The 134,582-nt window shown below is 44.7% G+C and overlaps 2 protein-coding genes across 2 annotated transcripts; one reads left to right on the top strand and one right to left on the bottom strand.

The window, feature by feature from the left end:
- Window positions 1-21,234: 21,234 nt before the first annotated feature.
- LOC138671082 (probable tRNA methyltransferase 9B) lies at window positions 21,235-107,212 on the bottom strand. The gene is made up of 4 exons (XM_069758982.1): window positions 107,035-107,212; window positions 66,243-66,432; window positions 29,260-29,433; window positions 21,235-22,312 (listed from the first exon to the last, which is right to left on the bottom strand). Exons 2-4 carry the CDS (start codon window positions 66,394-66,396, stop codon window positions 21,354-21,356), a joined length of 1,287 nt encoding a protein of 428 aa, XP_069615083.1. The 5' UTR covers window positions 66,397-66,432; window positions 107,035-107,212; the 3' UTR covers window positions 21,235-21,353.
- LOC138671081 (uncharacterized) lies at window positions 57,248-58,783 on the top strand. Its single transcript, XM_069758981.1, has 2 exons — window positions 57,248-57,321; window positions 57,428-58,783. Exons 1-2 carry the CDS (start codon window positions 57,275-57,277, stop codon window positions 58,308-58,310), a joined length of 930 nt encoding a protein of 309 aa, XP_069615082.1. The 5' UTR covers window positions 57,248-57,274; the 3' UTR covers window positions 58,311-58,783.
- Window positions 107,213-134,582: the final 27,370 nt, after the last annotated feature.

The following is a 134,582-nucleotide window of genomic DNA, read 5'->3' as shown; positions in this document are numbered from 1 at the left end:
CATCTAGATTAGTTCCTTTGGGGGTCTAGTTTCCAAAATGGGGTTATTTCTGGGGGATCTCCAATGTTTAGGCACACAGGGGCTCTCCAAACGTGACATGGTGTCCGCTAATGATTGGAGCTAATTTTCCATTTAAAAAGCCAAATGGCGTGCCATCCCTTCCGAGCCCTGCCGTGCGCCCAAACAGTGGTTTACCCCCACATATGGGGTATCAGCGTACTCAGGACAAACTGGACAACAATATTTGGGGTCCAATTTCTCCTATTATCCTTGGCAAAATAGGAAATTCCAGGCTAAAAAATCATTTTTGAGGAAAAAAATTATTTTTTATTTTCATGGCTCTGCGTTATAAACTTCTGTGAAGCACCTGGGGGTTTAAAGTGCTCACTAGGCATCTAAATAAGTTCCTTGGGGGGGCTAGTTTCCAAAATGGGGTCACTTGTGGGGGAGCGCCAATGTTTAGGCACACAGGAGCTCTCCAAACGCGACATGGTGTCCGCTAACGATGGAAATAATTTTTCATTCAAAAAGTCAAATGGCGCTCCTTCCCTTCCGAGCCTTACCATGTGCCCAAACAGTGGTTTACCCCCACATATGAGGTATCGGCGTACTCAGGAGACATTGCCCAACACATTTTAGGATCCATTTTATCCTGTTGCCCATGTGAAAATGAAAAAATTGAGGCTAAAAGAATTTTTTTGTGAAAAAAAAGTACTTTTTCATTTTTACGGATCAATTTGTGAAGCACCTGGGGGTTCAAAGTGCTCACTATGCATCTAGATAAGTTCCTTGGGGCGTCTAGTTTCCAAAATGGGGTCACTTGTGGGGGAGCTCCAATTTTTAGGCACACGGGGGCTCTCCAAACGTGACATGGTGTCTGCTAAAGAGTGGAGCCAATTTTTGATTAAAAAAGTCAAATGGCGCTCCTTCCCTTCCAAGCCCTGCCGTGCGCCCAAAGAGTGGTTTACCCCCACATATGAGGTATCAGCGTACTCAGGATAAATTGGACAACAACTTTCGTGGTTCAGTTTCTCCTTTTACCATTGGGAAAATAAAAAAATTGTTGCTAAAAGATAATTTTTGTGACTAAAAAGTTAAATGTTCATTTTTTCCTTCCATGTTGCTTCTGCTGCTGTGAAGCACCTGAAGGGTTAATAAACTTCTTGAATGTGGTTTTGAGTACCTTGAGGGGTGCAGTTTTTAGAATGGTGTCACTTTTGGGTATTTTCAGCCATATAGACCCCTCAAACTGACTTCAAATGTGAGGTGGTCCCTAAAAAAAATGGTTTTGTAAATTTCGTTGTCAAAATGACAAATCGCTGGTCAAATTTTAACCCTTATAACTTCCTAACAAAAAAAAATTTTGTTTCCAAAATTGTGCTGATGTAAAGTAAACGTGTGGGAAATGTTATTTATTAACTATTTTGTGTCACATATCTCTCTGGTTTAACAGAATAAAAATTCAAAATGTGAAAATTGCGAAATTTTCAAAATTCTCGCCAAATTTCCATTTTTATCACAAATAAACGCAGAATTTATTGACCTAAATTTACCACTAACATGAAGCCCAATATGTCACGAAAAAACAATCTCAGAACCGCTAGGATCCGTTGAAGCGTTCCTGAGTTATTACCTCATAAAGGGACACTGGTCAGAATTGCAAAAAACGGCCAGGTCATTAAGGTCAAAATAGGCTGGGTCATGAAGGGGTTAAGTGTGCAGGGAAACAGTGGGAAAAACTACATCGGCAAAAGTTTGGTTTAGTTAAAAGAAGCAGCATGACTGTTGCGTGTGAATGCAGCCTAAAAAGAGCAGATCTCCCTTAATTAAGTGAATTCTTAGAGAACCTGTCACCAAGATTTTGCAAAGTACACACAGCCATATTGACGCTGTCATAGTGATTAAAATTATACATGCAGTAAAGAGATCCACTTGATGGTTTGTGTGTAATGTTTGAAGTTTTCATTTAATTATATTTGTGCCTGTGGGGAGGGTCTTTTCTTGATGATCTGGTCCCTTATTCATTCTCCTGTATTTAAAGGGAACCTGTCATCCCCCCAGGCATTTGTAACTAAAAGAGCCACCTTGTGCTGCACTAAGGCCTTGCCTTGTGCAGGCGTGTACTATTGAGGACAGAGAATGAACTTCGATCCAATATTGCAGCCAGCAGGTAAGGAAAGGGTGAATCAAACACCCGAAAACCCCGCCCCTATGGATGAAGATTGTTCCCTCCAAATTCAGGTGACAGAGTCCCTTTAAATTTTAACTCATGGAACATCTTTCTCACTTTTAGTGTTTCACTGGATACTGTGGATTTTCTGGACATGATAGTCAAAAGTGGAGGCCAAATTTGTACACCAATCTTTCGCAAGGTAACTGCCTCTAATAGTCTTCTCCAATGCAATAGCTTTCATCCATCACATGTCCGCAATGATTTACCAAGGGGCTAATTTTTCGGTATAAGATGAAACTGCAGCGAAAAAGACAATTTCCACATGGAAGCAAGACTACTCACTTCCTGCTTTAAAGAGAGGGGTTATCAAACAAATTGCTGCACAGGCCCTCCAGGCATCCGTGTGCAGAGAACGCAGTGATCTGCTAAGGCCCAAACTAAGGAATGGACCTTCGAGCATCAATATAATCACCCCCTACAATAACGATTGGAACAGTTTATGGAATTCTACGAAATAATTGGAACATATTATTTAGTGAACCAAAGGTGGCACCATTTATTAATGAACGCCTGAAGCTCATTGCCAAACAGGCTAGGAATCTTATTAGTGATGAGCGAGTATACTTGTTGCCCGAGATTTCCCGGGGGGTGGGGGTGGGGGGCGCGTCTCCTAGTATTTGTATGTGCTCTGAGATTTAGTTTTTGTTGACGCAGCTGTATGATTTACAGCTGCTAGCCAGCATAAGTACATGTGGGGGTTGCCTGGTTGCTAGGGAATACTCACATGTAATCAAGCTGGCTAACAGATGAAAAGCATTCAGCTGCAGCGATGAAAATTAAATCTCCGAGCACTAAAAAATGGAGGACACCCGAGCGTGCTCGAGAAATCTCGAGTAACGAGTATACTCGCTCATCACTACTCGCTATGTTCAAGCCATTTTAAACATCCAACACAGTCCTTAATCAGAGGGGTGAAACTCATACGTGCATACCCTTGCGGATGGTGTACTATTTGCCAATACATTATAGCCAACAAAACAACCCTCCTAATTTTCCGAGGACAGGTTAATACCACGATTCTACTAGAAATTGTCGAAAAAATAATGTGGTTTATAATCTTGTTTGCAGCTGCCCAAAAATATACGTTGGTCAAAAGGGCCAGGAACTTTGTCGACTAATTCAGCACCATGTTTCTAATATCACGTGTGCACGTAAGAACAAAGCATTGGGAAAACCCATCACCTCACTGCTCAAAAAAAATAAAGGTAGCACTAAAATCCCACATCCTAGATATCACTGAATGATATATTCCAGTTGTAAATATTCATTACATTGTGGAATGCGTTGAGAACAATAAAACCTAAAAATTATCAAAGTAAATCACAACTAATACCCTACGGAGGGCTCGAGTTGGAATGATGATCAAAACCAAAGTGGAAAATGAAGTTACAGGATGATCCAACTTCAGTGGAAATGACTCGATACAAGGAAATGATGCTCAGTAGTGTGTGTGTGTGTGTGTGTGTGTGTGGCCTCCATGGATCTCCCAGACCTGGACTAAAGCATCCGCCAACTCCTGGACAGTCTGGTGCAATGTGACGTTGGTGGATGGTGTGAGACCAAATGTGTTCAATCGGATTGAGGTCTGTGGAACGGGCGGGCCAGTCCATAGCTTCAATGCCTTCATCTTACAGTACTGCCGACACACTTCAGCCACATTAGGTCTGGCATTGTCCTGCATTAGGAGGAACCCAGGGCCAACCGCACCAGCATATGGTCTCACAAAGGGTTTGAGGATCTCATCTCAGTACCTAATGGCAGTCAGGCTACCTCTGGCGAGCCCTTTGGAGGGCTGTGCGTCCCTCCAAAGAAATGCCACCCCATACCATTACTGACCCACTGCCAAACCGGTCATGCTGAAGGATGTTGCAGGCACCAGATTTCTCTCCACAGCGTCTCCAAACTGTCACATGCTCAGTGTGAACCTGCCTTCATCTGTGAAGAGCACAGGGCGCCAGTGGCTAATTTGTCACTCCTGGTGTTCTGTGACAAATTCCAAGCGTCCTGAACGGTGTTGGGCTGTGAGCGCAACCCCCATCTGTGGACGTCTCAGACCATCCTCATGGAGTCGGTTTCAAACCGTTTGTGCAGACACGTGCACATTTGTGGCCTGCTAGATGTCATTTTGCAGGACTCTGCCAGTGTTCCTCTTGTTCCTCCTTGCACAAAGACTGAGGTAGCGGTACTGCTGCTGGGTTCTTGCCCTCCTATGGCCCCTCCACATCTTCTGGTGTACTGGCCTGTCTCCTGGTAGCGCCTCCAGCCTCTGGACACTATGTTGACACTATGTTGACACACAGCAAACCTTGCCACAACTTGCATTGATGTGCCATCCTGGATGAGCTGCACTACCTGAGCCACTTGTGCAGGTTGTAGGGTCCATCTCCTGCTACCACGAGTGTGAAAGCACAACCAACATTCAAAAGTGACCAAAACAGCCATAAAACATTGGTGCTGAGATGTGGTCTGTGGTCCCCACCTGCAGGAGTGTGTCTTGAAAATTGCCAATAATTTCCATCTGTTGTCTATTCCATTTGCCCAACCGCATGTGAAATTGATTGTCAAACAGTGTTGCTTCCTAAGTGGACAGTTTGATTTAACAGAAGTTTGATTAACTTAGTTGTATTCTGTTGTTTAAGTGTTCCCTTTATTTTTTTGAGCAGTGTACATATTTCCTATTTAATGTGCACTTAGCTTTTTATAAATTCAGTCACAGGTCTGTTTTGACCGTGGTCTGTCTCTATAAGGATGTCTCTAAAAGGATAAAGCTGAAATATGCTAGAAATGTGCCAGAAGTGAATAGAAGGTACGACTAACCACTGTTATTAAATGTACTAAACTTCTTTATCTTCCTCCACACTTACTCATCATGCTGATATATGCTCTAACAGTTTTTGTTCCATTAATCCTCACTCTCCGCTATCGGCAAACCCCAGAACCCTTAAACCAAGTAATAATCTCTTCTTCCCTCCACCTGACCTCCTCTGCAACCTCAGATCTCTCCAAATAAAACACAAAACAATCCGGCCACTCTCCTCCCACCTGCCCTGTCTCTCTGCTTCTCACTGTTGGCGACATATCTCTCAATCCCCTCCTATCGCTCCCAACCCAATAGAAACACCCAAAATCTTGCCCACCTCAAATCCGTGCCCTTGACGCCCACCACCCTGCTCCCTCTCTCTGGAATGCCCACTCTGTCTGAAATAAATAATAATTTTATTTATATAGCGCCAACATATTCCGCAGCGCTTTACAAATTATAGAGGGGACTTGTACAGACAATAGACATTACAGCATAACAGAAATCACAGTTCAAAATAGATACCAAGAGGAGTGAGGGCCCTTCTCGCAAGCTTACAATCTATGAGGAAAAGGGGAGACACGAGAGGTGGATGGTAACAATTGCTTTAGTTATTCGGACCAGCCATAGTGTAAGGATCGGGTGTTCATGTAAAGCTGCATGAACCAGTTAACTGCCTAAGTATGTAGCAGTACAGACACAGAGGGCTATTAACTGCATAAAGTGTATGAGAACATGATACGAGGAACCTGATTAGTTTTTTTTTTATGATAGGCCACACAGGGATCGTTAGGTTAATGTGTTGAGGTGGTAGGCCAATCTGAACAAATGTGTTTTTAGGGCACACTTAAAACTGTGGGGATTGGGGATTAATCGTATTAACCTAGGTAGTGCATTCCAAAGAATCGGCGCAGCACGTGTAAAGTCTTGGAGACGGGAGTGGGAGGTTCTGATTATTGAGGATGCTAACCTGAGGTCATTAGCGGAACGGAGGGCACGGGTAAGGTGGTAGACTGAGACCAGAGAGGAGATGTAGGGTGGTGCTGAGCCATGGAGTGCTTTGTGGATGAGGGTAGTAGTTTTGTACTGGATTCTGGAGTGGGTGGGTAGCCAGTGTAATGACTGGCACAAGGTAGATGCATCGGTGTAACGGTGAGGAATATGATCCTGGCTGCAGCATTCAGCACAGATTGGAGCGGGGAGAGTTTGGTAAGAGGGAGGCCGATTAGTAGAGAGTTACAATAGTCCATGTGATTCACGACCTCTTCACCTCTTGTAATGTTTCCTTCCTGGGCATCACCGAAATATGGCTGTCACCCTCCAACACAGCCTCCCCTGCTGCACTTTGTCACGGCGGCCTCCACTTCACCCACACTCCTTGCCCTGGCAACAGACATGGTGGAGGAGTGGGCCTTCTTTCTTCCAACTGAATCTTTAACCCAATCCCACCTCTACCCTCCCTTATCCTCCCCTCTTTTGAAGTCCACTCTGTCCGCATCTACTCCGCATACAACCTTCAAATGGCCATCCTATACCGATCTCCGGGCCCCACCACTGCCTTTATTGAGCAGTTCTCCACCTGGCTCCTTCACTTTCTGCTGACATTCCCACCATCATCATGGGTGACTTCAACATCCCCATTGACACCCACCAGTCAGCAGCCTCCAAACTTCTGTCCCTTACTCCATCTTTTGGACTTCGTGGTTTTCCTCAGCCACCCACACAGATGGACATACATTAGACCTGCTCCCTATCTAACTTCACAACCTCCCCTCTCCCTATCTGACCACCATCTACTCACTTTCTCATCCCTGTACTCACCAGTCACCCATGTACAGCAACATACGCACCCCCGCAGAATCCTCACTCACCTAGACACCCACACGCTCTCTGACTCTATCCTACCACTGGCATCCATATCCTCACTTCATGACAGACACAGACACTGCCACTAGTTTCTACAATGCCACTCTTGTATCAGCCATCGAGTCGGTCGCCCCAATCATGCATGGCAGAGTGCGACGAATCAATGGACAACCCTGGCACAATAACATCACTAAAAAGCTTCAGGCAAGGATCCAGAACTGCAGAAAGGCATTGGAAGAAAATGCATTCGCAAGATGACTTCACTGCAGTCAAACAAGCAACACTTGCATTGAAATCAGCTCTCACCTCTGCTAAACAAGAGTATTTCACATCCCTCATATCTTTTATCCCACAACCCCAAACAGTTGTTCAACACTTTTACCTCCCTCCTCTACCCACCACTGCCCCCTCCGAGTTCCCTAATCTCTGCCGAGGACTTTGCCATGCACTTTAAAAATAAGATAGACCAAACAAGGCAAGTCTTTGTTGTCAAACCATCACAACCCCTTTGTATACCAGACCAATGCCCTAACCCCATAACTTCACTCTCCAAAATCACTGAAAGAGCTTGCTCATCTTCTAACCAAATCAACCTATCACTAACTTTTGGTACCTTCCCCTCTGCTTTCAAACATGCCACATTCACACCTAGCTTCAAAAAGCCATCCCTTGACCAGAGCGCTATGCCCAGCTGTCGCCCCATATCTTTGCTCCCATTTGCTTCCAAACTCCTTGAGCAGAACGTCCATGCTGAAATTTCCTCTCACTTTGCATCTAACTCTCTTCGACAACCTACAATCTGGCTTCCGTCCCTGCCATTCCACTGAGACTGTCCTGTCCAAAATTACTACAACTTACAGCCAAAGCTAACAGACAAATCTCTATACTCCTCCTTCTAGACTTGTCCTCTGCCTTTGACACAGTTGACCACTGCCTCCTAATACAGATCCTCTCTTCCTTTGGTGCCCTATCTTGGATCTCCTCATACCTTACCAACTGCACCTTTAGCGTTTCCTACTCCCATACTACCTCTTCATCTCACCCCCTATCTGTTAGAGTCCCTCTGTCCTAGGACCACTTCTTTTCTCAATCTATACCCTGGGCCAGGGACAACTCATAAAGTCCTATGGCTTCCAGTACCATCAATATGCTGATGGCTCTCAGATCTACCTCTCTTGCCCAGATGTCACCTCTCTGCTCTCCAGAATCCCAGTGTCTATCAGCCATATCCTCCTCCTCTCACTTCTTCAAGCTCAATGTGGACACATCTGAGCTAATTATCTTTCCTCCGTCTCGCATATCTTCTCTACCTGATCTATCAAAATAAATTAAATCACACTTTCCCCTGTCCTGGAAATCCGCTGCCTCAGAGTAATCCTCGACTCTGCCCTGTCCTTCAAAACGCACATCCAAGCTCTAGCCACCTCCAGCTCAAAAATATTTCCAGAATCCGTCCTTTCCTCAACCCTCACTCTACCAAAATGCTTGTGCATGCCCTAATCATCTCCTGCCTCGACTACTGCAACGTCCTCCTTTGTGGCCTCCCCTCTAACACTCTCGCACCCCTCCAGTCCGTCCTTAACTATGCTGCCCGACTAATTAAGATCTCTCTTCGCTACACTCCTGCTTCCCCTCTTTGCAAATCCCTTCACTGGCTCCCAATTTCCCAGCGTATCCAGTTTAAATTACTAACACTAACGTACAAAGTCTATACCTTTCTCCTCCGTATATTTCCAAACTAATCTCTCAATATCTTCCCTCACGTAATCTCCGGTCCTCCCAAGACCTCCTTCTCTCCTCCACACTTATTCGCTCATCACCCAATCGCCTCCAAGACCTCTCCCGAAAATCCCCCATCCTCTGGAATTCTGTGCCCCAACACGTCCGGTTATCCACCACATTTGGATCCTTTAAACGGAACCTGAAAACCGACCTATAATGACCACCTCAACACCATCGGAGCTACTGCAACCCCAGACCTACTGTCTCCTCCCCCATAATCTTGTACAATGTAAGACCACAAGGGCAGGGTCCTCTTCCCACCTGTGTAGATATTATCTGTTATCCTTAAATATCCGGTCTCTCCTATCTGTGTACCTTATTACAGATATACATGTGTTTCCTCTTACTGAGGCCTTTTCATGTTTTCCGGCTATAGTGCCGTTGGTCCATAGGCACCCCTGTGTAGTCTCACAATTGTGGATGTTACCGTTTTGTTTGTCTTCGTTTGCCTTCTTTGGATTTGCTCACAGTTACTGATATTTCCATGTAAATTTTTGTATAATCTTTATATATAATTAAAATTTATTATACTTTGCTACACATGCATAGTTTATTACTCTGTCTCCTCTTTTATCTATATAACCTGGGTTGCTTTTAGCAGCATTACCACACTGCAGCATACCTAGGACTATATGGCGATGCGATAAATCCTCTTCCCTCTGTACCAGTCTGTCAGTTGGTTTGTTTACTGTAAGTGATATTTGTATTTTGATGTAACCATGTGTTATGTACAGCACCATAGAATTATTGGTGCTATATAAAAAAAAAAAAATAATATATATATATATATATATATATATATATATATACACAGTCAGTACAGACCAAAGGTTTGGACACACCTCATTTAAAGATTTTTCTGTATTTTCATGACTATGAAAATTGTAAATTCACACTGAAGGCATCAAAACTATGAATTAACACATGTGGAATTATATACTTAACTAAAAAGTGTGAAACAACTGAAATTATGTCTTATATTCTAGGTTCTTCAAAGTAGCCACCTTTTGCTTTTATGCCTGCTTTGCACACTCTTGGCATTCTCTTGATGAGCGTCAAGAGGTAGTCACCGGGAATGGTCATCCAACAATCTTGAAGGAGTTCCCAGAGATGATTAGCACTTGTTGGCCCTTTTGCCTTCACTCTGCGGTCCAGCTCACCCCAAACCATCTCGATTGGGTTCAGGTCTGGTGACTGTGGAGGCCAGGTCATCTGGCGTAGCACCCCATCACTCTCCTTCTTGGTCAAATAGCCCTTACACAGCCTGGAGATGTGTTTGGGGTCATTGTCCTGTTGAAAAATAAATGATGGTCTAACTAAACGCAAACTGGATGGAATAGCATGCCGCTGCAAGATGCTGTGGTAGCCATGCTGGTTCAGTATGCCTTCAATTTTGAATAAATCCCCAACATCTCCTCCATGCTTCACGGTGGGAACCAGGCATGTAGAGTCCATCCGTTCACCTTTTCTGCGTCGCACAAAGACACGGTGGTTGGAACCAAAGATCTCAAATTTGGACTCATCAGACCAAAGCACAGATTTCCACTGGTCTAATGTCCATTCCTTGTGTTCTTTAGCCCAAACAAGTCTCTTCTGCTTGTTGCCTGTCCTTAGCAGTGGTTTCCTAGCAGCTATTTTACCGTGAAGGTTGGTGACTCGGATAAGCTTATCAGAAGCAGAGGTGACTTTTGGTCTTCCTTTCCTGGGGCAGCCCTCATGTGAGCCAGTTTCTTTGTAGCACTTGATGGTTTTTGCAACTGCACTTGGGGACACTTTCAAAGATCTCCCAATTTTTCAGACTGACTGACCTTCATTTCTTAGGGCTCATTTCCACTTGTGTGAGAAAAAAACGGTCCGATTTACGGACCGAAAAAACTGATGTAACGTGTGCGATTGTCATGCGAGTGTAATGCGATTTTTAATCGCATCATCCGTTTTTACATTCGTATGACATCGGTATGCAATCCGTTTTTTTTCTCTGCAAATATTTTTATACAGTCATTTACAGGACTATTTACAGTGTTCTGTGCCACAGAATGGTAAGGTATCCGTAAAAAACGGATGGAATACGGATGGTCCGTATTCCATGCGTTTTTTTTCTCGCACCCATTGACTTGCATTGGCGAGTCTCGTCCGAGACTCGCAGCAAATCGCAGCATGCTGTGATTTTTTTCTCAGCCGACACAGATTTTTCTCAGTTCGATTTCGGCTGAGAAAAAAATCGCAAATGGAGTGTCACCTATTGATTAACATTGGTCCGAGTGCAATCCGATTTTTTATCGGATTGCACTCGTCCGTTTTTCTCACAAGTGGAAATGAGCCCTTAAAGTAATGATGGCCACTTATTTTTCTTTACTTAGCTGCTTTTTTCTTGCCATAAAACAAATTCTAACAGTCTATTCAGTAGGACTATCAGACTATCCACCAGACTTCTGCTCAACACAACTGATGGTCCCAACCCCATTAATATGGCAAGAAATCCCACTTATTAAACCTGACAGGGCACACCTGTGAAGTGAAAACCATTCCCGGTGACTACCTCTTGAAGCTCATCAAGAGAATGCCAAGAGTGTGCAAAGCAGGCATAAAAGCAAAAGGTGGCTACTTTGAAGAACCTAGAATATAAGACATATTTTCAGTTGTTTCACACTTTTTTGTTAAGTATATAATTCCACATGTGTTAATTCATAGTTTTGATGCCTTCAGTGTGAATTTACAATTTTCATAGTTATATATATATATATATATATATATATATATATATATATATAATTTTAATTTTCACATAGACTTTTCATGTCTTTTCTTTATACTTTTTTCATGATTGTAACAGATACAGCTCTGTGTTGTGAATTCTGTGGCTGAATTCACTCCTGTGGTCACAAGTGGTACTGCAGCTTCTGAGCTTCCTCCCTCAGGTGTTCTGGTGAGCTCGTTGGCTGCTTTCTTATTTAACTCCACCTGATTCTGTCTTCCTTGCTCCTTGTCGATGTTCCAGTGTTGGACCTGAGCTTCTGGATTTTTCCTGTGGCCTGCTGCTCTGCTTAGATAAGTACTTCTTTGCTTTTGTTGCTTCTTTTTCTGTCCAGCTTGTCTATTCGTTTTGCTGGAAGCTCTGAGACGCAAAGGGTGCACCGCCGTGCCGTTAGTTCGGCACGGTGGGTCTTTTTGCCCCCTTTGCGTGGTTTTTTGCTTTAGGGTTTTTTGTAGACTGCAAAGTTCTCTTTGCTATCCTCGCTCTATCTAGAATATCGGGCCTCACTTTGCTGAATCTATTTCATCCCTACGTTTGTCTTTTCATCTTGCTAACAGTCATTATATGTGGGGGGCTGCCTTTTCCTTTGGGGTATTTCTCTGAGGCAAGCCAGGCTTGTATTTCTATCTTCAGGCTAGTCAGCTCCTCAGGCTGTGCCGAGTTGCATAGGTAGTGACAGGCGCAATCCACAGCTGCCTTTAGTTGTGTTTAGGATAGGTTCAGGTATTGCGGTCTACAGAGATTCCACGTCTCAGAGCTCGTTCTATTGTTTTTGGGTTATTGTCAGATCACTGTATGTGCTCTGATTGCTGGCACACTGTGTCACTGGATTGCCTACATAACAGCTCTGGCAAGAGACCACCACGTCAAAACCCTGTCATGGGCAGCCCAATCTCCAAACCTGAACCCAATTAAAAACCTCTGGAATGTAATCAAGAGGATTGTGGATAGTCACAAGCCACCAAACAAAGAAAACTGCTTAAATTTTGGCGCCACAAGCAGTGTGAAAGACTGGTGGAAAGCATGCCAAGACGCATGAAAGCTGTGATTAAAAATCATGGTTATTCCATGAAATATTGATTTCTGAACTCTTCCTGAGTTAAAACATTAGTATTATTGTTTCTAAATGATTATAAATGTGCTTTCTTTGCATTATTTGAGGTCTGAAAGCACTGGGATTTTTTTTTGACCATTTTTCTTTTTCAGAAAAAAAAAATACAAAATTTATAGCTTGGAAATTCAGAGACATGTCACAAGTTTATAGGTATTTTTTTGAGTAAAATATAAATTGTTCACTTATTCTATAAAGAGTAAAATCAGACATACTGAACACTTTCCAGTGGTCTAGCTGTATATACTTTTTACATTGATATATATATATATATATATATATATATATATAGCTATTGAACCCGTTCTACGCCCGGGTGGCGAGCATTTATATTGGTATATGGTCTCCATCCTGGTATGTGCTGCTCCATTCTGCGTCCCCATCCTGTCATATGCTGCTCCATCCTGCGTCCCCTTCCTGTCATGAGCTGCTCCATCCTGCGCCCCCATCCTGTCATGAGCTGCTCCATCCTGCGTCCCCATCCTGTCATGTGCTGCACCCATCCTGCGCCCCCATTCTGTCATGTGCTGCTCCCATCCTGCGCCCCCATTCTGACATGTGCTGCTCCCATCCTGCGCCCCCATTCTGACATGTGCTGCACCCATCCTGCACCTCCATTCTGACATGTGCTGCACCCATCCTGCGCCTCCATTTTGACATGTGCTGCACCCATCCTGCGCCTCCATTCTGTCACTGGCTGCTCCCATCCTGCGTCCCCATGCTGTCATGTGCTGCTCCCATCCTGCGCCCCCGTTCTGTCATGTGCTGCTTCCATCCTGCACCCCCGTTCAGTCATGTGCTACTGCCATTCTGCGCCCCCGTTCTGTCATGTGCTGCTCCCATCCTGCTCCCACGTTCTGTCATGTGCTGCTGCCATCCTGCATCCCCGTTCTGTCATGTGCTGCTGCCATCCTGCGCCCCCGTTCTGTCATGTGCTGCTCCCATCCTGCGCCCACGTTCTGTCATGTGCTGCTGCCATCCTGCATCCCCGTTCTGTCATGTGCTGCTGCCATCCTGCGCCCCCGTTCTGTCATGTGCTGCTCCCATCCTGCGTCCCCGTTCTGTCATGTGCTGCTCCCATCCTGCGCCCCGTTCTGTCATGTGCTGCTTCCATCCTGCACCCCCGTTCTGTCATGTGCTGCTTCCATCCTGCACCCCCATTCTGTCATGTGCTGCTGCCATCCTGCACCCCCGTTCTGTCATGTGCTGCCCTATTCTGTCATGTGCTGCTCCCATCCTGCGCCCCCGTTCTGTCATGTGCTGCTCCCATCCATATGTCCCATACGCTGCTCCATAAAGGTTTGACCCCCATCAGGTGGCGTAAGTAACAAATAGCTGTGGTATGAAGTGCCACAGCCTCATGGCACAGCAATTTGTTACTTACGCTACCTGATTCTTTTCCGGCGCCATTGTCTTGCTCCTCCTGGTGCCGGAATCGGCGCCTGCGCAGTCCGTGCTTTCCGGCGCCATTTTCTTTAAGACACACTGCTGTGTGTCTTCAAGAAAATGGCGTCGGTAAGCGCGGACTGCGTAGGCGCCGATTCCGGCACCAGGAGGAGCAAGACAATGGCGCCGGAGAGGAATGGCGTAAGTAACAAATTGCTGTGGCATGAAGTGCCACAGCCTCATGGCACAGCAAGTTTTTACTTACGCTATTCGTTTTGGGCGCCATTGTCTTGCTCCTGGTGCCGGAATCGGCGCCTGCGCAGTCCATGCTTTCCGGCGCCATTTTTTTGAAGACACACAGCAGTGTGTCTTCAAGAAAATGGCGCCGGAAAGCGTGGACTGCGCAGGCGCCAATTCCGGCACCAGGAGGAGCAAGACAATGGCGCCCGAAACGAATAGCGTAAGTAAAAACTTACTGTGGCGGCGGATTATTTGCATAATCAGGGCGCAAATATGTAGACGGCGTCCCCGTGCTCCCGACCCCCTGCTCTCGGCGGCATTTTTTCTATAATGTAACGCTAGGAGCCTCGCGCCTGCGCAGTCTATTAAGGCTTCGGACAGAGTGACGCTCCCAGCGTTATATTATAGATATATATACATATATATATATATATATATATATATATATATATATATATATATATATATATATATATATATATATATATACATATATATATATACACAAACACAATGGTCTTCACTTATTTTGCTTTTTTCGGTCCATACCTTTCTATTGTGCTAGCTCAATATTTGGAAAGCACTTTTCGATTATAATTTGAAATTGCACAATAATCTTGTCCGTGTGTTTATTTTTCACACAGCGCTCCTTATCCAGTTCACTTAATGTATTGCTTACAAGATTTTTCATGTGAGATATCTGGCAAGTTTCTTTAACCCCTTAGCGACCGCCGATACGCCTTTTAACGGCGGCCGCTAAGGGTACTTAAACCACAGCGCCGTTAATTAACGGCGCTGTGGAAAAAGTCAATAGCGCCCCCCACAGGCCGATTTTCTCCGGGGTCTCGGCTGCCGGGGGTAGCCGGGACCCCAGAGAACATGATTCGGGGGGTTTTTAACCCACCCCGCATTTGCGATCGCCGGTAATTAACCGTTTACAGGCGATCGCAAAAAAAAAAAAAAAAAAGCGATCTCTTTTTAATTTCTCTGTCCTCCGATGTGATCGCACATCGGAGGACAGAGAAAAGGGGTCCCAGGTGGCCCCCCAATACTCACCTAGCTCCCCCGATGCTCCTCGTGTCTCCCGATGGGCGCCGCCATCTTTAAAATGACGGGCGCATGCGCAGTGCGCCCGCCGGCCGGCACCGGGAGAATCTTTGGGGTCTCGGCTGCCGGGGGTAGCCGAGACCCCAAAGAGCATGATCGGGGTCGGTTTTACCGACCCCTGTTTTGCGATCGCCGGTAATTAACTGTTTACCGGCGACCGCAAAAAAAAAAAAAAAAGTAAAGTGTAATTCTCTGTCCTCTGATGTGATCGCACATCAGAGGACAGAGAAATAGGGGGATTCGGGGACCCTAGCATACTCACCTAGGTCCCTGGATCCTCTTGCTGCTCCTCCTGGCTGCCGGCAGAAGAAGATGGCGGGCGCATGCCCAGTGCGCCCGCCATCTGTCTCCATCTGCCGGCCGGCAGGAGAACAGCAGTTGGGGCTAAAATTAGGGTTAGGGGTAGGGTAAGGGTTAGGGGTAGGGTAAGGGTTAGGGGTAGGGTCAGGGTTAGGGGTAGGGTTAGGGGTAGGGTTAGGTTAGGGTTAGGGGTAGGGTTAGGGGTAGGGTTAGGTTAGGGGTAGGGCTAGGGTTAGGGCTAGGGTTGGGGCTAAATATAGGGTTTGGGTTGGGGCTAAATTTAGGGTTAGGGTTGGGGCTAAATTTAGGGTTAGGCTTCTTTCACACTTACGTCGGTACGGGGCCGTCGCAATGCGTCGGCCCGACATACCGACGCACGTTGTGAAAATTGTGCACAACGTGGGCAGCAGCTGTAGTTTTTCAACACATCCGCTGCCCAATCTATGTCCTGGGGAGGAGGGGGCGGAGTTACGGCCACGCATGCGCGGTCAGAAATGGCGGATGCGACGTACAAAAAAACGTTTCATTGAACGTTTTTTTGTGCCGATGCTCCGCCAAAACACAACTGATCCAGTGCACGACGGACGCGACGTGTGGCCATCCGTCACGATCCGTTGGCAATACAAGTCTATGGGCAAAAAACGCATCCTGCGGGCACATTTGCAGGATCCGTTTCTTGTCCAAAACGACGGATTGCGACGGAATGCCAAACGACGCAAGTGTGAAAGTAGCCTTAGGGCTAGGGTTAGGGTTGGGGCTAAAGTTAGTTCTAGGGTTGGGGCTAAAGTTAGGGTTAGAGCTGGGATTAGGGTTAGGGTTTGGATTAGGGTTGGTATTAGGGTTAGGGTTGGCATTAGGGTTACGCTTGGGATTAGGGTTAGGTTTGGGATCAGGGTTGGTATTAGGGTTAGGGTTGTGATTAGGGGTGTATTGGGATTAGGGTTAGGTTTGAGGTTAGGGTTGAGATTAGGATTAGGGGTGTGTTGGATTTAGGGTTTTGCTTAGGGTTATGGTTAGGGTTGACATTAGGGTTGTTTTGGGGTAAGGGTTGTGATTATGGTTAGGGTTAGTGATTAGGATTATGGATCAGGTTGGGATTAGGGTTAGGGGTGTGTTGGGGATAGGGTTGGAGCTAGAATTGGGGGGTTTCCACTGTTTAGGTACATCAGGGGGTCTCCAAACACGACAGCCAATTTTGCGCTCAAAAAGTCAAATGGTGCTCCCTCCCTTCTGAGCTCTGCCGTGCGCCCAAACAGTGGGTTACCCCCACATATGGGGCATCAGCGTACTCGGGATAAATTGGACAACAACTTCTGGGGTCCAATTTCTCTTGTTACCCTTGTGAAAATAAAAACTTGGGGGCTACAATATCTTTTTTGTGAAAAAAAAATATATTTTTTATTTTCACGACTCTGCATTCTAAACTTCTGTGAAGCACTTGGGCATTCAAAGTTCTCACCACACATCTAGATAAGTTCCTTGGGGGGTCTAGTTTCCAAAATGGGGTCAGTTGTGGGGGGTTACTACAGTTTAGGTATATCAGGGGCTCTGCAATCGCAACATAATGCCCACAGACCATTCTATCAAAGTCTGCATTCCAAAAAGGCGCTCCTTCCCTTCCGAGCTCTGCCGTGCGCCCAAACAGTGGTTTACCCCCACATATGGTGCATCAGCGTACTTGGGATAAATTGCACAACAACTATTGCAGTCCAATTTCTCCTGTTACCCTTGTGAAAATAAAAACTTGGGGGCTACAATATCATTTTTGTGGAAAAGAAAAATATTTTTTATTTTCACGGCTCTGCATTATAAACTTCTGTGAAGCACTTGGACATTCAAGGTTCTCACCACACATCTAGGTAAGTTCCATGGGGTGTCTAGTTTCCAAAATGGGGTCACTTGTGGGGGATTTCAACTGTTTAGGCACATCAGGGGCTCTCCAAACGCGACATGGCGTCCGATCTCAATTCCAGCCAATTCTACATTGAAAAAGTAAAACGGCACTCTTTCTCTTCCAAGCTCTGCGGTGCGCCCAAACAGTGGTTTACCCCCACATATTGGGTATCAGCGTACTCAGGAGAAATCGCACAACAACTTTTGTGGTCTAATTTCTCCTGTTACCCTTGTGAAAATAAGAATTTGTGGGCGAAAAGATCATTTTTGTGTAAACAAAAGCGATTTTTTATTTTCACGGCTCTAAGTTATAAACTTCTGTGAAGCACTTGGGGGTTCAAAGTGCTCACCACACATCTAGATAAGTTCCTTAAGGGGTCTAGTTTCCAAAATGGTGTCACTTGTGGGGAGTTTCCACTGTTTAGGCACATCAGGGGCTCTCTAAACGTAACATGGCGTCCGATCTCAATTCCAGCCAATTCTGCATTGAAAAAGTCAAACGGCGCTCCTTCACTTCTAAGTTCTGCGGTGCGCCCAAAAAGTGGTTTACCCCCACATATGGGGTATTGGCGTATTCAGGAGAAATTGCGTAACAAAATTTATGGTTACATTTCTGTTTTTACACTTGTGAAAATAAAAAAAATGGTTCTGAATTAAGAGGTTTGCAAAAAAAAGTTAAATGTTAATTTTTTCCTTCCACATTGTTTCAGTTCCTGTGAAGCACGTAAAGGGTTAATAAACTTCTTGAATGTGGTTTTGAGAACCTTGAGGGGTGTAGTTTTTAGAATGGTGTCACACTTCATTATTTTCTATCATATAGACCCCTCAAAATGACTTCAAATGTGATGTGGTCCCTAAAAAAAAATGGTGTTGTAAAAATGAGAAATTGCTGGTCAACTTTTAACCCTTATAACTCCCTAACAAAAAAAAATTTTGTTTCCAAAATTGTGCTGATGTAAAGTAGACATGTGGGAAATGTTATTTATTAACTATTTTTCGTGACATATCTCTCTGATTTAAGGGCATAAAAATACAAAGTTTGAAAATTGCAAAATTTTAAATTTTTTTGCCATATTTCCGTTTTTTTCATAAATAATCGCAAGTAATATCGAAGAAATGTTACCACTAACATGAAGTACAATATGTCACGAAAAAACAGTCTCAGAATCAGCGGGATCTGTTGAAGCGTTCCAGAGTTATAACCTCATAAAGTGACAGTGGTCAGAATTGCAAAAATTGGCTCGGTCATTAAGTACCAAATTGGCTCTGTCACTAAGGGGTTAAAGGAGGGAGGAAGGGAGAGATTTTTATTACTTTGGTTTTTTTTATCCTCCTCACCATCACTACAGTAACTCTAGTGTTTGAACTGATCATTGATGCTTGACTGCCCAAGAATTTGTAGACCCACATTAACCTCTCTTCATGGTGCCCGCTTTTGGACATGCACACCACATTCGATTAATCCTGGTTTTTCCGTTTATCTATATTTTTTGGAAGGGAGGCGCGTACTATTGGTGAACATCTTGAATACCTCACATATTGCTTTTTTGAAATATTTTGTCTATGCCATTACTATCATATTTGGAGGTCTGTTTGTGTCTTTCCACACTTATCCGGCAACTAATACAGATCATAGTTAGAGATTCATCAGTTGTGTACGACATGGATATGCCTCATGTTTCATTCTATGTCACACATCTTGTTGATTTATTGCGAGTTTGGGGGGATACAACATGATTCTTTCTGGGCACTTTAGCCCCACTTTCTTACTTCACAATTTATAAGACCAGCATGTTGTGTTCTTTTTGCTATTGTCACTTTTCACATGTTTTTTCCTTGATTTATTTGTATTTATGTCAACTGACCTCATTCCAGCATTGTCCTCTTTCACTAATGCAGTGGTGAAACCACCCATTTGCAGCTTTCATCCTTATATCTTGTAATTCTTGGAACATACAGTTGGACACTCGTATATAATTTTTGTGTGTACCATGGATGGGGACATTTTATTGTTTGTTGAATACATCAATTCAATTAAACCTCTTTAAATACTTACCCTCTGACATGTACTTAATTCTACTTTGTGCATTCTGGATTCTCTTTTCTTTCTGATATGGGTATATAATATGCTCAATAATCAACAAGGTGATGTCTTATCTCTTCGATACCTCATACTCCAATGTGATTGCAGGTGTTTCTGACTTTGCTTGCTTGGATTCTTCGGGTCAAAAAACTATTAAAAATTACGGTACCTATAAATACGTCTTAAAGCAGTAATAAGTAATAATAACAGGACCACTACCACCATTAAAAAGAAGATACCAGGAGGTGCCTGAACCTATCACTAAGCTAGACTATTCCTACCTACCAGCGGAGGTTGGCACCCTATACCTGTGCAAGGGTCCGCCGCTCACCGTCGACTTTCCCTTCCAACCCTATCCAGCCCTGACAGGATTAGGAGAGACAGTAAAGTTCAGATTTGCTTGGACAGTAACCCACGATTATTGTGGGAAAGTTGTGTATCGATTTTTTATTTTTTTTTGTTACTGCCAAAAGCAAGATAAAATGCTTAGTCAACAATGGGTAGTAAATCACATTAATTGTGAGAAAATTGTTTAGAATTATAACTATCCAAAGTGAAGTGGTTCTAATAACAGTAACCTTTTGTATTGCTATCGAATTCCCATATATCTTTTGGGGATTTTTACCAAACCAGGCCTCATGCAGTCTCATTTAAGCAGGTTTAATTATGAATCAGTAGGCTCAATCTCATTTATTTTTTGATGTATCTTAATATAATATTCCATTTTGAGCACTTTCTGTATGTTTTATACGCTTTACACATAACGGATAAAGGTCACCAGTTGGCAATTGCATTACTCTTATACAGTTTTGTTATAGAATATCATAAGGTTTACTATATATGCTCATAATTTATGTATCTCCAACGACTTATACCCCAGTCAAAGACTGGGCAGACTAGGTGATGGTGTCATTTTTAGTGTCATGCATTGATCCTTCGTTATTGCAGTCTGTGCCATCTTTTGGGTGGCTTCTGTGCCTGCTGTTGCAACTGCTGCTGATGTTGCAAACAATTTTTTTAAAATGTGGAAACTCCAAGTTGGGTTTCCATCTGGTGGGTTGCCTGTGTAAGTAGGGTTCCCAGACAGGCAGCCCTGCACTTACTTTTTAGTCAACTACCTGTGTTACTTTCCTTCTACTAATAGTACTGTAGGAAACTGATGTTTGTGCCATGCGAGTGTGGCCTGGAATAAAACAAACAAAAAAAAAATTGGAGGTGTTGCATGAGGTATCAGGTCTCTCAGCTAAAAAGGCTTGCACTGCTTCCTCAACAGCCAGGTCCTGATTAAAACTTCAATTCCAAGCTGTAATTGCTGGGCCAGACCCTGATACCCTATGCATGGCCTATGGCTGACTGCTGCCATCTCATTTGCAAATTTCTACTGTGGGTCAATTGATGCCACTTTTCATGGCGTCTACCCAAAATTTTAATTGTTTGGGAAGCTTTTTGTCACCCCTTAAGGTGTTGTGTATAGGTTTGGTTTGGCCTCCCATTGAATCTAATGGGGTTCGGGTACGTTCGTCGAATCGTTCGGAGAACATTTTAAATATTTGCCGAACCGAACCTTGAAAGGTTCGCTCATCTCTAATTATAAGATCTGTTGGACCATCGTCCATATTCTTCATCCACAAAGTACTTGTACTCAGATGTAGATATTTATTTAAAAAAGATAGTAAACAAAAAACACATCAGAAGTTACAATATAAAAAATGCAATAATATTATTTTATAAAATTATTATAATTAAAATACTATGTCAAAAACAGAACATTAATTATCAACTGTGTCAATCGACACATTATATCTTTGGAAGTTGAATCTTTTCAGCAATAACACACCAGTTGGAATGATCAAAGAACGTCTGCACAACACGAAGCTCGGGAATGCATTGTCCTATGAGGTCACTGAGCTCTCCCTGCTTAAAAATGTGGTAATATCGTAGACAGGCATTGTTTACACCTTGCAGAAGCTGATGGTCTGATGAAACAATTTCACAATCGTAGTGACAGCCTATTAGGGTTTTGTTTCTTCTGTTTCTAGTCTTCTTTTCACCAGGATTTGCATAATTCATAGCACAGTTAAGTTTATGATTAGTTGATTCCCCGCATTCTGAACCCAGATCTGGTAAAGGAACCATGTTAAAATCATTTATTGCTTCCTTGCTAAGGTCTACAGTGGGAGACTTCCAAAAGGTTGCGTTGGGGATTGGTGAGCTCAACCTTTCTGCAACTGTGTTGGCATTGTTCTCAAGCTTTTGCATAGGATATCCAACATTTCTAAAAAAATGCAAATGCTTAGAGGAAATGCTTAGAGGTCTCTTAATATCAATACAGAGATTATACAATCTCCGGAATATGCTTCCATCGTTGTGCTCTATGACCCCAGAATCAGAAGTTTTATTCAAACCCGAATCTAAAGAGCGTGCCAAGAACCTGGATGATTGAAGTTTATTCTGATGTGGTAAAGATTGATCATCTAGAAAAGTCCTCAGGGTTGTGGAGGGATGGACTGTGTTGAAGTGCTGATTCAAAGAGCTGGTATTGAGGTTTGCTTTCCTACACTTTTGCAGCTTGTCAGATAGGTTTGGTATACTTGGATCTTTGTTCCAAGGTATGAGCAAATCTTGTTTTACAAATTTCCTTCTTTTTTGTTCCATTGCCCATACATATATCATCATCTGTCCACCAACTTTCAGTATCCGACTCATCTCCTTAATTGCTAGAACACGACGTTCCTTGGTTGAAAAATGGTGGATAACTGTAGAGGCCGAAAAACAGAGCATTGATTTTTTATTTTTGTGCAATAAAGAAAATTATTGACATACGTTTGAAAAGTTCTGTAACATTCTGGCCTGGTGGTTCAATCCCCTACCTCTAACACTTTAAGAACAAGGTCCTGTGCGGTCCATAAGCTACATTTACATGGCAGTATTTTGGTCAGCATTTCACATATTGTATTTGTATTTGTAATTACAAATACTAATTGGCTTTATTTTTTTTTTGAATCAAACTGCAGAACTGCAAGTGTTTCCTCTAAAGGAGTTTCCTGGAATAAATTTTTTGTCCCTCAAAAAACTAAGCTGCTACCCTCCCCAGATCCAGTGCTGCATCTTCACTGACCTAGTGTTTGTTCACAAGCGGTAAGTGCACAATTATAGTGCATGTACCTACTGCAGCCAATCACTGGGCTTAGTGGATCCGTCAATGTAGACTTCATGAGCTACTGAGCCCAGTGATTGGCGGCAGCAGTCAAAAGAGATGTAGTCGACAGGCTGGAGCAATTACTTATAGACTATAGCTCATGTGACCACTGCAGTCATGCTTAATAAACACACCCATAGTACACACACACACACACACACACACTTCTGCTACAATTATAGCACAGGTCTACAAACATCAATTTTTTTCCCAGGTGCCAAGGTTTGTTTGTTTTTTAATGGATTTAGTGTATTTTGAGGGAGCTGAATTTAAAAACTCCATTACTTTTGCTGAACTGGTTCTAGTTTTTGAGATAATTGATCCATAAAAATAATGCATTCCCCCAATACAACTGGTATGTGATTACCAATGCAATAGCTTTTAGTCTTCTGACTCTTTAACAGTGTCTTAAGTAATGAAATATCCCACATAATTATTTTGCATTTCAGTTGTAGGCTTACAGCGCTATAAAAACGATTTATTGAAGCCAGAATTCTGCTATAATTAATGAACTATTACATATCTCAGAAACTAGAGCCAATCTGGCAAAACCAAAGTCATATTTTTAATTCGTACCATAAACTTAATAAAAAAACAATCACACGTCATTTTCACCAAAATCACTGTATACAAATGTTGTATGCACACACAGCTGTGTGTGGGAAGGTGCACTTAAATGTTTGGCCACACCAAGGGAGCACGGAGTGCCTGAACTTGGTTGGAACAATCATTCTGTGCTAATGGACTTCCTTCAAATAAACAGCCAATTAGGTCCTGCCTTATGCAGGGCATAGAAAACTATGGCAGAGGCCATTGTTAGGCCTTTGCCGCAATGGCAACCAATTGGCACTTTGCAATTCCGTCACAGTAGGGTCACAATGTAAGTTCTCCTACTGTGAAACCACTTGAGTGTTACAGGCAGCACGGATGATGCCATCTGCGGCATTAAGTGAACCTGACAACTGATCCATGCTGCCCAATCCACAGGCAGCATGTATCAGACACCGACTGTATGATCTCAGCCAGAAGTGTTTCATTCTGAAACGCTACAGCGTTTCTGTAACGCTCGCGCCGAGACTGGTTGGCGCGGGCACCTGGGGGTGTGGCCCCACTGGACCACAGACCGAACTTCCCTGGAAGGGGCGTAACTAAGTAGCTTCCTAGGTGTTCGCTGGAGCCTCTGATGGTGAGGTCAGACTTGTGCAATAGGAAGCTACCAGGTACCACTCCATGGTGGAGTCGGACTGTGGATGCTGATCCCACCGGGGACAAGACACGGGCAGGCAGGCACGGCTGTGACACTGGCTGACAGACGGGTATGGCAGAGGCCCTGACGGGCGGACTGGCTTGACGGAGATACAGGCAGGCAGACGGGTGCGGCTGGCACTCAGGCAGACAGGCGGGCACGACTGGCACTGGCAGACAGGACTGATACTCTGGTAGGAACTGGTATTCAGATGGATGTGTGGAAACAGGTAAGAACCTATTCAGACTGGAGAATATAAAGGAACAGGTAGAGACCTGTAGGGAAAGTTGCAGAATTAAGATAGAGCAAGAGTGGAAGAAAAGCTGAATCGCAGGAGGCGGAGTACGAGTAGAAGGTGGAGCTATGAGCAGAGAAGGAGAAGGCAGAGTAGAGAAGGAGAAGGCAGAGCCAAGGACGGAGCCACAGGAGGCGGAGCCAAGAGCGGAGACGCTGGAGGCGGAGCCAAGATCGGAGACGCTGGAGGCGGAGCCAAGATCGGGGACGCTGGAGGCGGAGCCAAGAGAGGGGACGCTGGAGGCGGAGCCAAGAGAGGGGACGCTGGAGGCGGAGCCAAGAACTAAAGACGTAGAACCGCAAGGAGCGGTGCCAGGTGGAACCGCAAGGAGCGGAGCCGTAGAGCAAAGCCACAGAGAGCGGAGCAAGGTCAGAGAGCAGAGCTGAGAGAAAAGCTGAGAGACACAGAGCCACAGGTTGTGGTAGAACTGAGCAGAGAGAAGCAGAGCCACAGACAGTGGCGAACAGAGCAGAAAGGTAAGGCAGAGGTACACACAGCTGAGTGGGAAATGACTAATGACAAAGAAGGAGCAAGGACGGACATAGACCAGAGTACAGACAGGAACGGACACGGATACACAAACAGAACACAGATGAAGGCCTGCAATAGTGTAGCCCTCAGAGACAGGAAACACACGACCTGGCAGCTCAGTAGCAAATGCTAACTGAGGGGAATAGTTTGCTCAGGCATCCTCCAATGGGTGAGGATGCCTTAAGTATCAGAGGCATCAAGGCTATTGGCCAGAAGCACCTTAGGGAGGTGCACACAGTCTCAATAAGAATCTGGAGTGGCTGGCGCCGCCCCCCTATGCACACAGCCAGGAAGTGTACACAGAGCAGGCCGCCATGAAGCACATGGCATGGAACCAGCAGCAGACAAATCTCACAGCATGGCACTGAGTGAGTAGATGTAACAGGCAGGTGGGGAATGGAAGGCCATGCAGTGATGCCGGCAGGGTTGTTACAGTACCCCCTCCTTTACGCCCCCTCTTCTTCAAACCCGCTAAAATGATCCATAGAAGAAGAAAGAAACCACTCACAGTCCAAGTCATAACATCTTTAGAGTAGGATAAGGCAAACGGGTCACCAGGAATCTCAGAAGACAAAGTCTCTTTGTGCCCAACAGGGTTAGCTTCATCAGAAATCTCGGATAGCAAAGTCTCTTTGTACCCAATAGGGTTAGCCTCCTCAATGGACTGGACCATTTCCTCTGAGTAGACAAGAAGCAGGGACTTGGATGCTACTGGTTTGATATCTTCACCAGCCGGCCACTTAGAAGCCGAAGGAACACTCACAGGATACATCTTCTGCCCGATATCCAGAGACAAATTTTCAGGTAGCAGAGATGTCTTGAAATCTTCACCAGCCGGCCACATGGAACTCGAAGGAACACTCACAGGATACACCTTCTGCCCGATATCCAGAGACGAACTTTCAGGTAGCTGAAATGTTCCAGAGTACTGAACACAGGAAAAATCACTGGAGCAGAGTGTGGAGAATAATAACTCCACCGGATCAGGAAAAAACTGAGAGGAGAAAACTTCTGTTTTGGAATCTTCACCAACCGGCCATATGGACAATGAAGGCACTCACATAGGAACCATTTTCTGCCGATTATCCAGAAAAAAACGTCCAAGAGGCGGAGGTATTTCCACGAACAGGTTACAGGTATAGTCATTAGAGTAGTGAGGAGAGATTGTCACCGCTTTCCCATCTTTGGTAACATCAGCACTCCTTGACTCGATGACTAACGGGTTCCTGGTATAGTCACTGGAGACGTGTGGAGAGATAATCACCGCTTCCCCATCTTGGGTGACATCAACACACCTTGACTCGACGACTAACAGGTTACTGGTATAGTCACAAGAGACGTGTGGAGAAATAGTCACCGCTTCCTCATCTTGGGTGACATCAACACACCTTGACTCGACGACTAGCAGACCAGCTGAAGAAGAAGACAACACAGTTGACTGTCCTTGATGCATGGGAACCAGACACCTCTCATGACTGGGTAAATTCAAACAAAGTATTTTGCAGGAACTCTTGACCAGAGCGGGTGGTAGAGTTCCAGGCTCAGAATGACCCATGGGCATAACAGACAGCATACGGTAGATAAACTTCTTCATGTATAAGGCTCCAACTTGGAGCTGTAGTTGTCCTTGCAGGACTAGACTGCTCTTGAGTAGGGCTTGACCAACTTCAGACAACGCCCTTACCGGGTTCTGGAGCTGTATGACAGAGACCACACACCGACTTCGAATGGTTGGCGACTTTACCACACCAATGCTACCGGAAAACAGAGACACAGTCTTTGATTTTAATGGAGAGGAGGTACTCTCACCTAGGGCAGCCTCTCCTGCTGGCCCAGGGTTTTGGAGTTTTAGATCTACAGGGCAGAGACCGTCTGGATGTTCCTTGCAACCGCAGCAATACCGCGTTCCCTTCTTGCGGCTGGATTTGGGCTGCTGCTTTGCCAGCCCACTTTTATCAGGTTTCTGGGATTTTGCTTGGGTAGCTGCTGGGACAGGTAGAGGAACAGGTGGGTTTTGGACGGACTTGGTCTGACGTGACGATTTCTTTGGGGGATTAACTCGTCTAGACCACCTCTGGGATCTGGTGAGGGAAGACTTTGCAGGAGGAGCAGGTTTAGGCGCTTTGAAGGCTTTAACAAAGGCTTCCAGGAAAGCCCCAAGGTCTGAGAGGATTGGATCCCTTGCTTCCCAGAGAGGGTTCATCCAATTCAATGCATCTCCTGCTAGATAGGACAAGATAAATCCTACCTTGAACTCATCAGAAGAAAATTCGGAAGGATTAGCTTCGATATACATCAGACTACGCTCCAGGAACTCCATGCCCTCCTCTGGATCCCCATAGTATCTAGGCGGAAGGAGTTTTTCTCTACTGGCAATGTAATCATACAACTCTCTAGAGATTATGACTGGACCACCAGGAGTAGGTGTAGGCAGATCTTTCAACTGAGTATAAAAACCTTCTGGGGGCCAATACAGGCTAGAAGAGAGTTCATTTTGCTCCGAGAGCAACGGCTCATGGGACCCAGCGGGGACCATGGCCTGAGCAATCTGTAACGCTCGCGCCGAGACTGGTTGGCGCGGGCACCTGGGGGTGTGGCCCCACTGGACCACAGACCGAACTTCCCTGGAAGGGGCGTAACTAAGTAGCTTCCTAGGTGTTCGCTGGAGCCTCTGATGGTGAGGTCAGACTTGTGCAATAGGAAGCTACCAGGTACCACTCCAGGGTGGAGTCGGACTGTGGATGCTGATCCCACCGGGGACAAGACACAGGCAGGCAGGCACGGCTGTGACACTGGCTGACAGACGGGTATGGCAGAGGCCCTGACGGGCGGACTGGCTTGACGGAGATACAGGCAGGCAGACGGGCGCGGCTGGCACTCAGGCAGACAGGCGGGCACGGCTGGCACTGGCAGACAGGACTGATACTCTGGTAGGAACTGGTATTCAGATGGATGTGAGGAAACAGGTAAGAACCTATTCAGACTGGAGAATATAAAGGAACAGGTAGAGACCTGTAGGGAAAGTTGCAGAATTAAGATAGAGCAAGAGTGGAAGAAAAGCTGAATCGCAGGAGGCGGAGTACAAGTAGAAGGTGGAGCTATGAGCAGAGAAGGAGAAGGCAGAGCGTAGAGAAGGAGAAGGCAGAGCCAAGGACGGAGCCACAGGAGGCGAAGCCAAGAGCGGAGACGCTGGAGGTGGAGCCAAGAGCGGAGACGCTGGAGGCAGAGCCAAGAGCGGAGACGCTGGAGGCGGAGCCAAGAACGGGGACGCTGGAGGCGGAGCCAAGAGCTAAAGACGTAGAACCGCAAGGAGCGGTGCCAGGTGGAACCGCAAGGAGCGGAGCCGTAGAGCAAAGCCACAGAGAGTGGAGCAAGGTCAGAGAGCAGAGCTGAGAGAAAAGCTGAGAGACACAGAGCCACAGGTTGTGGTAGAACTGAGCAGAGAGAAGCAGAGCCACAGACAGTGGCGAACAGAGCAGAAAGATAAGGCAGAGGTACACACAGCTGAGTGGGAAATGACTAATGACAAAGAAGGAGCAGGGACGGACATAGACCAGAGTACAGACAGGAACGGACACGGATACACAAACAGAACACAGATGAAGGCCTGCAATAGTGTAGCCCTCAGAGACAGGAAACACACGACCTGGCAGCTCAGTAGCAAATGCTAACTGAGGGGAATAGTTTGCTCAGGCATCCTCCAATGGGTGAGGATGCCTTAAGTATCAGAGGCATCAAGGCTATTGGCCAGAAGCACCTTAGGGAGGTGCACACAGTCTCAATAAGAATCTGGAGTGGCTGGCGCCGCCCCCCTATGCACACAGCCAGGAAGTGTACACAGAGCAGGCCGCCATGAAGCACATGGCATGGAACCAGCAGCAGACAGATCTCACAGCATGGCACTGGGTGAGTGAGTAGATGTAACAGGCAGGTGGGGAATGGAAGGCCATGCAGTGATGCCGGCAGGGTTGTTACAGTTTCAAGGAAAAACATGCTTTAAAAGCCGAGAAAAACCAATTTGCACTATCTACTGGTTGGACAAGCGGGTCCCCAGTGGCTTCTCCCTGCCCACTGCTAGTGACTGACAGGTCTATGCCCACGTGCGTGTATCAGCAGAGACCTGTCAATCCAGGTCAGCGGGCAAGGAGAAGCCGCTGGTGACAACCTTGCTGTAGAGTTGTTGGACAAGCGGGTTTTAAAGTATGTTCTTCTCTGCACGTGTCACACAAGCATATTACAGGTACATTTTGCTTGTATTCTGCCTATCTGATCTCTCGCACTATAACATGGCCACATAAACATGTAATATGTCTGTGCGATACTGGCACAAAAAAAAAAAAAAAAACAGGAACAACATGGACTCTATATGATGTGAGGAACCTAAATAGTTTGTGCTTGTAGTACAGAATGAGTAGCAAAGTCTATAACTCACCAGCTATGGACAGGACGGCATCAAAACAGCCATCCCGATATGGGAGACGCAGTCCATCACACACCATTACTTCATGGCCTCGATTTCTTGCAGCCTCCACCAAGGGCAAGCAATAATCACATCCCACTTTATATGTAGGACTGTTGATATGCAGATATTTTCCATTTCCACAACCTGAAATTATATTGAAACCTGTGAGATAATGGAGGATAAAACAATACTGATAGTGATGTATCAAAACTGGATCAAAGAAAACGTGGAGCAGTTCTGAATGATATAGTTTATCATGATGCACGCAACCTCCGATCCTCACAAGATCTCCTTCTCTACTCCCCTATTATCTCCTCTTCCCACAATCGCATACAAGATTTCTCTCGTGCATCCCCCCTACTCTGGAATTCTCTACCACAACACATCAGACTCTCGCCTTCCATCGAAACCTTCAAAAAGAACCTGAAGACCCACCTCTTCCGACAAGCCTACAACCTGCAGTAACCACCGATTGACCAAACCGCTGCACGGCCAGCTCTACCCTCACCTACTGTATCCTCACCCATCCCTTGTAGATTGTGAGCCCTCGCGGGCAGGGTCCTCTCTCCTCCTGTACCAGTTGTGACTTGTATTGTTCAAGATTATTGTACTGTTTTATTATGTATACCCCTCCTCACATGTAAAGCGCCATGGAATAAATGGCGCTATAATAATAAATAATAATAATGATGATGATAATAATAATAATAATTAAGTAGCTTAAAAAAAAGTTTAAATTTGTATAAAATAAAAAAGTAGTGGGTCTCAAAAAATGACACATTATTTAAAAATATTTTTCCATCGATGGAGTGGTGGGAGGGATTGCTTTTTGCATGCTAAGCTGTAGGTTTATTAGTACCATTTTGGGGTGCATACAATGTTTTAATCACTTTTGTATTCCATTCTTTGTTTCTTTTAGGGGGATGGTGCGGCAATCGAAAATCTGTAATAGGTTTTATTTTGTATTTATCCTTATAGGTTAAATAATGTTTTCATTTTGATAGATCGGATTTTTATTGATGTGGTGATGCAAAATTTGTTCATTTTATTTATTTTTTGGATTGGAAAAAAAGCAATCAATTGTCTGAAACACTGATGTCTGGCCTAGGATCGGTGCTGTAAGATCACTGATCTTATGCTGGCTCCTGGCAACCACAGGCCAACCAGGGTCAACTCTGATTGGTGCTATCTACGATAACATCGGTCACACAAATCAGAGCACAAAATGCGCTGTGACTTGTAAATCACAGCCCTGTATTTCCTCAGTCTAGCTTCGAATTTGTACAGGGTGGTCACTGTCCATCTGTGTACTGGGCTGGGCCATATGGTGCCACAGAAGCCTGTGTCATCACTGTGATTGCTGCTGCTGCTCCTCCTGGTTAAGTAGAAAGAAGAGTTCCTGATCTCACACTGATCCTTGCCTGATTTTTCCCTAATCCACCTTAATCCCTCTCCCACCTCCGCCTCTCCTCCCTCTGCCCGAATTCTGCCTCCGAGCAGTTATCAGTACTTGATCGCACATTTTTTCGCAGTTTTTTCTTTTTTGTGCATTGTGCAGCTGCAAAACGTTGATCAGTGACGCAATTCACACATGCTTTATGTTTTCCACAACTTTTTTTTCCCACTAACTATCCCCCCTCCACTAACCCTTTGCACCACTCCATGTGTGCATCCTACAGCCGCTCAGCCACTGAGCCACTGATCAGACGTACACCACTGATTAGCACTTCTGCTCATTTTTGGCAAGAACTTCTTTTTCCTTTTTTTTTTTTTTTTTTTCTTTTAGCACCTTTTTGCACCACACCAGTGCATGAGTCCTACAGCAGTCGAGCACTGGTCGGTGACAAACATCACTAAGCTGGCCTCCGATTATTTTTTTTTGGGTGAAAAAAGTCAAGTAAAAGATAATTTAGATTAGTTGATAGGATTAGATTAGTTAGAGATAGTAAAATATACTGTAGTAATCGTCGTCTACTATAGTACTATAGTATTTTTTTTATTGAATTGAGTTAGTGTCAGTAAAGGGAAAAAAAATGTTTGATTAGTTGATAGGATTAGATTTGGGACGGTAGGATATACCATAGAAATAGTCATCTACTACAGTATTTATTACTGAATTTAAAAAAAAGAATCATCCGTGTGTCTTACAGCCGTTGAGTGTTGATCACTGACGCACATCAGTTAACAACCTACGGTTGTTGGAGTTTTTTTTATTTTAAAAGAATCAAAAAATAATTTACATTAGGGACAGTAAAATATACCGTAGTAATCGTCAACTACTACAGTATTTTTAACTGAATTGAATCAGGTTTGGTGTCAGTTGTGGTGCATCAGTATTTGGTCTTTTACTGATGTCCGTTTAGTTGCTGTTTTTTATTTTTACCAAATTTTAATATTTTTCTTTCTATGTTTTCTTGTTTTTCTTTTAAATAAAAAAAAAGTTTACACCAAGCACTCACACACATCTGAATAAAATTTGGTACACACACAAACACCACATACGTGAAAAATGTCCGAAACCCGGTATTCAGCGTAGAAGGTATACGCTTTCCTTTCCTCCGACATTGACAGGAAGGGAGAAGATTCCACCTTACTTTAATTTTTCTTACTCCTCCTCTTCTTCTAGTGATACCGAACCAGCACGAAGACGCCCCAGGACCGAAAATGAACCAGCGCACACCATTATTAACCCCGTCTGGACGTCACCTCTCGAAAATTTTGACCCACAGATTCCTGATTTTGTGGCGCAATCAGGAATCCAATTTGACACTACCAGCCTTACAGAAATGGACTTTTTTAAAGTCTTTTTCTCTGAAGATTTTGTAAGTCTCATTGTGTGGTTTGTATGCACAGCAATTTTTATCCCCACATCTGACTTCATCATTTTCCAACTGGACCCCTGTAGATGCCATAGAAATTATGAAGTTTTGGGGCCTGGTTCTTTACATGGGGATAGTGAACAAGTCAGAAATTCTGCAATATTGGGGTGTTGACGTTTTGTATAGCACTCCAATGTTTCGCATGGCTAGGGCACAGCCACACTTTGAGGACATCCACAAATTCTTGCATTACAGTGATAATGCACAATGTCCTCCCCGAGAGGATGCCAACATTGACCGACTTTTCAAAGTTTGGCTGGTCATTGAGCACTTCAGCAACAAGTGCTGAGGTGTACAACCCTCAAAGGGACATCTGCGTCTCTAATCCATTCCAAGGAGATGCTTAAATTCCGGCAATACCTGCCCAGTAAGAGAGCCAGGTACGGAATTAAGCTGTACAAACTCTGTGAGAGTACCTCAAGGTACACCCACAAGTTCAGGGTTTATGAAGGGAAGGACACCCTGATTCATCCCCCTGAATGTCCCCCTGTCCTGGGAAAATTGTGAGGGATTGGTGCATCCACTTCTGGATCAAGATTATCACCTCTAATGTAGATAACTTTTACACCAGCATGCCACTGTTCAAGTTCCTCTCTGCGTGAGGTACCACAGTCTGCAGTACAAGAGGGATGTCCTTTTTCTTGACCACCATACAAGGTGATGGCAGTACCCCCAGCACTGTACGAGGTACCTCTACACAGGTCCGCAAACCAAACAATGTATTGGGGTACAACAAGAACATGGGATAAGTTAATCTTTCTGATTAAGGCTTCCAGCCATACAGTGCTCTGTAAAAAGCCAAGGTGAGGTACAAGAAGCTGGGCATGCACATCATACAGATAGCAATATACAACACTTTCATGCTATCACGATGTGCAGGCCCGACTGTGACCTTCCTTCATTTCCTGGAAGTAGTGATTAAGGTCCTAATATTTGGGAAGGCTCGGGAACTGAGAGTGCCAGGACAACATTTCCCAGATGAGGTCCCTTAAACTGCAAAGAGAGGAAGGACCCAAAAAACATGCAAAGCATGTTACAGAAAGGGGATATGAAAGGACACCATTTATCAGTGTGACACCTGCCCAGACAAACCTGGTCTGTGTATGAAAGACTGTTTCAGAGTCTCCCACTCATCCATGGACTAATAAATTTATTTCTGACTTACACAACTCACGTATGCCAACGCGACGTACATCACACAACTCATATGCCAACATGATGCACTCTACACTACTCACGTATACCAACCTGATATACACTACATAATTCAAGTATGCAACCACAAAATTCACATACTAGGCTGGGAAACCACTAGATCAATTCCAATATAGGGTCACTAGTGGGGGCTGGTGTTCCACTGATTAGGCACAATAAGGTCTCTCCAAACGAGACGGGACGCTCGAAGACCATTCCATCATCTACATTCCAAAACATCACTACTTCCCTTCCAAACCCTGTCGTGCACCCAAACAATGGTTTTCCTCCACATATGGGGTATCCACATATTCAGGATAAATTGCACAACAGAGCTTTGGGGCCATTTTCTCCTGTTACCCTTGTGAAAATAAAAACATTTGGGTCTAAAAGATTTTTGTGGAAAAAAAAATAAATGTTTTCATTTTCACAAAACAACGTTACAATTTTTTATGAAGCAACTGGAGGTTCAACGTACTCAATATAAATTTAGATAAATTAATTGGAGGGGTCTAGTTTCCAAGATGGGGTCATTTGTCTGAGGGTTTCACTTTTTAGGCACATCAGGTGCTCTCTAAACACGAAATGGCTTCTGCCATCAATTCCAGCTATTTTGCGTCAAAACAGTGCTCTTTCCCTCTTGAACCCTGCTGTGCACCCAAACAGTTGTTTCCCCCCACATATAGGGTATCAGCATTTGCAAAAGAAATTGCACAACAACTTTGGGGTCCATTTTTCCTGTTACCCTTGTAAAATAAAAATAAATTGGGGGTCTAAAGTAAAAGTTAAGTGTTCATTTTCCTTCCATTAACTCCTGTGAAGTACCTGAAGGGTTAATAAACTTCTTGAATGTGGTTTTGAGTACATTGAGGGGTGCTCTTTTAGAAAGGTGTCACTTTTTGGTATTTTCTGTCATATTGACCACTCATAGTCACTTCAAATCTGATGTGGTCCCCCCAAAAAAACGGTTCTGTAAACTTTGTTGGAAAAAATGAAAAATTGCCGGTCAACTTTTAACCTCCTAATAAAAAAATTGTTTCAAAAATTGGGCTGGCGTAAACTAGACATGTGGGAAATGTTATTTATTAACTATTTTGTGTTACATATCTCTGATTTAAAGGCACAAGAATTCAAAGTTTGAAAATTGCTATATGTTCCAAATGTTTGCAAAATTTCTGTAATTTTCACAAATAATCACAAGTTATATTAAAGAAATGTTACCACTATCATAAAGTATAATATGTCACAAAAAAAACACATTCTCAGGGTCCGTGGGATCGGTTGAAGCATTCCAGAGTTATTTCTTCATAAAGTGACGCTGGTCAGAATTGTAACATTTCGCCTAGTCTTCAAGCTGAAGACAGACTCGGGGGTTAAGGGGTTAATATAAAATTATTATTATTATTAGTAGAACCCAAGAACACCATCCAAACCACGAAACATGGTGGGGAAAACATTATACTTTGGGAGAGGTTTAATGCAAAGGGGACAAGATGACTGCACCTTGTTGAAGGTCATGTATCGCAAGAATTTGGCCAACAACCTTCAGTAAGAGCATTGGAGAAGGGTTATGGCTGGAAATTCCAGCATGACAGGGACACGAAACACGCAGCCAGGGCAAACTTGGTCAAGAACTATAGGAAATGTCTCACCTCTACGAGTAATTACAAACAAAGTTTTTATACCAAATATTAACTTCTGTTTTCTATTAAATAATTAATTTGCATTTTATAGCATGAAATATGTAAAAATTATACAATGTGATTTTCTGCATTTATTTTAAGATTCTGTCTTTCACAGTTGAACTGTACTTACGATAAAAATTACAGAGCTCTCCATTTTTTGTAGGTGGCAAAACTTGCAAAATCGGTAGTGTATGAAATACTTATTTCCACACTGTACCTTTGGTCATTATGGCCGAAGAGTTCTATTTTAACCTCATCACTACACAGAACTTGTTTCCAAAATGCATCTGTATTGTTTAGATGTTCTTTTGCATACTTCTGACGCTGAATTTTATGGGGAGGGTGCAGGAGAGGTTTTCTTCTGATGACTCTTCCGTGAAGCCCATATTTGTGCAGGTGTCTCTCTAGCAATCCTAGGAACAGCTGTCACTGAAATTTTGCTTGGTCTTCCAGGCTTTATCTTTACCTCCACTGTTTGTTGTGAGTTCTGTTTTTGAGCTCCCTCTGGTGGTTACTGATGGTACTGGGTGATTTGTGTTCTGCTGTCTCTGGTGTCCACCTGTTCTATTAGGATTTGGGAGTTTCCTATTTAACCGGGCTTTCTTGTCATTTCCTCGCCGGCTATCAAGGTTATCAGAGTGTTTTGTTACCTCAGCTTCTGGCTTCAGTAATCTTCAGGACAAGCTAAGTTTTTGATTTTCTTGTTCCACGTTTTGATTTATTTTTGTCTTGTCCAGCTTGCATATAATTGTTTCTTTGCTGCTGGTTGCTCTAGCGGGCTGTAATTGCTCCTCATGTTCCATGAGTTGGAACATGAGTTCAAGTAATTACAGGATGGTTTTTTTGAAGGGTTTTTTGCTGACCGCGCAGTTTACTTTTGTATCCTCTGCTATCTAGTTTTAGCGGGCCTCATTTTGCTGAATCTGATTTCATACTGTGTATGTGCCTTCCTCTCATTTCACCGTCATTATATGTGGGGGGCTGCTATTTCTGTGGGGTATTTCCCTGGAGGCAAGAGAGGTCTGTGTTTCTTCTAATAGGGGAAGTTAGATCTTCGGCTGGTGCGAGACGTCTAGGATCAACGTAGGCACGTTCCCCGGCTATTGTTATTTGTGTGTTCAGGTTTAGGGTCGCGGTCAGCTCAGGTTCCATCACCCTAGAGCTCGTTGGTGCTTGTCCTTTTGTGATTCCCTGCCATTGGAATCATGACAGTATAGCCGGCCTAAAATGTTTGGGCTGAAGTAGGAGGAAAAGTAGTCTGAGGAAGTTTTTTTTTTTTTTCTCTCCTCTGAGGTTGGTGCCTAGCCCTAATTGCAGCCTGGCTGATTTTTTTTTTTTCCTCCTCTTAATCCTTGAATGGCTCTGACCTTAGCTGTTTATCATGGACGTCCAGAGTTTAGCTTCCAGCTTGAATAATCTTGCTGCTAAGGTTCAAAATATACAAGATTTTGTTGTACATGCTCCTATGTCTGAACCTAGAATTCCTATTCCAGAGTTCTTTGCTGGAGATAGATCTAGTTTTCTGAATGTTAGGAACAATTGCAAGCTGTTCCTTTCTTTGAAATCTCGCTCTTCTGGAGACCCTGCTCAGCAGGTTAAGATTATTATATCTTTCCTGCGGGGTGACCCTCAAAATTGGGCATTTGCATTGGCACCAGGGGATCCTGCGTTGCTTAATGTGGATGCGTTTTTTCTGGCATTGGGTTTGCTCTATGAGGAACCTAACCAAGAGATTCAGGCTGAAAAAGCTTTATTAGCTCTCTCTCAGGGTCAAGATGAAGCAGAAATATATTGTCAAAAATTTCGGAAATGGTCAGTGCTTACTCAGTGGAATGAGTGCGCCCTGGCTGCAAAGTTCAGAGATGGCCTTTCTGAGGCCATTAAAGATGTTATGGTGGGGTTCCCTGTGCCTACGGGTCTGAATGAGTCTATGACTATGGCTATTCAGATTGATCGGCGTTTACGGGAGCGCAAACCTGTGCACCATTTGGCGGTGTCTTCTGAACAGGCACTTGAGACAATGCAATGTGATAGAGTTCAGTCTAGAAGTGAACGGCAAAACTATAGGCGGAAAAATGGGTTGTGCTTTTATTGTGGTGATTCAGCTCATGTTATATCAGCATGCTCTAAACGCGCAAAAAAGATTGATAAATCTGTTGCCATTAGTACGTTACAGTCTAAGTTCATTCTGTCTGTGACTCTGATTTGCTCATTATCATCCATTTCCGTCGATGCCTATGTAGATTCAGGCGCTGCCCTGAGTCTTATGGATTGGTCATTTGCCAAGCGATGTGGGTTTAGTCTTGAGCCTCTGGAAGTCCCTATTCCTTTGAAGGGAATTGACTCTACACCTTTAGCTATGAATAAACCTCAGTACTGGACACAAGTGACCATGCGTATGACTCCCGTTCATCAGGAGGTGATTCGCTTCCTGGTGTTGTATAATTTACATGATGTTCTAGTACTTGGTCTGCCATGGTTACAAACTCATAATCCAGTCCTTGACTGGAAAACAATGTCTGTGTTAAGCTGGGGATGTCAGGGGGTTCATGATGATGCACCTCCGATTTCTATCGCTTCATCTACTCCTTCTGAGGTTCCTGTATTTTTGTCGGATTATCGGGATGTTTTTGAGGAGCCTAAGCTCAGTTCGCTTCCTCCTCACAGGGATTGCGATTGTGCTATAGATTTAATTCCTGGTAGTAAATTTCCTAAAGGTCGTTTGTTCAATCTGTCAGTGCCAGAGCATACTGCTATGCGGGATTATGTTAAGGAGTCCTTGGAAAAGGGACATATCCGTCCATCTTCGTCCCCTTTGGGAGCAGGTTTTTTTTTCGTGGCCAAGAAAGATGGGTCCTTGAGACCTTGTATAGATTATCGTCTTTTGAATAAGATTACCGTAAAATATCAGTATCCTTTGCCTTTGTTGACTGATTTGTTTGCTCGCATTAAGGGGGCTAAATGGTTCACTAAGATTGATCTCCGGGGTGCGTATAATCTTATACGAATAAAGCAAGGTGATGAGTGGAAAACCGCATTTAATACGCCTGAGGGCCATTTTGAGTATTTGGTAATGCCTTTCGGACTTTCTAATGCTCCTTCAGTCTTCCAGTCCTTTATGCACGATATTTTCCGTGAATATCTGGATAAATTTATGATTGTGTATTTGGATGATATTTTGGTTTTTTCTGATGACTGGGAGTCTCATGTTCAGCAGGTCAGGAAGGTGTTTCAGGTCCTGCGGGCTAATTCCTTGTTTGTAAAGGGCTCAAAGTGTCTCTTTGGAGTCCAGAAGATTTCTTTCTTGGGGTATATTTTTTCCCCTTCTACTATTGAGATGGATCCCGTCAAGGTTCGGGCTATTTGTGACTGAACGCAGCCTACATCTCTTAAGAGTTTGCAGAAGTTCTTGGGCTTTGCTAATTTCTATCGTCGTTTTATAACTAATTTTTCTAGTGTTGTTAAGCCTTTGACGGATTTGACTAAGAAGGGTGCTGATGTTGCTGATTGGTCTCCTGCGGCTGTGGAGGCCTTTCAGGAACTTAAACGCCGGTTTTCTTCTGCTCCTGTGTTGCGTCAGCCTGATGTTTCGCTTCCTTTCCAAGTTGAGGTTGATGCTTCCGAGATTGGAGCGGGGGCGGTTTTGTCACAGAGAAGCTCCGATTGCTCGGTGATGAAGCCATGTGCGTTCTTTTCTAAAAAATTTTCGCCCGCTGAGCGGAATTATGATGTGGGTAATCGGGAACTTTTGGCCATGAAGTGGGCATTTGAGGAGTGGCATCATTGGCTGGAGGGTGCTAGACATCGGGTGGTGGTCTTGACTGATCACAAAAATCTGATTTACCTTGAGTCTGCCAGGCGTCTGAATCCTAGACAGGCTCATTGGTCACTGTTTTTCTCTCGTTTCGATTTTGTGGTTTCGTACCTGCCGGGTTCAAAGAATGTGAAGGCGGATGCTCTTTCTAGGAGTTTTGTGCCTGACTCCCCTGGAAATTCTGAGCCCACTGGTATCCTTAGGGATGGGGTGATTTTGTCGGCCGTCTTCCCAGACTTGCGACGTGCTTTGCAGGAGTTTCAGGCGGGTAAACCTGATCGTTGTCCGCCTGAGAGACTGTTTGTTCCGGATAGCTGGACCAGTAGAGTCATCTCTGAGGTCCATTCTTCTGCGTTGGCAGGTCATCCTGGAATATTTGGTACTAGAGACTTGGTGGCCAGGTCTTTTTGGTGGCCTTCCTTGTCTAGGGATGTGCGTTCTTTTGTGCAGTCTTGTGAGGTTTGTGCTCGGGCTAAGCCTTGCTGTTCTCGAGCCAGTGGATTGTTGTCACCTTTGCCTATCCCGAAGAGGCCTTGGACACACATTTCCATGGACTTTATTTCGGATCTCCCTGTCTCTCAAAAAATGTCCGTCATCTGGGTTGTGTGTGACCGCTTTTCTAAAATGGTTCATCTTGTACCCTTGCCTAAGTTGCCTTCCTCCTCTGAGTTGGTCCCTCTGTTTTTCCAGAACGTGGTTCGTTTGCATGGGATTCCGGAGAACATCGTTTCTGACAGGGGATCCCAGTTTGTGTCTAGATTTTGGCGGACGTTCTGTGCTAAGATGGGCATTGATTTGTCCTTTTCGTCTGCATTCCACCCTCAGACGAATGGCCAGACGGAGCGAACTAATCAGACCTTGGAAACTTATTTGAGGTGTTTTGTTTCTGCTGATCAGGATGACTGGGTTACCTTTTTGCCGCTGGCCAAGTTTGCCCTTAATAATCGGGCTAGTTCTGCTACCTTGGTTTCTCCTTTCTTTTGTAATTCGGGGTTTCATCCTCGTTTTTCCTCTGGTCAGGTGGAGCCTTCTGATTGTCCTGGAGTGGACATGGTGGTGGATAGGTTGCATCAGATTTGGAGTCATGTGGTGGACAATTTGAAGTTGTCCCAGGAGAAGGCTCAGCAGTTTGCTAATCGCCGTCGCCGCGTGGGTCCTCGACTTCGTGTTGGGGACTTGGTGTGGTTGTCTTCTCGTTTTGTTCCTATGAAGGTCTCTTCTCCTAAGTTCAAGCCTCGGTTCATCGGTCCTTATAGGATCTTGGAAATTCTTAACCCTGTGTCGTTTCGTTTGGATCTCCCGGCATCGTTTGCTATTCATAATGTGTTCCATCGGTCGTTGTTGCGGAGGTATGAGGTACCTGTTGTTCCTTCGCCTGAGCCTCCTGCTCCGGTGCTGGTGGAGGGAGAATTGGAGTATGTTGTGGAGAAGATCTTGGATTCTCGTGTTTCCAGACGGAAACTCCAATATTTGGTCAAGTGGAAGGGTTATGGTCAGGAGGATAATTCTTGGGTGGTTGCCTCTGATATTCATGCTGATGATTTGGTCCGCGCTTTTCATAGGGCTCATCCTGGTCGCCCTGGTGGTTCTCGTGAGGGTTCGGTGACCCCTCCTCAAGGGGGGGTACTGTTGTGAGTTCTGTTTTTGGGCTCCCTCTGGTGGTTACTGATGGTACTGGGTGATTTGTGTTCTGCTGTCTCTGGTGTCCACCTGTTCTATTAGGATTTGGGAGTTTCCTATTTAACCGGGCTTTCTTGTCATTTCCCCGCCGGCTATCAAGGTTATCAGAGTGTTTTGTTACCTCAGCTTCTGGCTTCAGTAATCTTCAGGACAAGCTAAGTTTTTGATTTTCTTGTTCCACGTTTTGATTTATTTTTGTCTTGTCCAGCTTGCATATAATTGTTTCTTTGCTGCTGGTTGCTCTAGCGGGCTGTAATTGCTCCTCATGTTCCATGAGTTGGAACATGAGTTCAAGTAATTACAGGATGTTTTTTTTTAAGGGTTTTTTGCTGACCGCGCAGTTTACTTTTGTATCCTCTGCTATCTAGTTTTAGCGGGCCTCATTTTGCTGAATCTGATTTCATACTGTGTATGTGCCTTCCTCTCATTTCACCGTCATTATATGTGGGGGGCTGCTATTTCTGTGGGGTATTTCCCTGGAGGCAAGAGAGGTCTGTGTTTCTTCTAATAGGGGAAGTTAGATCTTCGGCTGGTGCGAGACGTCTAGGATCAATGTAGGCACGTTCCCCGGCTATTGTTATTTGTGTGTTCAGGTTTAGGGTCGCGGTCAGCTCAGGTTCCATCACCCTAGAGCTCGTTGGTGCTTGTCCTTTTGTGATTCCCTGCCATTGGAATCATGACAACTGTTCCTGTTCACTGCTATTTCTTAATTACGTTTTGAACTGAGGAAAGGGCAACTTGAAAATGCTTTGCTAGCCTCATATAGTCTCCTGCTTGGCAGGCCTCCACAATTTTCATTTTGAGAGTGCTAGGCAGCTGCTTAGAAGAAACCATGGCTGCTGTTTTTTGGCACAAGGTTAGAGGAGGTTGGGTTTTTATAAAGCTGGGAAATTTGCATCACTTGGCCTTTCCTAACAATGATGGTGAACAAGCCATAACCTTTACAGGCTAATTAAGGCCTGAAACAATGGTCAAAGTTATCTGAGCACACAAATCTACAGGGTGCTCAAACATTTGCATCGGCTCATTTTCCTTTTTGTAATTTTTAAAGTGAAAAAAAGTTACAATATTGTTTTTTTTGCCTAAAATGCAAAGTAAATGTGTCATCTTTAACTCTAGGCCTTTTGGAGATAATTTAATTTTCAACTTGCTTAGCTGTTCACAATAACAGTAATTTTGACCAAGGGTGCCAAAACGTTTGCATGCCACTGTATAAAAGACACCACGTGACAGTTGCAGTAAACCAGTTTCAAGAGCAGCCTCCATGTTTCACAGTAGGTACAATGTTTTTTTCTTTGCATGGTTCATTTTTGTGTCTGTGAACATACAGTTAGGGCCAGAAATATTTGGACAGTGACACAATTTTCGCGAGTTGGGCTCTGCATGCCACCACATTGGATTTGAAATGAAACCTCTACAACAGAATTCAAGTGCAGATTGTAACGTTTAATTTGAAGGGTTGAACAAAAATATCTGATAGAAAATGTAGGAATTGTACACATTTCTTTACAAACACTCCACATTTTAGGAGGTCAAAAGTAATTGGACAAATAAACATAACCCAAACAAAATATTTTTATTTTCAATATTTTGTTGCAAATCCTTTGGAGGCAATCACTGCCTTAAGTCTGGAACCCATGGACATCACCAAACGCTGGGTTTCCTCCTTCTTAATGCTTTGCCAGGCCTTTACAGCCGCAGCCTTCAGGTCTTGCTTGTTTGTGGGTCTTTCCGTCTTAAGTCTGGATTTGAGCAAGTGAAATGCATGCTCAATTGGGTTTAGATCTGGAGATTGACTTGGCCATTGCAGAATGTTCCACTTTTTGGCACTCATGAACTCCTGGGTAGCTTTGGATGTATGCTTGGGGTCATTGTCCACCTGTACAATGAAGCGCCGTCCAATCAACTTTGCAGCATTTGGCTGAATCTGGGCTGAAAGTATATCCCGGTACACTTCAGAATTCATCCGGCTACTCTTGTCTGCTCTTATGTCATCAATAAACACAAGTGTCCCCGTACCCAACTGTTGATTTTGCTACTCCAAGCATGTCTGCTATCTCTCTGATGGATTTTTTCTTTTTTTTCAGCCTCAGGGTGTTCTGCTTCACCTCAATTGAGAGTTCCTTTGACCGCATGTTGTCTGCTCACAGCAACAGCTTCCAAATGCAAAACCACACACCTGGAATCCACCCCTGACCTTTTAACTACTTCATTGATTACAGGTTAACGAGGGAGACGCCTTCAGAGTTAATTGCAGCCCTTAGGGTCCATTGTCCAATTACTTTTGGTCCCTTGAAAAAGAGGACGCTATGCATTACAGAGCTATGATTCCTAAACCCTTTCTCCGATTTGGATGTGGAAACTATCATATTGCAGCTGGGAGTGTGCACTTTCAGCCCATATTATATATATAATTGTATTTCTGAACATGTTTTTGTAAACAGCTAAAATAACAAAACTTGTGTCACTGTCCAAATATTTCTGGCCCTAACTGTATAGCTGGCGTGACTTGAAAAATGCTTCAATTCTTTGTAATCCGTCCAAAGGACATTTTCCCAGAAGCTCTGTGGCTTTTCAATATGTATTTTTGACAAATTCCAGTCTTGTTTTCTTTTAAATTTTTTTTTTCAACAGTGGTTTCCTCCTTGGTTGACTTCCATGAAGTCGACTTTAGCCAAGACAGTGACAAATGGTGCGATCTGACAATGATGTACCTTGACCTTGGAGTTCACATCTAATCTTTTTGGAAGTTAATATGAAAGCTAACCAAAGAGGCCAGACTATCAGTCTTTTTACTTTGTCATCAATTTTCCTATTGTAGCCACATTCAGGGAGGTTGGCTACAGTCCAATAGACTGTAAACTTCTAAGCAACATGTACAACTGTAGTAACAAGAACATCGGCTGAGATCAAGCGTAATTTCTCTAAAAAAGGCGTCTTTTAGGATTTGAAGAGGCAGCCGCCTCAGTAAACTGATACATTATGCACACTGGGTACGGTGCACTGAAAGTATTGCATGTGGCTTATATAGTTATTTGGTGGAAACCCTGGCTCTTCAGTATCAAAGCCATTAGGTTGGGTAAGTTTGAAAGCCTGAGGTACACAGTGCCTCAAGAGTGGTGACCCTGCAGTGTCTAAACTTACTCGGTGTGGGAAACTCACTGATTTCCATTACTCATTTGCACAGCACTTTTCTTCCACACTTATGCGAGTACACATCTTCAATACAGGCCTTCAGGCAAGGATGGGGGATTTTTTTTTTTTTTTATTTCCTGGTGGAAGCTCTGGTCAGTTTTACACTTTAAACACCCACTACTATTTATTTTAATTCTTTTTCAATGTGTGTCAGTTTTCGCTCGTGTGTCCTGTGTCGAGGACTACGTGGGTGTGGTTTCCTCAACAGTCTGGGGGATGGGGTGGAGGGCAATGTGTCCATCATGTTCCGCTCCTCTGGAAAATAAGTCAGCCTCCTGGTTTCCCTTGTGTGGCAACCCAGGGGGATCCCGGGAGCGCAATTTGAGCTCTGTGCTTCGGCAAAGGGGAGACACTAGTCCCAGTCCCAGACCTTCTGGCGTGGAGGGATAGGGAATGATTTGTTGGGCGCCCTCCTTCATTTGGAGTGGCCTGCAATAGTGCACATGGATGCAGTATTTTTTTTATGTGGCACATAACATTTCTCAGAGCACCTGGGTGAAGAAGAGCAAAGGATCTTGGGCTTTCAGTAAAAAAAACCCCAAAACACAGGAATATCAAGCTGTTTGAAGACAATCTTATAGTCATTACTTTTAAGATGTTTGTCTATAATTTTATCTCTAATCTCCTGAGACAACTCTCTCCTTAGCCTTCTTTGGTCCATGTTCAGTATGACACCATGATACCAAACAGCACACTGACTACTTTTCACCCTTTAAATATGGGGACTGACTGCAAGTTTGTAGACACCAGTTATGCTAATTACAGGACACAACTTAGTTTAACCCCTTTACCCCCAAGGGTGGTTTGCACGTTAATGACCAGGCCAATTTTTACAATTCTGACCACTGTCCTTTTATGAGATTATAACTCTGGAATGCTTCAATGGATCTTGGCGATTCTGACACTGTTTTCTCGTGACATATTGTACTTCATGATAGTGGTAAAATTTCTTCGATATAGCTTGCATTTATTTGTGAAAAAAAACGGAAATTTGGCGAAAATTTAGAAAATTTTGCAACTTTGAATTTTTATGCCCTTAAATCACAGAGATATGTCATGTAAAATAATTAATAAGTAACATTTCCCACATGTCTGCTTTAGATCAGCACAATTTTGGAACCCAAATTTTTTTGTTAGTGAGTTGTAAGGGTTAAAAGTTGACCAGCAATTTCTCATTTTTACAACACCAATATTTTTTAGGGACCACATCACATTTGAAGTCATTTTGAGGGGTCTATATGATAGAAAATAACCAAGTGTGACACCATTCTAAAAACTGCACCCCTCAAGATGCTCAAAACCACATTCAAGAAGTTTATTAACCCTTCAGGTGTTTTACAGGAATTTTTGGAATGTTTGAAAAAAAAATTAACATTTAACTTTTTTTCACAAAAAATTTACTTCAGCTCCAATTTGTTTTATTTTCCCAAGAGTGAAAGTAGAAATTGGAGCCCAAAAGTTGTTGTGCCATTTATAATAATAATCTTTATTTTTATATAGCGCTAACATATTCCGCAGCGCTTTACAGGTTGCACACATCATCGCTGTCCCCAATGGGGCTCACAATCTAAATTCCCTATAAGTATGTCTTTGAAATGTGGGAGGAAACCGGAGTACCCGGAGGAAACCCACGCAAACACGGAGAGAACATACAAACTCTTTGCAGATGTTGTCCTGAGTGGGATTAGAACCCAGGACTCCAGCACTGCAAGGCTGCAGTGCTAACTACTGCGCCACCGTGCTGCCCATTTGTACTGAGTATGCCGATACCCCACATGTGGGGGTAAACCACTGTTTGGGTGCACGGCACAGCTCGGAAGGGAAGGAGCGCCGTTTGACTTTTCAATGCAAAATTGACTGGAATTGAGATGGGACGCCATGTGGCGTTTGGAGAGCCACTGATGGGCCTAAACATTGAAACCCCCACAAGTGACACCATTTTGGAAAGTAAACCCCCTTAAGAAACTTATCTAGATGTGTGGTGAGCACTTTAACCCACCAAGTGCTTCACAGAAGTTTATAATGCAGAGCCGTAAAAATAAAAAATCATTTTTTTCACAAATATGATCTTTTCGCCCCCAATTTTTTATTTTCACATGGGTAAGAGAAGAAATTGGACCCCAAAAGTTGTGCCATTTGTACTGAGTATGCCGATACCCCACATGTGGGGGTAAACCACTGTTTGGGTGCACGGCAGAGCTCGGAATGGAAGGAGCGCCCGTTTGACTTTTCAATGCAAAATTGACTGGAATTGAGATGGGACGCCATGTTGCGTTTGGAGAGCCCCTGATGTGCCTAAACATTGAACCCCCCCACAAGTGACACCATTTTGGAAAGTAGCCCCCTAAGGAACTTATCTAAATGTGTTTTGACAGCTTTGAACCCCCAAGTGTTTCACTACAATTTATAATTTTGTAGCCCCCCAAATTATTATTTTCCCAAGGGTAACAAGAGAAATTGGACACCAAAAGTTGCTGTCCAATTTGTCCTGAGTATGCTGATACCGCATATGTGGGGGGAACCACCGTTTGTGCGCATGGCAGAGCTCGGAAGGGAAGGAGCGCCATTTGGAATGCAGACTTAGATGGATTGATCTGCAGGCGTCACGATGCATTTGCAGAGCCCCTGATGCACCTAAACAGTAGAAACCCCCCCACAAGTGACACCATTTTGGAAACTAGACCCCCCAAGGAACGTTTCTAAATGTGTTTTGACAGCTTTGAACCCCCAAGTGTTTCACTACAGTTTATAACGCAGAGTCGTGAAAATAAAAATTAATTTTTTCCCACAAAAATGTTTTTTTAGCCCCCCCCCAGTTTTTATTTTCATAAGGGTAACAAGAGAATTTGGACTCCAAAAGTTGTTGTCCAATTTGTCCTGAGTATGCTGATACCCCATATATTGGGGTAAACCTCTATTTGGGCGCACGGGTGCGCTCGGAAGGGAAGGACCACTGTTTTACTTTTTCAACGCAGAATTGGCTGGAATTGAGATCGGACGCCATGTCACGTTTGGAGAGCCCTGATGTGCCTAAACAGTGGAAACCCCCAATTCTAACTGAAACCCTATCCCAAACACACCCCTAACCATAATCCCAACCATAGCCCTAACCACACCCCTAACCCTGACACACCCCTAACCCTAATCCCAACCATAAATGTAATCGAAACTCTAACCCTAACTTTAGCCCCAACCCTAACTTTAGCCCCAACGATAACCCTAACCCTAGCCCTAACCCTAACCCTAGCCCTAACCGGAAAATGGAAATAAATATATTTTTTAAATTTTTTATGTTTCCCTAACTAAAGGGGTGATGAAGGGGGGTTTGATTTACTTTTATAGCGGGTTTTCCAGCGGATTTTTATGATTGGCAGCCGTCACACTAAAAGACGCTTTTTATTGCAAAAAATATTTTTTGCGTTACCACATCTTGAGAGCTATAATTTTTCCATATTTTGGTCCACAGAGTCATGTAAGGTCTTGTTTTTTGCGGGACGAGATGATGTTTTTATTGTAACATTTTCGGGCACGTGACATTTTTTGATCGCTTTTTATTCCGATTTTTGTGAGGCAGAATGACCAAAAACCAGCTATTCATGAATTTCTTTTTTTTTTGGGGGGGGTGGGGCCGCGTTTATACTGTTCCACGTTTGGTAAAATGGATAAAGTAGTTTTATTCTTCAGGTCAGTACGATTACAGCGATACCTCATTTACATTTTTTTTATGTTTTGGTGCTTTTTGTACGATAAAAACTATTTTATAGAAAAAATAATTATTTTTGCATCGCTTTATTCTGAGGACTAACTTTTTATTTTTTTGCTGATGATGCTGTATGGTGGCTTGTTTTGCGGGACAAGATGACGTTTTCAGCGGTACCATGGTTATTCATATCCGTCTTTTTGATCGTGTGTTATTCCACTTTTTGTTCAGCGGTATGATAATAAAGCGTTGGTTGCCTCATTTTTAAAAAATTTTTTTTACGGTGTTCAGTGAAAGGGTTAACTAGTGAGACAGTTTTATAGATCGGGTCGTTACGGACGCGGCGATACTAAATATGTGTACTTTTATTGTTTTTTTATTATTTAGATGAAGAAATGTATTTATGGGAACAATTTTTTTTTTTTACATATCTAAAAAATTATTTTTTTACTTTGTCCCAGGGGGGACATCACTGTATAGTGACAGATCGCTGATCTGACACTTTGCAGAGCACTGTGTCAGATCAGCGATCTGGCGTGCCCTGCTGCAGGCTTACAGGCGCCTGCTCTGGACCTGGAAGTACTCCCTGCAGGACCCGGAAGCAGCCCCGTGGCCATTTTGGATCCAGGGCCTGCAGGGAGGAGACACTCGGTACAAGGTGAGCACATCGCCTTGTACCGATTGTCTCAGGGAAGCCCGCAGGGAGCCCCCTCCCTGCGCGATGATTCCCTGTACCGCCGGCACATTGCGATCATGTTTGATCGCGGTGTGCCGGGGTTTAATGTGCCGGGAGCGGTCCGTGACCACTCCTGGCACATAGTGCCGGATGTCAGCCGCGATAGTCAGCTGACACCCGGCCGCGATCGGCCGCGCTCCCCCCGTGAGCACAGTCGATCGCGTATGACGTACTATCCCGTCGGTGGTCATACGGGCCCACCCCACCTCGACGGGATAGTACGTCATATGTCAGAAAGGGGTTAATGTTTTGCTACAGTCAGATTATTTTCAATGTTTTCTAGGGTACCATCAATGTTGTTTAGTTTTTTTTTCTCTTTTCAATGACAATTCTAAAGCAATGTCTGATTTTCATTAGTTGATATTCAGTAAATTGAAAATTACTTTTGTAAGTTTCAAATTATTTCAGTATCGATTGTAGATTTCTTTTACTTTACCTAAAGGCTACCAACAATTTTGTCCACGTGTGGACGTTAAGTTCAGCAGCACAATGAGTGCACTGTTTTTGTATTTCCTGAGCATGTCCTATACTTCCAAGGGAAACTCGTGTCCGTATAGCCTCACACACTCAAATGAAATCTTAAATGAAGACTATGTACAAAGTTGCTTGAGCAGTCCTGACCCGCATTTGCATTCACAGACCATGGAAAAGTGCGGTGCCGTTTCTGAACAAAAGGAGCAACGTTTTCTAATCTCATAAAACCTTTTTAAACTCTAAAGCGCGAATAATAATAGTCTTCTTAAAGTCACAAAAAAGAAGCCACCCAAAGCGAAAGTCATCTACTGGAATAGTTTAAAAAAACTATTTATCTCAATATAGTAATTATGCAAACCAGTTACACAAACTCCCAAACACTTATCCAATGCAGTCTGCTCATAATACCAGAATAATTACAAGCCTCTAATTTCACTCTTCTGTTTCTTTAGCAGGAAGAAAATTAAAAGGCCATGTATTTAAATGAGCCATTACAGGTAATTGTTAGTCACAATTGTTTTCTTCTGAATTGGGAGTAAATTACTGTTACCGGGCTATGCAAAATATTGTTGAAAACTGTTGATAAATTCCAAGAGTAATGAGTGGAGAAAAACTATTATTCATTGATGCCGGTATACTTTCACAAATAATTGCTGCAGTGAATAGCTGTGGGAGGATGTACACAGGGTTAAGATTACCAAATTAATATATTGTTTTAGGATAAACTATGGAAATTATATTGTGCATTATTTCAGCAAGCAATGAATATTTCCAAATGTGGCACCCCTAGGGGTATTTGCCACAAAAATAGTTACTGACAGTAAGTACAAATACTAAAATAGCAAGACTGCACTACCACCTCCGGCCAGAAGGGGGAGCTCCAGAGACTCCCCTTGATCCATTCTGGTCTGAGAGAAGAAATGGCAGTTGGGCCAAGGAGCTGATAGTGAGAGGTCATACAGTTGAATCTCTAACAGCCCTGTGACTGTTACCAGGCCTAAATCACCGGCCTGAGGAGAAGAGGGATAGAGAAAAAGGACATTGTGAGAACCGGGTAGCATTAATCACTACCCAGAACAGGCGCAAAGACGGATACCGGATCCGTAGCTGTATTCATTATATATAATACAGCAACCGGAAAAACGTGAGGTGATATCAGCTTCACTAGGGCCGGACGCAGCAACAGACACAGAGTTCAGCGGTACTCCCAGAGGGGGTAAACCGATAAAAGGACTCGGGTTGCCCGTCGAACCAGGACCCGGAGGGGACAGATTGGGCCGGCAGCCAGTTCACATACAGCAGCAGGGCCACACAGAAATTGCGCACAATAAGAGGCGAAGACCCCGGCAGGGTCAAAGTAACTCAGAGTTCCCATACAGACTCCGGTGACAGGACTGGTTGTAAATCCTTTTATGTTAAAGTAAACTGGTTAAACGTTTCAGTGCCTCAGTCTTTCATTTGGACAATAGCCATCTATCCAGGATCGAGATCGTCACCGCTGGGAGAACCTGCTGCTGATCAAGTAAGTGCCTGTCCCCTCATGATACCCCTTACACTGTGCATTGCCTGAGGCCACAGCACCGGGTCAAGCCACCCGTGACATCCCCCTCAAGAGACAGACTCCATTGGTCCGGTGCTGGGTATCCCGGTCTCCTGGGCGTCACAATTGGCGTCACGAACAGGATCTAGCCAGCCCGTATACCGGGTATTGTGTGCCGTGATTGGAGCCCAAAACTGTGAAAACTGGGATGAAAAATCTTGAAAATTGACTTTATTAAAGAAAAATCCATTCCCCATTGAAAACTATTGAAAGTGACTTTTCCCCATTGGTTATAATGGAGTAAAGATGGCCGCCATCCCCTGAGGTAATCACTTCATAACCGTTAGGCACGAGACTGTTAATTGAGCTACGCCATCACCTGAGCCCCAGTCTAACTGAAAAACTTCAGAATCCGCCATTACAGAGCGCGGTGGGTGGGAGCAGCAGGGGGCGTGTCATTGTGGGCGGCACCAAGCTGAGCGCTCTGACATCAGAGCAAGGGGAAAATCGATCCTGCTGCACAGCGGAACGAATCTACACTATCCCGACGGAAGCGGAGGACCGGAAGGGTCCGGATTAACTAAGGGGGCACAGTATGTCGCAGCACGGAGACGCCGCAGCACTCGGCAACGCTAATGCAGCTGAAAGACAGAGTGTCAATAGAGAGTCCGGCAGCGCAGCGGTGCAAGGAGTGGCGCCCATCATGCCGGTGCTGATGCCATATACCCCGGGTGGCCCATGGCTTCCAATGTATGAAGGTGAGCCTAATACCCTTGACGATTTCAGAGAAAAGATGCTGGCCCATTTTGACATGTTCCCTGTGGGTGAAGTTCAGCGTGTTAGTCTCCTGATGATGCAGTTAAGTGGCCATGCTAAGCGAGAAGTCACAGCATGGGCAGCTGATCTAAAAGGCACTGTTGAACGCATATTTGCTGGATTAAAAGCTACATTTGAAACCACGGCCAGCAGCAAAGCTAAAATACGATTCTTTAGTTGCAAACAAAAAGCTAATGAGGGCGTGAGAGACTTTGCCTTAAACCTGCAGGAAGCCCTTAAATCACTTACACTGGCTGAACCCATTTTTAACACCGGAGCGGATAAACTGCTAAGAGATCAATTTATTGAGGGACTCTACACCCCTTCTCACCGGGGGCATGTGAGCATGCTTGTTTTTAAGAACCCTGAATTGACATTTGCCCAATTAAAGGAGAGCGCTATACGTCTCCAGCTGGCAGAGGCACCTCGGGATCAGGATCCTGCGCAACCCATGGCAGAGGCACCTCAACAACAGGGAGTGCCAGTGACATCAGCTATGTCTGGGGCCATTGCTAAGCCCCTGGGGCCCAGTACTAATGAGGCTCTTCAACAAAAGCTTGACTCTTTAGCTGATGTTGTTGCTTCAATGGCTAAAACCATGCAGGAGATGAGAGGACACAAGATGGAGTTGGCAAACTGTAGAGAGGATGTTCCATGGATGAGACCCCGGAGATACCCGACATGGAGAGGACGACCCCGCGACCGCTACCAACCGGATGGACAGCCCATTTGCCGCCGTTGCCAGCAGCCGGGCCACTTTGCACGAGATTGTGATTTAAACGGGAATCCCCTGGGAATGCGGGCCGCTTCGCAGGAATGAACTTTCAAGGCCCAACACCCTGGCACGACAGGTACATCGGAGGACGACCCATTATCCCTATCGTGCTGGACGGAATTCCCCTCAACGCTTTGCTGGACACAGGTTCCCAGATTTCATCTATACCGTATATCCTTTATAAGAGGTACTGGGCTGATGCAGATATTGATAAAGGGCCCTCTGATGTTGAACTAGATATATGGGCCAGTAATGGTAAGTTGGTACCGAAACTAGGATTCAGGGAGATGACCATAAAGATTGGTAAAGTAGAACTGAAGAAACAGGGTATAATTGTTGTTGATGTTGACCGGCGGAACTGTGAACCAACTGTATTGATAGGAATGAATGTGTTAGAGAACTGCTTTTCCGAAGTCATTTCTGTCTTACAGCAAATTGCTGAAACTGCCCAATCCTGCCAGCAGAGAGTTCTCCGGAGGGAAATAAAAGTATTGATGTTAAGGCAACAGGTAGAAGTTGCAGGTGGAGAAATCGGCAGTGTGAGGGTAAGTGATCCAACGTCTATTGTAATCCCACCAAAAACAGAAATGCTGGTATGGTGTAGAGCAGCCATTGGTACTAAGGGACGAGATTATCAAGCCTTAATAGAACCAGTGTACACCGACAGCAGGCCCACTATACTCACAGCACGAGGGATAGTCGAGGTACACCGGGGACGAGTGCCGGTACGACTTTTGAACTGTGGAGAGGAAGAGGTCACTTTGCCAAGGTATGCTACAATGGCAAAGCTATATACTGTTGACAACAATGCCATCACAACCATTGAGCCCTTAGAACCAACCTGTCAGGTGGAAGGCAATGGCTCAGATGGAGAAATGGAGGATTGGTGCCAACAGCTACACGTGGGCATAAATTCAACACCTACCCATCAAAAACAAGGGGTGTATAGGCTAGTGACGGAATATGAACAAGTCTTCAGTAAACACCCATTGGACTTCGGACGGATAGAAGGGGTAGAACACACAATCCCCACAGGTGACCATCCCCCAATAAAAGAAAGATATAGACCCATACCGCCCGCTCACTATCAATGTGCAAAAGATATGCTGAGGGAAATGAAACAGGCCGGGGTAATAAGAGACAGCTGTAGCCCCTGGGCGGCCCCTCTAGTGATTGTCAAAAAAAAGGACGGAACCATGAGAATGTGCGTAGACTACCGGAAGATTAATAACATCACCCATAAAGACGCCTACCCCTTGCCTAGGATAGAAGAGTCCTTAACTTCTTTGAAATCTGCTAATTATTTTTCCACCTTAGACTTAACAAGCGGGTATTGGCAAGTCCCTGTGGCTGAGAGAGATAAGGAAAAGACGGCATTCACCACACCAATGGGTCTATGTGAATTTAATCGCATGCCGTTCGGACTCTGCAACGCATCCGGTACCTTCCAGCGGCTGATGGAATGCTGCCTCGGACACAAGAACTTCGAGACCGTCCTCCTGTACCTAGATGATGTGATCGTCTACTCAAAGACTTACGAACAACACTTAATAGACCTGGCAGAAGTGTTCGAAGCCTTATCCAGGTATGGCATGAAAGTCAAGCCATCCAAATGTCACCTTCTCAAGCCAAAGGTACAGTACCTGGGACACATCGTGAGTTCGGAGGGAGTAGCACCAGATCCCGAGAAAATAAGCGCCATAAGGGATTGGCCAAGACCTACCAGCGCAAAAGAAGTGAGACAATTCCTGGGATTGGTGGGTTACTATCGCAGATTTATAAAAGGATTTACCAAGTTGGCAGCACCCTTGCAAGACACCTTGGTAGGGCAGACGAAGAAACCTTCAAACCGAAACCCTCCTTTTCAGTGGAACGACGAAAGGGAAGACTCCTTTGAACAACTAAAGAAGGCACTAACCGGAGAAGAGGTTCTGGCATACCCAGATTACCATAAACCTTTCATCCTCTACACCGATGCCAGTAATGTGGGACTAGGAGCGGTGCTGTCACAAAAGCAAGAAGGTCGGGAGAAAGTCATCGCCTTTGCAAGTAGAAAGCTCCGGCCTACTGAAAGAAATTCAGAAAATTACAGCTCCTTCAAATTGGAACTACTGGCAGTAGTTTGGGCTGTGACGGAGCGTTTCAAACACTATCTGGCCGCTGCAGAATTTATTGTCTATACTGACAACAATCCGTTGACCCACCTGGACACAGCCAAATTAGGTGCGTTAGAACAGCGATGGATAGCCCGGTTATCTAATTACAACTTCATAATCAAGTATCGAGCAGGTCGCAAGAATGGAAATGCCGATGCCCTATCCCGGATGCCACACTTGAGAGATTTAGAAGAGGAAACGGGGGAGCTTGAAGAAATTGAACTACCAGCCTTCCATCGTCCCAAGGCAAAACATCATCAGTCAAGTACCTATCAGAAACAACAAGAGGTGAATTTTAATCCGTTAGCACACCATAGATGGGCTGACACCCAAGACAGCAATCCGGCTGTGAAGTTGGTGAAGGAACTGTTGACTGAGGAAAGTGCATATCCCTATGAGGATGCCCCAGAAGAGATGCATCAACTCTGGAAAGAGAGAGGCAAAATGTTCCTGTATCAAGGGAAGCTCTGTAGAAGATACACCAATCCGAAAACACATGAATTGGTTTGGCAGATTATTGTGCCTAAACAAGATGTGAAGATGGTCCTCGAAGCTTACCATAATGGTGCTGGTCACTTCGGTTGGAAAAAGTTAGAAGTACTTCTAAGAGAAAGATTTTATTGGGTCGGGATGAGAAAATCAATCGAACAGTGGTGCAGAAATTGTGGCCCGTGCAACCTCAGAAGAAACGATCAAAAGAACCAAAGAGCACCACTGCAGCCCATAATCACCAAACAACCACTTGAACTTGTAGCCATGGACCACGTGAAGTTGACACCAAGCCGGTCCGGCTATGTCTATGCCTTGACCATCGTGGACCATTATTCACGTTTCTTGGTAGTAGTACCCGTAAAAGATCTGACAGCAAAAACAGCAGCCAAAGCGTTCCAAACGTACTTTTGTAGACCCCATGGATATCCGGAACAGGTTCTCACCGACCAAGGTACAGCCTTTGAATCAGAGATCTTCAGAGAATTCTGTAATATGTATGGTTGCAAAAAGATCCGGACGACGGCCTATCATCCACAAACAAACGGCTTATGCGAGAAGATGAACCATATTGTAATAGACCTACTAAAGACTTTACCTGAGACAGAAAGGAATCAATGGCCAGAGAAATTGCCTGACTTGGTGGATCTGTATAATCATGTCCCGGTGAGCTCCACCAACTGCACCCCAGCTTACCTTATGCGTGCAAGACCCGGCCAATTACCAATCGATCTAGAAATGGGAATTCTGAAACCAGACGCAGAAGTTCAAGACTCCAATTGGGATATCATACGGCAAAAGCAGTATCGCCAAGTGCAAGAGAGTGTGGAAAGAAGCCTTCAGCAAACTAGAGAAAGACAAGAGCGAACTTTCAACCAGAATGCTCTAGCGACCCCATTAAGACCGGGTGACCAAGTGCTCAAGAGAAATCGTCGAACCAATAAACTGGACATTCAGTGGGAAGCCGTACCCTACACAGTTTTACCAACAAGAGTGGATAATCCTAAAATGTGTCTCATTAGCAAAAACGGAGGCTTAACATCTGTACTAGTGTCAAGAGACAATCTTAAATTATGTCCGGAAGCATTGAAAGAGCCAGACGTTGTCCAGCCAGAACCAGAAGTTATTCAACCCATACAGGTTCAACCAGTAAAGGAAAAAGAAGAGGAAGTGTATCACACCTGTATAGGAGACTTTCCCAAAACCCTACTAACATACCATGGTGCAGTAGTGGTTCCCATGGTGGCCTTTTACCCAACACCGAACCCAATACCAGAAGTCCCAAGACAGGAAGAGGCTGACCCGGTACTACAGGAGGTTCCAGGCCAGGAAGAACAGATTCCTGGTCAGAGTAATCCCATTCACGGTGGATTTGCCAACTCCATAGTCGTGGAATTATCTTTAGCAGAGCGGGCAGATACTACATCCGCAGTAGACAGTAGTACACCACATGAAGAGACACCGCTATTACGTAGATCACAGCGTAGTACCCAGGGTCAATTACCGGCCAGGTATGCAGATTACCAACTATAAAGCTCATAATGTGAATTGTATATATGTTATGCCGTATATAGTTAAACAGAAAATGTAGTATAGTCATTGCTATCAGTCTGCAACGTTTAAGCCCAGTGCCTACAGAGACTTGTCTGTATGAACTTATTGCATATTCTTGAACTTTTTATCAGCCCGGAGGCACTAAATCAAAGCTCCGGAAAGACTGCTTTTTGAACTTTGCTTTTTGCTCTTTTTGAACTTTCTTTAGACTTTATATTGATAACTCCGTTGGAAAAATGGAACTAAATTCCTGGACACTAAGTACAGTGCCGTTCCTAATACCTTCAAGGATAGAACTGTATTAATGGACGCTATTTGAAGTGACTTTTTACAGAACTCTATTTTTGTTTCCTTGAGTGGTTTTTGTAACTTTTCATTTTTAAGACTCTGTACATATTAATTGTTATTTCAAAATGTTATTGTCCCACAGTCCCGGAGTACTGTTCTTAACTAAGGGGGAATGTGGCACCCCTAGGGGTATTTGCCACAAAAATAGTTACTGACAGTAAGTACAAATACTAAAATAGCAAGACTGCACTACCACCTCCGGCCAGAAGGGGGAGCTCCAGAGACTCCCCTTGATCCATTCTGGTCTGAGAGAAGAAATGGCAGTTGGGCCAAGGAGCTGAAAGTGAGAGGTCATACAGTTGAATCTCTAACAGCCCTGTGACTGTTAGGCTTCTTTCACACTTCAGTTGTGTGGCGTCAGTTAGGTCCGACATCGTGGCGGATCGACGGATCCGTCAAATTTGGTTGAAAAACGGTTCTAACGGATCCGTTTTTTTGACGGATCAGCTGCCCCGATCCGTTTAAAAAACGGATCCGTTAGAACCGTTGCGACCGTTTTTACATCCGTTGTAACCGTTTTTTGACGGATCCGTTTTTTAAAAGGGGAGGATTTCAATGTGATTGGCTACTGGATACTACTGCAAAACTATATATAGCGTGTATTTACACCACATCTTTGAAAGGTTGTAGAGAAAGTGGCAGAAATGGAAGGAGTCCTGGCGAACATTGCAAAGATCTATGCGGATTTTACTTTTGAGGCAAATCAGTTGGCAGTCAGCGTTCGAGAGAGGGAGGAACAAAGACTGCGCATCCTACGGCAGCGGCGGAAGAGAAGGCTGTGGATCCATCCCATCACAGCACAACGTATGACCCGTGGTGTTTATTCCACGCTTTACATGGAACTAAGGGAAAACCCTCAAAAGTTCTTCAATTATGTGAGGATGAGAGCTGAAAATTTCGAGTTTTTATTGAGCTATGTGGAAGACTGTATACGTAGACGAGACACCCAGATGCGATTCTCAATATCACCAGCAGAGCGTCTCATGGTGACTATTCGGTAAGTAATTTTTTTTTTTTAAATGATTCTCATTCATCAGACTTATAACTGTAATGTTGTTTTTTGAATTTTTTTAATAATTATTGTCTTTTCGTTTTGTTAACAGATTCCTTGCAACTGGAGAGTCGTTCTCATCCCTCCATTTTCAGTATCGACTTGGGATATCCACCATCTCGGGGATCATCAGAGATACCTGCCGGGCATTGTGGGAGTGCCTACAAGCGGAATACATCCCAGAGCCATCACAGGAGAGGTGGCTGGAGATCGCCCAAAATTTTCAGCAAATTTGCCAGTTTCCAAATTGTGTTGGAGCAGTTGATGGAAAGCACATACGGATCGTCAAACCTTCAGGCTCTGGATCACAGTTTTATAACTATAAGAAGTACTTCTCTATTGTGTTGATGGCCATAGCCGATGCACAATGCAAGTTCATCGCTGTTGATATCGGTGCGTATGGACGCGCAAATGATTCACAAATCTTTAAAAATTCACCAATGGGGCGCCGTTTATATGGAGAGACATTTGATTTTCCGCCCCCTAGACCTCTCCCTGGAACCACTAGTCCACCATTACCATTTGTTTGTGTTGGAGATGATGCCTTCCAGCTTTCCCCACACTTGCTGAAACCCTTTGGAAGTAGTGGACTGACCCAGAGGAAAAAAATTTACAATTACCGCTTAACCAGAGCACGAAGAGTTGTGGAATGTGCTTTTGGCATCTTAACTGCCAAATGGAGAGTCCTGCTAACTGCAATTAAACTGCAGACTGAAACTGTCGATGATGTGGTCAAAGCGTGCGTTGTCCTGCACAATTTTGTTTTATCAAAAGAACAAGTTTCCCTGGAGGATAATGTTTGTGAAAGCACCTTACGGGATTACCAAAACCCCACTTTTCGCAGTCCAGTAGCAGTCTCCAGAATGCGGGACAGTTTTGCAGACTACTTCATGTCTCCTGCAGGATCAGTTGACTGGCAGTATGAAATGGTGTAAAAAAATTTTTCTTTTTACACTTGTAAAAATACCATTTTTTGTTTGCTTACAAAATCTTTGTACTTTAATGCAGCATTGTATGTTTTGCAACGGTACCCTTTAAACACTGTTATTGTTACTATTGCCATAACCTTGGTGATTTAAAAACTTTACAAAAAAAAAGAGAAAGACAATAAAATTGTTTTTAAACCAAAAAACTGTTTATTTATTTACAGATTCTCATAGTTTGGGGTGGAGATAGTAGCGGAGGGGCTGACAGGGCGGACCACGTCGAGAGTGGGGGACAGGACATCACGGGGAGGAACAGAAGTAGAATGGGTGGTGAAAACATGAGGTTGTGTAGAGAGTTGAGGTGCAGATGTGGTGTGTGGGAGGTATGAAGGTGTTGGTGGGATTGGGAACGGAGAAGTTAAAGGGGAAGAATGGAAGGGGGACGGTAAAAACTGGGAAAGACTAAGGGGGGAAGGAACAAATGACGAAGGAGTAGAATGGACGGGAGGAGGATGGACAGGAGGAGGACGGACGGGAGGATAGACGGTGGATTGAGAGGGGAAAGGTGTTGACACATGAAGGGTAGGTGGAGGGGCATGGGACATTGCCTGCGCTAGAGCAGTGTGGCAGCCTTGCATCACATGCATCTGCAGGTCAGGAGTTAGATTTTCCATGTGCCTGAGGACTGACTGAAAAAAACAGTGCCTTGGTGACTGATTTGCATCTGATTGCATCCTATCAAGACGACTGCTGAGTTCAAGTATGCTTTTGTTAAGCATATTGTACCCAGCAGACGTTTGCTCACTCAAAAGCTTGATGGCACTGTGAAAGGATGCATTCAGCTGCAAAAAGTCAGGCGCATAGCTCCTTTCCTGACCTCTCTGGCGCTGCCGTCCTGACCACAAAGTTGGTCTAGATGTTGCGGCAGTGGCAGAGGGGTGGGGTAAAGGGAACTCTAACTCATCACCTGCAGCTTCAAGTGACGAAGTCCGCCCTGCTGCTCCAGCGCTGGTGGATGAGGCTGAGGGATCAAACGAAAGGGAAGGTGCAGAAACAGAGGGGTCGACGTGGTCCCCGGTGGCGGACTCTTGAGGGATCGCTCCAGAGGGGTGCAACTCTGATGCAGGCTCCCGAGTGCTGCAGAAAGTGATGTTAAAGAAGAAAAAAAAAATTAGTATCTGGATATTACAATTGCCCTTGCTGCAAAAAAAATTGAAGGTTACACATTTTTACAGTTTGACTGAAAATATGTGGTGTTGAATATTTACCTTCTGCTCAGCAGCGTCGACCGGAGGAACGACAGGGCTCTGGCATGTTTGTATCTGCTCCTGCGTCCTCTAGATCCACTCGGGGCCTGCATCTCCTTATTAAACTCCCTCTTGAAGCGATCCCTGAGTGACCGCCACCGCACGATAATCCTGTTACCTGGAAAGAGAAAGCAAAAATTGGTTACTATACACCACATTAAATCATGCCTAACATAAGGTTATGAAGTGTGAATACTTACGCGCTAGATCCTGGGCCCCAGCATCGAGTTCCTCCCAGTTATCCATAACAGCACTGCACACTTCCTCCCATAGCCGTCGGGTGATTAACTGGTCAGCATGGCGGCGGTCCGACATGTTCCACAGCGGCTCCCGACTTTGTACTGCTTCGATGAGGGTGTTCACATCGATGCCCTCCTCTTCATCATCTTGTTCGGGAGCACGCTGTGAAGCCTAACAAAAAGATAAGAATAAAAAGGGAAAGATTACAACACATGAATTTTACATTTTACTAAACACCAAACCAAAAAGGAACTTACTCTTCGGCGACCGCCGCGATTATCATTCCGACGACTATGGGAGGTGCTTTGAGGAACTCTACGTCGAGCCCCGGATTGTGAAGACTAATTTAAAAAAAAAAAAAAAATTAATAATGTTCTTTGATCGAGGCATATGTATTGTGTGTGCTGTGCTGAATGTTTGTGTTGGGTGTAGTGCATTGTATGTGAGGATCGGTCTGTTCAAAACTTACACTATGTGCTCCCGCTCCTTGTATTTCTCCACCCTGTCCGTCTCCTTCTGTTAGCCCCTCTGCTTCATATTCCTGTGAATACAGAATAAACACATAAAGGCTTAAAATACAATTGCCATTGTTGCACCAAAATAAAAAATTTATGAAGAAAAAAAATTAACACCTCAGTTTGCTGATGATGTGCTGGGGGGCTCTCAGAAGAAGACATTATGATCTTGCGTCTATCTTGGGTTGGTCGGTCCCTTGCTTGGGTCCTCTTGGTCCCTAGAATCTGTAAGCATAAAGGGAGTTCTAAGCTACTATACAAAAGGATAGATAGATAGATGCAGCTTTCAGGACTTTACACTTACATCTGTTTCCAAAACTTGGGGCTTGCCTATAGCTTGGGTCGGTCGGTCCCTTGCTTGGGTCCTCTTGGTCCCTAGAATCTGCAAGCATAAAGAGAGTTCTAAGCTACTATACAAAAGGATAGATGCAGCTTTCAGGACTTTACACTTACAACTTTTTAAAAAATAATGGGGAGCCTGCTTGTGTACGTCTTGGGTCAGTACCTACTACAGTACCTACAGTGCCAACTTATTTTTGATTTCCCCCACCACAAAAGAAAAAAAAAATTCTACCGTCAAACTTGATGCACAAGCTGCCAAACCCTCTACCTCCTGTTTCCCCACAAAAAAAAACCCCAAAAAATCCCTTTAAAACAACACCAAAACTACTTAGAACTTGATATGCGCAATGCTCACATGTAAAGCGCCATGGAATAAATGGCGCTATAATAATAAATAATAATAATAATAATAATAATGCGTATGCTGGTAAAACCCACCTAAACAAAGTTTAACCTTATAAAAAATGTTCCTCATTCGAAATTAAAATACCAATCCCCAAAATTGTTAATTATGATTACCCTACAGTTTGTATTTTCTAAAACCAGATAACATATTCTATAGCAAAGATTTGCATTACACATTTGTATATATAACCTTTACTGCATGTTTACCCAATATTACATTTATCTTGAAATGAGACTACTGACAGTTTTGTGAAATTTTTATTACTATATTTTTTTAAATTTTCTTTTTTTTAGGGTACAGTAGGAGCTACACTGCTCTTTATTTGAAATACAAGTACATTATGGAAAACAACAAAGATGCAGAACACATCACACATCATTTATACACACACACAAAACAAATTTTACACCACAGCTATTCAAAATACCAGCATAGTATGAAAAACATATAAACAGGGCAGGCAGGCACACGCACGCACACACAGCCACCTTCTGTCTGTCCCTCGGCACTCTGCTTCTCTGCCCTGTGTAAGCACAGCGGCCGGAAAGCAGAGTGGTGACGTCACCGCTGTGCTCTGCTTTACGGCTGGCTGGCGCTCACAATGCAGAGAAGCACAGCACGGGGACAGACAGCGGAATTTACCTTTTTTTTTTTACTTTTACACTGGTAACCAGGGTAAACATCGGGTTACTAAGCGCGGCTCTGCAGTTAGTAACCCGATGTTTACTCTTACCGGCATCGTTGGTCGCTGGAGAGCGGTCTGTGTGACAGCTCTCCAGCAACCAAACAGCGACGCTGCAGCGATCCGGATCGTTGTCGGTATCGCTGCAGCGTGTGACGGTACCTTTAGTAAATACATCAAAAATCAACATTAACCAATATGGCATTGACAAATGCACATGCAACCAACAAGATGCACACAAACATACCTGCAAGCAGAGTCATAACGCAAGCATAACACATGAACAGGCGTAATATTGACGAAGGCATAATAAGGTGCAGGCACATGAACACATACATACAAAAGCACACAGCAGTACAAAAATACACACACACACGGCCATCAGTCCTCCAGCTGGAGCTTGATATATTCACAGTGGCAGGCCTCGGGGTGGATCTGGACTGTAGCAGGGCACTGGCTGTTGCAGAACGACGGCAGGCCTCAGGTTGGATTCAGGTTTTAAAAGCTCTTGCTGTACTCAGTACACAAATGCACACACACACACACACACACACACACACACACGCGCTGGATGTCAGTACTCACATGGCTGTCTCAGGCAGGGTCTGGCTGGCACGGCCTCTCTGGCTGGCTGGCAGGGCCTCTCTGGCTGGCTGGCAGGGCCTGGCTGGCAAGGTCTTGCTTGCAGGGTCTGGCAGTGTGTCTCTGGCTGGCAGGGCCTCTCTGGCTGGCAGGGCCTCTCTGGCTAGCTGGCAGGGCCTCTCTGGCTGGCTGGCAAGGTCTTGCTGGCAGGGTTTGGCTGGGTCTCTCTTGCATTGAAGGGTCTGTCTTGCTGGCTGGTACATTTGGGAATGACCTGTCCTTATATAGTTTTTGGGTTGTCTGGGCAAAGTATCCACTTTTTGGAGCATGCTCAATCAAAAAAAGCGGATTGAGGCGACGGATCCGCCAAAAGCGGATCGCGACGGATCCGTCGCCCATAGGCGCCCATTCTAAAAAAAGGCGGACACGACGGATCCGCCACGGTCCGCCTTTTCGGCGGCGCCAAAAAACGTTACAAAGTCCGTCAATGTCTAGACAACGTCCGCCAAATATCGACGGATCCGTCGCATGGCGGATGGAACGGACGGCCATCCGCCACAATCCGTCTCTAATGCAAGTCAATGGGAAAATAGCGGATCCGCCAAAAAAAATGGCGGATCCGCCATTTCACGAAAATGGCGGTTTTTGACTGACGCCGAAAGACTGAAGTGTGAAAGAGGCCTTACCAGGCCTAAATCACCGGCCTGAGGAGAAGAGAGATAGAGAAAAAGGACATTGTGAGAACCGGGTAGCATTAATCACTACCCAGAACAGGCGCAAAGACGGATACCGGATCCGTGGCTGTATTCATTATATATAATACAGCAACCGGAAAAACGTGAGGTGATATCAGCTTCACTAGGGTCGGATGCAGCAACAGACACAGAGTTCAGCGGTACTCCCAGAGGGGGTAAACCGATAAAAGGACTCGGGTTGCCCGTCGAACCAGGACCCGGAGGGGACAGATTGGGCCGGCAGCCAGTTCACATACAGCAGCAGGGCCACACAGAAATTGCGCACAATAAGAGGCGAAGACCCCGGCAGGGTCAAAGTAACTCAGAGTTCCCATACAGACTCCGGTGACAGGACTGGTTGTAAATCCTTTTATGTTAAAGTAAACTGGTTAAACGTTTCAGTGCCTCAGTCTTTCATTTGGACAATAGCCATCTATCCAGGATCGAGATCGTCACCGCTGGGAGAACCTGCTGCTGATCAAGTAAGTGCCTGTCCCCTCATGATACCCCTTACACTGTGCATTGCCTGAGGCCACAGCACCGGGTCAAGCCACCCGTGACATCCCCCTCAAGAGACAGACTCCATTGGTCCGGTGCTGGGTATCCCGGTCTCCTGGGCGTCACACAAAACTTAAAGGGGACTTGTCACTAGACATAAATATGTATTTCTTCCTGGTGTATATGCTGATGTTCTCTCTTGTACATAAATCTTTCTGAGAAACTACAGGAGACCCATGCACAGTTGACTAGAAATATTAGCTTTAAATACAGGGAAGTAGGAGCCATATCTCAATAACGGAGAAGCACAGGAGCAAAAAAAAACCCACCAGACTCAAAAGTACAGCAGCATTTACACTTTGTAAAAAAGTTACATATTTATGTCAAATTACAAGTCCTCTCTAAAAGGGGTTGTCTGGCCTTGAGGTACAAGCCTGCAGTTACTCTGACTTGTGAATCCTCATATTGCACTGTGCTATGTTCTGTAATAATTTGTGGCGCTGGACGCTGTAGGCATGTCGAATTTGGTGCCACTCCTGGCAAGCCATGAGGATTCACCAGACTGCAGTCACATAGAGAGACTGCAGACTTAAAGAAAAAAATGAAGATGTTAGTATAAAACTTCATTTATTTACATCAACGTATCGGCATTCTACAGTAGTACAAAATTGTGCAACCAACGCATTTCGACTAGCTTGCCTTCGTCATGGTCTTCGTTATTTCTGCCCCGCTTTGTTCTCTTGGAATAGGGCAGCTCCGGGCGGTGGCTTCCCACTGACAAGATGCATCAGATTGCAGTGAGCTGACTCGCCCATGTTCCACCTCCCCCCATTTATGATATGACTTCAGACTTGTACACCAAGGCAAGACAACCTCTTTAAGCCTTGTGGCAGTCATATACACAGAGTTCTGCTACACTGTACCATACTTACTCTGTTACCTTTACTTGCCACGGTATCATGGGTTTTTTGCCTATAATTAATTCTTTATTATATTTACGGAATTTATTTTCTGTCACATTCTTATCAATCCATTTGCACTTCTGAGGGCAGCATATTATGATTCTCTATATAATTGTAGGTTGCATGACGTTATTAGTGATGAGCAAATATACTCGTTACTCGAGATTTCCCGAGCACGCTCGCGTGACCTCCGAGTATTTTTTAGTGCTCAGAGATTTAGTTTTTATTGCCGCAGCTGAATGATTTACATCTGTTAGCCAGCATAAGTACATGTGGGGATTCCCTAGTAACCAGGCAACCCCCACATTTACTTATGCTGGCTAACAGATGTAAATCATTCAGCTGCGGCAAGAAAAACGAAATCAACGAGCACTAAAAAATATTCGGAGGTCACTCGAGCGTGCTCGGGAAATCTCGAGTAACGAGTATATTCGCTCATCACTAGACGTTATAATCTGCTGGTGTGCATTAACCCTTTACCTGCATTCCATAGTTTACATTCTGGTTTCACCTTTGCTTATGCATAATGTAAGTAACATTACAAGAATGGTAAAAAAAAAAAGCATACAGAACCTCCTACATTTTTTACAGGATTTATTAACCCCACAAATGGCTTGAACAGGTGATCCTTTGATCACATAGATCAGGGGTCCCCAACTCCAGGCCTCGAGGGCCGCCAACAGTGCAGGTTTTCAGGATTTCTTTAGTATTGCATCGGTGGTAATGTGATCATCTGCACAGGTGATGATTCCAACCCCTGTGCAATACTAAGGAAATCCTGAAAACCTGCACTGTTGGCGGCCCTCGAGGCCTGGAGTTGGGGACCACTGACATAGATAATACACTGAGCTACCTATGTAGTGCTGTAAGTTATCCCAGTCTATTAGATGCTGCCTTGGACAGAATATAATAAGCTTTGGTGTATGACAGACCCTGCAGGCAATGAAAAACTTACCATATATATTAGATGACTGACAGCTGAACTAGCTGAACTATCATTTGGCTTAAAGCCATCTCTCCCTAGTCCTCTATACACAGGAATGCTCAGCTGGATCCTTCTCTCCCCAGACATCGTCTGTTGAAGAAAAGTTGGGAGGTTGCCAAACAAATTACACTTTTGTCCAATATCAGTGAGTTTGGCCAACCTTAGTCTAATGTGTATGGATGCCTTTATGCCTTCAGTTATTATTACTCCACAATAGATTGCGGGAAGCTGTTGGGGTGACACAAGGAACTCCCTCCATCTCTCAAACTCTTTACATGTCATGATTGCTAATGATAGTGTGTGTAAAAGTACTCACTCCCTACTTCTGTCTTGCCTCTGGGAGTGAGCACAGTGAAAGTGAGGGAGCCATGGGATCATTAGAAGTGAAGAATTTGGGGGTGTCCTATACAGAAATAAGCTCAAACCCTGAAATGTAAAGAAATCCTTAAATCAGTACTTGTGGGGAGTATTTGAGAACTGGAGTTGAGAAACACTGGTATACGGTACTCTAGAGAGAGTGGCACCCTTTGCAGCACTTTTTCAATCAGGATTGATTAATAAAGTTCCTGAATTAGTGGATTTTTAACTGATATCCCTATTAGGATATTAATTTTCCAAACAAGACATTCATTATATATCTCTAGGTATTCCACAATTCAATAAAGGTCTTTTTAGTGAATGCACTTACCTATATCAGCAATGAGACTCCCTGTCTCCTGAGTTAGCAGGAACTCTTGGACTTTTGGCCAGGCTTTGTAACGTTTGTCATTAAAGTACGGAGCTATCTTCTCGTACACATTGTGTACATGTTGTCTTTCTAAATTGCTTGCCTCCTTTTCCATCGCCTGTATCACTATGTCATTGAGTGTTTGAATTGCCTTAAAGCAAAATAGAATATTTTATTTATCTGAAACGGAGCCAGGTGTGATAGCCATCCTTCATGATGTAGTGAACATTAGTTATAGGAACTCAATGGTATGCTAAATTCATAATTATCAATACACAAAAGGATAATATCTGTCAAACCTCTACTATATACATTTATTATGGTGTAGACACTAAGATGCAACACCATCACCCAAATTCATAAAAGATTATACTGTTGAATTCTGGTGTAGAATAGAGCAACTAAAAAATTTGTCTAATTTAATAAATATTCTGGCCCTTTCAGAAAAGGATATTGAAATAGGGCTCTCTACTGTCTCAAAATTTTAACAGCTGTGTGAGACTTCAGTACACGAAGCAGCTACGTAAGTACCGTAAGTACTTCTGGAAGTCGCAGACACAGAGAGAAGCTAATCGGCGGGGGGTTGGCACGTGTCACTCCCCAACCGATCAGACATTGATGACCTGTCCTAAGCATAGGTCATCAATGTTAAAGTAGTTGACAACCTCTTTAACCTCTTCCTACCATGGTCAATTTTTATTTTTGTGATGTTTTTTTTCCTTTCCTTCTTTCAAGAGCCATAACTTTTTTTTTTTTTAACACTGATACCATATGAAAGCTTGTTTTTTTTATGGGTTAAGCTTCAAATGACACAATTCACTTTACTCTATAGAGTACTGAAAAATGGAAGGTAAAAAATTCTATTGTGGTGAAATATGCAATTCCACCATTGTTTTTTGAGTTTTGTTCTTTAATGTCCATTGTTCACCAAAAATGACCTGGCAACCTGATTCTCCAAGTTATTATAGTTATGGCAATACCGATCTTGCATAGTTCATTGTGAATTATTTTTATGTCACCATTTTCTAAGACCCATAATTTTCTGGTCGATGGAGCTGTACGAGTACTTATTTTGTGATTGGTGAAATTATGTTTCAATTGATAAAGAACATATCAATACAACTATTATAATCCTTAATTGGCCGATATGTTACAGTGCCTTGTGAAAGTATTTGGCTCCCTGGAACTTTTCAACCTTTTCCCACATTCTTTTTGCACGCCCACTTTTCAGTTTTTGAATTTCCACAAAAATTTAAAATAACCAATAAATTTTGTTCAACTTTATAATTGTGTTCCACTTGTTGTTGATTCTTCATCAAAAATTTACATTTGGTATCTTTATGTTTGAAGCATGATATGTGGGAAAAGGTTGAAAAGTTCCAGGGAGCCAAATACTTTCGCAAGGCACTGTATATACCAGCTGTATAAAATCATGTTTTGTTTTAGCTAGAAAAACCATGGCTAAGCCTGGAGATATTTTGAGAATGTTCTGTAAAGCGCTATTCTATAGATAAGGGCTCATACTCACTTGCGAGAAACTCAGATGAGTTTCACACGGCAATACCCGGCACTGCACCCGGCCCTCAGATCAGAGCGTGCAGCCGCATAGCAATACATGCAGCTGCACGCTCCACTCCAGAGTGCCGGGTGCAGTGCCGGGTATTGCCGTGCGAGACTCATCCGAGTTTCTCGCAAGTGAGTATGAGCCCTAAGATGTACTTACAGAAATGAGACGCCTCAAAGTATTTTCCAACAGAATTATGTCTTGATTAATAATTGTTAATATTTTGCTAATGAATTGTTTAATTATTACTGATTTAACATTCTTTGGTCTGAATGTGCAGAAACTCCATGACTGGGAGACAGAATTTTGATTTAGTTACCGTACCCTTTTGATACAGATCACATCCCACCCACATGTTCATGAGGATACTGTCCGTATATCTTATATTTATCTCTTAATTTGAACTTTCTAAACAAATATTCCTTTCATTCTAATAAAAGACCAGATCTTTTGCAAAGGATTTTCCATATCAATTGGTGAAGGGGGCATATCCAGCAACCTTGGTTCCCTTGTCAGCGACCACTACAGCGCTTAGTGTATAAATACTGAGTACTTGGGCCGTTTTATCTTATAGTTTTACTTCGGTACAGCTATCTGCTCTTAAAGGTACTCTGTCAGCACAGAATGACTGTTGACACCAAGTGCAGGCGCTCTGTGCCTCATGGCGGAGCCAATCATTTAAAACGCACCTTCCCACTTGCATGTTATCCAAATATCTCCTCCATTTTCTGGCAATTTGAAGCCTGAGCTGTCAATCAAAGAAGGGGGATAAAGATAGAGGGGAAACAAGAAGATGGAAAGGGAAACTTAAATGAATGGCCCCATTGTGAAACACCAAGCGGCGGTACTTCCTTACAGTCATCCTGTGCTGACAGAGTCCATAAGTTTGGTATCAATAAGTTTAAGCTTATTTAATCTCCAAGAAAGATTACTACTTCACAAGTAAAAGGAGTGGTTCCCTGCCAGGTTGCTTATTTGCGCACATAAAAACGATAGAAGAGGGCATGGAAAGTAACGTGTTTGGGATACATTGTTGGCAAACGTTCCAGACGTGGTCTGGGAGATCTGTTGCAGGTGCCAAAATTAGTGTTTTACACTCAGGTTGAAATGTCTGTATCCTCCAGATGAAGCAACACACAGTGTAAGCGAAACGCGCATTGGGGTTCCTGGTGACGATTGTCCTACTACTCTGGGTAGTTATATTACGTTATACTGTTTTTGGAGTGGCAACCTAAATCGACATCCATATATGGGGATAATGAATTTTTGTGGCTCTTGATAAATATATGCCTAATGAATCTATTGCTATTTGTCCGTAGACTGTGCCCAATTCTACAGAATAAAAAAAGCTGATTGAGACACTGCAGATGAAAGAGCTGAGTTAGATAACGATGCTTTACTGTATCAGCACCAGAGAGCTGCAAGCAAGGAGTTAAATATGGGGAACTGGAAAGGGGGCTCATTCTAGACCGGTCTTAACTGAAGATTCGACAAAGTCAGCATTAAAGAGTCCCCAAAAGTTATGGAGTAACCACCAGAACCAAGACTGAACAAGTTCAATTGGCTGTACAATTATTGTCTGGGAAATAAAAAAGTAGGAGGATACTGAATCAGGAGTATTTTATCAAATGAAGAGTCCCTACAAACCACCTGTCTTAGGTGTCCCTTCCATAGAAGGAGTTGGTGCCATAGCTATAAAGAAACAATGGGTATCTTGGTTGGCCAGTGGACTAAGAGCCATAATGAAAGAAACTCTTCCACCTTTATCAAACCCAAATTGTTTTGCGCAGCAACAAAAGTTGTATGCACTGCCATAATCCGAACTGGGCAGAAATTATTGTGGTACTTAAGACACAGATAAGACGCTATCAAAGCAACCTGTGCTTGCATAACACCTCAGCAGTACCATAGGCTGATCACCTTCATGCCACGTCGCATTGATGCAGTAATTGATGCAAATGTAGCCCCGACCAAGTATTGGGTGTATTTACTGAACATACTTTTCAGTAGGCCAAAATTTCGGATTTTAAAATCATTTTTCAAGCTGGTATTATAAAGTATTCTAATTTACTGAGATAATAACTTTTGTGTTTTAATTGGCTCTAAGCCATAATCACCAATATTAACAGAAACAAACACAATAGATCAATCTGTTTGTAATGACTCTATATAATATGTTTCAATTTTTGTATTGAACTAAAATAAATTAACTTTTTGCTGATATTATAATTGTGTGAGATGTACGTGTGTGTGTGTGTGTATGTGTGTGTAGATAGTGTATGTATGTGATATGTATATATTATACACTCACAGATAACTACTGTACACTCAGGTACCTATATACACTGTTCAAAAAAATAAAGGGAACACTAAAATGCCACATCCTAGATATCACTGAATGAAATATTCCAGTTGTAAATCTTTATTATATAGTGGAATGTGTTCAAAACAATAAAACCTAAAATATCAATGTAAATCACAACTAATATCCCACGGAGGTTGGTGTGGAGTTAGAATGATGCTCAAAATCAAAGTGGAAAATGAAGTTACAGGCTGATCCAACTTCAGTGGAAATGCCTCAAGACAAGGAAATGATGCTCAGTAGTGTGTGTGGCCTCCACACTGCCTGTATGACCTCACTACAACACCTGGGCATGCTCCTGATGAGGCAGAGGATGGTCTCCTGAGGGATCTCCTCCCAGACCTGAACTAAAGCATCCGCCAACTCCTGGACAGTCTGTGGTGCAACGTGCCATTGGTGGATGGTGTGAGACATGATGTCCCAGATGTCTTCAATCGCATTCAGGTCTGGGGAACGGGCGGGCCAGTCCATAGCTTCAATGTCTTCATCTTGCAGGAACTGCTGACACACTCAAGCCACATGATGTCTGGCATTGTCCTGCATTAGGAGGAATCCAGGGCCAACCGCACGAGCATATGGTCTCACAAGGGGTCTGAGGATCTCATCTCGGTACCTAATGGCAGTCAGGCTACCTCTGGCGAGCACATAGAGGGCTGTGCGGCCCTCCAAAGTAATGCCACCCCACACCATTACTGACCCACTGCCAAACCGGTCATGCTGAAGGATGTTGCAAGCAGCAGATTACTCTCCATGGGGTCTCCAGACTGTCACGTCTGTCACATGTGCTTAGAGTGAACCTGCTTTCATCTGTGAACAGCGCAGGGCGCTAGTGGCGAATTTGCCAATCTTGGTGTTCTGTGGCAAATGCCAAGCATCCCGCACGATGTTGGGCTGTGAGCACAACCCCCATCTAGGGATGTCAGGCACACAGACCATCCTCATGGAGTCGGTTTCTAATGGTTTGTGAAGACACATGCACATTTGTTGCCTGCTGGAGGTCATTTTGCAGGGCTATGGCAGTGCTCCTCCTGTTCCTCCTTGCACAAAGGCTGAGGTAGTTTTTACTGACCCCGGTGTTTCGACCGCCATTATTACCGGTATAACGGTGACCGAAAAAAAAAGATAAATCATCAGAGGAGAAATAAATAGGGTCCCCCGATCGCCCACAGTACCTCTGGAGTCCCTGCATCCCCCCATGATTTCCCCCGGGCTGTCGGCATCTTCTTCCAGGAGAAACTGGTGGGCACATGCGCAGTGTGCACGCCGAGATCTGCCGACCGTCACCCGGCAACAATGGGAAATTTTTCCTATTTCCAATTGGTTCATTTTGATCACTGTGATATAGTCTATCACAGTGATCAAAATAAAAAAATAGTAAATAAAACCCCTTTTTATCACCACCTTAGTTAGGGAAAAATAAAATAAAAACATTTTATTTCCATTTTTCCATTAGGGTTATAGCTGGGCTAAAGTGAGTGGGGATAAAGTTAGGGTTAGGGTTGGGCTAAAGCGAGTTAGGGCTAGGGTCAGGGTTAAGATTGGGGTTAGGAATTAGGGTTAGGAGTGTGTTGGGGTTAGGTTTGTGGTTAGGGTTGGAATTAGGGTTAGGAGTGTGTTGGGGTTAGGTTTGTGGTTAGGGTTATGATTAGGGTTAGGGGTGTGTTTGGGTTAGGGGTGTGGTTAGGGTTGGGATTAGGGTTAGGGGTGTATTGGGGTTAGAGTTGGAGTTAGAATTGGGGGGTTTCTACTGTTTAGGTACATCAGGAGGTCTCTAAACGTGACATGGCGCCACCATTGATTCCATCCAATTTTGTGTTCAAAAAGTCAAACTGTGGTTCCTCCGTTCTGAGCCCTGCCATGCATCCAAACAGTGCCTTTTCCCCACATACGGGGTATTAGTGAACTCAGGAGAAATTGCACAACAAATTTAGTTGTCCATTTTCTCCTGATACCCTTGTGAAAATAAAAATGATTCCAAAATAAATTTTTTGTGAAAAAAGTAAAATGTTCATTTTTCCCCTGCCACATTGCTTTAGTTTCATGAAGCACCTGAAGGGTTAATAAACTTCTTGAATGTGGTCTTGCACACCTTGAGGGGTGCAGTTTTTAGAATGGTGTCACTTTTGGGTATTTTCTGTTATATTGACCCCATAAAGTCACTTCAAATGTGAGGTGGTCCCTGAAAAAAAATATTTTTGTAAATTTTGTTGGAAAAATGAGAAATCGCTGGTCAACTTTTAACCCTTATAACTTCCTAACAAAATAAAATTGTTGCTTCCAAAATTGTGCTGATGTAAAGTAGACACGTGGGAAATGTTATTTATTAAGTATTTTCTGTGTCACCACTCTCTGATTTAAGGGCATAAAAATTGAAAGTTTTAAAATTGCTAAATTTTCAAAATCTTCACCATATTTCCGTTATATTTATAAATAAACGCAGGTAATATCAAACAAATGTTACTACTAACATGAAGTACAATGCGTCACGAAAAAACACTCAGAATCACCGGGAACTGTTGAAGCATTCTAGAGTTATAACCACATAAAGTGACAGAGGTCAGAATTGTAAAAATTAACCTGGTCATTAACGTACAAACCACCTCCGGGGGTAAAGAGGTTAAACGATTGTATGTATTTCAATTATTTGGAGGCTTGGTGACTGAAATACTACAATTCTGAGGTTTTGATATTTGCTTTAAAACATTTATTGTATGGCTTAACTAATTTTATGTTTTAAAAGTCTGGACTATCACAGACATGGTGATACCAATTATGCTTATTTTTAATTTACTCTTAATGTTTTTTTTGTTTTTTTTAAACACTAGCGGGCTTATTGGATTGCACACCGGCAAACTGACGATTTATTTTCTGCCATCAGCAATTGACAGTGGCATTTAAATGGTTAAATAGCAGTAATTGGAGCAAACTCTAGCGGCTTCTTTTACAGACAGTTGTCCGGCCATGTAACTCAGCTGTTCCTGAGTCCACGCCTTACATTGGGACCGGACGTAGCACATATTTTTACATTCTATATTAGAAAGGGGTCAAACACTGGGGAGATCTGTACTGCAGTACTACTTCATACTGGATGAAAGTATATTTAAAGCAACACAAGTTGCATTATCGAGTGTCAGAGCAACAGCAAAAGGAGGAGAGTAGGAGAGAAAAAGCAGAAACAGAGGTAAATCTAGTTACAGCTTCAGAGTTTAGAGTTGAGCGACCTTGACCTTTTTAGAGTCGAGCCGGGTTTCGCGAAACCCGACTATCTCAAAAGTCGAGTCGAGTGGAATCGGCCGATTATCGCGAAAAGTCGGGGATCGACCGAAACACGAAACCCAATGCAAGTCAATGGGGGAGCATAGTCGGCAGTGAGTAGAGGCCAGGAAAACATGTACAGAGCACATTGTATTGGCAAAAACATCCATTCTTGCTACTGAAGCTTGTCAATCGTAATTTAGCTTATAATAATCGTAAGGCATTTGAAATTGGGGGTCATTTGGCTAAAGTTGTGGGGGGGTAGGGCTGGTTCAAGCAATTAGTGGGCCAAGGACATCTGGACCACGTCACGGCAGTGGAGCAGGGAGAGGTAAGTATTTCAACTTTGCATGTGCTGTGATCCTGAGCAAGCAGGGGGGGGCCCACTCGTTGGCATTGGCACTGGCACAGGGCCCCTCAAAGTACAGCGGTGTGTTTGCACGGCGGGGGCGCCTCCCACCGGCAGCAACACTTTTGCGTACTGTGAGAGGCCCTGTGCCAGTGACGTCGCCAACGAGTATTCCTCCCCCCACCTGATGAAGGAACCTGCACCTTCATCTGCACCTTCCTCTTTGTCCCCGTGTAATGTGGTATGGTATGCGGGAAGGGGGACCTGACTTTCAGCAGGGTCACAATCTTGCAGTGTAGCGTGCACGGGGAATGTTGCCATATGGGTCAATGTACCAGCAGACTCATCTATCACTGGCTGGGCAATGGGCAGGATGAGGGGGAAACAGATATGGGCCCAAAGAATAAAGTGGGCTAAATGCAGTTCAAAATTGGTAACAGGACTAACCAGGGGGCATTGCTTTGTTCAGTGGAGGACAACTGGAATGAGAGGCTGACACAGAGAGTAGGCCCAAATCAGTAAGTATTCTAAATGCAGTTCAAGATTGGCAACAGTAGTAAACCGGCGGCACAGCTTTGTTCACTGTAGGAGAACAGCAAGGAGCGGCAGACACAGATAGAAGGCCCCAACCCAACTAGTAGGCCTAATGCAGTGTTGTTTTCAACAACTACTAAACGAGAGTCAGAAGATCAAAGCAATGGAGAGGAAACCTGGGGAACACCTTGGAGTGGAACACACCGTCTCTACACCCCATACCCAATTTGTAGGCCTAATGCAGTGTAGTTTTCAACAACTACTAAACGAGAGTCGGAAGATCAGAGCAATGGAGAGGAAACCTGGGAAACACCTTGGAGTGGAACACACCGTCTCTACACCCCATACCCAATTTGTAGGCCTAATGCAGTGTAGTTTTCAACAACTACTAAACGAGAGTCGGAAGATCGAAGCAATGGAGAGGAAACCTGGGGAACACCTTGGAGTGGAACACACCGTCTCTACACCCCATACCCAATTTGTAGGCCTAATGCAGTGTAGTTTTCAACAACTACTAAACGAGAGTCAGAAGATCAAAGCAATGGCGAGGAAACCTGGGGAACACCTTGGAGCGGCAGACACCGTTAGTAGGCCCTACCGAAGTAGTAGCCCCAATGCAGTTTTCAAATTCCTAGAGGCTGAAAACAAGACTATTGACGCTCAGCTTTTTTCAAAGGAGGACAGCTGTATTGAGTGGCGCAGACAGACACAGGTAGTAGGCCTTAAACCAAAAATGTGGCTCAATGCAGTTTAAAAAAGGTTACAGGGGTACACAGGCAGCATTGATCTGGTCAGTGGAGGACAATTTCAATTATGGACCGCAGACAGACTTTGTATGCCTACTATTAACCCCTTAGTGACAGAGCCAATTTGGTACTTAATGACCAGGCCAATTTTTGCAATTCTGACCACTGTCACTTTATGAGGTTATAACTCTGGAACGCTTCAACGGATCCCGCTGATTCTGAGATTGTTTTTTCATGACATATTGTACTTCATGTTAGTGGTAACATTTCTTCGATATTACTTGCGATTATTTATGAAAAAAACGGAAATATGGCGAAAATTTTTAAAATTTTGCAATTTTCAAACTTTGTATTTTTATGCCCTTAAATCAGAGAGATATGTCACGAAAAATAGTTAATAAATAACATTTCCCACATGTCTACTTTACATCAGCACAATTTTGGAAACAAAATTTTTTTTTGTTAGGGAGTTATAAGGGTTAAAAGTTGACCAGCAATTTCTCATTTTTACAACACCATTTTTTTTTAGGGACCACATCACATTTGAAGTCATTTTGAGGGGTCTATATGATAGAAAATAATGAAGTGTGACACCATTCTAAAAACTACACCCCTCAAGGTTCTCAAAACCACATTCAAGAAGTTTATTAACCCTTTACGTGCTTCACAGGAACTGAAACAATGTGGAAGGAAAAAATGAACATTTAACTTTTTTTTGCAAACATCTTAATTCAGAACCATTTTTTTTATTTTCACAAGTGTAAAAACAGAAATGTAACCATAAATTTGGTTATGCAATTTCTACTGAATACGCCAATACCCCATATGTGGGGGTAAACCACTTTTTGGGCGCACCGCAGAACTTAGAAGTGAAGGAGCGCCGTTTGACTTTTTCAATGCAGAATTGGCTGGAATTGAGATCGGACGCCATGTCACGTTTAGAGAGCCCCTGATGTGCCTAAACAGTGGAAACTCCCCACAAGTGACACCATTTTGGAAACTAGACCCCTTAAGGAACTTATCTAGATGTGTGGTGAGCACTTTGAACCCCCAAGTGCTTCACAGAAGTTTATAACGTAGAGCCGTGAAAATAAAAAATCGCTTTTGTTTACACAAAAATGATCTTTTCGCCCACAAATTCTTATTTTCACAAGGGTAACAGGAGAAATTAGACCACAAAAGTTGTTGTGCGATTTCTCCTGAATACGTCGATACCCCATATGTGAGGGTAAACCACTGTTTGGGCGCACCGCAGAGCTTGGAAGTGAAGGAGCGCCGTTTTACTTTTTCAATGTAGAATTGGCTGGAATTGAGATTGGACGCCATGTCGCGTTTGGAGAGCCTCTGATGTGCCTAAACAGTGGAAACCCCCCACAAGTGACCCCATTTTGGAAACTAGACCCCTTAAGGAACATATCTAGTTGTGTGGTGAGCACTTTGAACCCCCATGTGCTTCACAGAAGTTTATAATGTAGAGCCGTGAAAAAAAAAAAAATCGCATTTTTTCTACAAAAATGATTTTTTTGCCCACAAATTTTTATTTTCACAAGGGTAACAGGAGAAATTAGACCACAAAAGTTGTTGTGAAATTTCTCCTGAGTACGCTGATACCCAATATGTGGGGGTAAACCACTGTTAGGGCGCACCGCAGAGCTTGGAAGAGAAGGAGTGCCGTTTTACTTTTTCAATGTAGAATTGGCTGGAATTGAGATCGGATGCCATGTCGCGTTTGGAGAGCCCCTGATGTGCCTAAACAGTAGAAATCCCCCACAAGTGACCCCATTTTGGAAACTAGACCCCCCATGGAACTTATCTAGATGTGTGGTGAGAACCTTGAATGCCCAAGTGCTTCACAGAAGTTTATAATGCAGAGCCGTGAAAATAAAAAATATTTTTTTTTCCACAAAAAAGATTTTTTAGCCCCCAAGTTTTTATTTTCACAAGGGTAACAAGAGAAATTGGACCCCAAAAGTTGTTGTCCAATTTGTCCTGAGTATGCTGGTACCCCATATGTGGGGGTAAACCACTGTTTGGGCGCACGGCAGAGCTCGGAAGGAAGGAGCGCCGTTTTGGAATGCAGACTTTGATAGAATGGTCTGCGGGTATTATGTTGCGTTTGCAGAGCCCCTGATGTACCTAACCAGTAGAAACCCTCCACAAGTGACCCCATTTTGGAAACTAGACCCCCCAAGGAACTTATCTAGATGTGTGGTGAGAACTTTGAATGCCCAAGTGCTTCACAGAAGTTTAGAATGTAGAGTCGTGAAAATAAAAAATATTTTTTTTTCCACAAAAAAGATGTTGTAGCCCCCAAGTTTTTATTTTCACAAGGGTAACAGGAGAAATTGGACTGCAATAGTTGTTGTCCAATTTATCCCGAGTACGCTGATACGCCATATGTGGGGGTAAACCACTGTTTGGGCGCACGGCAGAGCTCGGAAGGGAAGGAGCGCCTTTTTGGAATGCAGACTTTGATAGAATGGTCTGTGGGCATTATGTTGCGATTGCAGAGCCCCTGATGTACCTAAACTGTAGTAACCCCCCACAAGTGACCCCATTTTGGAAACTAGACCCCCCAAGGAACTTATCTAGATGTGTGGTGAGAACTTTGAATGCCCAAGTGCTTCACAGAAGTTTAGAATGCAGACTCGTAAAAATAAAAAATATTTTTTTTTCCACAAAAAAGATATTGTAGCCCCCAAGTTTTTATTTTCTCAAGGGTAACAGGAGAAATTGGACTGCAATAGTTGTTGTCCAAATTATCCCGAGTACGCTGATGCACCATATGTGGGGGTAAACCACTGTTTGGGCGCACGGCAGAGCTCGGAAGGGAAGGAGCGCCTTTTTGGAATGCAGACTTTGATAGAATGGTCTGTGGGCATTATGTTGCGATTGCAGAGCCCCTGATATACCTAAACTGTAGTAACCCCCCACAAGTGACCGCATTTTGGAAACTAGACCCCCCAAGGAACTTATCTAGATGTGTGGTGAGTACTTTGAATGCCCAAGTGCTTCACAGAAGTTTAGAATGCAGAGTTGTGAAAATAAAAAATATTTTTTTTTTTCACAAAAAAGATATTGTAGCCCCCAAGTTTTTATTTTCACAAGGGTAATAAGAGAAATTGGACCCCAGAAGTTGTTGTCCAATTTATCCTGAGTACGCTGATGCCCCATATGTGGGGGTAACCCACTGTTTGGGCGCACGGCAGAGCTCAGAAGGGAGGGAGCACCATTTGACTTTTTGAGCGCAAAATTGGCTGTCGTGTTTGGAGACCCCCTGATGTACCTAAACAGTGGAAACCCCCCAATTCTAGCTCCAACCCTAACCCCAACACACCCCTAACCCTAATCCCAACCTGATCCATAATCCTAATCACTAACCCTAACCATAATAACAACCCTTACCCCAAAACAACCCTAATGTCAACCCTAACCATAACCCTAATCAAAACCCTAAATCCAACACACCTCTAATCCTAATCTCAACCCTAACCTCAAACCTAACCCTAATCCCAATACATCCCTAATCACAACCCTAACCTTAACCCTAATCCCAAACCTAACCCTAATCCCAAGCGTAACCCTAATGCCAACCCTAACCCTAATACCAACCCTAATCCAAACCCTAACCCTAATCCCAGCTCTAACCCTAACTTTAGCCCCAACCCTAGCCCTAACTTTAGCCCCAACCCTAACCCTAGCCCTAAGGCTACTTTCACACTTGCGTTGTTTGGCATTCCGTCGCAATCTGTCGTTTTGGACAAGAAACGGATCCTGCAAATGTGCCCGCAGGATGCGTTTTTTGCCCATAGACTTGTATTGCCGATGGATCGTGACGGATGGCCACACGTCGCGTCCGTCGTGCACTGGATCAGTTGTGTTTTGGCGGAGCGTCGGCACAAAAAAAGTTCAATGAAACATTTTTTTTGTACGTCGCATCCGCCATTTCTGACCGCGCATGCGTGGCCGTAACTCCGCCCCCTCCTCCCCAGGACATATTTTGGGCAGTGGAAGCGTTGAAAAACTACAGCTGCTGCCCACGTTGTGCACAATTTTCACAACGTGCGTCGGTATGTCGGGCCGACGCATTGCCGTACCGACGTAAGTGTGAAAGAAGCCTAACCCTAAATTTAGCCCCAACCCTAAACCTAAATTTAGCCCCAAGCCTAACCCTAAATTTAGCCCCAACCCTAGCCCTAACCCTAACCCTACCCCTAACCCTACCCCTAACCCTACCCCTACCCCTAACCCTACCCCTAACCCTACCCCTAACCCTACCCGTAACCCTACCCCTAACCCTACCCCTAACCCTAACCCTACCCCTACCCCTAATTTTAGCCCCAACTGCTGTTCTCCTGCCGGCCGGCAGATGGAGACAGATGGCGGGCGCACTGGGCATGCGCCCACCATATTCTTCTGCCGGCGGCCAGGAGGAGCAGCAAGAGGATCCAGGGACACAGGTGAGTATTGTAGGGTCCCCGAATCCCCCTATTTCTCTGTCCTCTGATGTGCGATCACATCAGAGGACAGAGAATTACACTTTACTTTTTTTTTTTTTTTGCGGTCGCCGGTAAACAGTTAATTACCGGCGATCGCAAAACAGGGGTCGGTAAAACCGACCCCGATCACCCCAAAGATTCTCCCGGTGCCGGCCGGCGGGCGCACTGCGCATGCGCCCGCCATTTTGAAGATGGCGGCGCCCACCGGGAGACACGAGGAGCATCGGGGGAGATAGGTGAGAATTGGGGGGCCACCTGGGACCCCTTTTCTCTGTCCTCCGATGTGCAATCACATCGGAGGACAGAAAAATTAAAAAGAGAGCGCCTTTTTTTGTTTTTTTTGCGATCGCCGGCAAACGGTTAATTACCGGCGATCGCAAATGCGGGGTGGGTTAAAAACCCCCCGAATCATGTTCTCTGGGGTCTCGGCTACCCCCAGCAGCCGAGACCCCGGAGAAAATCGGCCTCTGGGGGGCGCTATTTACTTTTTCCACAGCGCCGTTAATTAACGGCGCTGTGGTTTAAGTACCCTTAGCGGACGCCGTTAAAAGGCGTATCGGCGGTCGCTAAGGGGTTAAAAAAAGGATGCTCTATGCAATTAAAAATAGGTTCCAGGGGTCCACGGGCAGCAGTGGTGTGGTCAGCGGAGGAAAATTGGAATTAGGGACTGCAGACAGACTTTGTAGGCTGTCCCCTGTGGACCATGCATCCAACACATTAACCCAGTGCGCCGTAATGGACACGTAACTTTTTGTGGACATGCCTACTGGTCCATGCGTCTCTTGTCAGGTGCACCTTTCTACTGTTTGATTGCCTGAGTGCTATGACAATGCAGACTTTTTCATGCCGGTGGAGGGCTGGGATGGCTTTTCTCGCAAAAGAAATGTCGACTGGGTAGCTTGAACTGTGGTACAGCGTAGTTCATCTGGGCTTTATAAATATAAAACAAAGATAAAAAGTAGGCTCCATGCACTTTCAGCTGGGTTCCAGGGGTACACGGCCAGCATTGGTCTGGTCAGTGGAGAACTATTGGAAGGAGGGACCGCAGACAGGCTTAGAAGGCCTAACATAATAAAATTGGGCTGTAGGCACTTTAAAATTGGTTCCAGGGGTACACAGGCAGCAGTGGTCTGGTCAGTGGAGGCCTAGTGGAAGGAGGCACCGCAGACAGGCGTAGTAGGCCTAACATAATAAAATTGGGCTGTAGGCACTTTAAAATTGGTTCCAGGGGTACACGGGCAGCAGTAGACAGGTCACTGGAGGCTTAGTGGAAGGAGGGACCGCAGACAGGCATAGTAGGCCTAACATAATAAAATTTGGCTGTAGACACTTGGAATTCTCTTGCAGGGGTACACAGGCAGCATTGGTGTTGTCAGCGGAGGCCGATTGTAATGAGTGTCTGCCAGTTAGTAGTCCCAAAGAATACATACATGTTAATGTCTCACATTACAACAAAACGAAAACACAAAAGGGTGCAATCATTAGGTACAGGGGTGGGCTCCTCTGCGTAGTTTCAGACCTAGTAATTTGACGCAAAGTATTTACTTGGGTAAATATAGGACACTGCCCCTGACTATGTTAAGTACCATCATACATGTCAACACAATGGTATTGTCAGTGGCAGGAATTTAAGGATGTCAGCGCATAGACTAAACATTGGTGGAACTGTGAGAGATAATTGTGCAAGTGGTAGAGCAATGTTTGAGCTGGGGGTGGGGGAACTCTCTTGTGGCCGGCGGTACAGGCCCAGGGCCCCTCATGTTACAACAGTGTGTCTGACGTTAGGTGCGCACCACCACCGCCAGAGACACTTTATTGTACTATGAGGGACCCAGTGGCAGTGCCGTCGACCAAAAGCAGGCACACCAACCTCTTCAGACAAACAGCACTCTAACAGGTGCTTGCGCCAAGTGGCGATACCACGGCCCCGTGTGGGGAGTTTGGCCATTTAGGGAGGTGTAAACATGTCGTATGCTGGACAATCAGATGCTGCAAATTACGAGATTGGTAAAGTCATTCAGAATAGTCCACAGGCAAGACCTTTTCATAGGAAAACTAGGTGTCGGACGGGCAAGGTGGGGCAAAAGAATTCGAAATCCAGTTGTGGTTCATTTTAATGAAGGTTAGATCATCAACATTTTGGGTAGCCATACGAGTCCTTTTTTCGGTTAATATTGAACCTGCAGCACTGAATACTCTTTCTGATAGGACACTAGCTGCCGGGCAAGCAAGCTCCTGCAATGCATATTCTGCCAATTCTAGCCAGGTGTCTAATTTGGATGCCCAGTAATCAAATGGGAATGACGGTTGAGGTAGAACATCGATAAGGATGAAAAATAGTTAGTAACCATACTGGACAAATGTTGTCTCCTGTCACTTTGAATTGATGCAGCAGTACCTGTCCTGTCTGCGGTCATAGCAAAATCACTCCACAACCTGGTCAGAAAACCCCTCTGTCCAACGCCACTTCTGATTTCTGCACCTCTAACACTTCTGGTCTGCTGCCCCCTGCAGCTCGTGTGAGAACGATCACGGGTGCTGTGTGCTGGGAATGCCTGAAGCAAACGGTCAACAAGAGTTGATTGTTTGGTTGCTAATATTAGTTCCAAGTTCTCATGTGGCATAATATTTTGCAATTTGCCTTTATAGCGAGGATCAAGGAGGCAGGCCAACCAGTAATCGTCATCGTTAATCATTTTAGTAATGCGTGTGTCCCTTTTGAGGATACGTAAGGCATAATCCGCCATGTGTGCCAAAGTTCCAGTTGTCAAATCTGCGGTTGTGCTTGGTTGAGGGGCAGTTTCAGGCAAATCTACGTCACTTGTGTCCCTCAAAAAACCAGAACCCGGCCTTGCCACGCCACCAATTTCCAGTGGCCCCGGGAAAGCTTCCTCATTAAAAATATACTCATCCCCGTCATCCTCCTCGTCCTCCACCTCCTCTTCGCCCGCTACCTCGTCCTGTACACTGCCCTGACCAGACAATGGCTGACTGTCATCAAGGCTTTCCTCTTCCTCTGCTGCAGACGCCTGATCCTTTATGTGCATCAAACTTTGCATCAGCAGACGCATTAGGGGGATGCTCATGCTTATTATGGTGTTGTCTGCACTAACCAGCCGTGTGCATTCCTCAAAACACTGAAGGACTTCACACATGTCTTGTATCTTCGACCACTGCACACCTGACAACTCCATGTCTGCCATCCTACTGCCTGCCCGTGTATGTGTATCCTCCCACAAAAACATAACAGCCCGCCTCTGTTCGCACAGTCTCTGAAGCATGTGCAGTGTTGAGTTCCACCTTGTTGCAACGTCTATGATTAGGCGATGCTGGGGAAGGTTCAAAGACCGCTGATAGGTCTGCATATGGCTGGAGTGTACGGGCGAACGGCGGATATGTGAGCAAAGTCTGCACACTTTGAGGAGCAGGTCGGATAACCCCGGATAACTTTTCAGGAAGCACTGCACCACCAGGTTTAAGGTGTGAGCCAGGCAAGGAATGTGTTTCAGTTGGGAAAGGGAGATGGCAGCCATGAAATTCCTTCCGTTATCACTCACTACCTTGCCTGCCTCAAGATCTACTGTGCCCAGCCACGACTGCGTTTCTTTCTGCAAGAACTCGGACAGAACTTCCGCGGTGTGTCTGTTGTCGCCCAAACACTTCATAGCCAATACAGCCTGCTGACGCTTGCCAGGAGCTGCCCCATAATGGGACAACTGGTGTGCAACAGTGGCAGCTGCGGATGGAGTGGTTGGGCGACTGCGGTCTGTGGACGAGCTCTCGCTTCTGCAGGAGGACGAGGAGGAGGAGGAGGGGATGCGAACGCCTACAGCCAACTGTTTCCTAGACCGTGGGCTAGGCAGAACTGTCCCGAAATTGATGTCCCCTGTGGACCCTGCATCCACCACATTCACCCAGTGTGCCGTGATGGACACGTAACGTCCCTGGCCATGCCTACTGGTCCATGCATCTGTTGTCAGGTGCACCTTTGTACTCACAGATTGCCTGAGTGCATGGACGATGCGCTCTTTAACATGCTGGTGGAGGGCTGGGATGGCTTTTCTCAAAAAGAAATGTCGACTGGGTAGCTCGTAGCGTGGTTCAGCGTAATCCATCAGGGCTTTGAAAGCTTCGCTTTCAACTAACCGGTAGGGCATCATCTCTAACGAGATTAGTATAGCTATGTGGGCGTTCAAACCCTGTGTACGCGAATGCGACGATAAGTACTTCCTTTTTCTAACCAGAGTCTCATGTAGGGTGAGCTGGACTGGAGAGCTGGAGATCGTGGAACTAGCGGGTGTGCCGGTGGACATGGCAGACTGAGAGACGGTTGGAGACGGTATTGTTTCCGCCGGTGCCCTAGATGCAGTGTTTCCTGCTACGAAACTGGTGATTCCCTGACCCTGACCCTGACTGCTTTGGCCTGGCAAAGAAACCTGCACAGATACTGCAGGTGGTGCGGAAAATGGTGGCCTTACAGTGACGGAAGGGATGTAGCGTTGCTGACTAGCTTCATTGGCCGAGGGTGCTACAACCTTAAGGGACGTTTGGTATGTGACGCCCAAGAGACCGGGATACCCAGCACCGGACCAATGGGGTCTGTCTCTTGAGGGGGATGTCACGGGTGGCTTGACCCGGTTCCGTGACCTCAGGCAATGCACAGTGTAAGGGGTATCGTGAGGGGACAGGCACTTACTTGATCAGCAGCAGGTTCTCCCAGCGGCGATGATCCCGATCCTGGATAGATGGCTATTGTCCAAATGAAAGACTGAGGCACTGAAACGTTTAACCAGTTTACTTTAACATAAAAGGATTTACAACCAGTCCTGTCACCGGAGTCTGTATGGGAACTCTGAGTTACTTTGACCCTGCCGGGGTCTTCGCCTCTTATTGTGCGCAATTTCTGTGTGGCCCTGCTGCTGTATGTGAACTGGCTGCCGGCCCAATCTGTCCCCTCCGGGTTCTGGTTCGACGGGCAACCCGAGTCCTTTTATCGGCTTACCCCCTCCGGGAGTACCGCTGAACTCTGTGTCTGTTGCTGCGTCCGGCCCTAGTGAAGCTGATATCACCTCACGTTTTTCCGGTTGCTGTATTATATATAATGAATACAGCCACGGATCCGGTATCCGTCTTTGCGCCTGTTCTGGGTAGTGATTAATGCTACCCGGTTCTCACAATGTCCCTTTTCTCTGTCCCTCTTCTCCTCAGGCCGGTGATTTGGGCCTGGATACCGTCATAGGGCTGTTAGAAATTCAGCTGTATGACCTCTCACTTTCAGCTCCTTAGCCCAACTGCCAGTTCTTCTCTCAGACCAGAATGGATTAAGGGGAGTCTCTGGAGCTCCCCCTTCTGGCCGGAGGTGGTAGTGCAGTTTTGCTATTTTAGTATTTGTGTCTAGTGTCAGTAACTATTTTTGTGGCAAATACCCCTAGGGGTGCCACATTCCCCCTTAGTTAAGAACAGTACTCCGGGACTGTGGGACGATAACATTTTGAAATAACAATTAATATGTACAGAGTATTAAAAATGAAAAGTTACAAAAACCACTCAAGGAAACAAAAATAGAGTTCTGTAAAAAGTCACTTCAAATAGCGTCCATTAATACAGTTCTACCCTTGAAGGTACTCAATATAAAGTCTAAAGAAAGTTCAAAAAGAGCAAAAAGCAAAGTTCAAAAAGCAGTCTTTCCGGAGCTTTGATTTAGTGCCTCCGGGCTGATAACAAGTTCAAGAATATGCAAGAAGTTCATACAGACAAGTCTCTGTAGGTACTGGGCTTAAACGTTGCAGACTGATAACAATGACTATACTACATTTTCTGTTTAACTATATACGGCATAACATATATACAATTCACATTATGAGCTTTATAGTTGGTAATCTGCATACCTGGCCGGTAATTGACCCTGGGTACTACGCTGTGATCTACGTAATAGCGGTATCTCTTCATGTGGAGTACTACTGTCTACTGCGGATGTAGTATCTGCCCGCTCTGCTAAAGATAATTCCATAACTATGGAGTTGGCAAGTCCACCGTGAATGGGATTACTCTTTTCAGGAATCTGTTCTTCCTGGCCTGGACCCTCCTGTAGTACGGGGTCAGCCTCTTCCTGTCTTGGGACTTCTGGTATTGGGTTCGGTGTTGGATAAAAGGCCACCATGGGAACCACTACTGCACCATGGTATGTTAGTAGGGTTTTGGGAAAGTCTCCTATACAGGTGTAATACACTTCCTCTTCTTTTTCCTTTACTGGTTGAACCTGTATGGGTTGAATAACTTCTGGTTCTGGCTGGACAACGTCTGGCTCTTTCAATGCTTCCGGACATAATTTAAGATTGTCTCTTGACACTAGTACAGATGTTAAGCCTCCGTTTTTGCTAATGAGACACATTTTAGGATTATCCACTCTTGTTGGTAAAACTGTGTAGGGTACGGCTTCCCACTGATTGTCCAGTTTATTGGTTCGACGATTTCTCTTGAGCACTTGGTCACCCGGCCTTAATGGGGTCGCTAGAGCATTCTGGTTGAAAGTTCGCTCTTGTCTTTCTCTAGTTTGCTGAAGGCTTCTTTCCACACTCTCTTGCACTTGGCGATACTGCTTTTGCCGTATGATATCCCAATTGGAGTCTTGAACTTCTGCGTCTGGTTTCAGAATTCCCATTTCTAGATCGATTGGTAATTGGCCGGGTCTTGCACGCATAAGATAAGCTGGGGTGCAGTTGGTAGAGCTCACCGGGACATGATTATACAGATCCACCAAGTCAGGCAATTTCTCTGGCCATTGATTCCTTTCTGTCTCAGGTAAAGTCTTTAGTAGGTCTATTACAATATGGTTCATCTTCTCGCATAAGCCGTTTGTTTGTGGATGATAGGCCGTCGTCCTGATCTTTTTGCAACCATACATATTACAGAATTCTCTGAAGATCTCTGATTCAAAGGCTGTACCTTGGTCGGTGAGAACCTGTTCCGGATATCCATGGGGTCTACAAAAGTACGTTTGGAACGCTTTGGCTGCTGTTTTTGCTGTCAGATCTTTTACGGGTACTACTACCAAGAAGCGTGAATAATGGTCCACGATGGTCAAGGCATAGACATAGCCGGACCGGTTTGGTATTAACTTCACGTGGTCTATGGCTACAAGTTCAAGTGGTTGCTTGGTGATTATGGGCTGCAGTGGTGCTCTTTGGTTCTTTTGATCGTTTCTTCTGAGGTTGCACGGGCCACAATTTCTGCACCACTGTTCGATTGATTTTCTCATCCCGACCCAATAAAATCTTTCTCTTAGAAGTACTTCTAACTTTTTCCAACCAAAGTGACCAGCACCATTATGGTAAGCTTCGAGGACCATCTTGACATCTTGTTTAGGCACGATAATCTGCCAAACCAATTCATGTGTTTTCGGATTGGTGTACCTTCTACAGAGCTTCCCTTGATACAGGAACATTTTGCCTCTCTCTTTCCAGAGTTGATGCGTCTCTTCTGGGGCATCCTCATCGGGATATGCACTTTGCTCAGTTAACAGTTCCTTCACCAACTTCACAGCCGGATTGCTGTCTTGGGTGTCAGCCCATCTATGGTGTGCTAACGGATTAAAATTCACCTCTTGTTGTTTCTGATAGGTACTTGACTGATGATGTTTTGCCTTGGGATGATGGAAGGCTGGTAGTTCAATTTCTTCAAGCTCCCCCGTTTCCTCTTCTACATCTCTCAAGTGTGGCATCCGGGATAGGGCATCGGCATTTCCATTCTTGCGACCTGCTCGATACTTGATTATGAAGTTGTAATTAGATAACCGGGCTATCCATCGCTGTTCTAAGGCACCTAATTTGGCTGTGTCCAGGTGGGTCAACGGATTGTTGTCAGTATAGACAATAAATTCTGCAGCGGCCAGATAGTGTTTGAAACGTTCAGTCACAGCCCAAACTACTGCCAGTAGTTCCAAATTGAAGGAGCTGTAATTTTCTGAATTTCTTTCAGTAGGCCGGAGCTTTCTACTTGCAAAGGCGATGACTTTCTCCCGACCTTCTTGTTTTTGTGACAGCACCGCTCCTAGTCCCACATTACTGGCATCGGTGTAGAGAATGAAAGGTTGATGGTAATCTAGGTATGCCAGAACCTCTTCTCCGGTTAGTGCCTTCTTTAGTTGTTCAAAGGAGTCTTCCCTTTCGTCGTTCCACTGAAAAGGAGGGTTTCGGTTTGAAGGTTTCTTCGTCTGCCCTACCAAGGTGTCTTGCAAGGGTGCTGCCAACTTGGTAAATCCTTTTATAAATCTGCGATAGTAACCCACCAATCCCAGGAATTGTCTCACTTCTTTTGCGCTGGTAGGTCTTGGCCAATCCCTTATGGCGCTTATTTTCTCGGGATCTGGTGCTACTCCCTCCGAACTCACGATGTGTCCCAGGTACTGTACCTTTGGCTTGAGAAGGTGACATTTGGATGGCTTGACTTTCATGCCATACCTGGATAAGGCTTCGAACACTTCTGCCAGGTCTATTAAGTGTTGTTCGTAAGTCTTTGAGTAGATGATCACATCATCTAGGTACAGGAGGACGGTCTCAAAGTTCTTGTGTCCGAGGCAGCATTCCATCAGCCGCTGGAAGGTACCGGATGCGTTGCAGAGTCCGAACGGCATGCGATTAAATTCACATAGACCCATTGGTGTTGTGAATGCTGTCTTTTCCTAATCTCTCTCAGCCACAGGGACTTGCCAATACCCGCTTGTTAAGTCTAAGGTGGAAAAATAATTAGCAGATTTCAAAGCAGTTAAGGACTCTTCTATCCTAGGCAAGGGGTAGGCGTCTTTATGGGTGATGTTATTAATTTTCCGGTAGTCTACGCACATTCTCATGGTTCCGTCCTTTTTTTTGACAATCACTAGAGGGGCCGCCCAGGGGCTACAGCTGTCTCTTATTACCCCGGCCTGTTTCATCTCCCTCAGCATATCTTTTGCACACTGATAGTGAGCGGGCGGTATGGGTCTATATCTTTCTTTTATTGGGGGATGGTCACCTGTGGGGATTGTGTGTTCTACCCCTTCTATCCGTCCGAAGTCCAATGGGTGTTTACTGAAGACTTGTTCATATTCCGTCACTAGCCTATACACCCCTTGTTTTTGATGGGTAGGTGTTGAATTTATGCCCACGTGTAGCTGTTGGCACCAATCCTCCATTTCTCCATCTGAGCCATTGCCTTCCACCTGACAGGTTGGTTCTAAGGGCTCAATGGTTGTGATGGCATTGTTGTCAACAGTATATAACTTTGCCATTGTAGCATACCTTGGCAAAGTGACCTCTTCCTCTCCACAGTTCAAAAGTCGTACCGGCACTCGTCCCCGGTGTACCTCGACTATCCCTCGTGCTGTGAGTATAGTGGGCCTGCTGTCGGTGTACACTGGTTCTATTAAGGCTTGATAATCTCGTCCCTTAGTACCAATGGCTGCTCTACACCATACCAGCATTTCTGTTTTTGGTGGGATTACAATAGACGTTGGATCACTTACCCTCACACTGCCGATTTCTCCACCTGCAACTTCTACCTGTTGCCTTAACATCAATACTTTTATTTCCCTCCGGAGAACTCTCTGCTGGCAGGATTGGGCAGTTTCAGCAATTTGCTGTAAGACAGAAATGACTTCGGAAAAGCAGTTCTCTAACACATTCATTCCTATCAATACAGTTGGTTCACAGTTCCGCCGGTCAACATCAACAACAATTATACCCTGTTTCTTCAATTCTACTTTACCAATCTTTATGGTCATCTCCCTGAATCCTAGTTTCGGTACCAACTTACCATTACTGGCCCATATATCTAGTTCAACATCAGAGGGCCCTTTATCAATATCTGCATCAGCCCAGTACCTCTTATAAAGGATATACGGTATAGATGAAATCTGGGAACCTGTGTCCAGCAAAGCGTTGAGGGGCATTCCGTCCAGCACGATAGGGATAATGGGTCGTCCTCCGATGTACCTGTCGTGCCAGGGTGTTGGGCCTTGAAAGTTCATTCCTGCGAAGCGGCCCGCATTCCCAGGGGATTCCCGTTTAAATCACAATCTCGTGCAAAGTGGCCTGGCTGCTGGCAACGGCGGCAAATGGGCTGTCCATCCGGTTGGTAGCGTTCGCGGGGTCGTCCTCTCCATGTCGGGTTTCTCCGGGGTCTCATCCATGGAACACCTTCCCTACGGTTTGACAACTCCATCTTGGGTCCTCTCATCTCCTGCATGGTTTTAGCCATTGAAGCAACAACATCAGTTAAAGAGTCAAGCTTTTGTTGAAGAGCCTCATTAGTACTGGGCCCCAGGGGCTTAGCAATGGCCCCGGACATAGCTGATGTCACTGGTACTCCATGTTGTTGAGGAGCCTCTGCCATGAGTTGCGCAGGCTCCTGATCCCGAGGTGCCTCTGCCAGCTGGAGACGTATAACGCTCTCCTTTAATTGGGCAAATGTCAATTCAGGGTTCTTAAAAACAAGCATGCTCACATGCCCCCGGTGAGAAGGGGTGTAGAGTCCCTCAATAAATTGATCTCTTAGCAGTTTATCCGCTCCGGTGTTAAAAATGGGTTCAGCCAGTGTAAGTGATTTAAGGGCTTCCTGCAGGTTTAAGGCAAAGTCTCTCACGCCCTCATTAACTTTTTGTTTGCAATTAAAGAATCGTACTTTAGCTTTGCTGCTGGCAGTGGTTTCAAATGTAGCTTTTAATCCAGCAAATATGCGTTCAACAGTGCCTTTTAGATCAGCTGCCCATGCTGTGACTTCTCGCTTAGCATGGCCACTTAACTGCATCATCAGGAGACTAACACGCTGAATTTCACCCACGGGGAACATGTCAAAATGGGCCAGCATCTTTTCTCTGAAATCGTCAAGGGTATTAGGCTCACCTTCATACATTGGAAGCCATGGGCCACCCGGGGTATATGGCATCAGCACCGGCATGATGGGCGCCGCTCCTTGCACCGCTGCGCTACCGGACTCTCTATCGACACTCTGTCTTTCAGCTGCATTAGCGTCGCCGGGTGCTGCGGCGTCTCCGTGCTGCGACATACTGTGCCCCCTTAGTTAATCCGGACCCTTCCGGTCCTCCGCTTCCGTCGGGATAGTGTAGATTCGTTCCGCTGTGCAGCAGGATCGATTTTCCCCTTGCTCTGATGTCAGAGCGCTCAGCTTGGTGCCGCCCACAATGACACGCCCCCTGCTGCTCCCACCCACCGCGCTCTGTAATGGCGGATTCTGAAGTTTTTCAGTTAGACTGGGGCTCAGGTGATGGCGTAGCTCAATTAACAGTCTCGTGCATAACGGTTATGAAGTGATTACCTCAGGGGATGGCGGCCATCTTTACTCCATTATAACCAATGGGGAAAAGTCACTTTCAATAGTTTTCAATGAGGAATGGATTTTTCTTTAATAAAGTCAATTTTCAAGATTTTTCATCCAAGTTTTCACAGTTTTGGGCTCCAATCACAGCACACAATACCCGGTATATGGGCTGGATAGATCATGTTCGTGACGCCAATTGTGACGCCCAAGAGACCGGGATACCCAGCACCGGACCAATGGGGTCTGTCTCTTGAAGGGGATGTCACGGGTGGCTTGACCCGGTGCCGTGGCCTCAGGCAATGCACAGTGTAAGGGGTATCGTGAGGGGAAAGGCACTTACTTGATCAGCAGCAGGTTCTCCCAGCGGCGATGATCCCGATCCTGGATAGATGGCTATTGTCCAAATGAAAGACTGAGGCACTGAAACGTTTAACCAGTTTACTTTAACATAAAAGGATTTACAACCAGTCCTGTCACCGGAGTCTGTATGGGAACTCTGAGTTACTTTGACCCTGCCGGGGTCTTCGCCTCTTATTGTGCGCAATTTCTGTGTGGCCCTGCTGCTGTATGTGAACTGGCTGCCGGCCCAATCTGTCCCCTCCGGGTCCTGGTTCGACGGGCAACCCGAGTCCTTTTATCGGCTTACCCCCTCCGGGAGTACCGCTGAACTCTGTGTCTGTTGCTGCGTCCGGCCCTAGTGAAGCTGATATCACCTCACGTTTTTCCGGTTGCTGTATTATATATAATGAATACAGCCACGGATCCGGTATCCGTCTTTGCGCCTGTTCTGGGTAGTGATTAATGCTACCCGGTTCTCACAATGTCCCTTTTCTCTGTCCCTCTTCTCCTCAGGCTGGTGATTTGGGCCTGGAAACCGTCATAGGGCTGTTAGAAATTCAGCTGTATGACCTCTCACTTTCAGCTCCTTAGCCCAACTGCCAGTTCTTCTCTCAGACCAGAATGGATTAAGGGGAGTCTCTGGAGCTCCCCCTTCTGGCCGGAGGTGGTAGTGCAGTTTTGCTATTTTAGTATTTGTGTCTAGTGTCAGTAACTATTTTTGTGGCAAATACCCCTAGGGGTGCCACAGGTAGTTAGTCCAGGCTTGCAAATGCATGGTGGTTAAATGTCTATGCATGCAACTTGTATTGAGACTTTTCAGATTCTGACCTCTGCTTAAGGTAGTTGAACATTTTTGACAGATGACTTTGCGCTGATCAATTGGATGTTGTTTAAAAAAAATGCCAGACTGCACTCTTTCGAGCATCGGATCCCTTTTCAGGCATTGCAGACTGAGCTTTAACCGGATGGCCACGCTGTCCTCCAACAGGTTTTGGCTTTGCCACGCGTTTTGTCCCATCTACGGGCCCGGCAGATGGAACCTGTTGCGATGTTGATGCCTGCTGCGGCCCCTCCTCCTCCGCTTCAGAACTACTGCCGCCTGCACCCTGTTCCCCCAATGGCTGCCAATCGGGGTCAACAACTGGATCATCTATAACCTCCTCTTCTAGCTCGTGTGCAACTTCGTCTGTGTCACCATGTAAGTCGGTGGTATAGCGTTCGTGACGGGGCAACATAGTCTCATCAGGGTCTGATTCTGGATCAGTACCCTGCGAGGGCAATGTTGTGGTCTGAGTCAAAGGACCAGCATAGTAGTCTGGCTGTGGCTGTGCATCAGTGCACTCCATGTCAGATTCAACTTGTAATGGGCATGGCCTGTTAAGTGTTTCACTTTCTAAGCCAGGGACGGTATGTGTAAAGAGCTCCATGGAGTAACCCGTTGTGTCGCCTGCTGCATCCTTCTCTGTTGTTGTTTTTGCTGAAGAGGACAAGGAAGCGACTTGTCCCTGACCGTGAACATCCACTAACGACGCGCTGCTTTTACATTTACCAGTGTCAAAAGAGGAGGCAAAAGAGCTAGAGGCTGAGTCAGCAAGGTAAGCCAAAACTTGCTCTTGCTGCTCCGGCTTTAAAAGCGGTTTTCCTACTCCCAGAAAAGGGAGCGTTCGAGGCCTTGTGTAGCCAGACGACGAACCTGGCTCCACAGCTCCAGACTTAGGTGCAATATTTTTTTTCCCACGACCACCTGATGCTCCACTACCACTACCATCATTACCAGCTGACAATGAACGCCCACGGCCACGACCTCTTCCACCAGACTTCCTCATTGTTTTAAAAACGTAACCAAAGTAACGGTATTTGTTGCTGTCAAACAACTTACACGGTGAGCTATAACTTCAGTATGATTTAGATATCCCTTTACAGGTGGGTGAGACCGCAAGGAAAATCAGGCACAATGTTACACACTCTGTTTTCGGTGGCACCAAATGAGAGAGATGCCACACACGCAGGACTGTCACTCAAGCACAAATGTCAATATTAATCTCCCACTGTTTTTTTTTTTATTTTTTCAGGGAGAATTTAGAAACCAAATAAAAAAAAATAGGCTTTCTATGGCCCACTATTTGAGAGAGAGAGATGGCACACCCGGGAGTCAGGACTGGCACACAAGCAGAAAGGCCAAAATTAATCTCCCACTGTTTTTTTTTATTTTTTCAGGGAGAATTTAGAAACCAAAAAAAAAAAAAATAAAAATAGGCTTTCTATGGCCCACTATTTGAGAGAGAGAGATGGCACACCCAGGAGTCAGGACTGGCACACAAGCAGAAAGGCCAATATTAATCTCCCACTGTTTTTTTTATTTTTTCAGGGAGAATTTAGAAACCAAATTAAAAAAAAAATAGGCTTTCTATGGCCCACTATTTGAGAGAGAGAGATGGCACACCCAGGAGTCAGGACTGGCACACAAGCAGAAAGGCCAATATTAATCTCCCACGGTTTTTTGTTATTTTTTCAGGGAGAATTTAGAAACCAAATTTAAAAAAAAATAAATAAATAGGCTTTCTATGGCCCACTATTTGAGAGAGAGATGGCACACTCAGGACTGGCACACAAGCCCAAAGGCCAATATTAATCTCCCACTGTTTTTTTTTTTTTCAGGGAGAATTTATAACCCCCCCCCCCAAAAAAAAAAAAACAGAAAAATAAAAAGGCTTTCTATGGCCCACTATGTGAGAGAGATGGCACACACAGGGATGGCACTCTAGCAGAAATGCCAATCTTAATCTCCCACAACTTATTTTTTTAGGGAGAATTAAAAAAAAAAAGGGACTGTCCTACAATTACTATCTCCCTGCAGTAATCTCAGCCAGGTATGGCAGGCAGCAATAAGGAGTGGACTGATGCACAAATTAAATAAAAAGTGTGGACAAACAAAAAAGATAGCTGTGCAGAAAGGAAGGAACAACAGGATTTGTGCTTTGAAAAAAGCAGTTGGTTTGCACAGCGGCGTACACACAGCAATGCAGCTATCAGGGAGCCTTCTAGGGCAGCCCAATGAGCTACAGCGCTGAGGAAAAAAAAATGTAGCTTCCACTGTCCCTGCAAACAAAAGGTGGTGTTGGACAGTGGAAATCGCTACAGCACAAGCGGTTTGGTGGTTAATGGACCCTGCCTAACGCTATCCCTGCTTCTGACGAAGCGGCAGCAACCTCTCCCTAGGCTCAGATCAGCAGCAGTAAGATGGCGGTCGGCGGGAACGCCTCTTTATAGCCCCTGTGACGCCGCAGACAGCAAGCCAATCACTGCAATGCCCTTCTCTAAGATGGTGGGGACCAGGACCTATGTCATCACGCTGCCCACACTCTGCGTCCATCTTCATTGGCTGAGAAATGATGCTTTTAGCGTAATTGAAACGCGACTTTGGCGCGAAAGTCGCGTACCGCATGGCCGACCCCACACAGGGGTCGGGTCGGTTTTCATGAAACCCGACTTTGCCAAAAGTCGGCGACTTTTGAAAATGAACGATCCGTTTCGCTCAACCCTATCAGAGTTCTGTCGCTGGCAGGCTGTGTACAGCATGTAGTGGCAGAGTTAGATTTACCATTTACAAGCAGATATGTCCTCTTACAGATTAAGCTGTTAGAAGCAAATGTAAAGTCCTGCTCATCGTTATTGGCACCCATGAAGTTTAAGTACATAATGTGGAATATCTCCTGAAGAAAATCAATCAAGTGAAACATTTTTTTTGTATACAGCACTCGTGTCAAATACAAAAGAGCAAATGATAATAATGTAAAACAAAAAACAATGGGTGGAGAAAAATAGAAAAACTTAAAGCTTGCTGTGACACTGGTATTGGAACCTTTTACATTAAATTAGTATGGAAACACATTTTATCTCGCCTGGTAAATCACAAATGACAGTCACCTGTAATTGATTGTCGGTGCCCATGTGACATAAATTAGCCAATGAATGATGACTTCAGTGTTTTTAAAAGTCATATGGTATGCCATGTTCGTTTGTTACAATGGTGAAGACAAAAGAACTGTCTGAGGACATTAGAACTGTTACTATTAGCAAACACAAAACTTCCAAATGGTATAAGGTCATCTCCAAATACCTTAGTGTTACAGTTTCAACAGTATGCAATGTTATTAAGATGTTTGCCAAGCATGGAACCATCAAGAACCTCCCTGGACATGTGAGAAAGAGGAAAATTGTCAAGAGATGTCTTCGAAGGTTGGTGCGAATGGTGTAAAAAACACCACGTCTAACATCCAAAGACCTTAAGACTAACCTGGAACAGTCTGGGGTTATAGTTTCTACGAGTACAATATGACACACACTAAACCAAGCAGAGCATTATGGGCAATGACCAAGAAAGAAACCATTGCTGAAGAAAAGACATAAAAAGGAACGACTGATCTTTGCCAAAAAGTACCTTGACAAGCCACAATCCTTTTGGGAAAATGTACTGTTGACAGATGAAAGCAAAATAAAGCTTTTTGGCAGTGATTTGCTTACAGATGGCGCAATGAAGCTTATAAGGAAAAGTACACCCTACCAACAGTTAAGCATGGTGGAGGATCCATAATGCTGTGGGGTTGCTTTGTAGCATCTGGTACTGGATTGTATCACAGAAATCATGAATTCAGAGAATTATGAAGAGATTTTAGAGCGAAATGAACTACTCAGTGTAAGAAAACTTTGTTTGAATTGAGGATCGTGAGTCCCAAAGCAAGTCGATGACCCAAAGCACACATCCAAAAGTACTCAGGAATGATTGAAAAAGAAAAAAAAATGGACTGTTTTAACATGTCCGGCAATGAGTCCTGAGTGACCTCAATCCAGTAGAAAATCTTTGGTGTGAGCTGAAATCTGCCATTGGGAAAAAGAACCCTGCAAACTTTCAAGAGCTTGAACAAACTGCAAAGGAAGAGTGGGAGAAAATACCAGCTGAGAAGTGCAAGAAGCTTATTGCTGGCTACAAGAAACATTTGCAGGCTGTCATCAATGCCAAAGAGTGTGCAACCAAGTATTAATTATGGGTGCCTTTATTGCTGCACATGCTGTTTATTCTGTTTCATCATTTATTTCTGAAGATATTGTACAGTCTATGAAAAAAATGTAGGGGTGCCAATAATGGTGAGCAGCACGTTAGCCTTCTCATAATATGCAGCACAGTATCGTAGCTACTGGGGGGGGGAGGCAGAGGGGCCGGTGGCCCAGAGCCCCGTGCTCTGAGGGGGCCTTTTATGATCCGGTGACCATGGAGCAGCATGAGAACTTTCACTGGAGAAGGTAGTCACTATACTGACCGCAATCCTGAACTTAACACCGCAACTAGAAGTAGCCGTGTAATGTACCTAACAATCCTAGACACCTCGTCACAGCCGGAGGACTAAATACCCCTAAAGATGGAAATAGGAATACTATCTTGCCTCAGAGCAGATCCCCAAAGGATAGACAGCCCCCCACAAATATTGGCGGTGAGTCGGAGAGGAAAAAACATACACAGGCAGAAAAACAGGATTTAGCACAGGAGGCCACTCTAGCTAAATAGGACAGGATAGGACAGAGTTCTGTGCGGTCAGTATTAAAACCCTTCAAAAATATCCACAGCAGAATATACAAAAACTTCCTACATCTAACTAAAGATGTAAGAGCGTATATCTGCAACTCCAGCGAATCCTACAGTAAGAGCAGGAATACAAACAAAAACAAGCACACAGCAGTGTGCCACAGACACAAAAAAACAAACACTTATCTTTGCTGAATTTGGCAGCTAGCAGGAGAAGCCAGAAAGTGATCCAACACTTCACAAGGAACATTGACAACTGGAAAGGGCTAATGAATCCTGCACACCTAAATATCCCAGTCAGAATTGTAATCAGCAGATACACCTGGCCAGGACTGCGACTCAGAGACAACTGCATTCCCACCTACAACCACTGGAGGGAACCAAAGAGCAGAATTCACAACAGGGGCCCACCCGGAGCAACACTATGTAACTTTATTGGTGTGCACAGCACGCCGATACAGTTACATTCTGCAGCAGAGCAGGGAGAATCGATCTCCCTGCTTTGCCGCCTGGCCGCTGTGCAGCCCCCGAAGAAGCGGTGGGAGGCCCTATGCCAGCAGTGGGCCCCTGCCTATCATCGCAGGGTCAACTTGATGAGAGAGGGAGCGTTACGCTCCTTCTCCCGTCATCACCCTGTCAGCGTCTGATGTCACCGATGCCGACACTGACAGAGGGTAGCAATGATGTCAGTACCCGGCGCCCGCTGTCAGGAGATGAACAAGGAGGAAGAAAGGTGACTATTGTTTTTTTTTTGCTTTTTTATTGGGTGCATTATACTATACAGTCTGCCTAATGGGGTGCATTATACTATACAGGCTGTTGTGAATTCTGCTTTTGGGCTCCCTCCGGTGGTTGGAGGTGGTAATGCAGTTGTCACTGGCCTGCAGTCCTGGACAGGTGTATCTGCTGATTGCAATTCTGACTGGGGTATTTAGGTTTGCAGGACTCATTAGTCCTTGCCAGTTGTCAATGTTTCTTGGGAAGTGTTGGATCTCTGTCTGGCTTCTCCTGCTTAGCTGCCAATTCAGCAAAGGTAATTGTCTGTTTCTTTTTCTATGGCACACAAGCTGTGTGCTTGTTTTTTGATTGTATTCCTGCTCTGAGTGTAGGAGTCTCTGGAGTTGCAGATATACGTTCCACGTCTTTAGTTAGATGGAGCAATTTTTTGTATAATCTGCTGTGGATATTTTTGGTAGGGTTTTAATACTGACCGCACAAGACTCTGTTCTATCCTTTCCTATTTTAGCTAGAGTGGCCTCTTGTGCTAAATCCTGTTTTATGCCTGTGTTTGTCTTTCCTCTCCTACTCACAGCCAATATTTGTGGGGGGCTGCCTATCCTTTGGGGTTCTGCTCTGAGGCAAGGTAGTATTCCTATTTCCATCTATAGGGGTATCTAGTCCTCTGGCTGTGACGAGGTGTCTAGGGTTTGTTAGGTACACCCCACGGCTACTTCTAGTTGCGGTGTTAAGATCAGGATTTGCGGTCAGTATAGTTACCACCTACTCCAGTGAAAGTTTTCATGCTGCTCCAAGGTCACCGGATCATAACAACAGGCTGCATATGGGGGTGGATTATACTATACAGGCTGCCTAATGGGGGAGCATTATACTATACAGGCTGCCTAATGCGGGTTCAATATACTATACTGGCTGCCTATGGGGGTGCATTATTGTTATGAACTGGTGATTCAGAACCACAATGGACCTAGTGGTTAAGAGCACACAAAGTGACCTGATAGTTACTAATAACATAGGACGAGCTCTGAGATGTGGGAACTCTGCTGACCGCAATCCCTAATCCTATCATACCACACTAGAGGTAGCCGTGGAGCGCTCCTGACCAGACCTAGGCGCCTCGGGCACAGCCTGAGAAACTAGCTAGCCCTGAAGATAGAAAAATAAGCCTACCTTGCCTCAGAGAAATTCCCCAAAGGAAAAGGCAGCCCCCCACATATAATGACTGTGAGTAAAGATGAAAATACAAACACAGAGATGAAATAGATTTTAGCAAAGTGAGGCCCGACTTACTGAATAGACCGAGGATAGGAAAGATAGCTTTGCGGTCGGCACAAAAACCTACAAACAACCACGCAGAGGGCGCAAAAAGACCCTCCGCACCGACTAACGGTACGGAGGTGCTCCCTCTGCGTCTCAGAGCTTCCAGCAAGCAAGAAAAACCAATATAGCAAGCTGGACAGAAAAAATGGCAAACAAAAGTAACACCAGCAAAACTTAGCTTATGCAGGGCAGACAGGCCACAAGAACGATCCAGGAGAGAGCAAGACCAATACTGGAACATTGACTGGAGGCAAGGAACAAAGAACTAGGTGGAGTTAAATAGAGCAGCACCTAACGACTTAACCTCGTCACCTGAGGAAGGAAACTCAGAAGCCGCAGCCCCACTCACATCCACCAGAGGAAGCTCATAGACAGAACCAGCCGAAGTACCACTCATGACCACAGGAGGGAGCTTGACCACAGAATTCACAACACATTATACTATACAGGCTGCCTAATGGGGGTGCATTATACTATACAGACTGCCTAATGGGGGTGCATTATACTGTACTGGCTGCCTATGGGGAGTGTATTATACTGTACAGGCCTATGGGGAGTGCATTATACTATACAGGCCTATGGGGGGTGCATTATACTATACAGGCCTATGGGGAGTGCATTATACTGTACAGGCCTATGGGGGTGCATTATACTATACAGGCCTATGGGGAGTGCATTCTACTGTACAGGCTATGGGGAGTGCATTATACTATACAGGCCTATGGGGAATGTATTATACTATACAGGCCTATGGGGTGCATTATACTGTACTGGCTGCCTATGGGGAGAGCATTATACTGTACAGGCCTATGGGGAGTGCATTATACTATACAGGCCTATGGGGAATGCATTATATTATATAGGCCTATGGGGAATGTATTATACTATATTGAGGACTACTTGGCACATTATACTATACTAGCTATTGAACCCGTTCTACGCCCAGGTGGCGAGCATTTATATTGGTATATGGTCTCCATCCTGGTATGTGCTGCTCCATCCTGCGTCCCCATCCTGTCATGTGCTGCTCCATCCTGCGTCCCCATCCTGTCATGAGCTGCTCCATCCTGCGTCCCCATCCTGTCATGAGCTGCTCCATCCTGCGTCCCCATCCTGTCACGTGCTGCTCCATCCTGCGTCCCCATCCTGTCATGAGCTGCTCCATCCTGCATCCCCATCCTGTCATGAGCTGCTCCATCCTGCGTCCCCATCCTGTCATGTGCTGCACCCATCCTGCGCCCCCATTCTGTCATGTGCTGCTCCCATCCTGCGCCCCCATCCTGTCATGTGCTGCTCCATCCTGCGTCCCCATCCTGTCATGTGCTGCACCCATCCTGCGCCCCCATTCTGTCACATGCTGCTCCCATCCTACGCCCCCATTCTGACACGTGCTGCTCCCATCCTGCGCCCCCATTCTGACATGTGCTGCACCCATCCTGCGCCTCCATTCTGACATGTGCTGCACCCATCCTGCGCCTCCATTCTGTCACTGGCTGCTCCCATCCTGCGTCCCCATCCTGTCATGTACTGCTCCCATCCTGCGCCCCCATTCTGTCATGTGCTGCTTCCATCCTGCACCCCCGTTCTGTCATGTGCTGCTCCCATCCTGCACCCCCGTTCTGTCATGTGCTACTGCCATTCTGCGCCCCCGTTCTGTCATGTGCTGCTCCCATCCTGCACCCCCATTCTGTCATGTGCTGCTTCCATCCTGCACCCCCGTTCTATCATGTGCTGCTTCCATCCTGCACCCCCGTTCTGTCATGTGCTGCTGCCATCCTGCACCCCCGTTCTGTCATGTGCTGCTTCCATCCTGCACTCCCCTTCTATCATGTGCTGCTTCCATCCTGCACCCCCGTTCTGTCATGTGCTGCTGCCATCCTGCACCCCCGTTCTGTCATGTGCTGCTGCCATCCTGCGCCCCTGTTCTGTCATGTGCTGCTCCCATCCTGCGCCCCCGTTCTGTCATGTGCTGCTTCCATCCTGCACCCCCGTTCTGTCATGTGCTGCTGCCATCCTGCACCCCCATTCTGTCATGTGCTGCTCCCATCCTGCGCCCCCATTGTCATGTGCTGCTGCCATCCTGCGCCCCCATTCTGACATGTGCTGCTCCCATCCTGCGCCCCCGTTCTGTCATGTGCTGCTTCCATCCTGCGCCCCCGTTCTGTCATGTGCTGCTTCCATCCTGCACCCCGTTCTGTCATGTGCTGCTGCCATTCTGCACCCCCATTCTGTCATGTGCTGTCCTATTCTGTCATGTGCTGCTCCCATCCTGCGCCCCCGTTCTGTCATGTGCTGCTGCCATCCTGCACCCGCGTTCTGTCATGTGCTGCCCTATTCTGTCATATGCTGCTCCCATCCTGCGCACCCATTCTGTCATGTGCTGCTCCCATCCATATGCCCCATACGCTGCTCCATAAAGGTTTATGACCCCCATCAGGTGGCGTAAGTAACAAATAGCTGTGGCATGAAGTGCCACAGCCTCATGGCACAGCAATTTGTTACTTACGCTACCTGATTCTTTTCCGGCGCCATTGTCTTGCTCCTCCCGGTGCCGGAATTGGCACCTGCGCAGTCCGCGCTTTCCGGCGCCATTTTCTTGAAGACACACAGCACCCGCTTGAAGACAATGGCACCCAAAACGAATAGCGTAAGTAAAAACTTACTATGGCGGCGGATTATTTGCATAATCAGGGCTCACATATGTAGACGGCGTCCCCGTGCTCCCGACCCCCTGCTCTCTGCTGCATTTTTTCTATAATGTAACGCTAGGAGCGTTGCGCCTGCGCAGTCTATTAAGGCTTCGGACAGAGTGATGCTCCCAGCGTTATATTATAGATGGAGGTTATCTAGGGGGCCATCATACAGTGTGGGGATTACAGTGAAGGGGCCATCACACAGTGTTAGTTCCATCAAGCAGTTTGGGGGCTACTAAGGGGTCAGTATACTGTGTGAGTGGTACTATACAGTGAGGGGGCATTATACTGTGCATAAGAGAGCATCATATTGTGTATAGGGGAGCTGTACAGGGGGGAGACTCGGGACATTATAAAATGTAAAGTGGGCACTTATTGTTATAGGGGAACTCAGGCTACTGTGACTATCAAAGGGGCACACAGGGTAATATTACTTTCTAGGGAGCAAAGTGTGGGCACTGTTTTCTAGGGCACTTGCACCCGGCATTACTATATTCTAAAGAGTTGCTTTAGAATTTAGAGGGCACAGAGAACCACAAAGCAGGGGCAGTAATAGGGACACAAACGGCAGCAGCATTGGGGTACTAGTAGGATGAAGAGTTTATGAAGGTTGGGAATAGATGGTGATGGCTGAAAATATGAGAAGTGAAATGTGTCTTTGTTGTTTTCTCTGCAGACGAGTCCTGGGTGGAAGAAGTTGTCATGTCGGTCTGGGCCAGATGGAAAAGATGTGAAAAGTGAACAACTCCATCAGAAAGAACGTCAGCGGTAAGTCATTATCTGTAACTGCTGTGATCTCTTATATGTTCTGCCAGGCTGGTATCTACCACTGAGCATATGTCGGTAATATCCTTGTTGGTCTTTATATAGAAATTATCTTCAGTAACAGCGCAGTCATCTGCTGAGGTTCTCCACTATTAGGGGGCGTCACCGAGTTGAAATCAAGGTTACCTGGTTAGGGGCCCACTCAGAAGCTTTGCCCCAAACCCCCCCCCCCCCCCCGAACCAAAACCCTAGCTACGCCTCTGACACAGCAACATCTTATTAAATGGCTGACAATTAAAAATATTCTGTATGAAGTAAAGTTCAGGCCTCTGGCTGTAGCAGAACAAAAATGTATCACAATTTATGTTTTGCTAATTGAGAAAAATAGGTGAATCTACACTATAAAACCTGTGTTATGTGGCCCACCCAAACCTTTTAAACAGAAGCTACTTTATTAAATAGATAGTGAGTCACATGTAGTAATGTAGGTGGTGTACATTATTTTACTTAATCGTCTGAGTATTTTTTTTAAGACTGCTAAGTTGCTAACAATACTTAACAACACCATACATAACATTGATGACTATTAAAGATAGAAAGCATGCAAATCATGACATGGAAAACAGACTATAAAAATCATGCCTTTTATAGCGCTATTAATGGTCTATGAACTCTATACACTGCTGTATGGTGATAGCTCTGTAATCCCGTATGCAATATTACATTATAAGCGTTTTTTTACTTGCAAATTCAAACAGTGCCAATAACAAAAAAAAAACATTATGTTTCTCTGTATAAAGTCAGGTCCATTTTAATTTTGACTTACTGGTTGTTCAATTTTTAAGGCAGATTTTAACACTTGCAAAAAAATTATTTCTATCAGTTCCACAGACAATGAGTCAAGCGGCATTGCGCCTGCTCCACCATGCTGCTCCATTCATTTACAGAGGCAGTGAGGAAGAACGGCATCAGGACTCTAGGTTTATTGGTCAGTGGGGGTCAGAGTGATGGGACCCCAGAGAGATCTGAAATTTATCATCTACCTTGAGACAGGTGATTTATACTTTTAGTAAGGAAACTCCATAAAAGTCTTTAGAAAATGTAAAAAAAAAAAATCTGTACAAAAACAATATAAGTTATTAACTGCACTTGGTGGTTAAATACGTATGTTTCATCTGCTTACACAAATGAATCGCCTGTACCAGATATTCAGCAAGGCAGTAATCATACTTCTCCCAATATCAGTAACGTAACACAAGAAGTACAGCTGCACCTGAGCAAATTAAATATTGATAAAGCCCTGAGGCCAAACGGTGTTCATTCATATTCAGAGAGTTGAGCTCAATAATTGACAGACCGATGTATCTCATCTTCTTAACCTCGCTTGAAGCACGGTCCGTGCCACAAGATTAGATGGTGGCTCATATGCTATCGATATTTAAGAAGGGTAAGAAGGTGGATCCATGCAACTGCCCTCCGTAACTTTGACATCAGAGAACAATATAATAACTAACAAGCTGCATGATATAAATCACCTCCTGTGGCTCCATCGGTAGCTTTTGCTTCCCTCTACTATGGCTGGATGGCTCCCTCTGTGCTAATCCACTCCACGTTATTGTGATCACCTGGCAAGCACCTCTGATGTCAACTTCCAAGGCTGGCTCAGGGAGCTATGTGCTGCCTGAGTATTCAGTAATGGTACTGTAAGGAGGAAGACCGGGCTGCAGGTACCTGCATTATGCCGGGTCCGGAACTGTCGAAGCTGCATCCAGTGTTGCCAGGGGAAGTATGGGGGACCAGACAGTTCCATTGACCAGGAGAGAGGGGGCGTCGCTAAGCCAAGCAGTGTACAGGAAGCACGGGAAAGAGGTCTGAGTTTCCCACCGGCAGCGAGAACAGAGGCAAGTGTGCGGCGCGCTTCACAGTGTGAGAGACAGCGTGGAGTTGAGCCGCGGAAGAGCTTTTGCATATGTGCTGAGTGTGCAGAGCGCCGAGTGCCTGGCTAAGCAGAGTACAGTGCTCGCGTGGAGGAGCGGGTGCCACGTGCAGGACCCTGAGGTGCGTTCTCCATTGCCGACAGATGTGCGGCAGCACACTTGTTGTACAGAGACTCCTGCAGCGCTCCCCATTTTGGCTGCACAGATTTATGGACTAGGGGCTCAGCGGGCAGAACCGGTGACCGCCTCTTGCCGCCAGAAGCTGGACCGTGCTTTGTTGAAATTCTTCTGAGGACACCACGCCGGCCGTTGCCCGTACTCCAACTCCCATCAGACTGTGTGTGGATAACGACCAGAGAAGACTGCGATAAGTGTCATTTAAATATCAGACTGTTGAGTTAACCCTTTAATCCCCATTGTTTATTGTCCGTCGCTCATTGTTTAATAACTCCCTGCGAGGAGACCATTGCCATCTCTGTTGTTAAAAAAAAATTAAATAATATTGTTCTACAGCCTTGTTCTGCAATCCCTGCGTCACTGCATTCCTGCACCTGCTTACATTACCACATAGTTTCGGCTTCCACTTGGCTTTTGCCAGCGCAGATGTCTGTTTATCATCTATTCTGCAAGTTTCTACTTATCAAGCTCAGTTGTGTTAACAAGGGTACTGTTCATACAGTATGAGAAACAGATCGTTAACATGATTGTCTGTGCACATAGAATAGCATTGTTCTCTGCGACACCGGACAACTTGCTGCTGAGAAGGATGATATTTGAGCAAAGGTACCGTCACACTCAGCAACTTTGCAAAGAGAACGACAACAATCCGTGACGTTGCCGCGTCCTGGATAGCGATCTCATTGAGTTTGACACTCAGCAGCGATCTGGATCCCGCTGTGCCATCGCTGGTCGGAGCTAGAAGTCCAGAACTTTATTTCGTCGCCAGGTCGGCGTGTATCGTCATGTTTGACATCAAAAGCAATGACGCCAGCAACGAGCATGGGGCCCCTAGATGTGTGTCGGATCGGTACACTCCGGCTGTTTGACATGGAGCTAACAACCAGCGAGAACGAGAAGTCGCCGTTACATCACATGATCGCTCCTGCATCGTTCTGTAGTTGCTGTGTTTGACATCTCTACAGTGACCTAAACAGCGATGCTCCAGCGATCTACTTTAGGTCGGCTTGTTGTCTATATTGCTGCAGCGTCGCTGAGTGTGACGGTACCCCAAGTTTAAATGTTTTTTTCATGCATCAGGCGATTGACACCCTTTTTAGATAGGTCTATTTAAACTGCCTCCTAAATCTAGGGTCACGCGACCATAGATTCTCTCATCCAAGAGAATGGGGTCAATAATACTAATTACAGTGATCAAACACTGATCCAAGTTTTCTCAGAGTGTCAGTATAGTGTGATCCGATTCTCTAAGATGAGAGAATCAGAGCACACTTTTAGGAAAAGATGGAGAATAAAATGTCATGCAGGTAAATCCCGGTGATTTCCACACACCCATTGACTTGATGGGGTGAGTGGCATGCTGCGATATGTTTAAATATATTTATGAAAAGATAACCATATTTGAAATCATGCAGTTATGGCGACAAACATAATCTATGAGCATGCCCAAGATACTCGGAGATCACCAGAGCATGCTCGGAAATGTTGAGTAACGAGTACATTTGCTCATCACTAGAAGGGACGCAAATCAAATTATATACATGTGATCAAGGTAAGGCAAAGTATATACCCATTCAATGCTGGAAAAACCTTCATCCCATATTACCATAGGCATTACAATAAAGAAAGTTGCTAACCCAAGAGTCTATGGTGAATTATTCAAGCCTATGGTGAAAAAGTATCGTCTCAGCTTCCTATTTGAGGGAGGGAATAAGTGAATTGTGGCTGCAGACCAGTGCTATATAAGCGTATTAATGATAGCTCTATTCCCTTACTAAATTCCCTATTGTGAGACAGGGTAAATACGCATGATTCAAATGGTTAACCCCTTCACGACATGCGATTTAATCAACACACATGTGCCCCTAACAGTCGCATGTGGTATCGCGATCCACCCGCAGCTGTTAACATATTAAATGCTGATTTCAATCTCTGACAGCGGCATTTAGCATGCACGCACCGGAAGTGCGTCACAAACCATACCCATTGACGCCCCTGTCACATGATCGTGGGACGCCGATGGGTTGGCATGACAACCCGTTGTCTGTTTGTCATAATCGATCTGCTATGAGCGCTGCTCACTAGCTGGCATTCATAGCAGATGAGCATTTCTGCTACACAGAGCAAGACACAAGCGATCAGAAGATCGCAGCTTCAAGTCTCCTAAGGAGACTATTGTAGCATGAAAAAGTTAAAAATATAAAAGTTTAAATCATCCCCTTTTGCCTATTTCAAAATAAAAGAATAAGAAAATATAAAAAATGCATATATTTGGTATTGCCGAATTCAGAAACGCCCGATCTTCTAAACTTTGCAATGTTAAACAAGTGCGGCATACAGATGCCATCATTGTGCTGTTTTTCATGGACCCATAGACTTGTATCTGCCCTTACGATCCATAGTGCCAAAAAAACACAGACATGTGCATAGCACCATAGATTAAAATGGGTATGTGCTGCAAACATGGACATGTGAAACGAGGCCTAACTCAGCTTCACATCTACAGCAATTGTCTTGTTTAAAGCAAAAACAGCCAAAAAACAACAAGTGTCTCTCAGGAAATCACATAGAAACTTGTTACCTGAAGGAAGAGATAATAATCAGCTCCTGCAATGCTCAGTCCTCTGCAGACATTAACACATCTACCCTGTTTCAGGCTCCTGGATAGAGACAAAACACCAAAACCCGGCAGAACAAAGGCGAAGACATCTCTAACTGAATGAAAGTTTCTCTTCACCTGCCTGTGGGGGAGGAGACACTGAATCCGCAGGTGTGTAGTGAATGTGAGAGGTAACAGAGCTCTGGAAGCCTCAGGTCTTTGTAATTATTCAGCAACCCAATCACCACTCCTCCAAGATGTACGACAAAGGAGCTGCCCAGCCTGTGCTTGTGGTTTGTCCTCCTAACGTATTTCCTTGGTGAACAAGCTATAACATGTAGACTGCACTTTTTTCCCCTTTGTAGAGAATATTATCAGATGTAATTTAAGATAAGAGTTTTCTGTGCAAAGGTCAGTGTAGCATTGAACATGATACAAGCATATGACCCATGCTGGTCACAGTGATGGTGCAGAAATAAATTACAGGTGGAAACAGACGAAAAGGGGTTGTCCACTATTAAGACAACCCCTTCTCATTGCTCATGTTTGGCACCGTTAAAATGAAAACGCTTATACTCACCTCTGGTGGCGGTGCCGTTCCAGCTGTGTCGTGACTTGTGTCCCCAAGGCTCACGTGAGGTTGTTATGTCACGTGAGCCCTGTGCCCAATCCGCGCTGGTGTCAATGTCTCCGCCGACAAATCGAACACCAAGAGTTAGTAAGAGAATAGCGCAGTTGTGACTTCTTGTTGATGTTCAATACGTCTGAGCACCGGGGCAATGACACCAGCGTTGATGGGGCGCAGACCTTGTGTGATGTAACAACCTCACATGAACCCCAGAAACTCGAGTGCCAACACGGCTGAAACGGCACCAACATGGGAGGTTAGCATAAGTGTTTTTATTTTAGCGGGACTAAACATGAGAAATGAGAAGGGGTTGCTCAAGTTATCATCTGAGTGCAGTCCAATTTACACGGATACAGACAATGGAGAAATTATGTTCTCCATCTTTTCACGTACAATATGTTGAAGAATATTCTATTTGCACATCCTGGGTAAATAGTTATTTTACTGATCTGTAAATGTAATGTGATATGTAACATATGTATAGCCATTTGTAATGTTTTATATGTGATTGCTTCAGTTGTTTATAGGGAACGTTCTCTAGTTTTGCCACAAGATGGGGTACAGCATAGTTTTAGCTATAGTCCTGTAAATAGTTAATTGTAGGAGGGGTCATTTTAGTTAGGGGAAGATAGCTTCCTAGATAGAGTCAGTAGGGCCTGGGCACCCATGGAGCTCAGATGGGCTGTTAGCCCAAGCAACATAGATACCCCACAACGTTTAACTTATGGAAAGTGCCCAGTCATCTAGACCTAGGGGACTAGCATAGTCCCAGCAACGCTAGTGTCATCAGCTTCAGGAACGAAATTCTACAGTGAAAGGACACGGCAGGAAAGAAGGGCAGGTTGCTCAATATGTGACAGATGATAGCATGGGCTGAGGCCCTCAGAGCCAGGGCGAAGTGGCTGTGGGAACCCCCAAATGCGGAATATCTGGACAGGGAGGATGCTGAGATACTGTGTGATATGGTAGGACCCGGGCTCATGCCATGTGACAGGAAGCTGAGTGAAGGGAAAGCTGAAGTGTTGTAAAAATCTGATGGTAACACTGTAACAGATCTGGATGTGCTGCGAAGAAGTGAGAGTAAAGTTTTGCATTTTGAGTTATACCTGGACTGTGTCTCTGTTTATTCAAAAGGCCCTAAGGAACAGAAGAGCGACCTGCTGCGCCCCAGGGTCCTGGTCATCGCAGTGGTATTGCTTTCCTCTCGGGGAGAGTGATGTTACGTTTGGAGGCAAAGAAAGATAACTGCATCCAGGTATCACAAACTTGCAACACATTTCACACTCCAGACCAACAGGGGGAGCTTCTGCTCCTATTTATTAGGTCACTCCCCACATATATATAACTGGTAGTCTGTAGGGAAAGTTAGAACGTTCCAGACTTGAGTCTGAGGTGGACAGAGGGTCCAAAGGAGCTGTGCATGCCCTCAGAGCTGCAGCTCCCAGAAAGAGACATTCAGAAGGCAGAATTGTATTGCAGCGAGCATGAAGGAAGTCGTAGCAAAGGAGAGGATACCACAAGGGGACCAGCCCTACACAGGCTGCCTCCTTCTGAGGCGCAGAATCCCAGTAGCCGGAACACACTGACATCAAACTCGGATGAGAGTTTGAGCAGAGTGTCATTACCATAATCGATTTGATTCTTTTGGAAGAGAGAATCATCGCTTGTGTGAGCGAGCCATTACAGTTTTTGCAGCTTGTACAATGCCAGGCTTGGATGAGCCCCAGCACACTTTGGAGTCCAGATGTCTCTTCAGCTCTCCAGTGGGCATCTGTAACATCACACACATCAAGCGTCACTTCACTCAGCTGAGGTTTTTCCTCAATCCTGATTCATTACCTACTTCTCAATCGCCTTGTGGAGCCACAGGAAGGATGATATCTAGGTGCTGCACAGCACCACATGAGATTTCTTCCATCTTGTGTTTCCACAAGGTGACTGTTGAGTAAGATTCTTGTGAATCAAAACCTTCTGTCGCAATCCAGGAGTATCTATGTATATTTGCACATGCTTGTAGCACTTTAATAAAATAATTTCACGAGTGTGCAGCGAATACTTCTAAGGCCTGAGACGTCTGTTTTTCCCATGAGAAAGAAAAACGGACTGATTATTTTGATCAGAGTCTGATTAAAGTTTGATCACAGTGGGTCTGTGCATCATCTGTTTTTCTCGTACATGGAGAAATAAAAAATAAGTTTCTCCACCTTTTCCTTTTTGACAGTTCATAAAAATCAGACCTCGGAAGTCAGATTTTTTCATGGACCCATTGACTTCATTATCGATTTTGTTCTGACCCTCAGATCAAAATCAGATATATTTCTGCGATTTTAACATACCGTGTACTGGAAAACAGGAAAAAAGTCCAAATGCGGTGAAAGTGAAATCCCACAGGTTTTTTTTTGTTTTATTGAACATGGTAAATAGCATACTGCATGAAAATAATATGCGGTATTTAGTTAACATGTTTTTTGATAAAAAAAAAATGCAAAAGCCATCACTCCTCGGTGACCATAATTGGAAGGGTCCTAAAACTCTAATGTTAAAAACCTTACCGTTTGTCAAGTAACTTGCATGTAGATAAAGGCTGAGACGGCCTGCATCCAACTCATGGAGGCACGGCCAAGGGAGACCACATGAATAATGCCCCGTTCAATACAAAGGCAGGCCACACCTTTTATATCCACATGATGCAATCCGACAGAAAAAAAAGAAGGTATGAACTAGGATATAAACTGGTGTGCATGCAACATGTAAGCACATGTTCACACAGGCCGCTAAACATGATATGCAGCCATTGCAGCTTGCACCTTTTCACACTATATGAAGCTGCTGGTCAGGTTTTTTTTTTGTTTTTTTTTGCAGTTTGCCATTGGAGGTTGCGTCTGCATCCTTTCTGACTCTGCACTCCTCCTATCAGCCAAAGGGTGCTTTTAATTAATGCTGGTTCCTACCTGACCATTTAAAATTGTAGGTTTATAAACTAAGGGAAGCATGTTTGCCCATTTAAACTATAGGCTTATAGCCTAAGAGAGGCATTTTTAGGATGACAGGACCCATCAGAGAAGTGTCACCTTGCCGTATTTTATTGGCACACATGATTTAGCCAGTTTATGCGCGAAGAACCTTCATTTTTGTTAGTACATTTTTTTCAGCATAGTCTAGATCTTGTGTTTGCATATGTCTTGGTCCTTATAGAGTGCTGCTGTGCCCCTTTTTTTCATGTTATGCATTCATTGCAGCTTGCACCTGATCACACTATATGGAAGTGCTGGGTTTTTGGGGTTTTTTTGCCTTGGCACATTAGTCCATTCATCCTTCCTTCAACTATATGAACTTCGCCAATGTCGTATGCTGAAAAACAGCACACACCTTGATGATCCCACATCCACACTGTACTGTTAGTATGGTGTTTTTGGGGTGATATGCAGTGACTTTAGGCCTCCATACATGGTGTATGTTATGGCATCCAAAGACTTGTGTGTTGAGTGTGAATACAGGCCATGGAGTTTGAGTGCATTACTTGCAATTTTCTTTGAAATACATGTACCTGCTAGTTCCAGGCCTTGCTGTAGCTATCCACAGGTGGTACTTGGCTCTTGGACAACTCATCTGATAAGTCTTTTCACTTCTTTGCTGAAATCTTGCAGAGAGCACGTGGGTTTATGGTGAAATTATGTTTCTTATGCTTCCAGATTGTGGTCCCAACAGTGCTCACTGGAAACTTCAGTAGTTTAGAACTTCTTCTAAACTAATGTGTAGCAAATGTCATCAGTATGTTTTGTAACAATAAGGTTTCAAAGGTCTTGAGACAGATCACTGGTTTTACCCATTATAAGATGTTTCTTGTGTGGCATCTTAGTAATGACACACCTTTTTATAGGCTATCCATTGAACCGGCTGATATTGCTTTTCTCTAAGTGGCAAGATTACCTTCTAACTACTAATAGATTTCAGCTGGTGTCAGGACTTTCCATGGATTTTTGCAACTCTCTTTCTTCATGTGTTCAATACTTTTTACCTGTGTCATTTTTCATTATTACACATAATTTAATTTATGGACATCCATGGTTTTATTTCCTTGTCTATGTGGATTGGATGGGTTGTTACCGACATCTGGTGAGAATTTCATGCCAATAGCACTTTTAGAAATATATTTATGCAGCGTCGGCATGCCTGCACGGTTATCTCCCTTGGCAGGGATGCCGACTCACTCACCACCCCGGCCCTCGTCCTGCGTGTCCACCTCCTCTTGCTGCTTTCTGGGGTCTGCTCACAGCTGGATGATCCCTGAGCACTACACTTAGGGTGCATGCCCCCTGTCTCTTAAAGAGACAGAACGCGCCATTAAGAAGTCTCCTCAGCCAATGGCTGGGAGAAACTTATTATTTATGTCATCTCCTCCCATTGCGGGGTGCCTGAGGAACATGTTAAGTCAGTTGCATGCTGGCTAGTTCTCAGGTCCCCTGTCTGCTAGTACCTGTCAGTACCTGCTAGTTCCTGTTAGTACCTGTCAGTACCTACCAATTCCCCCCTTGTTCCTGCCCATACCTGCCTGCACCTGCTGTGCCAGTCTGTATACCAGCCGCACCTGTCTGCACCTGCAGTACCAGTCTGTATACCATTTGCAGTACAATTTACTTAGAAATGGTGATATGTTCAATACTTATTTCACCCGCTATGTATATACAGTATATATATATATATATATATATAGCACTAGATGGTGGCCCGATTCTAACGCATCAGGTATTCTAGAATATGCATGTCCATGTAGTATATTGCACAGCCCACATAGTATATTGCCGAGCCACGTAGTATATTGCCCAGCCACGTAGTATATTGCCCAGCGACGTAGTATATTAGCCACGTAGTATATTGCCCAGTCACGTACTATATTGCCCAGCCACGTAGTATATTGGCCAGTCACGTAGTATATTGCCCAGCCACGTAGTATATTGGCCAGTCACGTAGTATATTGCCCAGCCACGTAGTATATTGCCCAGTCACATAGTATATTGCACAGCGACGGAGTATACAGCACAGAGCCACATAATATAGAGACTTAAAATAAAAAATAAACATAAACTCACCTTCCGAAGGCCCGTTGAAGTCCTACTATACTCACCATCCGCCACCTTTCCCGCTCCTCGGGACGCTCCGGTGACAGCTCCATTGCAAGCGGCAGCTTCCGGTCCCAGGGCTGGTATGAGATGACATCGCAGTCACATGACCATGACGTCATGGCAGGTCCTTGTCGCATACAATCCTTGGCACCGGAACCTGCCGCTTGCATGGAGCGGTCACCGGAGCGTCCCGAGGAGCGGGAAAGGTAGCGGATGGTGAGTATAGCAGGTTTTTTGTTTTTTTTAATTATTTTTAACATGACATATTTTTACTATTGATGCTGCATAGGCAGCATCAATAGTAAATAGTTCGGGACACACAGAGTCAATAGCAGCGGTAACGGAGTGCGTTACACCGCAGCACGTTAACCGCTGCCATTAACCCTGTGTGAACGGTGACTGGAGGAGATTCTGGAGTGGGCGCCGGGCACTGACTGCAGGGGAGTAGGGGAGAGACTAATCAGACTGTGCCCGTCGCTGATTGGTCGCGGCAGCCATGACAGGCAGCTGCCGCGACCAATCAGCGACGCGGGATTTCCGGGACAGAAAGACGGAAGTACCCCTTAGACAATTATATATATAGATATTCCAGGTTTTTACACTTGTAAAGATTCTCACTTCTAAAGTAAACCTAATTTTCGATGCTTGAGCCTTTACCGATAACTACATTTTCCTAAGAATCCCCTTTTACTGGTTGCTGTGTTATTTTACATAACATGTATCGTAACATGATCGCACCTTTTTGAAGAAGCATACGGTGAAACGGCGTTGTCGGGGTGGTGACACTTAGCAAATCTACCTAATTGAAGCACTCAGCACCTTATGTAAGTACTTTCATATCGGAACTACACTCTTTCTCCTGTTTACTTCAGAATAGATATTCCTGCACATTACAGTCTATACCAAAATGTGGGTCAAAAGGACCCGAAAAGAACGACATTAAAGTCCATATGATGCAAAATATATTAACACTCTTTATTAACCATAAAAACACTATTATTGGACAATACGGAAACAGGTAGGAGAGGATACAACATGGTGCACATAAACACCGCACCGACCTATGATGTACCACAGGCGCACGGAACCAGGGCAAACACCTGCATATATCAACTGCTTACAATAATATTAAAGCTTGTCCGAGCCAGATGTAAAATAGCAGATACTCTATACAGATTCAAAACGCCATCTTAGCAGTGGCATGGGTATATAATATTAAATAAAGTTATCAGCCAAAATACTGCATGTAGCATGTTAATGGCGCTAAAACAAATATGTTAGCATAGACTCTGGAATACAAATTACCTCTAAGTGGAGCGCAGTATGCAGTTCTCTCCCGGGTCCGTGCGCCCACCCCGACGCGCGTTTCGGCCACACTCCTTCTTCAGGGGGCATAGGGAAAGGACGCCGAACGTGTGTTTATATATTAGTCCATACTGGAAGTACTATACCGCAACCCGGAAATGAAACACTGTGGCCATGGAAACCCATAACAAATCACCTACTCCAACATCACAGACGGATCCATAAGGTAACATCCATAGTTAGGATGTAATCATCCATCCCACAGGCGCCTGCATCGAATTGCGCCAGCCGCCAGACAATCACAGGGCCCTGCGAAACCGGGCGGTGGACACGTAGCTGAAACGGCCGCCCGACAGGGAGGAGAAAGAGAGCGCGCATGCGCAAAATGAATAGACAAACAAATCCGCCATATTGGAATAGGGAAAGAAGAAAGGGCAACTTAGAAAAACTAAATATAACCATATAACAGAGGACAAATACCTGTAACAAAAACATAAAGGCAGATATATGGACGCCGCACAATATTAGATGTACATTTATAGATAAACAAAGACCGCATATGGCTGGTATAAAAATACAGCCCCAAACCTATCACATATGTCCCCAAAAGTCCATAAGTAGCTGGCATAGATGCATCGCTCTGGTCATTTAAAGATGGTCGTGGGGAACTTGCTCCATTATAAAATGCATCCAAACGGTGCATATACGCAGGCAGGCCAAAGTTCAGTGGAGATGAACACCCAATGTAAATCCGATGTATGGTCCATCAGCCAGCTTGCTTGTGCGGACAGATGTCAGAGGACAACTCATTCCATATAGCCGCAAGAGCTAAATACAAATATATACAGTACAGACCAAAAGTTTGGTCTCATTTAAAGATTTTTCTGTATTTTCATGACTATGAAAATTGTACATTCACACTGAAGGCATCAAAACTATGAATTAACACATGTGGAATTATATACTTAACAAAAAAGTGTGAAACAACTGAAAATATGTCTTATATTCTGGTTCTTCAAAGTAGCCACCTTTTGTTTTGAAGACTGCTTTGCACACTCTTGGCATTCTCTTGATGAGCTTCAAGAGGTAGTCACCGGGAATGGTCTTCCAACAATCTTGAAGGAGCTCCCAGAGATGCTTAGCACTTTTTGGCCCTTTTGCCTTCACTCTGCATTCCAGCTCACCCCAAACCATTTCGATTGGGTTCAGGTCTGGCGTAGCACCCCATCACTCTCCTTCTTGGTCAAATAGCCCTTACACAGCCTGGAGGTGTGTTTGGGGTCATTGTCCTGTTGAAAAATAAATAATGGTCCAACTAAACGCAAACCGGATGGAAGAGCATGCTGCTGCAAGATGCTGTGGTAGCCATGCTGGTTCACTATGCCTTCAATTTTGAATAAATCCCCAACAGTGTCACCAGCAAAGCTCCCCCACACCATCAACCCTCCTCCTCCATGCTTCACGGTGGGAACGAGGCATATAGAGTCCATCCGTTCACCTTTTCTGCGCCGCACAAGGACACTGTGGTTGGAACCAAAGATCTCATATCTGGACTCATCAGACCAAAGCACAGATTTCCACTGGTCTAATATCCATTCCTTGTGTTCTTTAGCCCAAACAAGTCTCTTCTGCTTGTTGCCTGTCCTTAGCAGTGGTTTCCTAGCAGCTATTTTACCATGAAGGCCTGTTGCACAAAGTCTCCTCTTAACAGTTGTTGTAGAGATGTGTCTGCTGCTAGAACTCTGTGTGGCATTTACCTGGTCTCTAATCTGAGCTGCTGTTAACCTGCAATTTCTGAGGCTGGTGACTCGGATAAACTTATCCTCAGAAGCAGAGGTGACTCTTGGTCTTCCTTTCCTGGGGCGGTCCTCATGTGAGCCAGTTTCTTTGTAGTGCTTGATGGTTTTTGCAACTGCACTTGGGGACACTTTCAAAGTTTTCCACATTTTTCGGACTGACTGACCTTCATTTCTTAAAGTAATGATGGCCACTCATTTTTCTTTACTTAGCTGCTTTTTTCTTGCCATAATACAAATTCTAACAGCCTATTCAGTAGGACTATCAGCTCTGTATCCACCAGACATCTGCACAACACAACTGATGGTCCCAACCCCATTTATAAGGCAAGAAATCCCACGTATTAAACCTGATAGGGCACACGTGTGAAGTGAAAACCATTTCCGGTGACTACCTCTTGAATCTCATCAAGAGAATGCCAAGAGTGTGCAAAGCAGTCATCAAAGCAAAAGGTGGCTACTTTGAAGAACCTAGAATATAAGACATATTTTCAGTTGTTTCACACTTTTTTGTTAAGTATATAATTCCACATTTGTTAATTCATAGTTTTGATGCCTTCAGTGTGAATTTACAATTTTCATAGTCATGAAAATACAGAAAAATCTTTGAATGAGAAGGTGTGTCCAAACTTTTGGTCTGTACTGTATATAAAACACACAGACATCAATAACAAAACCTAAAACACAAAAGAAAAATAATTAATAAAATTGCAATAAAAAACAAGTTAAAAAACACGAAACACACCCGGTGCGGCAGTGAGATGAAGATAGTACCAAATGTACATCGAGCAGTGATCACAAGAAGGGTGAGAAGCTTAAACACTCGTTCAAACCACGTGGATGAACTGTATCCAAGGTCCAGATCCAGCGAGACTCAAGCTGAGCCAATCGCTGGGAGACATTTCCACCCCGAATACGCAGATCAATAACGTCAATACCTCTAACACGTAACCCTTTGCTATCACACTCATGGTGTAGCTTAAAGTGTCTGGGTATTGTTTTTAGGAGGGCCACTGGCCGCCTGGATGCCACGTACATGCTCCCTGACCCTGATCTTAAGTTGTCGTGTGGTTAGACCAATATAGATCAGGGAGCATGGACAAGTGGCATAATAGATCACATTTGTGGTCGTACAAGTTATCAATTTCTTGATTTTATAGTTCCTACGACCCGTAGAATCTGAAAACGAGTCACCACGGTCAATATTAGCACAGGCGACACAGTGGCCACAGGGCCTGCAGCCTCCCCTAACGGGCACATCACTCAGGAATGTCCTATTGGACCCACCATTATAGTGGCTGCGTACCAAACAGTCACGTAAATTTTTAGACCGCCGAAAAGTAATGGCAGGACTTGAGGGTAAGATTTTAGCTAAAGTCGAATCGGTCATCAGGATTGGCCATGCCTTCACCAAGGACGTCCGTATTGATTCAGAACATAAATTGAAGCTGGTGACGAATCTCACCACTCCAGAATCTTTAATACCAGTCTTGTTCTGATAAAACAGTGGGTTCCTATCTGACCATTTCGCTCTATGATAAGCCCTTTTTACTACTCGGCGGCTATAACCCCTCTCAATTAACCGTTGTTTAAATTTTTCAGCCTCTACTTCAAACTGCTTGTGTGGAGCAAATGCGTCGAAGCCATAGAAATTGCCCTACTGGCACTGAACGGATCATATGAGCTGGATGTGAGGAGGAGGCATGTAGTATCATATTCGTCGACGTTCGTTTACGGTAGATATTGGTGCAGATGTTACCACCCCATCTCTCCGAAGAACAACGTCTAAAAATTCAATTTAATCTGGATGGTGCTTAACAGTAAGCCGTATATTCAAATCGTTACTGTTAACAACCTTGAAGAATTGATCCAAAGCCAAAGAAGTACCCTGTCAGATGAGAAAGACATCGTCGATGTACCGCGTCCAAATAAGGAAGCAGTCCACCGACGGCGGCCGCCCATCTGACAGGAGGAGGTCCCTCTCCCACAGCCCCAGGAACAAGTTTGCATAGGAGGGGGCAAAGGCCGCCCTGTTATGATCCGGTGACCTTGGAGCAGCATGAAAACTTTCACTGGAGTAGGTGGTAACTATACTGACCGCAAATCCTGATCTTAACATTGCAACTAGAAATAGCCGTGGGGTGTGCCTAACAAATCCTAGACACCTTGTCACAGCCGGAGGACTAAATACCCCTATAGAGGGAAATAGGAATTCTACCTTGCCTCAGAGCAGAACCCCAAAGGATAGGCAGCCCCCCACAAATATTGACTGTGAGTAGGAGAGGAAAGACACACACAGGCAGAAAAACAGGATTTAGCACAAGAGGCCACTCTAGCTAAAATTGGATAGGATAGGACAGAGTACTGTGCGGTCAGTATTAAAACCCTTGAAAAATATCTGCAGCAGATTATACAAAAAAATTCCTCCATCTAACTAAAGACGTGGAACGTATATATGCAACTCCAGAGACTCCTACACTCAGAGCAGGAATACAATAAAAAAACAAGCACACAGCTTGTGTGCCATAGAAAAAGAAACAGACACTTATCTTTGCTGAATTGGCAGCTAAGCAGGAGAAGCCAGACAGAGATCCAACACTTCCCAAGAAACATTGACAACTGGCAAGGACTAATGAGTCCTGCAAACCTAAATACCCCAGTCAGAATTGCAATCAGCAGATACACCTGTCCAGGACTGCAGCCCAGGGACAACTGCATTACCACCTACAACCAACGGAGGGAGCCCAAAAGCAGAATTCACAACAGTACCCCCCCTTGAGGAGGGGTCACCGAACCCTCACCAGAGCCCCCAGGCCGATCAGGAAGAGCCATATGAAAGGCACGAACCAAATCAGCGGCATGGACATCAGAGGCAAAAACCCAAGAATTATCCTCCTGGCCATAACCCTTCCATTTGACAAGGTACTGAAGCTTCCACCTCGAAAAACGGGAATCCAAAATCTTCTCAACAACATATTCCAACTCCTCATCAACCAACACAGGGGCCGGAGGATCAACAGAGGGAACAACGGGCTCCACATATTTCCGCAACAAAGATCTATGGAAGACATTATGGATCACAAAAGAGACCGGAAGCACCAGTCGAAAAGACACCGAATTAATAATCTCAGAAATCCTATAAGGACCAATAAACCGAGGCTTAAACTTAGGAGAAGAAACCTTCATAGGAACATGACGGCAAGACAACCAGACCAGATCCCCAACCCGAAGCCGGGAACCAACACACCGACGGCGGTTAGCAAAACGTTGAGCCTCCTCCTGAGACAACACCAAATTGTTCACCACATGAGCCCAAATCTGCTGCAACCTGTCCACCACAGAATCCACACCATGACAGTCAGAAGGCTCAACCTGCCCAGAAGAAAAAACGAGGATGAAAACCAAAATTACAAAAGAAAGGCGAAACCAAAGTAGCCGAACTAGCCCGATTATTAAGGGCAAACTCGGCCAATGGCAAGAAAGGTTCTAAGACCTCAGGAGAATCAGGCAAAAAACTCCTAGAGAGGGCATCAGCCTTAATATTCTTAGAACCCGGAAGGTACGAGACCACGAAATCAAAACGGGAAAAAAACAAGGACCATCGAGCCTGTCTAGGATTCAACCGTTTGGCAGACTCGAGGTAAATCAAATTCTTATGATCGGTCAAGACCACAATACGGTTCTTAGCTCCCTCAAGCCAATGTTGCCACTCCACAAACGCCCACTTCATAGCCAACAACTCTCGATTGCCGACATCATAATTGCGTTCAGCAGGCGAAAACTTACGGGAAAAGAAGGCACACGGTTTCATTAAGGAACCAACAGGATCCCTCTGAGACAAAACGGCCCCTGCCCCAATCTCAGAAGCGTCAACCTCAACCTGAAACGGAAGAGAAACATCTGGTTGGCGCAACACCGGAGCAGAAGTAAATCGACGTTTAAGCTCCTGAAAGGCAGAGACAGCCGCAGAGGACCAATTTGCCACATCAGCGCCTTTCTTCGTCAAATCGGTCAAGGGTTTAACCACGCTGGAAAAATTAGCAATGAAATGGCGATAAAAATTTGCAAAACCCAAAAATTTCTGAAGGCTCTTCATGGATGTGGGCTGAATCCAATCATGAATGGCCTGAACCTTAACCGGATCCATCTCTATAGACGAGGGAGAAAAAATAAAGCCCAAAAAAGAAACCTTCTGCACCCCAAAGAGACACTTAGACCCTTTCACAAACAAAGCATTGTCAAGAAGGATCTGAAATACTATCTTCTTGACCTGTTGCACATGAGACTCCCAATCATCGGAAAAAATCAAAATATCGTCCAAATATACAATCAAGAATTTATCAAGATAAGTCCGGAAGATATCATGCATGAAGGACTGAAAAACAGATGGAGCATTAGAGAGCCCGAATGGCATCACAAGGTATTCAAAATGACCTTCGGGCATGTTAAACGCAGTTTTCCATTCTTCACCCTGCTTAATACGAACAAGATTATATGCCCCCCGAAGGTCAATCTTCGTAAACCAACTAGCTCCCTTAATCCTAGCAAACAAATCGGTAAGCAAAGGTAAAGGGTATTGAAACATGACCGTGATTTTATTCAAGAGGCGATAATCAATACAGGGTCTCAAGGAACCATCCTTCTTAGCAACAAAAAAGAACCCTGCTCCCAATGGTGAAGAAGATGGCCGAATATGCCCTTTCTCCAAGGACTCCTTAATATAGCTCCGCATGGTGGTATGTTCAGGCACAGACAGGTTGAAAAGTCGACCCTTAGGAAACTTACAGCCTGGAATTAAGTCAATAGCACAATCGCAGTCCCTGTGCGGTGGAAGGAAACTGGACTTGGGCTCATCGAATACATCCTGAAAATCAGACAAAAACTCTGGAATTTCAGAAGAGGAAGAAGAGGAGATTGACATCAAAGGAACATCATTATGAACCCCCTGACCACCCCAACTAGTCACAGACATGGACTTCCAATCCAACACAGGATTATGTACCTGCAACCACAGAAAACCCAGCACAATAGCATCATGCAAATTATGCAACACCAGAAATCGTCAATCTTCCTGTTGGGCTGGCGCCATGTGCATGGTCACCTGTGTCCAAAACTGGGGCTTATTTTTAGCCAAGGGTGTAGCATCAATGCCCCTTAAAGGAATAGGGTTCTGCAAAGGCTGCAAGGGAAAACCACAACGCCTGGCAAACTCAAAGTCCATTAAGTTCAAGGCAGCACCTGAATCCACAAACGCCATGACAGAAAATGATGACAATGAGCAGATCAAGGACACAGATAACAGAAATTTAGGTTGTACAGTACTGATGGTAAATGAACTGGCGATCCTCTTTGTCCGCTTAGGGCAGACTGAAGTGACATGAGAAGCGTTGCCACAATAATAACACAACCTATTCTGATGTCTGAATCCTTGTTGTTCCGTTCTAGACAGAATCCTATCACACTGCATTGGCTCAGGAATCTGCTCTGAGGACAACACCACAGCGCGCACAGTTCTGCGCTCCCGCAAGCGCCGGTCAATCTGAATGGCCAGAGACATAGAATCACTCAGACCGGAAGGCGTGGGAAACCCCACCATAACATCTTTAACGGATTCAGAAAGACCCTTTCTGAAAATTGCCGCCAAAGCATCATTATTCCATTTAGTCAACACAGACCATTTTCTGAATTTCTGACAATACAATTCTGCCGCCTCTTGACCCTGAGACAGGGCCAACAAGGTCTTCTCAGCTTGATCCACAGAATTAGGTTCATCATATAATAATCCTAAAGCCTGAAAAAAGGAGTCTACATTAAGCAAAGCCGGATTCCCAGATTCCAGGGAAAATGCCCAATCCTGCGGGTCGCCACACAGCAGGGAGATGACGATTTTAACGTGCTGAATGGAATCACCGGAGGATCGAGGTCTCAAAGCAAAAAACAGTTTACAGTTGTTTTTAAAACTCAAAAATTTGGACCTGTCACCAAAAAACAAATCAGGAGTAGGAATCTTCGGTTCTAAAACAGGAGTCTGAACAATATAATCAGAAATACCCTGTACCCTAGCAGCAAGCTGGTCTACACGAGAAGCTAATTCCTGAACATTCATGCTAGCACAAGGCTCTTCAGTCACCCAGAGATAAAGAGGGAGGAGAAGATAAAGCAGACTGAAGAAAAAAAATGGCTCAACACCTTTCTTCCCTTCTTCTGAGATGCATTTAACTCATTATTGGCCAGTTGTACTGTTATGATCCGGTGACCTTGGAGCAGCATGAAAACTTTCACTGGAGTAGGTGGTAACTATACTGACCGCAAATCCTGATCTTAACACCGCAACTAGAAGTAGCCGTGGGGTGTGCCTAACAAATCCTAGACACCTCGTCACAGCCGGAGGACTAAATACCCCTATAGAGGGAAATAAGAATTCTACCTTGCCTCAGAGCAGAACCCCAAAGGATAGGCAGCCCCCCACAAATATTGACTGTGAGTAGGAGAGGAAAGACACACACAGGCAGAAAAAACAAGATTTAGCACAAGAGGCCACTCTAGCTAAAATAGGAAAGGATAGGACAGAGTACTGTGCGGTCAATATTAAAACCCTTGAAAAATATCCATAGCAGATTATACAAAAAATTCCTCCATCTAACTAAAGACGTGGAACGTATATCTGCAACTCCAGAGACTCCTACACTCAGAGCAGGAATACAATCAAAAAACTAGCACACAGCTTGTGTGCCATAGAAAAAGTCAGAATTGCAATCAGCAGATACACCTGTCCAGGACTGCAGCCCAGGGACAACTGCATTACCACCTACAACCACCGGAGGGAGCCCAAAAGCAGAATTCACAACACCGCCCCCATGGCAGTGCCCTGGAGCTGCAGGTAGAGGGACCCCTTAAACGTAAAAAAAATATGTGTCAGAGTAAACTCTAACAACTCAAGTACCAAAGCCCTGAAGACGGGGGAGTAGTCAGACGAATCCAAGAAAAATTTGACAGCTCGTAGTCCGTCACAATGACTGATACATGTGTACAAGGATTCGACATCAGCTGCCACCAGAAGGGTATCTGGATCCAATGAGAGTCCATCAACCATCTGGAGCAGCTGAGTCGTATCCTTTAAGAAGGAAGAAAGTCCTATCACCAACGGTTGTAAAATGGAATCAATCCATTTATTAATATTCTCCAGGAAGTTTCCCCGACCTGAAACAATTGGGCGTCCTGGGGGGACACTGATGTTCTTGTGTATTTTAGGGAGGAGTCCTTGTGACCCACATTTTGGTTTAGTTTCATTAGCGACTAGTCCGTTTCCACAGTCCTTTTCTATGTTCAGCATCTGATATATATATATGTGGTCTCAGGCACTAATTTATATTATGCTGAGTCTTGTTGTGCCTCTGCTTAACATTACAGTCTATAGCAGAGGTGTCAAACTGCATTCCTCGAGGGCCGCAAACAGGTCATGTTTTCATGATTTCCTTGTATTGCACAGGTGATAATTTAATCACCTGCACAGAATGATTCCAGCACCTTGTGCAATACAAGGAAATCCTGAAAACATGACCTGTTTGCGGCCCTCGAGGAATGCAGTTTGACACCTCTGGTCTATAGGTTTTACTGAGCTTTCTGATATAGGCACATGCACTTTATATAGAAAAACTATTGGCTCTACCTATATGCACCTACTCTCTAACAGACTATGAGTGATAGTCTTTAAGAGATTTGGTATGCCAAGGAGCTAATACCCACTGGGATAAACGTGATTGTGAACATGAGTATTTAGACTTGCATTTGTCACTTTTTGCATTACCTGCTTGAATTTTTACTACTGTTTTAACATCATTTAAATAAATATTTATTTTAAAATTAATTTTTTTGTGGAATGGATCCTCTTTTCCTAAATTAATTTATTTAGGGATGTGTTGATATCTGATGTCTAGGAGGAATATTTTTCAATAATTATATGCACTTTAATAGACTGTGTTTATAAATAAATGTTTAGTAAAATGCATAAATTCCTTTGCAATGGTAGTATAATAGCTGGAAAATGCTAATTATAAGGTAATTTTTATAACCACCTACTAGATATGTACGCATATAGTAACACATGTCATACGTGATGCAATCTTTGTAATTATCGTAATGATGAGTGATCAAAGTAACTGAATTTTACTGCACAGATCATGTACACACACATCCATCATCACTTCTGTGTAAGATCCTTTATGGGAAGGTGTGAGTTCATTATGTAATACAAGACATTTTCAGGCTTTATTACAGACTCGAAAACTCATCTTGTCGGAAAAGTGTTTTTGTCCACCCACATTCTTATTTTCATGTTCCCTGCTAATTAAAGAATCCAAGGATGTTTTCTGTTAAGGTGTCTTTGCAACATTTATTGATGGTACACTGCACAATTATAAGGTAGTGAGCATTTTGATCATATTATCATTTTTATGAAGATTTTCCAGCTCCAAGCTGTATACGCTTGAATGCTTAACCACTTAGTGACCGAGCCAATTTTGACCTTAATGACCAGGCCAAATTTTTAAAATCTGACCACTGTCACTTTATGTGGTAATACCTTAGCAACACTTCAACAGATCATTCTGAGATTTTCATGACATATTGTACTTCATAATAGTTGTAGCATTTGTTCGATATTACTTGCATTTATTGTGAAAATATTGGAAATTTGCTGAAAATTTAGCAATTTTCAAACTTTTAATTCTTATGCCCTTAAATCAGAAGATTATATTACTGTATATACTTGAGTATAAGCCGACCCGAGTATAAGCCGACCCCCCTAATTTTGCCACAAAAAACTGGGAAAACGTTTTGACTCGAGTATAAGCCTAGGGTGGAAAATGCAGCAGCTACCGGTGAATTTCAAAAATAAAAATAGATGCTCCATACCGTTCATTATGGCCCCATAGCTGTGCCATATAGTGCTCTGCACCGTTCATTATTGCCCCATAGCTGTGCCATATAGTGCTCTGCACCGTTCATTATTGCCCGATAGATGTACCATAGAAAGCTGTGCCATATAGTGCTCTGCACCGTTCATTATTGCCCCATAGATGTACCATAGAAAGCTATGCCATGTAGTGCTCTGCACCATTCATTATTGCCCCATAGCTGTGCCATATAGTGCTCTGCACCGTTCATTATTGCCCCATAGCTGTGCCATATAGTGCTCTGCACCGTTCATTATTGCCCCATAGCTGTGCCATATAGTGCTCTGCACCGTTCATTATTGCCCCATAGATGTACCATAGAAAGCTGTGCCATTGCTGCTGCAATAAAAAAAAAACGCCATACTCACCTCTCTTGTTTGCAGCTCCCCAGCGTCCCGTCTCGGCGTCTCTCCGCACTGACTGTTCAGGCAGAGGGCAGCACGCACACTATATGCGTCATCGCGCCCTCTGACCTGACCAGTCAGAGCCAGAGGACGGGAAGATGGAGCGGCGCCCGGCGTGTGGAACGCGGACAGGTGAATATGTAATACTTACCTGCTCCCGGCGTCCCGCTCCTTCCCCCGGACAGCTGGTCTTCGATGCCGCAGCCTCTTCCTCTATCAGCGGTCACCATTACTGCTCATTAGAGAAATGAATATACGACTCCACCCCTATGGGAGTGGAATCCATATTCATTTCTCTAATGAGCGGTCCCACGTGACCGCTGAACAGGGGAAGAGCTGCGGCACCCGGAGACCGTGGGACTGCAGGGACAGCGCCAGGAGCCCCGGAAGCACGTAAGTATGCCTCAGCGCCCTCTCCCCCTCACCCGCCGACCCTGCCACCCACCGTGACTCGAGTATAAGCCGAGAGGGGCACTTTCAGCCCAAAAATTTGGGCTGAAAATCTCGGCTTATACTCGAGTATATACGGTATTCAAAGTAGCTAATAAAGAACATTTCCCACACATCTCTTTTACATCTGCATCATTTTTAAAACATTTTTTTGGTCAGGAACTTTCAAGGGATAAAAGTGGATCAGCAATTTCTCATTTATCCAACAAAATTTACAAAACCATTTTTTTAATGACCACATCACATTTTAAGTGACTTTGGGGGCCTATATGACAGAAAATACTCAAAATTACACCATTCTAAAAAATACAACCCACAAAGTCCTCAAAACCATATTCAAGGAGTTTTTTAACTGTTCTGGGGTTTTACGGGTTTTACTAAAGCAATGTGGAAGGAGAAGAATTTGTTACTTTCACAAGGATAACAAGATAAAAAGGACCCTAAAATTTGGTGTGCAATTTCCTTAAAAAAGTATGTCAGTACCCCATATGTGGGAGAAATCCACTGACTGTTTGGGTGTACGGCAGTTCTCGGAAGGGAAGTAGCACCGTTTGACTTTTTGAACATAAAAATGGCAGGAATTGAGAGCGGACGTCATGCCGCGTTTGGAGAGCCCCTGATGCGCCTAAACAGTCAGAAACCCCCCAACCTTTCTAATTTCCATTTTAGAAACTAGACCCCTTAAGGAACTTATATAGATGTGTGATGAGCCCTTAGAATCCCCAGGTGATTCACAGAAGTTTATAACGTAGAGCTGTGAAAATACAAAATCACATTTTACCCACAAAAATGTACTTATAGCCCCAATTTTTTGTTTTCACAAGAGTAACAGGAGAAATTGCACAACAATTTTTGGGTCCATTTTTTCCTGAGTAAGCTGATACCCTATATGTGGAGTAAAACCACTGTTTGGGTGCTCGGCTGGTTTCAGAAAGGAAGGAATGATGTTTTGGATGCCTTTGATGTAGTGGTCTGCGGGCGTCATGTTGCGCTTGGAGAGCCCCTGATGTGCCTAAACAGTGAAAGAAAACCATAAGTAACCCCATTTTGGAAAATACACTCCTCAAGAATTTTATTCAGGGGTATAGTGAGCATTTTGAACCCACAGGTACTACACAGAATGTGATAACTGTAGGTAGTCATATAGAAGATTTTCATTTTTTCACGAAAATGTTGTTTTAGTCCCAAATGTGTAATTTTCCTAATAGACAATAGGAGAAAATGGATCCCATAATTTGTTGCACAATTTGTCCCGACTGTGACTTTACCCCATTTGTGGTCAAAAACTTCTGCTTACACACACGGCAGGGCTAGGAAAGGAAAAAGTGCTGTTTGCCTGGGATTGTGAATGCCATGTTGCATGTGAAGAGTCCCTGTCATGTGAAAACAGCAGAAACCCCCCATAACTGACCCCATTTTGGAAACTAGACCACTCAAGGAATTCAACTAGGGGTGTAGTGAGTGTTTTGAACCAGTAAGTGCCTCACAGAATTGTATAACATTGAGACATGGAAATATTACATTTTAGTGGTAAAAATGTAATTTTTGCATTTGCTGCAAATTTGTCAGGTACACAAGGGTTAATACAATTGCGCAATAAATTGTGGGGTCTAGTTCATGTTAGATAGCCGGAACGCAGGATGCAGTGATGAGCAGGTGGCAGAACAAGAGTTAACGGGTTTATTACAAGGATAATTCCACGCAGGGAGAGAAAGGATTAAGGGGAAAATAAACTTGGGTTTTGTATCTGGGTATGAAAAAACGGTTCAGAAACTGGTAAACTTATCAGTCTGATGGTTTCCAGGCTGTGGAAGCTTGAGATCCCATGGTGGCACTGTGTTATGACCTGGTGGTGAGGACAATAATGGACCTGGTGGTTAAGAGCACACGGAATGACCTGATAGTTACTAATAATACAGGACAAGCTCTGAGACGTGGGAACTCTGCTGACCGCAATCCCTAATCCTATCACACACACTAGAAATAGCCGTGGAGTGCTCCTGACGCTCCCTAGGCGCCTCGTCACAGCCTAAGGAACTAGCTAGCCCTAAAGATAGAAAAATAAAGCCTACCTTGCCTCAGAGAAATTTCCCAAAGGAACAGGCAGCCCCACACATATAATGACTGTGAGTTAAGATGAAAATTACAAACACAGAGATGAAATAGATTTAGCAAAGTGAGGCCCGACTTACTGAACAGACAGAGGATAGGAAAGGTAACTTTGCGGTCAGCACAAAAAAATACAAAAAGACCACGCAGAGGGCGCAAAAAGACCCTCCGCACCGACTCACGGTGCGGAGGCGCTCCCTCTGCGTCCCAGAGCTTCCAGCACGCAAGACAAAAATCAAAATAGCAAGCTGGACAGAAAAAATAGCAAACAGAGAAAAACAAGCAGGAACTTAGCTTCTGCTGGGAAGACAGGTCACAGGAACGATCCAGGAGCGAACTAGACCAATACTGGAACATTGACAGGTGGCATGGATCAAAGATCTAGGTGGAGTTAAATAGAGCAGCCAGCTAACGAATTAACCTCGTCCCCTGTGGAAGGAACCTCAGAAGCCGCAGCCCCACTCACAACCACCAGAGGAAGCCCATGGACAGAACCAGCCGAAGTACCATTCATGACCACAGGAGGGAGCTTAACAACAGAATTCACAACAGCACTGTAGGTGATGCTTGAAGTCTCTGGCCTGTTCTTGGAGGAAGGTGAAGCACTGTCTCCCGACGGAAACGGCATATCTTGGCTTTTTCAGGCAAGGTAGCGGGTTACCGGGGCGATGTCCACTAAGTGTTGCAGTCTCTGCCTCCACTGGAAGATGGATCTGTACAATACTGGTGCCAGAAATGTAGTTACTCGGTTCTTGACAATCCGCCTGGTCAGATCTAGGCCGCACACTCACGGCCGGTAGCGGAGTGGTGCGGGTTGGAGCTCCGGTATTCAGAATAGATGGATACACCACCTCACGTCCCTCACAGTCAGTGTGCAGAAGGTCTGTGGTACTGCAGCGTGGGCCTTTGTTGTTGCATAGCCCCGCAGAGAGGGAGTCAACCTTCTCCTGCTGCGCACTCTGTCTTCCAGCCAAGTGTCCCGCTTTCCCGCACACCGCCCTTTTTATACCTGACACACCGCCTGCAGTTGAGTGCAAAGGTCTGTCCGGGTTGGAAAGTTTTCCCCCCAGCAACAATGGTGACAGCCCCAATAGTTCCGGAACCAGCACGAGAGAAGCATCACCGGCCCAATCCATCTTCCTACACAATTTCTCACAAATGCAGTGCTGCCCCATATGTTGCCAGAAATTACTGTTTGTCCACACGTCAGGGATAAGAAGGAAGCAGCGATATTTGGCTTTTGAAGCACAGATTTTTCTAGAATAGTTTACCGGCAACATTTGCAGAACCCGAAAGTACCAGAACAGCAGAAAACCCCCCAAAGTGGCCCCATTGTAGAAACTGCACCTCTCAATGAATTCATCTACAGTTGTAATGACTATTTTGTAACATCCACATAAGTGTTTTTTTCTAGAGAATTGCAAATCTGACACCCATATATATTGCTTCCCCATACAGTGTAGAGCCCCCATATATTGTAGCACCCCATACATTGTGCCCAGCTTATGCTTTTGGCGATTCGCAGTCACAAATGAAGTGCCTTCTCTCAGTTACAATAATGTGGCTGTTCACTGTGGTTTAGTCACAGTGAGGCTCAGGAGGAAGGGGCATTTGGAAGCTCCGAATTCATTGGATTTAATTTGGGGGGCGGGAGTTATGTCGCTTTTCTAGAGTCTTTGTTCTAGCAGTAACGTGGGATCCCCGTATAATTACAGTGACTGATGAAGGACCTGTGTGGGGGCTGGTTTTGTGCGGGATAAATTGACGTTTTTATTGGTAACATTTTGGGGTACCTAATCATTTTTGATCGCTTCCAGAATAAGGCTTTGATCACATTCTTGTGTTCTACGCTGAGCACCTATGTGGGGGTTTCCATTTAAATCCCACAAAAGTGTGATTCAGTCAGAACCACCCGCCATGAGGCAGATGGAGACACTTCGTGCTCCATTTGGCGTCTGCTCCGGTGGTCTTCATCTTTTTAGGTGTGCACAGATCTGAGGTCGCCCACACTTGTCCGCTAGAAAGATGCCTAAAATGATGGGACACTACCGGAACACAGACCAGTCGAAAGTGACTCCATCTGCCTCATAAGTGAGTTGTTCGTCCAGGGTTTTGTCTGAAACGCGTTTTTGGGTAATTTACACAGAAATACCGACGTAAGCACTCAGAAGATAGCAAAAGATAAATGTGAACTAAGCCTTATTCTGAATTTTGTTAGGTAGAATTAACAAATAGACAGTAGTAAATGAACTGTTATTTTTATTTTTGCGTTGTTCACTGTACGGAATAAGTGATAAGGCGGATTTATTCTTCAGGTCAATGCGATTACAGTGATACCAGATTTATAGTGTCTTTTTTTACGTTTTGCTGATATAGCACAGTAAAAAAGCTTTTTTCTAAAAAAAAAAGTAGCTTTTTTGTCGCCATATTCTGAGAGCTGTAACTTTTTTATTGTTTGGCAAACAGAGCTGTATGGGGGCTTATTTTTTGTAGGACGAGTTGTACATTTTCCTTCAAACCATTTTGGGTCACATAATATTTTTTGATCGCTTTTTGTTCATATTTTTCAGACACAAAATGAACAAAGTCTGGCAACTCAGTTATTGCTTTTATTTTATGTGTCGTTCACCATGCGTTAAAAGTGATAAGACCGATTTGTTTGTTGGGTTGGTATAATTACAGCGATACCAGATTTATTTATTTTTTACGCTTTGCTATTTTTACACATTAAAAACACATTAAAAACAATATTTTATCAAAATGAATTTGTTTCTGCGTTGCCATATTCTGAGAATGAGCCATGTTAGCGCTTGTTTTTTACAGGACAGTTTGGCATTTTCATTTATACCATTTTATTTTACATATGACTTTTGTTTTATCACTTTTTATTCACTTTTTTGTGAGCGACTACGCCCCCTCCTCATCTCTCTATACACCACCCCTATTGGACAAACCATCAGTAGATCTGGTTTCCAGTATCATCTATATGCTGATGACACCCAATTATACACCTCTTCTCCTCACATTACCCCTACCTTAATACAAAATACCGGAATTGTCTGTCCGCTGTCTCTTACATCATGACCTCAATGTGTCTCAAACTGAATCTCTGTAAAACGGAACTTCTCTTGTTTGCTCCCTGTTAGTAACAGACTTATACCTGATATCATAATTGTCTTGGATGATTCAAACATAACGCCAAAGCAGCACGCTCACTGTCTTGGGGGTTATATTTGACAGAGAAGTTTACTTTATTTCCTATATCCAATTAGCCATTTGCTCATGTTACCTGCATTTTAAAAACATTTCCAGAATCTAACCTTTTCTCACATTTGAAACAGCAAAAACTCGTATGGTTGCTTTTATTCATTGTTGTCTGGACTACTGAAACTCTGTGCTGGTCAGTCTCCCTCTAACCAAACTTTCTTCTCTCCAATCCATCTTGAATGCAGCAGCCAGGGTTTTTCTGTCTAGCCACTTCACCAATGCCTCCACTTTGTGTTAAGGTACCTTCACATTGAACAATATCGCTAGCGATCCGTGACGTTGCAGCGTCCTGGCTAGCGATATCGTTCAGTTTGACAGGCAGCAGCGATCTGGATCCTGCTGTGCCATCGTTGGTCGGTGCAGAAAGTCCAGAACTTTATTTCGGACTCCCTGCAGACATCGCTGAATCGGCGTGTGTGACGCTGATTCAGCGATGTCTTCACTGGTAACCAGGGTAAACATCGGGTAACGCAGGGCCGCGCTTAGTAACCCGATGTTTACCCTGGTTAGCAGCATAAAAGTAAAAAAAACCAAACACTACATACTTACCTTCCGCTGACTGTCCTCCGGCGCTGTGCTTCTCTGCACTGTGAGCGCCGGCCGGCCGGAAAGCAGAGCACAGCGATGACGTCACCGCTGTGCTTTCCGGCCGGCGCTCACAGTCAGTGCAGGAAAGCACAGCGCCGGGGGACAGACAGCGGAAGGTAAGTATGTAGTGTTTTTTTTTTTTACTTTTACGCTGGTAACCAGGGTAAACATCGGGTTACTAAGCGCGGCCCTGCGCTTTAGTAACCCGATGTTTACCCTGGTTACCAGGGGACCGGCATCGTTGGTCGCTGGAGAGCTGTCTGTGTGACAGCTCTCCAGCGACCAAACAGCGACGCTGCAGCGATCGGGATCGTTGTCTGGATCGCTGCACCGTTGCTAAATGTGACGGTACCTTTAGTCATTGCATTGGTTGCCTATTCATTACAGAATACAATACACGCTTATCTCTTTCACCTACAAAGCCCTCCACATTTCTGCACCACCCTATATCTCCTCCCTCATCTCTGTCCAGAGGCGTAGCTAGGGTTTTGGTTCAGGGGGGAGCAAAGCTTCTGAGTGGGCCCCTAACCAGGTAACCTTGATTTCAGCTGGGTGATGCACCCTAATAGTGGAGAACGCGCTGTTACTGAAAAAAATCTCTATGTAAACACCAACATGGATATTACCGCCATATGGTCAGTGGTAGATACCAGTCCTACAGAACATGGATCACAGCACAGTTACAGATAGTGTCTTACTGCTGACGTTCTTTCTGATGGAGTCGTTCACTTTTTCCATGTTTTCCATCTGGCCTAGACTGACATGACAACTTCTTCCAGCCAGGACTTGTCTGCAGAAAATACAAAAAAGACACGTTTCACTTCTCACATTCCAGGAATCACCATCTATTCCCAACCTGCACAAACTCCTCATCCTGCAATACCCCAAATACTGAGCCGCTGCTGCCGTATGTGACCCTATTACTGCACCTGATACCCCAATACTGAGTCGCCGCTGCTGTATGTGTCTCTATTACTGCCCCTGCTGTGTGGTTTCTGTGCCTTCTAAATTCTAAAGCACCCCTCTATAATACAGTAATGCCGGGTGCAAGTGCCCTAGAAAACAGAGCCCACATTTTGCCCCCCTAGAAAGTAATATTGCCCTGTGTGTCCCTTTAATAGTAACAGTACCCTGAGTTCCCCTATAACAACAAGTGACCCACTTCACATTAACTAATGTCCCGTGTACAGCTCCCATATACACAGCATGATGCTCTCTTATACACAGTATAATGCCCCCTCACTGTATAGTACCACCCACACAGTATACTGGCCCCTTAGTAGCCTCCAAACTGTTTGATGGCTCCAACACTGTTTGATGGCCCCCTCATTGTAATCCCCACACTGTACAATGGTCCACTAGATGGCCTTCATATAGTATAATGCACCAGATAGCCCTCAATATAGTATAATGCACTCCCGATAGGCAGACTCTACAGCACAAGACAGCACCCCCATAGGCAGACCCTGTAATATATACAGCACCCCATAGGCAGACCCTATAGTATAAGGCAGCACCTCATAGGCAGACCCTGTAGTATAAAGCAGCACCACATAGGCAGACTCTGTAGTATAAGGCATCACCCCATAGGCAGACCCTGTAGAATATACAGCACCCCATAGGCAGACCCATTAGTATAAGGCAGCACCTCATAGGCAGACCCTGTAGTATAAGGCAGCACCCCATAGGCAGACTCTGTAGTATAAGGCATCACCCCATAGGCAGACCCTGTAGTATAAGGCAGCACCCCATAGGCAGACCCTGTAGTATAAGGCAGGACCCCCATAGGCAGATCCTGTAGTATAAGGCAGCACCCCCATAGTCAGATCCTGCAGTATAAGGAAGCACTCCTAAGGCAGATCCTGTAATATAAGGCAGCACTCCCATAGTCAGATCCTGTAGTATAAGGCAGCACCCCCATAGCCAGATCCTGTACTATAAGTCAGCACCTCATAGGCAGATTATGTAGTAAAAGGCAGCACCCCATAGGCAGACCCCATAGTATAAGAGAGCACCCCATAGGCAGACCCTGTAGTATAAGGCAGCACCCCATAGGCAGATCCTGTAGCATAAGGCAGCACCTCCATAGGCAGATCCTGTAGTATACAGCCGCACCCCATAGGCAGACCCTGTAGTATAAGGCAGCACCCCCAATAGGCAGATCCTGTAGTAAAAGGCAGCACCCCCATAGGCAGATCCTGTAGTATAAGACAGTACCATCATAGGCAGACCCTGTAGTATAAGGCAGCACCCCATAGGCAGACTCTGTAGTATAAGGCAGCACCCCATAGGCAGACCCTATAGTATAAGGCAGCACCCCATAGGCAGACCCTGTAGTATAAGGCAGCACCCCATAAGCAGATCCTGTAGTATAAGGCAGCACCCCCATAGGCAGATCCTGTAGTATAAGACAGTACTGTCATAGGCAGAGCCTGTAGTGTAAGGCAGCACCCCATAGGCAGACTCTGTAGTATAATGCAGTACCCCCATAGGCAGACCGTGTAGTATAAGGCAGCACCCCATAGGCAGATCCTGTAGTATAAGGCAGCACCCCCATAGGCAGATCCTGTAGTATAATACAGCACCCCCATAGGCAGATCCTGTAGTATAAGGCAGCATCCCCATAGGCAGATCCTGTAGTATAAGACAGTACCCTCATAGGCAGACCCTATAGTATAAGGCAGCACCCTGTTATGACCTGGTGGTCAGGACAATAATGGACCTGGTGGTTAAGAGCACACGGAATGACCTGATAGTTACTGATAACAAAGGACGAGCTCTGGGACGTGAGAACTCTGCTGACCGCAATCCCTAGTCCTATCAAACACACTAGAAATAGCCGTGTATTGCGCCTAACGCTCCCTATGCAACTCGGCACAGCCTAAGGAACTAGCTAGCCCTGAAGA

The sequence above is a fragment of the Ranitomeya imitator genome, chromosome 3 (genome assembly GCF_032444005.1).
Source record: "Ranitomeya imitator isolate aRanImi1 chromosome 3, aRanImi1.pri, whole genome shotgun sequence".
NCBI classification, from domain to species: domain Eukaryota; kingdom Metazoa; phylum Chordata; class Amphibia; order Anura; family Dendrobatidae; genus Ranitomeya; species Ranitomeya imitator.
Note: the sequence above shows the minus strand (reverse complement) of the source record. Positions and strands in the feature narration are given on the sequence as shown.

Bases quoted from the DNA above. Each gene is read 5' to 3' on its own strand.
- LOC138671082 (XM_069758982.1), bottom strand. From the start codon at position 66,396: ATGGAAAAGGAGGCAAGCAATTTAGAAAGACAACATGTACACAATGTG. The intron at 29,434-66,242 runs GTAAGTGCATTC...ATATAATTTCAG, and splicing joins GAGTCTCATTGCTGATATAG to GTTGTGGAAATGGAAAATAT. The intron at 22,313-29,259 runs GTGAGTTATAGA...CGGCCTCTACAG, and splicing joins TGCCGTCCTGTCCATAGCTG to TTATCCACCATTTTTCAACC.
- LOC138671081 (XM_069758981.1), top strand. From the start codon at position 57,275: ATGCGATTCTCAATATCACCAGCAGAGCGTCTCATGGTGACTATTCG. The intron at 57,322-57,427 runs GTAAGTAATTTT...TTTTGTTAACAG, and splicing joins CGTCTCATGGTGACTATTCG to ATTCCTTGCAACTGGAGAGT.